General features: G+C 38.5%; 4 protein-coding genes across 7 annotated transcripts in view; 1 reads left to right on the top strand and 3 right to left on the bottom strand.

The window, feature by feature from the left end:
* The first annotated feature begins 15,014 nt into the window (after window positions 1-15,014).
* On the top strand, window positions 15,015-33,153 carry LOC121370305 (hydrolethalus syndrome protein 1 homolog). Of its 2 annotated transcripts, none has more exons than XM_041495444.1 (10): window positions 15,015-15,161; window positions 22,633-22,746; window positions 23,618-23,716; window positions 24,224-24,303; window positions 25,545-25,747; window positions 26,906-26,961; window positions 27,463-27,560; window positions 28,192-28,234; window positions 29,936-30,114; window positions 31,691-33,153. In XM_041495444.1, exons 2-10 carry the CDS (start codon window positions 22,647-22,649, stop codon window positions 31,823-31,825), a joined length of 993 nt encoding a protein of 330 aa, XP_041351378.1. In that variant the 5' UTR covers window positions 15,015-15,161; window positions 22,633-22,646; the 3' UTR covers window positions 31,826-33,153. The 2 variants fall into 2 exon arrangements, with proteins under 2 accessions (XP_041351378.1, XP_041351379.1); XM_041495445.1 differs by having other exon boundaries at window positions 15,026-15,099.
* Window positions 33,154-36,438: 3,285 nt separating this feature from the next.
* LOC121370307 (rac guanine nucleotide exchange factor JJ-like) lies at window positions 36,439-95,765 on the bottom strand. 2 transcript variants are annotated; one of them, XM_041495447.1, is made up of 14 exons: window positions 95,602-95,765; window positions 89,201-89,380; window positions 87,810-87,937; window positions 82,855-83,112; window positions 81,208-81,290; window positions 59,462-59,557; window positions 58,868-58,942; window positions 50,770-51,870; window positions 46,286-46,723; window positions 45,664-45,831; window positions 41,953-42,036; window positions 39,294-39,440; window positions 38,353-38,502; window positions 36,439-37,449 (listed from the first exon to the last, which is right to left on the bottom strand). In XM_041495447.1, the coding sequence occupies exons 1-14, from the start codon at window positions 95,610-95,612 to the stop codon at window positions 37,399-37,401; spliced, it is 2,970 nt and encodes a 989-aa protein (XP_041351381.1). In that variant the 5' UTR covers window positions 95,613-95,765; the 3' UTR covers window positions 36,439-37,398. The 2 variants fall into 2 exon arrangements, with proteins under 2 accessions (XP_041351381.1, XP_041351380.1); XM_041495446.1 differs by having other exon boundaries at window positions 58,847-58,942.
* A 4,186-nt stretch (window positions 95,766-99,951) lies between these two features.
* LOC121371990 (angiotensin-converting enzyme-like) lies at window positions 99,952-121,605 on the bottom strand. The gene is made up of 12 exons (XM_041498224.1): window positions 121,420-121,605; window positions 112,726-112,858; window positions 111,973-112,118; window positions 108,806-108,957; window positions 107,916-108,157; window positions 107,104-107,301; window positions 105,856-106,135; window positions 103,938-104,164; window positions 103,149-103,293; window positions 102,188-102,286; window positions 101,316-101,438; window positions 99,952-100,225 (listed from the first exon to the last, which is right to left on the bottom strand). Exons 2-12 carry the CDS (start codon window positions 112,838-112,840, stop codon window positions 100,042-100,044), a joined length of 1,911 nt encoding a protein of 636 aa, XP_041354158.1. The 5' UTR covers window positions 112,841-112,858; window positions 121,420-121,605; the 3' UTR covers window positions 99,952-100,041.
* Window positions 121,606-125,895: 4,290 nt separating this feature from the next.
* The window catches only part of LOC121371991, a 16,163-nt gene continuing 7,007 nt past the window's right edge, over window positions 125,896-135,051 (bottom strand). Inside the window, exons 4-7 of one of the 2 annotated variants that reach the window (XR_005957873.1) lie at window positions 131,506-131,636; window positions 129,500-129,662; window positions 128,527-128,701; window positions 125,896-126,187 (exon numbers count right to left, since the gene is read on the bottom strand). Coding sequence is in view for 1 of the 2 variants with exons in the window: in XM_041498225.1 (XP_041354159.1) it covers window positions 128,602-128,701; window positions 129,500-129,662; window positions 131,506-131,636 (394 nt within the window). In the remaining variant the exon portion in view is untranslated. Of the gene's footprint in view, window positions 126,188-128,476; window positions 128,702-129,499; window positions 129,663-131,505; window positions 131,637-135,051 lie in introns of those variants that run through there. The other variant, XM_041498225.1, reaches the window with a different exon arrangement.

The raw sequence follows: 135,051 nt of genomic DNA on the forward strand, positions 1-135,051 counted from the left end.
GGACATAGTGCGGCTAAGTGCCGCCATCACAGAGAACTTCCCACCTGTCACAGGTGTGGACAGAAACATGAAAGATCATCGCGCGACTCACCCTGTACCAGACCTGTGCAATGCCCTAACTGCCTTAGCCGGCACATGGCTCACGACACCAGATGCCACCACTACCAGAAGGCGTTTCGCAAATTAAACAGAACTAGCGAACAAACAAATAAATAAACCAGGCAACCAAAAAACTTTTAGTGTTAAGTCAGTTCCTACAGTTAATCAAAACTGCTCCTATGCAGAACAATTAAAAACCAACTCACCGTCAGAAGTTATTGAACTCAAATCCTTCATTCAAACTCTAGTACAGGAGATATCAACATTTAAAGCTAGCCTAATTACCCCCCAAAATTAACCTAATTAAATCTAAAAATAACTAAAAACGTAAAAACCATCGGGCCAGCGTCATGGGAGACAAGTCTCCATACGCCCCCGCTAATAATTCAAACATAGGAAATAAGGGCCTTAGCGTTCTCCAGTGGAACGCTAAAGGCCTCCATTCAATGGGACATGGTGCCGAACTCATTCAACTCATTAGCACTAGCAACATCAAGCCAGATATAATTTGCCTGCAAGAAACTTGGCTAGGAATCGGCACTAAAGATAAATTAAAAAACCTAAAGTATTTAAAATTCCAGGATATACAAGTTATTATAAAAATAGAGAAAATAGTACCAGAGGTGGAATAGCCACTCTAATTAAAAATACCATACCGCATACCGAAATTAAATATGATTCTATTAATAAAAACTTAGAAGTCCTAGGACTTACTATACAAAACGATAAAATGCCTATTGATATCATCAATGTTTATAGCCCACCGGGAACAGCCCATAATCAACTAACGTTAAGAGATTACAATTAACTCATAAACTCAAACAATAACTTAATTCTTGTAGGAGATATAATTGTCATAGCACACTGTGGGGAGGTCTGCACTCCGACGCACAGGGAGACATACTAGAGGAATTCATCAATACACACAATCTAGTATGTCTCAACGATGGCAGTATTACTTTTATACATGACTATCTGGGCACATCCGCCATCGACCTAACTATCACCTCTAACAATATAAGTGCAAACGCCCAATGGGAGGTGTTAGAAGCTCTCAATAGCGACCACCTCCCCATTCTAACCAGCTATAAATGTAATACTACTTATACAGAAGAAGAAAAATTTATACCTAAATTTAAATTTAATAAAGCTAACTGGGCTGGCTTTACAAGCGACTGTAGCAAAATTAAGTTAGAAAGTAGCCTAAACATTGACGACGCCACTAATAAACTTACTAATAAAATAATAGAAATAGCTGAAAAGAATATTCCTAAAACTAAACCCTTCAATAAAAATAGACCAGTTAACTGGTGGACGGATGAAATTAAATCCAAATGCGGCTTTAGGAACAGGATGCGTAAACTTTATAAAAAAAACAGGGAAATAAGACTATCACACTAAATATAAAATAGCCAAAAACGAAGTAGGTAAGCTTATCATCAATGCTAAACAAGCCAGCTGGCATAAATTTTGCGGTGAAATTAACAATAGAACATCTATTAGAGAAATGTGGAAAAAAATTAAGGCTATTCAAGGACAACGCGCTAATTCCACAGTCCTTCAAAAACATAAAACAGCAACTACTAATAAACAAAAGGCCGACCTTCTCAGTAAAACTTTCAGTAAAAACAGTAGCAACGAAAATGTTCCTAAACAATTTTTTGAGAAACTTAAGAAAGATAACTCTCTACCAACTGATGATACTAAAACAGCAAATCACCCAACTACTGATAATTTAGAATTTAATAAGCCGATAACAATGTTAGAATTCAAAACAGCTCTTAAAGCTAAAAAAAAATACTGCCACCGGGCCTGATCAAATAAAGTTACACATTACTCAAGCATATGCCGGATGTAGCCCTAAAGGTAGTGTTATCGCTCTTTAACCGAATCTGGAGGGAGGGTCAAATGCCCACTGCGTGGAAACATGCAGAATGCTTTAGTCTCCCTAAAGCGGGAAAAGACCATTCCCTCCCAGGGAGTTATAGACCGATAACACTCACGTCCCACATGTGCAAAACCTTAGAAACTATTATCAATAAACGACTCAACAATTACAGAGCGAATTTAGAACTAAACATTCAACAATAGATCAAATAGTTAGATTACAAAATAGTATTAATGATGCATTTCGAAAATCTCATAAGGTTTTAACAATATTCATAGATATTGAAAAAGCTTTTGATATGGTATGGCGTCAAGGTCTACTAAATAAACTACAGAGTAACGGTATTAAAGGTAATATGTTTAATTTTATCAACAATTTCATCCATAATAGATCAATCTCAGTTAGAGTGAACGGTCACTATTCAGATAGAACCGAAATAATTAATGGCATACCACAAGGTTCGGTCCTCTCACCAACCTTATTCAACATTTTTATTAATGACATAACTAAAGCACTTAATGCTAAAGGAAAAACAAAAACGACCACGCCATTAAACACAGCACTATTTGCCGATGATTGCGCCATCTGGCGCACAGGCAACACAACCACTAATTTATTTCACCTAATGCAAGCTGATATGAATAGACTTAACAAATGGACCCTAGACTGGGGCATTAAACTATCAGAAACTAAAACTGTCTATATGCTTTTTAATAAAGTCAATAAATCAGATAATCACCAACTTAAATCAGGTGATAAAATAATTCCAAGGGTCAAAAAAAGTTAATTTCTAGGTGTAACTTTTGACTCAAAACTAACCTTTAGTGACCATATCAATGACATAGTCAGGTACTCAAAAAATAGTCTAAACTTGTTAAGAGCCATCTCAGGTACCAGCTTGGGAGCGCAAACAGAGGCAATGCTTATGGTTTACAAAGTATGCATACTCTCCAGAATCGATTATGGAGCCCAAGCCTACAGTTGCGCCGCCCCCAAACTGTTACATAAATTAGATGTTATTCAAAACGAAGCTCTTAGAATCATAGCTAAAGTTCCATCAAATACCAGCGGACAGAGCTTAGAAGTTGAGTTTAACATTATGCCACTGAAATATCGTCGCAATCTTCAACATCTTAATTATCATCTAAAAATCCACTCTCTTAAACTAGATCACCCAATTCAGGAACTCACTCCTATCATAGCTAAACCAGGACTAGTATTCAAAACCAATCAAAATCTTAATGATTCTTTCGCCACTAAAGCTAGTAAAATAGAAATAGAAGTAGGTATAGATAACACGCCAGTGGCACTATACCATATCAATCAGCCAGTCGAGTGCCACACACCATATCTAATTAAACAAGCTACGGATTCAACTCCATTTCCACCATTTAAGAAAATCCTGTTCGAAGCCGCAGCCAACGAAAATTACCCTGAGCACATACATATCTTCACGGATGGCTAAAAAAAATCCAGATAACGATAGGGTTGGCTTCGCAGTAGTTGAAGAAAAAATATCTAAACACTCTAAATTAGTTAAATACGCCAGGCTGTCAGATAACCTATCAGTCTATACAGCAGAACTGACAGCCATCTATGAAGCCCTAATCTGGATTAAAACTAAACAATACTCTAAAAGCGTTATTTTTTCAGATAGTCTTAGCTCTATCCAATCACTTCAAACTAATAAATCTACCAGGCCAGATATCCTCGCAGCCATCCACAATAAACTTCATGAACTAAACCAGCTTAATTTAATAGTAGTATTCAAATGGGTCCCAGCTCACGTAGGTATAATTGGCAATGAAATAGCTGACTATGGAGCCAAAACTGCACTTTCAATCACTAGCAAAATTACAGCACTACCTTTAGGAATATTAGAACTAATGTCAAAAGCAAGAAAACACTACATTAGTCAATGGCAGGCCAACTGGGACCTAACAACTAATACATGACACTATAACATCAAACCACTAGTCAACTCTATCCGACCTAAACACTTAAACACTTATGTGGATAAAATAATTACTAAATTGCGCATAGGTAAATCTTCGCAGCTCAACAGCTGCTCTTTCACCAATAAAAACCCTGACTGTGAGTGTGGTACCCGGGAAGACATGACACACTATCTCCTGGATTGCACGCTACACAACAGCCAGAGAAAACTAATGATAGAATCAATAACCGAAGCCAACCACAATAAACCAATTACACCTAACTTTTTACTTAACCCTGATAAATATCTAAAACATAAAACCTTCAAAGCAGTATATCAATTCGTCCAGACCACCAAACCAAAACTATAAGTGCCACGTACTGCCCGCCTTGCCAGCGTTCGGTCGACGCGGACCACCAACCCGACTGATCGCAGGCAGGATGGGAAACCGTAGCACACCCATCGGGCTCCTGACAGTCATAAAGTTAAAAACTAAAATTAGAAAATGATCGCAACCACCCGCCTGTACGTCTCCCGGAGGGAAGAGCGACCTTCTGCACTCGACAGACATGCACTCCAATCCGGGGGACTAACGATCTATAATTAAGATAAGTAATTAATACGCTGCTTAACTCGTGACACCCGTGACTCCCTGGATGGAACATCTATCCTACGCACTCGAACAGACCACGTATTCCAACCCGGGGAGAGAACGGTGAAACGACAAAAGTAAAAGCATATACCTAGCCAAATTAGCTGGCACAAATTCAGCAATAAATTAACAATTACTCAAAACCACCCGCCTGTACATCTCTCGGACGGAAGAGCGACCTTAAGCACTCGACCAAACAAGCACTCCAACCCGGGGATCAACGGCGGGATGGTAGCGAATGATTTAATAACCGCTAGATATGACAATGCTTGAATCGTGACATCTGTGACCCCCTTGGTGGAACATCCACCCTACGCACTCGAACAGACCACGTATTCCAACCCGGGGGGAGAACGATGAAACGACAAAAGTAAAAGCATATACTCAACCAAATTAGCTGGCATAAATTTAGCAATATAAATTAACAATTACTCAAAACTACCCGCCTGTACATCCCTTGGATGGAAGAGCGACCTTAAGCACTCGACCAGGCACTCCAACCTGGGGACCGGCCTCGGTGGCGTCGTGGCAGGCCATCGGTCTACAGGCTGGTAGGTACTGGATTCGGATCCCAGTCGAGGCATGGGATTTTTAATCCAGATACCGACTCCAAACCCTGAGTGAGTGCACCGCAAGGCTCAATGGGTAGGTGTAAACCACTTGCACCGACCAGTGATCCATAACTGGTTCAACAAAGGCCATGGTTTGTGCTATCCTGCCTGTGGGAAGCGCAAATAAAAGATCCCTTGCTGCCAATCGGAAGAGTAGCCCATGTAGTGGCGACAGCGGGTTTCCTCTCAAAATCTGTGTGGTCCGTAACCACATGTCTGACGCCATATAACCGTAAATAAAATGTGTTGAGTGCGTCGTTAAATAAAACACTTCTTTGTTTTTTTCCAACCTGGGGATTAACGGCGGGACGGTAGCGAGTGATTAATAACCACTAGATATTTAATAACCACTAGATATGCCAATGCCATCCAGACCTAACCACGATAACCATATTATTCTACTGTAAATATGTTCATGTTCTGAAGCTCGTGATTGACAACTGGCACACACCACCCGCTAACGACATATTAGTTGTTGGGTTTTTTTGGTGGGGTTTTTGTTGGGGTTTTTTTTTGTTTGTTTGGGGGTTTTTTGTTTTTTTTTTTCTTCTTTTTCTTTCGTTTTTTTTATTTTATTATTATTTTTATTTTTTTTATTTTTTTATTTCTCACTAAAACAGGATCGAAGTCGCGGTAACCCAAATGGCTAATTAACCAGCCAATCAACATCGTTAGATAATCAACCAAGATAGGACACCACTAATTATCGCCTATTTTTCGCAGCACTCTCATTGGTCCAATCCAGCCAATCACGGATCAAGAACCCCACTACACCTAACTGTAAATAAACTGCACGAATTTGTCTTTGCACCCGCACCATGTTGTTTTTTTAAATTTATTATTGATGCATTCCATCCTAGCTAACTAAAGTAAGTCAACTAGGGTTCCAGAAGCAACGACATGCAGGAAAACCGATACCCAACTATCCAGATAGCCTGAAGACAAACCAAGTATGCCTACTAAAATCCTATATTTAGGGGGCGGGAATCAAAATTCTTCAAACTAAGTACCTAGATCGGTGCATATATGTATACAATTGCTACTTGCCACCGTTAGTTTCGTTTTATTGCATTGGTAATAAAGTTAAGTATGCCAAGCACTAGGCTTTTAAACCAATACCTACACTATAAGGGTTTAACCCTTCAAATTAGATAGCTAGGCTAGTTTAACTCCCCCTCCGTCATTGTATTCAATGCTTTACAAGGACGGAGGGGGATAGGTGGTCATGAATGACCGTTGAACTCACTAGAATAGGGACTTAAGACAATAGGTACAACCGTAACACAAAACTAGGATTCACACACAGACTACACGCTCACTGCATCAGTACACAGGGTGCATTGACTAATAATAACAATGCACCCGCCCCCATTTAATGGCCCAGCATGTACTCTAATAAGGAACCGGACAAAAAAATACCGTTCCGAGTACACAATTGCAATGCACCCGGGGAAAGCTGAACAAAAGAATATCGGCCTCCCCCACCCAAACCCTCAATACTTGCTGCTGGTAATAACTTGGTACTTGGTGATGCCTCGACCAGAAGCGGTCAGGCCCTTTATAAGGGCCCTATGCGCAACCTAGGGAGACACCACAGCATCGTAAAGGTCTAAAATTAACGAGCTACTCTCGATTCACTAATATCAAAACCTATATTAGCTCGGCCATTTACCTTTCGACCGACCGTTCAAAATTGCGCCAAATTCCCTCAATCAAAATTGCGCACCCTTTTCTCTTTGGCATTTAACTGCTCCATTCAAATTCCATAGCACCACCACCACCCCCACCCGCCTGCTACCGATTTGATCGGGCTGCTGGTGCTCCCTTGCACCTGCCAGTGCCCACGACAAGCGTGCGCTACAACAGCTTGTTCTGAATGTGCACGTAAAACCCTATGACATGACATTACAGAAAGGATGCAGTGGATTGTCTTTGTCTGAAACTCAAATTTATGACCATATTTTGAAGTTGAGGGAAATGGAAAAAGAGCAGAAGGATATGTAGGCCTGCATAATATTCTCGCTGGGTAAAAATTAAAGAAGGGCGGAAGCCCCCGTCCATCCCCCTAAAAAAGAAACCAGAAGAGAAAAATGAAGCAAAAAAAGGTGGGAAACATGATTACGGTATAGGTTAGCCGAGTACATGGGCTACGAGTAGGCCTATCGTTGGGTAGGCCCAATTGGTCGACTTTGCGAAAAGACATAGGGGAAAGTGCCTAAAACGCCCACTGTGCCCAAGAAGCCCACCGTCATTTTCGCGCACTTTCCTAAACGTATACGTTGTTATTGCGTCATAAATTACGCGTCCACGTGTTCCGAGGATTTGTACAATCCATACTGATAGCCTAAGAAGCCGTAGCAAAAAAGGAGAGACAGAAAGGTAATTTGACACGTTTTCTTACTATTTTTAGACAATTTCAAACTGTGATATTTGACTAATTTTTATGGATAGCATGTAACAGTTTGGGTACACATAATAAGTAATTTATTTTGCGCTTATTTTAGCTGTAAATCAAAGAAACTAAGATTGCATATTTGAGCAATAATCTTGTAAACTAAACACGTCCTTGTGCCCAAAACGCACATCTCTATTGTTCCTAAAACGCACAGTGGGTGTGCGTTTTAGGAACATATTCAAAAGATGTGATATATATTATATTTACATTAACTTCAATTAATATAAAATGCTGAATATTTAACTGAAATTAGTTAACTATATGCCTACATGAGCCAACACGAATTAATACAGGATCAGGTCATGGGTAATTACGGAAGATTTTTTGTCACCTGCATATAATATGTATTTTAATTGTTCAGAGTAGGCTACTGGTATATCGTCTAAATGGCGAACACTAGTAAACATAATATGTATCATTATCATTTTATAATTTTCTAGTGTATTTTGTGAGTTGAGATGTTATAAAATTGTGTAATTTCAGATGGTAAAACCTGGGTATAAAAGAAAGTCAACAAGGTGTGACTATGGCCAACAAGCTTTGGATGGAGCCCTTGCAGCTCTAAAGAGAGGCGATACACTAAGAATGGTATCCAAAACGTTTGGTATATCTCGCAGAACCCTTCGAAGGCACCGCGATAAGAAAGTCCGCAATCCAGGACAACTGAAGTTGGGAGCATTTCGACAAACGCTACCTCCTGACTTTGAGAGTGAACTGGTCAGTCATATTTTGGACATGCAGGTACAATTTTTTGGCATGTCCGGGGAAGACGTAAGACGTCTTGCTTTTCAGCTAGCCAAAGAAAACAAAATACCACACCCGTTTGATGCAGGAAAGGGAATGGCAGGAAGGAAATGGCTCCAGTGTTTTATCAATCGTCACCCCAGCCTGTCCATTCGGAAGCCTGAAGCAACCAGTATGGCACGAGCTATTGGATTTAACCGTCCACAAGTGAACCGATTCTTCCAGCTTCTGGAGTGTCAGCTGAAAAAGGGCTTCAAGCAAGCAAATGTGTGGAACATGGACGAAAGTGGGTTGACCGCGGTTCATGTACCAAGGAAAATACTAGCCAGGTGTGGTGAAAAACAAGTGGGAAAAATCACTTCTGGAGAGAAGGGAAAAACTGTTAGGTTGTATGTGCCATGAGCGCAGAAGGGACATATGCACCACCGATGATGATTTTTCCTAGGAAAAGGATGCTTCCGACACTGATGAGAGGTCCCCCCCCCCCCCCCCCCCTGGAGCTATTGGTGCATGTAGCAGTAATGGATGGATGGACGTGGAACTCTTCGTTCAATGGTTACGTCATTTTGTGGATTTTACTAAAGCTTCTCTGGATAACCAGGTAGCTAGTACTATTCATATTACATACTATTATCCTGTTCAATTATTTAGACCCAAAGTTTTTTGCAAATGTTACGTTTATCTCCTATTCGATATTTGTTTTCTTTGCATTTACATGAAAACAAACCCAAACCCCGACAGGTTTTATATACAAATCATCATATAAAATGCACGAAGTTGACTTAATTCCACTTTTTAAAAATCTCTGTGTGTTCGGAATGCACGTTATTTCTCCTATAAATAACTAAGGTCATTTGCATATCAAAAGATTGGGATCTGAGGCTACGTGAAGGCCATTATAGCTTGTTTCACTAAATCAAGGTTATTATTGTTTTGCAGTGTGTAACAGCATTGTCTAATCTTTCCGTTAAACATAGATGTAAACAAACAGAACATGTAACCCTTTCTTGTAGGTGCATTATATTTAATCAATTTAGCTAATGTATTATGTATTTTTATTTTATTATATCAATTATATATTAGCATACCATACCTAACCTAACACAACTGAGGTGTAGCACAGTAATAAACACAAATCACCTCACACACCGCAGGAATGTGCTTTCCAAATTTATAAATAAATTTAATGCAGGGCCGGACCCAGAAGACCGGGGGGGGGGGGGGAGATAAAATGTCAAAGGCCACCAACATCAAATAATAATACAAATGTTATTTAATTTGCCTCTAAATTGGGAACTCATACGTATATATATATATATATATATATATATATATATATATATATATATATATATATATATATATATATATATAGTATTTATGGTGGTGCTAGGGGCTGGGGTTTGGGGGTGGGGTGTTACATTTGTAATGCGAAAAACCAAAGGGCTATTGTTCGGACTCGTATGGGTTCAACCACTTTTTCATCCCGCAGACACAGCCCTGAATGTCCAAAATACGATAGCATTGCTTGGTCAATAACATCATTATTTCGATCTATGACTGCACGTGCTATTGTAGCAATGTGTAAACCACGTAAAATACAAGTTAGGTAGGGTATATAAATTCACTGAAAATGTATTAGTCGACATTCTTGTTATTGTTATTTGAGGAAAAATATGGGTAAATCGAAAAACACTTCAGTTGATGTAAAATCGTGTATTAAGAACGTTTTCAATTATTGTGAAGATGAATATCAGCGCGGTAGACCTAGGTATGCTTCTTATCGAATTGTCGATCGAGTTGCCGCTGCACTTAAAGTTTCGGTTTCAACAGTAAAAAGAACTGTGAAAAATCTAAGCTCTACGAATCCGAGCACAGAAATCACTGTTAAAAAACGCGACCGAAAACTCATCGATTTATTTGATAAAGATGTTATTAGACGACGAGTATACAGATTTTATAGAGAGGGCGAATTACCTACATTACATAAGATTAACGTGGCTTTAAGGGAGGAATGTGGAATCAACATATCCATATCAACTTTACGAAGAACACTCCATGACCTCGATTTTAAATATCAACATATGTCTACAACCGGAAAAGTGATTTTTGAGGACGCCAATATACCAGACAGGAGACTGTCTTATCTTCATGAAATATCCAGTTTACGAGAACAGGGGTATTTAATAGTGTATCAAGATGAGACCTGGGTGAATGTCAACCACACAACATCCCACCACTGGACAGATATCCACCCGGGCACAAGTACAGCCAATCACCTGCCGAAATCAGACGCTGCTGATAGAGTTCCTAAACTCTGTTCGGTGACTGGGAAGGGAAAAAGACTTATTATTTGTCATGCTGGCTGTGATAAATATGGATTGACAGATGGCTGTGAATTGATCTTTGAGGCTAAAAAACACAGACGGAGACTATCATGGTGAGATGAATCATGACAATTTCATCAAATGGTTTGAAGAACAACTTATGCCTTCTCTACCAGAACCTTCTGTTATCGTCATGGATAACGCAAGCTACCACAACAAATTAACTGAGATTACACGATGTCCTGCACTAAACGCTAAAAGGAAGAAATTCAGTCGTGGCTACGAAACAAAAATATACCTTTTGAGAGTAACATGACAAAGCCAGTTCTTTATGAAATTGTGAAAAGTAACAAATGTGCACAGCAATTTGTTACTGATGATATTGCTGAACGCCATGGGCACTTGTGTCTAAGACTGCCGCCAAGACATTCTGAACTCAATCCGATAGAACTGATCTGGAGTCAAGTCAAAGGGCACATAGCTCGTCATAATGATGGTAAAATTACCACAGTGCGGAGAGAACTTGCACATGCATTGAACTCTGTCACACCTACACACTTCTCTGACGCAGTTAAACATGTAATAAAGATCGAAGAAGATTTTAGAAAACAAAATAGTTTTATAAGAAATAAAATACCCCCTGTGATAGTCCCCCTTAACGAAGATAGTGATGAAGAAATGAGTTTGTCGACTGATTAAGTTATTTCTCCATACTCATCAGGAGTATTACTTTAATGTATGCATGAACTCTTTAACACCAAAAACAATTTATTTCCATATCATTCACTATCAAACAACCTAACAACCTATAAACTAATCGACTAGAAATGCATATAGACTACACATACATACGAGAGAAATGTTTATTTAACGACACACTCAACGCATTTGATATACGTTTATGTGGCGTCAGACAAAACGGTTAAGGAGCATTATGACAGTGAGAAAGAAACTCGCTACCGCCACATGGGCCACTGTTTCCGATAAGCAATTTTGATAAGCAATAAGGGACGTTTTTATATGCACCATCCCATAGACAGGATAGCACATACCACAGCCTTTATACATCAGTTGTGGTGCACAGGCTGGAACTAGACACAACCCAATGGGTCCACCATGTGGGATCGATCAGTCGACCTACCATGAGCGAACGCTTTACCTCTGAGCTACGTCCCGCTCCATATACAAAAGAAGCCTTAAGTGGGGTTGGGGTTGTGCAGAGGGTCACACCTCCACCAATCGCATGCATACCATATTCTTCTCTCTCTCTCCCTATAACCATATAACCATAGATTAAAATATGTTGAGTGCGTCGTTACATAAATGACGTCTCTCTCTCTCTCTCTCTCTCTCTCTCTCTCTCTCTCTCTCTCTCTCTCTCTCTCTCTGTATGTATGTCTCTCCCTTCAGCGCGCGCGCTTGTGTATTCCACAATATAATTATAATATTTGATACATATGTTTTTTTCAAACTGAGGTTTTGTCACTTGAATTCCCCATCTGAATCCGCGCCTGCTTCATGTTTACAGATATTTTGTTAAATATAGGTCATACTACGATTTGTGCGGATAGGACGATAGAACCGAACATTAGTTTGAAACGCACTATAGAATGATGCTTTTGATATGCAAATGACCTTAGTTATTTATAGGAGAAATAACGTGCATTCCGAACACACAGAGATTTTTAAAAAGTGGAATTAAGTCAACTTCGTGCATTTTATATGATGATTTGTATATAAAACCTGTCGGGGTTTGGGTTTGTTTTCATGTAAATGCAAAGAAAACAAATATCGAATAGGAGATAAACGTAACATTTGCAAAAAACTTTGGGTCTAAATAATTGAACAGGATAATAGTATGCAAATTACACCTTACTAGTAATTAACACACACACACACACACACATACACACGCACACACAGAGAGAGAGAGAGAGGAGAGAGAGAGAGAGAGAGAGAGAGAGAGAGAGAGAGAGAGAGAGAGAGAGAGAGAGAGATGTATTACATTAATATTGTTACTACTTGTGCCTGGGTATATGTTAATAATGTTTTTTATGCAATATGTTTATTCCTTCACTCTTATTTTTATTAGGTTCTGCTCCTGCTTGATGGACATGTTAGCCACAAATCTCTGCAAGCAATCCAATTTGCAAGAGACAATGGTTTGGTATTGATATGCCTGCCTCCACACACGACCCACCGACTTCAGCCACTGGATCGCAAATTTTTTGGCCCTCTGAAGTCATATTATAATTCAGAATGTGACAAGTGGATGGTTTCAAATGCTGGGAAGCGCATCACCTTTTTTGAAATAGCAGGTATTCAACAATTTGGATATGTCCACATTTATTCAGTATTTAGTCGTTAACGTTAATGAATATAACAAATATTTTTTATAAGAAAATATTACAAGAACCATACCAAGTTCACAGTACCTGTTAGTTTTGTTCATGGTCTATTTTCAGCCATCTTCAATGCAGCCTATACAAGAACTGCTACTATGGATAAGGGTATCAACGGGTTTGCATCATGTGGTATATGGCCATTTAACCCAGATGTATTCAAAGAAGATGATTTTGCACCAGCACAACTGACTGATGAGGAAGAACAGGCAACGGTTAAGGAAGTAAAGGAGCAAGAGAGGGTGGATTTGTACAACCAAACTGCACCAACCCAGACAGATCTAATACAAGAGGCCAATGATTTGTTATTAAATTTAATCTTTGACACTGGTGACCTATCTATACCAGAACTCACCGTAGAAAGCGAGGATCGGGCTGTTTTCAGTCTGGAACAGACTGTTGAGGACCAGGTTCCGACCGATAGTGGTGGGAATGTGAATGTTGTAGTTGGTGTAAGGGGCTCTGAGTATAATGCCGGGGTTGTGGAACAGATTGTAGTGGGGCAGGAGATAGCCATGGAAGATATACCACTCCAAAATTCACAGTATATCAAGCAGCAAATTCTGGCACTTTCCCCAATTCCCAAGGCCGAACTACGCACTAGGAATAGACAAGCTCAGACAGCTGAGGTTTTAACTTCTTCCCCGTACAAAAATGCATTAACTGATAAAGCTGCATTGACAGAAACGGGCAGAGGGGGGGGGGGGGGGGTCCGTTAGAGGTAGACAGACAACAAGTGGGATTGAGTCTGCAAGGGTTATGGTGGGAAACAAAGTATAACAACTGGGCAGAGAAAGAGAACCATTAAATAGAAAACTAGTCACCAGGGGTGGGTTTTCTGCTCGTACAAGACGAGTGAGAACACGTGGTGGAACAAAGGTACGTAACGGGGTTGAACATGGTAATGAATCAGCGAATGCATATTTCTGTATTTACTTTCACGAGAAATACAGTCATCCACCGACAGAAGATTGGCTTCAGTGCCAGTCATGTGCAGAATGGTTCCATGAAGCATGTGGCAATGGGTTTACTGTTTGTGACTTGTGTAGCTAAATCTGAGGCAAACATTTGTAAACGACTGACCAGGGAGAGTTAAATGTTAATGTTTTGTATTCTCACATAAATTTACAATTAAAACATTCATTTTGGAAGAGTCCAGTCTTGTTTTAGACATCAGAGCCTAGAGTGGGCCTTTTGTGACCATTGAGGTAATACAAAATATGATGGGGTGCGTTTTGTGAACAGAGGGGTGCCTCTTGAGAACAGTGTTCACAAAAGGCCCACTTTGCCCCTAAAACTATTTTTGTGTCATTATTTTTAAAAATAAACAAATTTACACGAATTATTCCCAGCATTCACAAATAATTATCAATTAAATCAGATATCATAATTTATGTGGTAATAAACCTAAACGTTTGGGATGTACAAAGCATCAAAGTTAAGGGGGTGCGTTTTAGGCACTTTCCCCTACCCCTTGTTTTAATATTATTTTAATAAAGATTTCAAGATTTTGACGCCGTCTACTTTGATTTTGAAAACGTGACGTTATTAATGCTTATTTTTACAAGATGTAATTAAGATAGAGCCCAAATACCTGAGATTTAGTTTTGTAAGGTTATTACCTGTTATTTACCAAACAATAAGACAAACTTTTTTTTTGCTAAGTTGTAGGTTTTCCCATGTGATGGCTTATATGTCAAAATTATCAAATGTTTGACATCCAATAGCCGAGGATTAATATACCAATGTGTCTTAGTGGTGTCGTTAAACAAAACAAATTTTAACTCGACATCATAATATGATGTATCCCGGTATGTAGATCTGTCCTCAAGTACGTTCTAATAAACTGGTTTCGAACCAATTGCTATAAACTTCATTACTGTTGAGATGCACTGTTTACAAAAAAAATGGCGGAAATGATATGAATGAAGACATCCCAGACGTTTCTTGTTTTGTTAATTCAGAGGAATTGATTGATGCCCAATGTAATATAAAACTAACTCATTGACAAGTTTTCCATATTATTTAATTGAGCGTTATCTGTGATGTAAGTAATAGTAAAATCCTAGTAAACTAATAAGTTACATTCGTCACTTTGCAGTCTTCGGGATGACATGTTTGAACTTGCCTAAGAATGAATTGATCTGCATTATGAACATGTTCTTCTCATAGGTTACTAAAAACTACAGTACTGATTGGTAACCTCGTGTACAAACTGATATGCTATTGGTGTATTTTCAAGATTAATAATAAGTTTTCTATATTGAACTTAAGTTGTATTCTCAATTTTGTAAGTTGGTAACAGGTTGTTTCACCCTTATTACTAATTCGCCCGAATAGTTTCGACCAGGGTCGATGTGCTCTGTCAACCGAGTCATTTCGCTGTAATTTTAATTTAAAATAATAAAATGTTATAATTTAGTTTATTGCCTTTAATTTTAATTTTTATATTAAGGTGAGGACAGTCACTTTTTGCACCCATGTTTTGGCTTCGTACACAATAAATATAGCCAGGGCTTCTAGATTATGGTAGTCCCACTCCCATGGCTAGTGATATTCAATGTTGGGCAAGATAATAACTACTATTACCATGCCCAACGGCTAGTGAATTTCTTTTGGTCAAATGTTCCAGTTACGTCTGTTTTGTAAATATGAATATCCTGCCCCCCACTCCACCCCAATGTTAGTGTTTTTAAGCTCTATCTCCCTCTTTAGGTAACACATCTTATTATTACTATTATTTAGTAAAATTGTATTAACTTAAAGTAAAGTAGGGCTAGTGAATTTTTAATCATGGCTAGTAAATGTTTTAAATTACTGATCTCATGGCTAGTGGATTTTATAACAATTCTAGAAGGTAGAAGCCCTGATATAGCATATCTTACCGTAATTTCACTTGAAATTCATATTGCGTAAAAGGTACACTGTTTTTTAATCGCAAGATTTTTTTCAAACACACTGGTGCATTAGTAAATTACTAGTGTTCAAAAAAAAATTTCAATAGCAATTTTGCATTGGAATTTTTCCAGAATTCTTAAAACGGAAACGTCATGTACCCAGTTTATGGATATTATAAGGAGATCCAAAGTGATGTCAATGGAATACTGACGTCATTCAAATTCAAAATTAGCTATATTATTACAATGCTTACCACATTAAAATAAAAACTGGTCTACTAACCTTGACCCCTGTCAAATTTCTACAACAAGCAGACAATGCTGTTTATAGATCGGTAAGTTTTAATTTTTTATAGCCCTGGATAAATTATTAATTGTAAGTTTTAAAAGATGAAAGAAATAAAAAGTACCTTTTGCTAAATATATCATATCAAAACATTACTGTTGGATATGTTTTATTTATTGTATATGAAGCCAAAGCAAGATTCCGAAAAGTCACTGTCATCGACCTTAGGTTGAAACATCTGCTGGAAATAAAACAATTCCTTAGGACTACATGTTTAGTGTTTTGTTTTGTTTTTGAAAACAATATTTATTCCATCTTTTTATAGTAGTAGGTATCATTTACGAAATACATATACAATATACTCACAAAATACATGTGTAAAACAGGTGAAAATATGTAATTAATAATTTAATTTAAAGTGCTGTTCCAGATGTATGATGTATTGAGCTATATCAATCAACATATTTAATATGATTAGAAAATTAAAAAAAATTATATACCGGTATATTTTCCATTTAAAAATATTCCCCTGAAAAACAGAATCAGCTGAATTCGTTTCGGGAATTTCCGTAAGATTTGATCCGTGACGTCACGAAGGGAACTCCTTTTGATAGTCGGCGCCATTGTTCATTGCTTCTTTTGTGTTTATTATGGTTAAACAGCGTGTTGTTGGCAGCTGTAGCAATACAAAAGCCGATAAATTTAGTCTTCACGCATCTCCTAGTAATGTTGCTGTGAGAAAGCTGTGTGTGATTTTGATTAAAACAACGTGGAAAGACTGGACAGGAAGAAAATGCCAGAGACCGTTGCGACAGTAGACACTTTAGTTTCGATTCGTCCAAACTGGCTTGTCGGCTTAAGCGAGATATGGGAATATCATATCTTATGGCTTTTAAAAAGATGCCGTACCAACAATTTTTCTGCGACACAAAACAAATGACAACAAGCCGACGCCATCCACACCGAAACAACCTTGGGGTGCATCTCATCAATGTTCCAAACTGCGTTATGCTTCCAACTCTGGTCAGTTTGTTTTCTCATGCACGGTTCGTGCAATCATCAAGATCCGATTTGTTGTTGTTTGCATCTCGGTTCATTTATGAGGTTTTTCTTTACAGTTCGAGAACATTTTCATTAACAATAAAATTCAGACAAGTAAGTATCTATAGCCTAGTCCGTCCCATCCTACAAATGGTGTTTTTTTTTTTTTAGTAAATAAAAGAAAAAAAAGAAGCTATTTTTGTATGCATCTTAGATAACAATCGGGTCAGAAGTAAACGACTTGTAAATTCCATAGTATGAAACAAGGCGTTCCCTGTGAGACAGACTATAAATACATTAAATTAATTTTACTATACCTTCCCACAGAGAACACCTTTTTTTCATACTATGGAATGTACTATAAGTTATTTATTTCTGAGCCGACTGTTTTCACAACTGTACACAAAAATAGTATTGTTTTGTTATTTCCAAAACACTTTTACTTCTTCATTTTTTTACGTCAAACTAAACTGAAAGAGTTATTTATCGTCTTTTCTACTACATCACAAGTATTAGAACATATAGTGTAGCAAAATAATTCGCACGAAAAGCTAAAGAACAAAACAAGAATAAAAGTTGTAAATTAGTGGTAAGCTGTCCCTACGACCATTTTCATCATCATCTGTCAGGCCGGTGGTTCGTTGGAAGATGTTCCAGGTTCAAACTGATAAGGCATTATTTGTTGTGTTGCACAAATATTAGTCCAGTCGTCATTACTACACTTTTATCATCGAAAGCAGAATCGCATGATAATTGAGCTTGGCAAGCACATTCCCTTCATGGCGTCACAGCTATTTACAGGCAAATGTTTTTACTGAGAATTTAACCGGTCGTTTCCGGCAGTGTTCTACGGGAGTGATGTTTTAATACTTTTATGGTGCATTTTCGTAATTATTGATTTACATATCGGAGTAAAATATTATTGCAATGAATTAAGAAAGCATTTAATTGTGGAATTTGGAATTTTAGTGTAAGGTTTGGAAAAGCACTTTAAGAACAGTCACACTGCATATTACTGATCTGACTATGTATGTACGTACAGCGATTTCAACCGGCTTCAACTGACAGAGGTTAAAATGTCGATTTTGCTCAGACAAATTACCAAATATTTGGTAATTGATAATGAACAAACAGAAGAAGAAATAAAGACTTCAAAACTGTAATAATTATATTTATTTTGGAGTAGGGGGCCAAACGACTCCGTACGAAAGACATTGAGGGCGAACCAACCTTGGGTAAGGGCCATTCCATGGTATTTGGTCCACAGGTGTGGAAATTTCTAAATGATCTGTTAAACTAAGTTTTTATTAGCTTAAAGTTAATACCCTTAAGCACATGCAAATATACTTGGTGTACAAATACAGTAAATATTGTGTCAAAGAATTGTTCAAATACAATGTGCTGCTAAAATCTTCAGTTTATTTCTTGGCAGATACAGGTATCCAAACATGTATTGTAATGTATAGGTAAGACAAAAATCACCAGACTTAGCAACATCAGGATAAACAATGTTGTTGACAGTATGGTCACTGGTTATAAAAGTATATTATATGAATATTGTATGAGAACCTTTTTTTTGCACAATGACAGTTCAATTAATTAGGATTTTATGCACTTATTTTGATGATAAAAACACTTAAAACAAGTAAATATCATTAATTTCATAAATTAACAGTGTTTCATTAGTAGTATTTGATATACATGTCATTTATTAGTTGTATAAGTGAACTGGACAAAAAGTCACATCCTGGCTCGTACTGAAATTTAAAAAAGTAAATGTTACATCATAAAGAATATTTTTTTTCATAAATTGCTGTACAGCATTTAGAAATAGACTGGACATTGTGTTAAACAGTGTATTACAATAAGGAAACATTCTATCAGGAGAGCAGAGTTCTGGAATTTACTGCAGTGTTAAAAAAGTGATGTCCATTTTCATCACGTCCTGGCACATTTTACTTTTCACTTTATAAGTAATTTTTTTTTTTACAAAAACAAACTTAGGCCTAACATGCTTATACTACTATATGTAATGAGTCTAATAATGATAAAACTGCATTTCCATTTAAAAAGGATTTTTAGTGAAGGAGATCATAACGAGTCCGAATGTCATGTCCTGTCTTAAATCATTACCATGGAATGGCCCGTAAATGGGACTACGGGCAATACAGCTTGGGGTTCGAAATTGTTTTAGGGCAAAACGACCCGGAATCATTGATGTTCCAAACTGATTTTGACTAACAACCAAAACACAAATACAATACTTATTGAAATATTATTCTACATTTTTCAGTTATGGTACTTGAAATAAAATATATTCCAATCAGCTAACTTGAAAAGAATCAACAACAATAAGACCAATCCATTTTAGTAAACAAAAGAGTACCACCATCCAGTAAACAGGAAAGCGTGTTAGTTTCTAACTACATCTGCTTTTGGGAAAAATAACCTTTTCCAGGGCATAAAATTTGGCACGAACGATTTTGTCATACATCTGTCGGTTATACAAAACCAATATCAACATAAACAATGGATCGTTCGTGCAAAAGCTGTAATCGTTCATCATAAAATGTATTTTTAAAATATCAGTTTTTGGAAGAAAATAAGCCTACATGGCCAGTGTGAGAGAGATATAACGTAACCGTTTGAAATCGGCATCGCAATCGATACAAAGTCTGCTCCGTGGTAATACAGGTTTTTTTTTTTTTTAATCGGAGCTGTGTTTAGAAGTCTCGAAAATATTAGTATTATAGTTGCATATTCCCTTTTGAGCATTTCGCTACATGCACAAAATCATATTATGCTGTTCGGAAATTAAAGGGACTGTCCTGAGTTTCAGCCAAAGCAAGAGTCCCGTCTCTCCCCTTCCCCAACAAAATAAACATACTTTTTTTCCCTCATTCAATGTGTCCAGCTATTTCCTTCACGACCACCGTCAACTTTCGTTTTAAAATGCTTCCTGCATTAGCACACCATCAACATATTTACAATTTACGAAAGTTTGCTGAAATTCTCAGTCCTGACATCACGATATTCGGTGTTTGAAGTATGTCACAGAACCTTTATGGGTAGTTTCTTACAATATTATATTATATACTGTTACCGTTAGATTGATTTAGTGTAAAGGCCATTTTGCCTGTCACAAGAGTATGTACCTTGTATTACAAACATGCACCATGGTGTGCAAGATCTCGTGCCACCGTCGCAGGAAAATCGTGTTCTCATTACTATGAATAGCATTTTACAGAATTTCTAATTTCACAAGAGTATGTACCTTGTATTACAAACATGCACCATGGTGTGCAAGATCTCGTGCCACCGTCGCAGGAAAATCGTGTTCTCATTACTATGAATAGCATTTTACAGAATTTCTAATTTCCAATGAATCCAAACTGATGTTAATAAATGTTTATTAAATTATATTGAGGTTTTAAAATGTTTGACAAATATCATCTACTGATCAGTATTATACTTGTTCAAGCCTACATTAAAATTGGTTAAATATTAACAAAAATTCTTCCCCAAAAGAGGTCGAAAAAGATTTTGACACAGATCGATTTTCATGGATTGGTCGGGTTAGGACAAACAAACCTAATTTTTATTTTCGCCTGGTAGCTTTTAAGTTAGTCCCAGCACATAAAAACTGTATTTTTGTATTTATGATCGAAGAAAAGCTAAGAAAATCGATCATCTTAGATTCTAGTTAGAATATTGTTGCCCATTAACCTTTTCATTTGTATCCGAACTATTGAAGAAAATCGTTCGTGTAAACACTAAAACCACACGAACGACATATTGGTTGTCTGAAAAATTCAAATTTTATGCCCTGCTTTTCATGCTTTTCATAATTTTTAAAGTGATTACTTGAAGAAAAAAAAAAGTTTTTTAAATATGCACAATAGACAAATTCTTTTATTAATATTTTTTAAAAGCAAAAATTCAGTTTGTAAAGAGCATTCAGTTCACCTCTTTTTTTCCCCCAAATGATCACTAACAACACATGATGTCAATACAGATACCAGTGAGAAGTTTGTAAGATAACTTATTCTTAAATAAACAATTTATACAGTTAAAATTATTTATGGTTGTTTTGATTGGGCTGTCTACTTAACTATACTATAGCATTTGCATCAATAGAGGCACAAAAATGCTGCATACTTTTTGCAAATCGAATATAATATTAGTAATTAAAAAAACACAACGGTGGGGATGAAAATCATATGAAAGAAAAAAATTACTTAGTCAAATTAGGGGTTTGTAAAGTTTTATATTTAGATCTAGTCTGAACTTTATTGTTAATGAAAATGTTCCCGAACTGTGAAGAAAGACCTTACAAGCAGATGACAACACAACAACTGATTAGACTTTGAAGCATAACACATTTGGGGACGTTGATGATACTATTCTTAATCTAATATTTAGTATTATACTGTGAAGTTTCCTATTTTGCTGTTGTGACTGGAGGGGAGGTTAATCAAGGCAGCAGCAATCAAAGAGTTAACCAGTTTTGAATATTGCATTATCTTAACTGACCTGAGCTTGCTGTCATTTAAAGATGTAACTTCTGACTAATACAAATATTTTAACAACTAAAAGTGCACCAGCACTGGGTACGTGTATACATGTATATATGAGTTCTTGTTTAGAATGTCAGTGTCTCTATATTCAATATGTTTCAGGTTGTCCTAATGTTTGTAAGTTGCCAAAACTGCATTTGGCCACCCAATAATTTTGATGTATGAATAAATATATAATAGGAAAATAAAATTTTAATATAGTACAAACACTATGACAATCAGAAACACATTTAATAATCAGCCACTGATTTTTATGCAGAAAAATGTATTTAATATGCAACTGTACTGTAGTCATTAAAAAGTCTCTATTAGTCAAAGGGGCGGAACATAGCCCAGTGGTAAAGCCCTCACTTGATGCACGGTCGGTTTGGGATTGATCCCTGTCTGTGGGCCCATTTGGGCTATTTCTCGCTCCAGCCAGTGCACCACGACTGGTACATCAAAGGCTGTGGTATGTTCTATCCTGTTTATGGGATGGTGCATATAAAAGATCCCTTGTTGCTAATTGAAAAGAGTAGCCCATGAAGTTGCGACAGCGGGTTTCCTCCCTCAACATCTGTGTGGTCCTTTACCATATGTCCGACGCCATATAACCGTGGATAAAATGTGTTGAGTGTGTCATTAAATAAAACATTTCCTTCCTTCCTGTTAGTCGACAACATCTAAACAATGGCAACAAACTCAAGACAGTCCCTGTAAAATCCTTTACAATTACAGATTAAACACCTGAAATGGAATCTATTGATTTTACTGAAGCTGAGATACAAGAGGAATTAGCACGACTTGGATATCAGAATGTACCTGAAGAAAAACTCAGAGACTTTAAAAGAGGTAATTAAGTGAATGAATAGATTTTATTTATGTATTTGGTTATTTACATACATAATTCAAAAAGTATATTTGTGCAATATGAATTTTCTTTAAGTTTGAGTAAAAATAGGATCATACCACTGGAAAGAAACTTCAAAATATATTCTTTTTATTAATGGTTATAACCTTACTGTACATTGTGCAGAGATATCCCTTGAAACTGGACTCTCAGTAAACCAGAATTCCTTTTTAAATACAACTACAGAACTGAACCTCTTTAGACCAGGCCTGGTCGGAGCTTCTAAAACTTACAAAATCCACTAGCCATTGGATCAGTGATTTAAAAAATTCACTAGCCATGATAAACAATTCACTAGCCCTACTTTAATTTAATACATTGTTACTAAATAATAGTAATAATCAGATATGTCACCTAAAGAGGGAGATAGAGCCTAAAAACACTAACATTGGGGGGTTGGGATGGGGGCAGAATATTCATATTTACAAAATAGACTTAACTGCAGCATTTGACCAAAAACAATTCACTAGCTGTTGGGCATGGCAATAGTAGTTATTTACTACCCCAACATTGAATATCACTAGCCATGGGAGTGGGGCTACCATAATCTAGAAGCCCTGCCTGGTACTTTTAAAACTTTCAGAGTCTAGACTCGAGACTAATAGAGTCTGAGACACTAATGTCATGACAATGCCATACAAATTGTATGTGTGTGATGTTATTAGAGATTGAGTCTGGACTCTAAATGTTTTTATAAACATGGGCCCAGTTACCTCTTAAAACCAGACTTTTTACTTGGCCCCATGGGTATTCAGTTTTAAGAGGTTTCACTATATTTAAGAGTTTCATCACATTTTCATTTTAACATTATAGATCTGCACAGACTTATAGAACAAGAAAAAAGCAAAGATTCATCGCTGAACACATGTCCTTCCTCTAGTGAACGTAGTCAAAGAACTGAATTATCAGGAGGTATTGGATTTTATTTTGTCTAATTATAAATTTATTGGTCTTGTCACTGTTCCCATTACATTGTGTATGTGAACCTGAAGTTTTTAAAAGAAATTTGCTGTCAGTTTTGCCATTTCACCCATGGTAGTTTTTTAAAAAAGGCAGTGGGTGACAAATTCTTATGTTCGAGCCCTGCTTTTGTGTCATGTTGTTTTTTAAGCCATAGCACGTGCCATAAATTCTTAGCTTAACATTCCTTTTTCTCTTTGTTATTTTTTATATTTAATTCTGTCTTATCTTTTTAAATCAAAATTCATACTGAGGTGCTCTTTATTGTATTCCTTACTTGAGGATTTGGCATAGCTTTTTCCCCCATAAATTTATATGAATCAAAATAATAACAATAAAAAATAAAATAAATTCTAACTACTTCACTGCTAAAATGAGGGTCAGTTTAGTGACTAGCCTAGTAGTAGATCCGGGTATAGCTAACAGATGGTGTTTAGACGTTTTATTATTTTAAACCAGGTTTCAGAGATCCTGTTTTAAGAGAGAGGGTCCGTGCAGACGAGCGACATACTGAACTGGAGGAGCGATATAATGGCTATGTAAGTATCACATGCTGACTTCTCATTTTCATGTTACCGTATAAAAAAAAAGCCTTCTCAACTGGTTTGTGAAATCCCTGAGTGAACAGTGAATACACAAATTTTTGTTTGACATACAGTAGCCGATGATTAATAAATCATTGTGCTCTAGTGGTGTAGTTAAACAAAACAAACTTTACTTTACTTTACTATGTAAAGAAATTTTCTAGGGTTTTCTAGAATATTTTCTGATTTCAATTTTCTATTGTAAGAAGTTTAGTTTAGTATGCGGATTTTAATTTAATTAATTTTTTTTTTTATGTTTTGGAAGGTCTCTGAAAGAATAATTTTGCATAACCATTTTTTTTTCCGCACATTAAATTTATGAAATTAGGCCAAACAAAATACATTTCTGGTCTCTGGTCCATGTCAGTTTTTGCCTGGCTTTTCTTACTAGGACATTTGGAACCAAAATGGTTTATATACTGCTGGCTTGGACCATTAGCTTTCTTTAAATTCTCTCTAAAACAGGTCCTGTTGTCCTGAATAAGTAGCATTGCTTGTTTTAAAAATATTTGTGGGCAAAGTCGAAGTAATAAACATTTTCTTGGCTATATGGAAAAATGTAAAGGAAAATATTTAAGGTGCCAAAGCAAATGAGGGGGCGGCGTGGCTATGGAGGATGGACCAAGGCAGAGGAGGAGGAGAACGTAAAAAAAAACCTAAATAATATTTAGTGTGCAATCTATGACACTCCCACCCCCCCAACCCCCGCATCGACACATTAATTCTGGAACTTAGGTCTGACCAAAGACTGACTTTTTTTTAAGGGGGACCTTACATGAACATAATGTGTTATGAAAAAAGTAGATGGTTTACTACATTTTCAATTCTCAGAAGCCTGTTTTGCACACATGCATGCTCTACAACAAACATGAATAATGGTATACTGTTTGTTATAGCTTCTCCTATGAGAAACTAATCTCACTTTTGACTGATCATTGCCAAACAGTTACATTAATCACTTGACTTCACAGATAACCCTACAGTTGAAAAAAGTCACAAAATCTGTATAAGTGGTTTGATGTTTCTGTGGAAACGTGCTGAGCTAAGCCAATGAATTCAGGTTTTCTGATATATACACCACATCTATTATTCATCCAACTAGTATTTCTCAGCTCTTGGTTCTTGCACTAAAAGCTTTTGCATATGCTCTTTATTTTGAGACATGGTAATGTGATACACTGTTTAATGTTTAATAGGACAAATACGGGAAGGAAAATCGTTTGACTGCTAGACAAGAGCCTGATCTTGCCAGGATGTCTCTGCCTAAAGGACTTGTCTACACTGGTGGGCAATACTCACTGTATGACGGAGTGGATCCCAGACAACCTAGCCATGAATTACAAGATGACATTTCCGAATGTGGATCAGAAAGAAGAATGGTGAAAAGGAAAGTGTTAAGGTGAAGACAAATAGTTTCTCTGTAGTTTGCCGTTCTGTGTATTGCTCAAAATAAATGCTGGTTTCTTTTTTTTTTAAATTAAATATTATTACTATACATGTACATGTCATTAATTAATACAATATGCTACCTTCAAATATCCTTAAAAATTGTCATCATATGTGTGTATCATAATGTAATTTTGTTATTTTCCCCATTTTTATATCTAGTTATAATACAGTTTTATTTATGCCTCTAGACTAAGAGGACATGTTCTCTTCAAGTTTCAACTCTATCCCCTTACCCTACTATATACACATTCATCATAGTGACAGCAGTAATTTGATGATGCATGATACTTCTGGACATAATAGCCATTAACAAAGATATTTTAATTTTAGTTAAAATATGTGTACATACATGTTAACATAATAACCATGTTGAGAATAAGTCTGTGGTGAAATTATTATAGTGATTAGTATATACTGACATACAGTTTTATGTTTAAATTCTTGAAATAAAAGTAATTGTATTATTAACACAGTGTTACTAAGGGTTGTGTTTTCCCCAGCTTGTTTTAGTATGGCACGGTACCATGCTTCAATAGTCTGGTGTCATCTTGCCTTAATCATCGTCATGCTGCCCTGAGATTAAACAAGCCTTTTTCAACAAATAACTGAGATTACCTTTATACAACACAGAAAATGTATTATTAATTAATAAAATATGCCTCTCATATATTTTGTCATTCATTTATTAAAGCCAGCACATTAATTACATTTATTTTTATCTCAATTAATATTTATCTTTAATGAGAAAAAAAGTCCACTGAAAAATTCAAAATGCCCCCAAAGTGTTTAGCCTACTATGCCTTGTCAGATTTCTAGGGAAAATACTAAGTACTACAGATATTACACATGGTCAAATTACATAATATGCATCTGCAGGTAATAACACATTTGGTTGAGGTTTATGATGTCCATTAATTGTTCTCCTGTGTTTGCGTCGTCGTCCACCCACCACCTCTCCTGTCTTAAGTGTAGCTCTTTCTCCTTTGAGGTTCATCATCTACTGAAAGCACCTCATTTCATTGGGTTTATTCTTTTATCCCTGTTCCTGTCCCAGTCCTTCTTTCTGTTCAACTATGATATTCATATAGCAGTTGTTTTATCTTTTCAGGAAAACAGACAAAGGTTCCAAATTTGTGGATGAGTCAATGACTGAAAGTGAAGCAGGTATTCTATTAAGAGATCCATTTAATATTTACTGGGCATAAAACAGTTAAATCCTAATGAAACTCCAGGTACTTATCTGTTGTTGTAATAATCTGAACACAACTTGACAATTAAATAACAACTTATTGTTTAACTAATAAATCCATTCATGTGTTTCAACAGTTTGTGTGTCTAGTGTGTAACTTTCAGTGGTTAATGCAATATATATCAATAATTGTTTTGTTTTTTAGCTTAATGGTATAATATTAAAATACCACTTAAGATTTAAAAGCAAACTACATTTGAATCACGTTGGCTCGAACCTCGAAAAGTGTTTTTCCCATTGGGTACTTTGACCTAACCATTCGGTCAATATCGTGTAACACGGGACTTCGCTTTGGTTCCAGCGTTACGGTGTATTAGGCCCATCCTAGTTCGACCCAACATGATTCTACTATATTTATGTTTTATTGAATTATTTATTGAATTATTATTATTATATAATATTTATTTGTTTTGTAGGGAGCATTGCTGATGCTAATGAATGCCTTCAGAGACTTGGTTTAGGAGACGCTAGTGACCTAGATTTATTGAGGCGTCCCAAGTCATCTAAAGATTACGTGAGCATAACAACCTTCATACATGCCCATAATAGAGTGAAGGGTGGGGAAAACAAATCTCAGAACATGAGGAATTCTACTGCATAACCTAGGGTGATCATTATCTTTTTAAGTAGGAAGCTACTGCAGAAAAAATAAGCAGATAGGGTGTGGAATTATAAGCATGAACAGTGGGTGGTGTTGGCAGCAGCAATAGCCATTGACTGATGAACATTGAACACCAAAGAGTGGGAAGCCTCATATGTCATCCAACACTCTTTCCAGGGGTGGGATGTAGCCCAGTGGTAAAGTGCTCACCTGATGTGCGGACGGTCTATGATTGATCTCTGTTGATGGACCCATTGGACTATTTCTCGTTCCAGCCAGTGCTCCACATCTGGTGTAACAAAGGTGGTGATATATCAGAGGGATGATGCATATAGCATATAAAAGATACCTTACTGCTAATCGGAAAGAGTAACCCATTGCCGGGCGGCAGCGGGTTTTAACTCTCATTATCTGTGTGGTCATTAAATAAAACATTCCTTCCTTCACTGTTCAGACACATCTGCTTATCCTGAAATCGTGAATGTGGTGTGATGATCTCACTGTAACTTGTCAGATCTTTATGTTTGTTTTCTTTTGTCAACAGGCGCCTTACAGACTGTCACCTAATGATCCCCGGCCGTCTTCAGGTTTGTAGTTGGTGTTAGTGGACAAAACTCCTCTCTTTTGTGATGGTCAGAAAAGTGGAAATTTATATTTTCATTTTCTCTAAATGTTTTTTGTTTATCAGCAATTGTGCCCAGGGCATAACATTTTCATTTTTCAGACAGCCAATATGTCATTCATGTTGTTTTAGTGTTTACACGAACAATTTTCTTCAGTAGTTAGATACAAATGAAAAGGTTAATGGGCAACAATATTATAACAAGAATCTAAGATGATCGATTTTCGTAGCTTTTCTCCTATCATAAATATGAAAATATACTTTTTTTGTGTGCTAGGACTAACTTAAAAGCTACAAGGCAAAAATAAAAACAAGGTTTTTTTTTGTCCTAACCCGACCGACCCACAAAAATCGACCTGTGTCGAAATATTTTGACCTCTTTTGGGAAAAATTTAAAAAACTATATTTGTAACCAATTTCAATTTAGGCTTAAACAAGTATAATATTGATCTGTAGATGATATTTGTCATACATTTTAAAACCTTGATGTAATTTAACCAAAATTTATTAACGTCAGTTTCAATTCATTGGAAATTAGAAATTCTATCAAATGTTATTCATAGTAACGAGAACACGATTTTCCTGCGACGGTGGCACAAGATCTCGGGCACCGTGGTGCATGTTTGTAATGCATGGTACATGTTCTTGTGACAGGCAAATGGGTTTTAAACTAATTCAATTTAACGGTACTTGCACAGGTATCTTTGCATGAGACTATGTATTGGTATGCTTTGACAGTCACAAAGTTAATATTAGCAGTCCGACACTAGGTACAGTCGCTAGAACGCCATCACATTTGCTATTAAAACACTGGATTCAGTCCAAAAGAAACTATACAAGTATCACACTCCATGAGAGGGAGGGGCAGTGGGTGGAACTCTTACTATGGCTGAACTCGGGACAGTCCCTTTAATTTCCAAATAGCATATGATTTTGTGCATGTATTAAAATTATCAAATGGAACGTGCAGCTATGTTACTTAACTTTTTCGAGACTTCTAAAGACAGCACTGACTTTGTATCGACTGCGATGCTGATTTCAAACGGATACATTGTATCTTTCTCACACGGGCAATGTAGGCTTATTTTCTTCCAAAAACAGAGCTAAATTTTTAAAAAAGATTTTCTGACTAAACGATTACAGTTTTTGCACAAACGATCCATCGTTTATGTTGATGTTGGTTTTCATTTTTATAATCGACAGACGAACAACAAAATCATTTGTGCTAAATGTTCTGCCCTGGTGCCAAGACATCAGTTATGTGGACTGTTTAAAAAAAAAAAAAAATTTCAGAAGTAAATTTCTACGGATTTTTCCAGAGCTTGAAATTATGAAATATTTCCATTAACCTAAGGATTGAATATCTTTAAAATGTTACTAGTCTCATGAAAAATCACTAGTGGCCACATTCAGCATTTGTGGTGAATCTTGCCAAAACAACTACATAATAATCACTTATCTGGCTTGGGGAACTAACGTCATTTTAATTGTACTCGTTCCCAGCAATTTCTGCTCAAATAGAGAAAACATGCTAGTCTTAGTTTCTACCTCTGTTTTTTTTTATTGTATATCTTGGTGTGCTATAAAATTTTCAGATACGTAGCAGAAAACATTAAGAAACATAATTATTACAGAAGACCGATAAATAACTTTTGTGTATTTTTAGTTATACTGAGACCAGCTGAACATCCTCATATCAGGAACCTGAGGAAATGTGACCCGGTGGCCCGGTTCCAGCAGTTCCAGCAAGTGTGGCAGACCCACAAGACACCTGGTGAAAAGGATCACAAGGATCTGAGGTGGAACATCCGAGCACAGATGCTAACTCAAGACACGTTTGAAAAGGTAGCAAGACTTTGTTTCCAATTTGTGACACTGGTAAAGCAGCCTCAACAGATTACATGTGTCTGCATTAGGACCTCCACGAGTCCAAAATGTTGGACTTGAGTTTTCGAGAGTTAAACTCGACCTGGACCTGAGTACCTGCCACCTACACTAGATGATAATGAAACTAAGGAATAAAGTAAACTAGCATTATGCATCTTAATTCCAGTCTGAACATGGATACCAAATCATGCCATTGTATTGCATTCCACACATTCGACGTTTGTTTCCCCATGTCTCATAGCCCTATAATGTAGCATGTGGAAAATGACGTAAAAATAGAATTAAATGATACTGCTCTTCCTTGCATCGGTACTCGAGTCCTGTCAACGGACTTGAGTCTTGCAAGACTCGGCCCATAGCCCTATAATGTAGCATGTGGAAAATGACGTAAAAATATAATTAAATGATACTGCTCTTCCTTGCATCGGTACTCGAGTCCTGTCAACGGACTTGAGTCTTGCAAGACTCGGCCCATAGCCCTATAATGTAGAATGTGGAAAATGACGTAAAAATAGAATTAAATGATACTGCTCTTCCTTGCATCGGTACTCGAGTCCTGTCAACGGACTTGAGTCTTGCAAGACTCCGCCCATACCCTAATCTGCATGTATCTTTTTTTTTGCAAATGAAAGTTAGATTGTGTATGACAGGCTTACCAATTATAGAAATCCTGGTGAAAACAAATTGAGTGGAGTGATTGATTTCTTAGTGTAGATTATGGGGAGCCATTTAAGATACTGCCATATTGAGCATTGATATTTAATGTTTGTAGTACTTTTATTTCTTTTTAAAATTCATATGCAAAGGAGAGCAGAAATTTAATCTCCTTGAACTAGTTTGAACAGGTGTGTGATGTGGACAGTGTTCGAAATAAGCACTTGTCCGTTTGTCCAGACAAGTGAAAATCTGCTTGGACAAGCAAAATATACCTCAATGGTTATTCACTGGACAAGTAAAACGTTTCAATGCTGTTTCATTTTGAGAAAATGTATGGTCCTTGTACTTGAATAAAACAAAAATGTTAGTGGACAAGTAGATTTCTAGATGTACTTGTCCGGTGGACTGGTAAAAAATGTTGTTTATTTTTATCGCTGGTGGAGACAGAGTGATAGACAGGTATGCAGTTGTTTAAAGTTGTTATTCTGAGGGCTGTTGCATAATTGATTATATATGTGTGTGTTGTGTTTATTTGCCCCATTATTACTACATGTATTTTGTGCCTGATGGGTGTTGCCATATCCTTTTCCCTGGTGGTTATATATAAAAATAAATTCATTTCTCCTCAATCTCCTATGTGATAAATTCTAAAGCAGTCCTGAGCATAAAATACTGCTAGTTACTTATTTGTAAGTAGGGTTGTGAATTATTGGTGTCTATTTGTCACACATTAATAATTATTTATATGCTATTATAATAAATTAGAATTTTAGGAACATATGTTAGATTTTTAAGAACTGCAGCTCTTTTTTTTCTTTTTTTTTTATGTATACATGTATATATTCAGGATATTGATCATGTATGGTGTTTTTTTCAGAAACCACAGAAAGTGTTTGTACCTAACAACTACCAGGTTCCTACGGAGAAGAAGCGGTCGTCTCTTCGCTGGCAGATACGGACTGACATTGCACAAGGCAACATGCCACCTTGTGGTTTCTTCTGTGAATACTAAGTGCAATATGTCCAGGCACATTCCAAGCTATCGTAGAAATAAATGTCATAGAATCAGAAGGCTCTTTTTAAATGCACAGGCAAAGAAAACATTAATTAGCATTGTCTGGTATATGAGAAACAGCATTTTTACTATATCCATACATTCCATCCATCCATCTAAGTTTCAACTTGCGACCATCTATTTTCTTTGTCATGAAATAAGTGTGTTCCCCAATAAGTAGAGATTAAACTGTCTAAATCACTTTTGTTATGAAGATATGGATATAATATAATAGATTAGGGACATTTTAGGATCTATACAGCAGAAATCATAACATTGATACAGTTACATGTGGAACCTTTGACAGTAAATAGCTCTAGTATCAAACAATCTGAGCTGGACTTGTACAAATATTACACTGACCAAAAAACATCAAAAAATTTTTTTTTAAGAAAAGGATGTACATAAATTAATATTTATAGTACAGGGGTGGGACTTCTCCTCGGATCAACTGTTTTCCTCTCATGGAATATTGTGTTTCCTCGCATTTTAATTGTCCTTTCCTCCAAAATGAGTCAGATGGCACAGATTTTAACCTAGGATCTCAAGAAGTTCCAGGACCATTCTAGATTTCCTCTTTTACAGTTCACCAATTCCGACCCCTGATAGTGAGAAAACTTGAAAATACTATAGGTTGCACATCACCATTCACTTTTGCATAGATTTCAATACAATTTCTATATCGGAATATATTCGGAGACAACTTGTAAAATATTGAGGGCTACATGACTGCTAGTTTTAGGAATTACAGTCACTTGGTAACTACCATTAAAAAAAAATACAGGGTAATTAAAAACAAATGGGAGTTGTAAAGGTGGCAGCATACCAGATGCACAGTTGTTATCATTTAGTAATAAAAATAATAAGTGACTTCCAACCAGCGAGTTATTTAACCCACTGACTACTGCAGGCGAGATATCCCGCCTGCAGTCACACAAGTCAACATGCTGTACACTGTATACAGTGCATTCCCCAATTAATATTTCCCACCATTTTGCAAACAGCACTCATCAGAAATAATAAGACCAACAGGAAATATATTAATTGAGAATATGGTAGCTTTAGTTTTTTATTTTTCAATGGAAAATACCTGAAAAGTTTAAGTTAAAAAAGCTGATTGTGACTACTAATTTGATAATACATTTGACTGTTTTACCAACCGTGAAATATTGGGATATGAATCGTAGTTCACTTCCCAAAAAAATTCTGGTCAGAAAAACAGTTAATGGGAATAATGGACATAAGTAAATGTGGCTTTTTCTTCTTTTTTTGGCTCAATTTTAATCAATAATAACCGATTCAAAATATAAAAATTTGAAAAACCCACAAAAATAATACATACCGATTCAAATATAAACTTTACGTTATGTATTTATAAAACATTTAAGTGAAAATATGTGAATATAAATTATAAATTTGTATCCCCGTAACGTGGTTTTTGTCAAAGATTAATCCAGTAGTCTGAAGATTAAATACTACAGAGGTCACGCTACTTGTAGTCATCAAAGAAAGATTTGAAAAAAGCATCTCAATACTTTATTAATGTTTCTAATGAAAAGCTATTGCTTAAACTGGTTGTATAGTGCAGTTATGGAGAATGGTGATGTGGTGCATTGTAGTATGGATTACATCCCCTGTTGTATGTGTATAGAATACAGTGTATGTGTATAGAGTACAATGTATGTATATAGAGTACAGTGTATATTTACAGTGTGGTTCATTTCTAATTTATTCTGCTCCAGTGTATATATATTGTCTTTTCATACTTCTCAATGATGCATATAGTGTTATGAAAAACAAATGTAATTCTGATTTAGGTATAAACCATTGTGACAAGATTTACTTCTTTCATAAAATGTATTGTATTGATATTGTTTTCTTTAATATAGTGAAATATGTTGGTGTTGCAGTTGCAGAGAAGTAAATTCAAAAATGATATCAAAGGCATGGTTGTAAAATTAAAAATATATTAATGTCATGTCTTGCCTATATGGAGTATGCAAGGTATCGTGTTTTTGAGACACTGAATGTTGTTACTTTTGTTCTCTCCCACAACCTTTAAAACTCATTGTCCTTTGTTATATATGAGGAAGTATGTGGATTTAAAAAAAAAATATGTGCCTCAGAAATATATGGAGTAATAACAAAACCACGTTTGTAAAAATCTGTTTGTACAAAGCTAATCTAAAAAATTTTACTTATTTCAAAATAGATCTTATAAAGTTATTAGCATGTCTGGTCCCACCTACAGCACACATCACAGCACTAAAAGTATTTAATTTTTAACTTATACCTTGCTTTGCTGGTTCAAAGTGAGGAATTTTGTTTAATTTATTATGTTGGTGTATTTTTAAAGTTATTTCTTTGTATGTAGTGTTTTTGATTGCCTCAAATATAAGCCATGAACATTCTTTACAAGGAAAACTAGTTGTAGTTCATGTCTAAACTGTGTACTGCATATTTTTGATATTTTACAAACATAGAAGTATCGGTGTTTGACAAATGTTTGAGAAAGTCACTAGCCCTTAGAGAAGTCTTGGCTAGTGTCCTGTATATTACAGTAATTAGGTTGAAATTTTTTACTAGACCAGACCAAATATTCACCAGCTGAGACTGAGGGCTTGTGGATTTGTTGAACTCTGAGTATATGTGTACATCATGTCATAGTATTTACACATACACTGGATACAAATTTACATCAATCCATCTTCATACACTATGTCCATATATATATATATATATATACACACACACACACACACACATACACACACGTGTGTGTGTGTATATATATATATATATATATATATATATATATGGCTGAAAGAACTGAACACAGTATGTCTCTCACACGCATGCATGGCACACACACTCATACACACACTGCATGCTTTGTCTGTCTAAAAGATAAAACGTCTGTTAATGTAAAATGTACTACCAAGAAGGATTGATTTTTCTTATATTGTTTTTATGTGTTTGGTGTTTTCAAAACTTTTGTCTTGTTTGTACATTGTGTGAAAATTTTAAATGCACTTGACTGAAAAATGTAAATAAATGAATCCGTCCACATGGGATGCAACTTTTTTTCTTGTTTATGAATTATTGCTACAGTTGATCAGATATCTGAAAATAAAAATAAAAATTATGAATGACTTATTAGGGTTAGACCAGGAACTTGAATGACTTGAGCCTTCAGTAATCTTGGCCCCTTGACTTCATCTCTCAAGACCAGTGACTTCAGTTAAGCCTATTTTGTGCTCCACGTGGTATATCAAAAGCTGTGGTATGTGCTATCCTGTCTGTGGGATAGTGCATATGAAATATCCCTTGCTACTAATGAAAAAATGTAGCTGGTTTCCTCTAAGACTATACGTCAAAAATACCAAATGTTTGACATCCAATAGCTGATGATTAATAAATCGATGTGGTCCAGTTTTTCAATTCAGACTCTAGTAACCTTGTTAGTTACTTCAGCCTCTAGCAATTTAGACAAGTGACGTAAGTCTTTAGTAATTGCAGACCAATGACTTCAGTCTAAATAACTTTACACCACTCCTATAATAATATAATGTAACAGTTGACTTTAGCCTATAGTGATTGTGAACCAGTCTATTGTCATCTTGGACAGTGACTTCAGTCAAGAGTAATCTTCAGCCAATAACTTCTGCCTACACTTGGTAAACTTCTTTGGGGACTTCAGTAATCTCAGATCTGTGACCAAACTATAGTAATATTGGATCAATGACCAGTCTATAGTCATCTTGGACAATGATTTCAGCCTAGAGTAATCTTGAGCCAATGACTTCGGCCTAAACTTGGTAATCTTAGCTGAGGACTTCAGCCTTTAGTGATCAGACTATAGTCATCTTGAACAATGACTTCAGCTCAGAGAAATCTTGAGACAATGACTTCGGCCTGTAATAATCTTGGCCAGGAACTTCAGCCTTTAATACTCTTTGGACCAGTGACCAGACTATAGTAATCTTGAATCAGTGACTTACGCCACTAGTGATCTTGGAACAATTACTTCAGCCTACATTAATCATAAACTAGCAACTTCGGTGTACGTTAAGTTTTAGTATTACTGAATTGGTAACCACTATGGGAGTGACACCAGATATTGGTACTAAGTGAAGTGATAGAAATGTGTGAGAAGGCTACATGTGAGGTAAAATTTCTGAAAATTACTACATTTATAAGTAACACACATGAACCAGATTTTACACGTTCATTTATAACAATTTCTGCCATCGACCAAACCTAAAAGTTTACTAATTTAGTTGGATATTTTTGATAAAGCTCATTAAACATTTCATCTAGTACTGGCAAAATGTTGCATCTGTCAACTTCATGTGCAGTAAAAACCGTTTCTAATGACATAGATTCATACTTATTATGTCATTTCTGTTTGATTATTTTTTACTATTAACCTAAATGTACATTTAATTTAGTTTCATTTTCAATCAACGTCAAAATCGCAAAGAAAAATATTTCTCTCCCATACAGTAGTAACTTGTCATACATTGTATTTAATAGTCTACACCCCATATATAATGCATATCAATCCAGTATATATTTCATGTTTTATTCTATATATGTATAATATAAATGAAATAGTAAAACGTAAGTATGATTATTCAATAATAAAGTATAGTGTTAAGAATTAAGTGGAAACACCGACAATCAAGGTTTGCATGATTACTTGTCAGTGTTTTAACAGTCAAAACAATCTATATAACATTGTGACATCCTGCATGTTCTTAACATGGCTTGTAACAGGCTTTACAAATTACTTTATTTGCCAGCAGTTCATAAATCTCAATTCAGTGCAAAAGTGTTACGTATTTCCACATACTGGTTACAGAGTCATTGTATACTAAAATATACATGTAAAATGTCTTGATTGACTTGGAAAGAATTGCGATAAACTTTGGAAAAATAGGAAAAGCCACATTTTGTTGAACAACATCCAAGCATATTGTACTAAAGGTAATTTTCAGGTGTGAAACATCAAGGCCAATGTTAAAACATGCTACAACACAGATTACCCGCCTTTTTATGTTGGCTACAAATGTTCTTTTTATTTTGCACTTTTGTTTTTTTAGAATGGCAGCTGAAAAAATGTATCAGTATTTAGGTGGGGTTTGAGATCATGACCCATAAGGCCTGATAGTTTTGCAAGTTAACCTGTGCTCTGCATGATCAGAGGCCATTTTACATTCCTGGTGGAATCAACATTCAATACAAATCTCCAATTTTTTTCTATGAAATGTTCCAAAAGTCCAAGAAGAAGAACTGATCTTTTAAAACATTCATCATTACACTGCAAACCCTTGTTTATACAGAGACTACATGTAATTATCCTGGGTTACGCTAGCTACGGTATTGCCGTCTTGTATGTCTTGAAATCAGTTTTCACATCACACTAGTGAGAAGTGCACCGAGTTAAAAACAATCCTCCTTAGACCAGTGAAGTTTTCATTTAGTTTATCCGAGTTTTGTTTTCTTGCAGGTTCGGCCCAAAAGTAATTTTATTTATGAAATTCGTCTTTGTGTTTCTTCTGCTTTACCGTATGTGGATCCTGAAAGTAGAAGATAAGTATTTGAGCTATTTTGAGCGAATCTGCCAAAGGATTGGGGCCTTAATGTACAATGTACCCAGTAACCCTTAAATTAAAAAATAAATTATTTGTGCATTTTCAGTGAAATCCAGACTCCCCCCAATTTTATACATTCAACTAAATGGGTCAGGGCCCCATTCCACAAAGCAATCTTAGCACTAAGATCACCTTAAGGGCATATGTTAGCTGTGCAGTTACGATGATCTTAGGGCCAAGATCGCTTCGTGTAACGGGCCCAGAAATCTGCATTTACAGTGTTGATATGGGGACATCTAGATTATGTTAATAATGGGCAGTGGAAATCCCTCAGCTATCTGAACTGTCTATCCTGGACAGTGGGTTAGTGTTTACTTGTTAGAGGTTAGTGAGAGAGAAGTGGGTGTAGTGGCCTTATACATACCCATGAGTCATTAGCCGGCACTGACGGGTGAACCCAGTGCCTACAAGCTTTATATTCGATGTCAATACCACTACACTACCAAGGCCAGTTATGAGAAGGAAATCAAACTAGATGACCAGTGTTTCTGCCAGAAAGAAATTTTTTGGTATGGCGCTATAGAATTAAACACAACCACAGTCAACAAGGGGTATGGGGGGGCCTTCCCTAGAAAGAAAATGGATTAAGTTTAAGGTCAGGGTTAAGAAATCATATAGTAATGATAAGAGTATTTAATTTTGTCAAAAAGTTAACTTAAAAACATAAAATATGCCAAAATATTTGGGTATGGCGCCATACCTGTTTTACCCTCTGGTAAAAACCCTGATGACCTATTTTAAATGCTTTTAAATGCCCCTGAAATTTGGGTTGTAGCCTATCAAGGCAAGTTCATTTCATAAATTGGGTTATTTTCTTATATCATTCACCTTTGATCGAGTTTTCGTTCTATGTTGTTGCGTATGTACATGCCTGCCCTGCATTGCTTCTTCAGAATCATTCACCTTTGATCGTGTTTTCGTTCCATGTTGTTGCGTATGTACATACCTGCCCTGCATTGTTTCTTCACTATCTGTTTCCTATAATATACAAACAGCTAATGTTGTATGATTAACTTCATTTGCATACAAAGAGAGAGAAATTTGACTACTCTTAAAAATATGAGGTTATTTGACATGAAACAGTCAATAACTAATTACTTTCTGTTTGTATTCTATAAACTGGACTCTTTCGATACCCTCCTAATCCTAAAAATCTTTGATTTTGTCAAGAATATTTGTATTAACGTTTTTGGTGCATAAATCCCTTCCCTCCTGATTTATATTCTTATTAAAATATTGTGAACTGAATAGTCCTTAAAGGGCCATTCCTGAGTTTGCTGCATTGTAAGATGTTTCCGACTACTAAAATATTTCTACGATTAAATTTGATTAAATATATTTACTTGTTTAGAATATCAGTGTCTGTGTATTCAATGTGTTTCTGGTCATCTTAATATTTGTAAGAAGCCCAAACTGGATTTTGTCTTCAAATAATTTTGTACGTACGAACATTTTTTTTTTAAGGAAAAAAATGAAAATGAACCAGTACAAATATTAGAATGATCAGAAACACGTTTAATATACAGCCACTAATATTTTATTCAGAAAAATATATTTGATATATTTGATATGTAATTACAATCATTAAAAAGTCTCTGTTAGTCAATAACATCTTAAAAATGGCAGCAAACTCGGAATGTCCCTTTAACAGAATTTCATGATGATATCATAGTCAATAATACAAAGAGAAACCTCGAAACATAAACAGAGATTATGCTCTATTAAAGGGAAGTAACTTGGGTTTGCTCGATGAACATTGAGGAGCTCACATGATTATTGTTAATCCAGACTGTCTGATAATACTGCTGTTTTAGTGCTTCTTTCTCCGCTCTTCTCCTCCGCTCTCTCTGACACGTTTCTTTATCAGTGAATCCAATATATCGCCTTATGGCCTCTTGATCCTGCTGTCTCTGACACTGTAAAACACCAATATATATATACTGAACACTAAAAGAAATGCAAATATATGTTTTAGCTGTGGCATTAAATTTTGTTTTTAACAAGGGATTGACACACCATGATATTCAAGACAATTACAGGTTGAGATACTGTTTACCATTTCACAGAATTCAGCATTTCTAATCAAGGAAACCTATTCTAATTACAAACTAACCATAACCATAGTGTGTGTTTCTTTTGGTGTCCATTATATAATGGAGATTGCACAAAGGAGCATCGTAGTTTTGTTTTCACACTGGAATGTACTGTAATTTGTTACATACATGTACATGTAGATCAATGAACTATATAGATCTACAAAAACCATAAAAGTGATAATTCAGTGAAAAGTCGTATTTTCAGTTAGTTACAGTGAAAATATAGAAATCATATTTACTTTTTTGAACAAGTTCATGATTAAATTATTTACCTTATAAATTATTCTGTTTTGATTATTGAGGCCAGTATCGCTTCTTCTTGTTCAAGTTTGATGATTACCAATGCATTTGATAGAATTGTAATTGTAATTTTTTTTTTAATTTAAACAATTGTAGCCTACCTATCAAAAAGCAATATAAAGTGCAATTACGAGAAAATATATAAGGAAGGAAATGTTTTATTTAATGACACACTCAACATTTTATTTACGGTTATATAGCGTCAGACATATGGTTAAGGACCACACAAATATTGAGAGGAAACCCACTGTCGCCACTTCATGAGCTACTCTTTTCGATTAGCAGCAAGGGATCTTTTATATGCACTATCCCACGGACAGGATAGTACATACCACGGCCTTTGTTACACCAGTTGTGGAGCACTGGCTGGAGCGAGAAATAGCCCAATGGGTCCACCGACGGGGATCGATCCTAGACCGACCGTGCATCAAGCACACACTTTTCCACTGGTCTACGTCCCGCCCCCTATAAAATATATAAAACTGAATAATTATAATGATGACACAATGTCCTGTCATTGAGTGTAAGTTCAAATTAAACTTGGCATTCGATTCGTTTTGTTTTTGTGGGGTTTTTGGGAGGATCGCTTTGTCAGGCATGTTTGCACAGCAGTATTATTAAATAAATGTCAATTTAATAATTAAATAAAGATAATTTTTATAAAAATTTCTTTTTAAAAGTCTATGGTCAAGTAATTGTCTGGAAAAGTCCCATCGGAAGAAATATATCATGCCGTTATGTGTTTTCGATAGGATATTAACAAAAAGCGAAAGATATTGTCAAAAATTAGGAAAGATGTATATAATAAATAGACCATTTCATGGTGGGTTTTTTATAATACTATTTTTATGTCAACTCGTGATGTGTGAAAACCATATTTTCACTCATTGCTTTGCAATTCATGAAAATATGTTTTTCACACATCACTCGTTGACATAAAAATCGTATTCGAGAAAACACCATGAAATAGCCTCTATATAATCTACTCTTTGGGTACCAAACCAGAAAGAGGGTGCTGGGAGTGTGCACCCTGTATCCCAAGCTTTAAAATTTCCCGAAAACCCATACTACATTTGTGACCATTAGATACCATTTATCTTACAATTCGTAAGATAAATGGCATCTAACGGTCACAAATGTAGTATTCTAAAACCTATGTATGTCCCAATAGTGCTTATAGTTGACTTGTGTGTCACAGATAAGTCAATTTCACGTTAACTTGTACATGTACGTCATAAAGTAATCAATTTGACCATGCTTTTTTTGATTGGATGGTACAGTATGGCATTAGTGACCTGGTCATCACCTAGGACCTGCCAGTCATATGTCTTTAAAATGTTACTGCACATACATGTATGTGTGTTAAAGGGACAGACCCTAGTTTTTTTATTACTATGTCATATTTTTCACTATTAAAGCCGTTTGTGATAATTGAAATAAATATTACTTATAGTTTATTGTTTAGATTATCCATTTCTGTACAACCAAAGTGCTTCTGGTCATCCTGGTGTTTGTAATACCACAAAATGCATCTTTCTTATTTTTAAAAACGCTCGTGCGTCTGAGAAGTAACGGATATGGAGTCAAGTTTTAGTCTATTTTAATGTCACAGACTCTTGTTTCACTCTGTTGTAATGTTATGCAAAGCTTTGTAAATTAATCAAACTTAGTGTCCATTTTTATGGGTTGAAACTAGGGTCTGTGACTTTAACACTATGTGTTATCAAAAATAACGAATGATGTTCTTAGCAACGGGTGTGTAAGAAATTAATATTATTAAGGATTTGTTTCTTTTTGTGAGCAGTATGTAATTTATTGGTTAGCTGAGTGGTTTTTTTTAGGAAGACTGCCTTTTATAATAAATGTATTTGCTCTCCTTTTTTTTCTCTGATATATACAGCACTGGGCCTAAGAATAATTACTAAATTACACAAGTTTGTTTTAGTTTTAAAATTATTTGCAATAAACAAAGTATTCCAGACTGGAAAAACAAATATAACTCTTACAAAATATGAACTAACATAAAACTCACTTCAGCCATTTTCTTTTTCATTTGCCTCTTCAACATTTTTTTGTGTAGATCACTTTCATTAATGCTATCTTTTGAAGCAACATTCTGTAAAACAGTCAACAGTCAACACTTAAAATTAGTTAAGAGTTGGTGGAACACAAGGACAGATCCAATTAGGACCCATCTACCGCACCCCATGAACAAATTAAAGTGCCCCCCCCCCATTTTAGTTTGAGCAATTTGTTTAAATTTCTATTTTACGTATGCCAAATGTTTACTGAAGTGCCCTTTTCATGAGATGGTCCATGTGCCCTTGGTCCCCTCCCAAAAATATTTTCTGGAACGTTCCTTGGTGCAGTGATTAAGTAAAGTAAAGTAAAGTTTTTTTTATTTAACGATGCCACTATATATATAGAGCACATTGATTTTTTATCTTATCCGGCTATTGGACGTCAAACATATGGTCATTCTGACACTGTTTTTTTTATAGAGGATACCCGCTGTCGCCACATACGCTACTCTTTTATGACAGACAGCAAGGGATCTTTTATTTGCGCTTCCCACAGGCAGGATAGCACAAATCATGGCCTTTGTTGAACCAGTTATGGATCACTGGTCGGTGCAAGTGGTTTACACCTACCCATTGAGCCTTGCAGAGCACTCACTCGGGTTTTGGAGTCGGTATCTGGATTAAAAATCCCATGCCTCGACTGGGATCCGAACCCATTACCTACCAGCCTGTAGACCGATGGCCTAACCACGACGCCACCGAGGCCGGTAATACAAAGAACACTGAAGAATCGAAATCGCTTTTATTGTTGTTTTGTATATTATAGCAAAGCTTTTTATTTTGTTAATAGACAAAACCTGTGGTATAAAATAATTCGACAGGGCATCGAGGGTAGAATGGTTACCATTATACAGTCTTTATATGACAATGTTAAATGTGTAAAATGTAATAATGTACTTTCAGACTTTTTTTATATGCAAGAACGGTTTATTTCAGGGAGAGGAGTTTATCTCCAATCTCAGTTGGTAGAGCATGCACTCGGCTGAGCTGGGTGCTCTCATTGTAGGATCAAATCATGTATTTCAATGGACCCATTCTTTGACTGGGTATTTCCTGTCCCAACCAGTGCCACACAACTGTTATATCAAAGGCTGTGGTATGTGTTGTCCTGTGAAAAAGTGCATATAAAAGATCCTTTGTTGCTAATGCAAAAATGTAGTGAGTTTCCTCTAAGGCTTTGTGTAAAAAAAATACCAAATGTTTGACATCCAATAGTCAATGATTAATAAATAAATGTGCTCTAGTGGTCTTGTTAAACAAAACAAACTTTAAGCACTCTGCACAAACAGGGGTTTTCATGAAAATCATTGGTGAAAAATATAATGTACATACAATTATTGATATCATATTCATTGAAACAGCAGCCAATGTTAATCTAGAGATGCAATTCAAATTTTGATGTCATGTTTTGATCACCCTTATTGGATTTTGCATAATGTACATGCAAATAAATAGATAATAGTCATCGCATATCCACTGAAATAGAAGCAACTTCTTACAATTTGTCAATTTAGAGATGCAGTTCAAATTTTGAGGTCTTATTTTTTGGCCAGCCTTATTGGATTTTGTATAATGTATGTACAAATAAATATTAATATTCCTCACATATTACTTGAAATAAAAGCCAGCTAGCTAGGGCCCATACTTTCGAAGACATCTTAGTGCTACAACATCTTGAAACCATTGTAAGCTATGACACCACTATGTTGTGTTTCCGTTTGATACCATTTATCTTACAACGAGTTGTTTAAAAACGTATCCGACAAGCAAGTTGTAAAATATATGGCAAGCCTGCGCAAATTAAAAATTTGCATAACCTGAAAAGGGGTTATGCCAAAAGATTTTGCATAACCTATTTTGGTTTGCACAACCTGGGTTTTTTCTTTATAATAATAATAAAATAAAAACCTTCATTTTGAAAAACAAGAGAGTGGCAATGGTAAGTAAAAAGTATATGTATACAAATGTGTAAGAAATTTAAAAAAAATAATAATGATTAGGACTATTGTAATAAATTACCAAAATATAGTGAATGTCAGGCTTGACCTATTATATAAAACACATCATCATATGTGCATAACTACGTGTGAATAAATAAGAATTCACTGCAAGGCAATCTCTTGCCATTAATTTTATAATATTAGTCTTTTATGTGTATATATCATTCAGTCCTGAGTGGGAGACTCGGTGCCATCTTCCTTGTCTGGGGAACAGTGGATACTGATATTGTCCCTGTCATTATCATTGACACTGTCATTGTCGTCACTATCACTATCTGATTCGGAATTACAGTTAATAATAGGGTCACTGTGACACAATATCACCATTTTTGATTGGTTAAATTCGGCTATAACACCTTCTAACAACCAATGAGAATGCACCTATTTCACAAGATATTTATACAAACATGACTGGTTACATTACTTGCTACGAAAAAGTACTGCATCGGGAACAAGTCTAATGTTTGTACTCGCGATACGGTACATTGCCGGGACCATGGGGACTAATCATTCAGTAAATTTTACATGAATGGTAAACTGGTTATGCCAAATAAAATGGCATAACCGATGCACGAATGAAACGGTCATTCGTGCAATTTGTGCAGGCCTGAATGGTATCAAATGAACACGAATGTAGCATTCTATTTCTTACACACCTCGAAACAATGAAAATGTAAACAATATAATGAACTAAATTATGTTGTTACGGAACATAGCCTAACTGGGTCATGGCGTATGGATACTTGGCTTTAAGCATACATACCACGTCATAACCAAATTACTACTGTACTAATTGAAGAAAAGCAAGCATTTTAATGTGGCGAAGCATTGTAATAATACAGCTAATTTTTAATTCGAATGACGTCAGTATTCCAATGACATTACTTTACATCTCCTTACAATAACACTAAACTGGGTCATGACCTCTCAGAAACAATCTCCAACATACATTGTATACGATTTTGATACACAACGGTGATATCCTACAAGGGTTTGTAAGAAAGTAATGTCATAGCTTACAAAGGTTTTACTATTTCGTAGCGCTAAGATGGCTTCGAAAATATGAGCCCTGTTCTTTGTCAATCTGAAGAAGCAATTCAAATTTTGATGTCATGTGTTGGCCAGCTTTATTGGATTTAGCAATAATATATGTGACCCAGTAGAGGGTGCAAGCACACCCCCAAAACACCCTCCTGATCTACCACAGTAGCAAGGCCATTTGTCCCAATTAAAAGTCAGACAGTTGTTAATGTTCAAAATATTCACATTGTCCTTCACTCTTTATTTTAGCAATGGATGGTTCTACTGTTCTGATGTGTCATCATTAGGGTCTCCATGAGTACTCAGGCATGTGCAATAAAGAGAACTCTCATTTTTGTAACATCATTTTGCCATAAGCTTGCATTACATGGCTATAAGAATGTGTGGAATGCAATACAATGGCATGATTTGGCATCCATGTTCAGTGCTGGAATTATCATCATCATGTCGTGTGAGTGTTAGGATACTTGGGTCTGGGTAGAGTTTGACCCTCGAGTCCAATACTTTGGACTCATGGAGACCCTAGTCATCAAAATACCATAAAGGTAATTCAGTGAATTATTTACATTTTACCAGCTGCAGGTATGCTATTTGTAAACCAGTAAGAAATAAATAACTTACATGCAAAACAAACGTTGGTGACTCTTCATACTGTTGGGGTTTTCCTATTCTTCTTCTGTCTTCTTTGCTAACTGCGTAGATGAATTCTGCTGCATGGACACCTGCAAATTCATTCTTCGTTTCTACACTTTTCCTTTGGGCCTTCGTATTTTCTCTTTTATTACTGTTCTATAAAATTTCAGACACCAAAATACATATCAATAATGTTTACAACGATAACTATTATAAATAAATAAATATCATAAATGAATAAATTTTAAAAAAGTAACCCGGCACGCGCACATGCATGCCTCCACACACACAAACATACTTACACACACACACACACACACACCATTGGTGTAACCAGGATTTAATGGGGGTGGGGGGGGCAGGGCGGACAATATTGAGGGAGCCAACCACCGTATTTATAAGTTTTGTTATGGGGCAACAGGAAAATTAAAAAAAGGTGGTGATGGGGGGGGGGGGGGGGGAGGAGTGATTGGGGGTACATAGTCCCTCCCTCTGGCTACACCAGTGCCACACACAGAGTAGCAGTAGCATAACAAAAAACTAAGATAAAATCATCATCCGTGACTTTGATTAACTGAGATGGATATACAATGGGAATGAAGCCACTTACTGGGTTGACCTCGACGGTCAGATACTCTGTGTACGGTACGCTATTCTTCAGTGTAATGATCGGCACCTGCATGTACTTCTTGTCAACTCTGTACCATTCATCCTCCTTTTCACCCCGTCTCTCCGCTTGTCTTTCTTCCTCTTGCTGTTGTCGTTGCTGCTGTATTTCTTTTTGTCTTTCTTGTAGTCTTTTTTCTTCTTCTTCTTGTAGTCTTTTTTCTTCTTCTTCTTGTAGTCTTTTTTGTTCTTCTTGTCTTTTTTCTTCTTCTTCTTGCCTTTTTTTTTCTTCTTCTTCTTGCCTTTTTTCTTCTTCTTCTTCTTCTTGTCTTTTCTCTTCTTCTTTTTGTCTTTTTTCCGCTTCTTCTGTTTCTTTGTTTCCTTCTTGCCTCTCCACTTCATGATATTCTTCGGTAGACTGTTGTCTGCTACTGTGTCCTTTCTGTTGAGAGTAAAAGAAATAACAAAAACAAAATGAGGGAAAATATGGAGATCTAATTCATGTGAGTCATTTTCAAAGCACCTTTTTAGGAACAGTTTTGTTCAGTATTGCCTGGTGGTGTAGTGGTTTAGCGACCAAACTTAAAGCTGGTAGTACTGGGTTCAGTGGGCTGGTATCATTTCACAGACTAAATCATACATTACCATTCTACAAATTTAAATGAGAGAAGGCTCTGCCATGGACTAGCACTATTCCAGAGATAAAAGAATACACTGCTTTGGACTATTATACAGACTAAAGCAGACACTGACATGGGCTGGCACTATTCTGCATACTAAAACAGATGCTGACATGGGCTGGCACTATTCTGCATACTAAAACAGACAGTCACATGGACTGGCACCATTTTACAGACTAAAGCAGACACTGACATGGGCTGGCACCATTCCACAGACTAAACCAAACACTGACATTGGCGGGCACCATTCTACAGACTAAACCAGACACTTACATGGGCAGGCACTATTCCACAGACTAAACCAGACACTTACATGGGTGGGCACCATTCTACAGATTAAACAGACACTGACATGGGTGGGCACCATTCTACAGACGAAACCAGACACTTACATGGGCGGGCACCATTCTACAGATTAAACAGACACTGACATTGGCGGGCACCATTCTACAGACTAAACCAGACACTTACATGGGCAGGCACTATTCCACAGACTAAACCAGACACTTACATGGGCGGGCACCATTCTACAGATTAAACAGACACTGACATGGGTGGGCACCATTCTACAGACGAAACCAGACACTTACATGGGCGGGCACCATTCTACAGATTAAACAGACACTGACATGGGCGGGCACCATTCTACAGACTAAACCAGACATTTACATGGGCGGGCACCATTCCACAGACTAAACCAGACACTTACATGGGCGGACACCATTCTACAGATTAAACAGACACTGACATGGGCGGGCACCATTCTACAGACTAAAGGAGACACTGACATTGGCTGGCACCATTCTACAGATTAAAGCAGACAATGACATGGGCGGGCACCATTCTACAGACTAAAGCAGACACCACCATGACTGGCACCATTCTACAGATTAAACAGACACTGACATGGGCGGGCACAATTCTACAGACTAAAGCAGACACTGACCAAAGCTCTGGAGCCTATTTCACTAAACATCGTAAATTTACGTTTACGTGTAAAAACTTACACCTGTCGTACGTCTACGTCTATGTGTACGTTTACTCCATTTCACAAAGCTGGTCATAGAAATACTATTAACTTACTTTGCACATAAATCTACATCTGTTTTCTTTTGCAACTCATTTAGCAGAAATTTTACATCAAAAGCCATTATTAATAACTCAATGTACTCTAGTACTGTCGTTAAACACAACTGATGGATCAGTTACAAACTCTATATCAGATATGACTGGTACCATTTTACAGTCTAAAGCAGACACTAACATGGGCTGGCACCATTCTACAGACTAAAACAGACACTGTCATAACTGGCACCATTCTACAGACTAAAGCAGACAATGACATGGGCTGGCACCATTCTACAAACTAAAACAGACACTGACATGGGCTGGCACCATTCTACAGATTAAACAGACACTGACATGGGCTGGCACCATTCTACAGACTAAAACAGACACTGTCATAACTGGCACCATTCTACAGACTAAAGCAGACAATGACATGGGCTGGCACCATTCTACAAACTAAAACAGACACTGACATGGGCTGGCACCATTCTACAGATTAAACAGACACTGACATGGGCTGGCACCATTCTACAGACTAAAGCAGACACCACCATGACTGGCACCATTCTACAGACTAAGCAGACACTGACATGGGCTGGCACTATTATACAGACTGAAACAGACACTGACATGAGCTGGCACCATTCTACAAACTAAAGCAGACACTGACATGAGCAGGCACCATTCTGCAGGCTAAAGCAGACACCACCATGACTGGCTCCATTCTACAGACTAAAGCAGACACTGACAAGGGCAGGCACCATTCTACAGACAAAAGCAGACACTGACATGGGCTGGCACCATTCTACAGAGTAAAACATACACTGCCATGACTGGCACCTTTCTACAGACTAAAGCAGACACTGCCATGACTGGCACCATTCTACAGATTAAAGCAGACAATGACAAGGGCTGGCACCATTCTACATATTAAACAGACACTGACATGGGCGGGCACCATTCTACAGACTAAAGCAGACACTGACATGGGCTGGCACTATTCTACATACTAAAGCAGACACTGAAATGGGCTGACACCATTCTACAGACTAAAGTAAAGTTTGTTTTATTTAACGACGCCACTAGAGCACATTGATTTTTTTATCTTATCATAGGCTATTGGATGTCAAACATATGGTCATTCTGACACTGTTTTTTAGAGGAAACCTGCTGTCGCCACAAAGGCTACTCTTTTACGACAGGCAGCAAGGGTCTTTTATTTGCGCTTCCCACAGGCAGGATAGCACAAACTATGGCCTTTGTTGAACCAATTATGGATCACTGGTCGGTGCAAGTGGTTTACACCTACACATTGAGCCTTGCGGAGCACTCACTCAGGGTTTGGAGTCGGTATCTGGATTAATAATCCCATGCCTAGACTGGAATCTGAACCCAGTACCTACCAGCCTGTAGACCGATGGCCTAACCACGACGTCACCGAGGCCGGTCATTCTACAGACTAAGACAGACACTGACATGGACTGGCATCATTCTACAGACTAAAACAGTCAGTGCCATGACAGGCACCATTCTACAGACTAAAGCAGACACTGACATTGGCTGGCGCCATTCTACAGACTATAACAGACACTGACATGGGCTGGTACGATTCTACCGACTACAGCAATTACTAACATGGGCTGGAATCATTCTACAGTCTAATGTTTGAACCACAATAACATGTAGTACACATTCTGTGAAAATGTTATACTATAAAAATACTAGCTACTTCCAGATATTGTTGAGTAACAATAACATGCAGGGGCCTAATTCACAAAGCTCTCTTAGGCTCTGCTAGACAACAAAGCTTCCTCTTTGCAAGTCTTTTAGCATTGCAATGCGATATCGCAAAGTTTTGAGAGTAGTGAATTAGGCTCCAGTACACATTGTTGAAAAAAGTTAGGGTGCTTGTTTACCAAATGAATGCAAATGCAAATAGCAAAGAACCTTTTCCATGACTAGAGAAACTGCATTGCCTTTCGCTTCAAAAATTATGTGAAAATGTCTTTGACGCAGGGGCAAGTTATATCCCATTAGTAGTCTTCTGTTTATTATTATTATTTTATGATTAATAGAGTAACACCCTCCAAAAACATCTGCACACCCTGTCAGTTATATTAGTTCGGTTGGGTAAATAATAATGTTTTGTTTATTGAGAGTGTGTGCATAGCATTTTAATGGCCATTTTTGATGCCGATAACAAATCCATTAAAATTTTGAAATTCTGATGACATTTGACCTCAAGAACCTTAATTTATTCAAAATGGTAGCTAAAAATGGTCAGTTTGAGTCATTTTCTGCATAGCATTTTAATGGTCTGACATCTAGTTTTTAAAATTTTCAGGGAGAGCATGCTCATAGACCCCCTAAAAGCTTGGGTGTTTCATACCCTCAATCTCTCACACAACTAACAAGCCTCAAATTGCTTCTGCCAGGCATAGAGTTTTGGAAAGGTAATTTATTTGATGTTTGTTTTTCATATTTTTAGTACCAAGGAATGTAGAATATATCATTTGTTTTAGTATTTTGCTACATATATTGAGCAGAGAATTGCTAAAGCAGGAGCAAACAATTGGAACATTCCCAATGGTTTGCATTAAATTTTGCAATCATGTTCACTTAGTGAAAAGGTACTATCGGATATTAACAGAACCCATTCATTGACATTCACCATCGCATTCATAGTGACATTCGCTTGGTGACAAATCACCCTAACACTATGAAGACATTAACCACTGACCTGATAATCCATAGCGAAGACTTCAGTCTGCTGGCCCTTCTTTACCTTCTGCTGTCTGGCTCGGTTTGTCAGCATGGACCTCTCTACGTGATGCCTCTTCTTCTTCTTAGTCACCGTCTCCTGCTTGTTGACGTCCACCACCTTGTCCTGTGTCGCGGCCTCAAGCTTCTGCTCAAATGTGACCGACTTCTTGTCCTTGTCACTCTGCTGTGAGGTGCTTGGTCCCTCGAGGGGCATGTCCTCATTGTCAGCCTCCTGGCCCGCATCATCCGGTTCTTGCACATATGTGTCCACTTTGATACGTTGCCCTTCAGTGTTGGCTTTCTGCTGACACATGTCCAACTTAGTAACCTGCGACGAAACATCACGTTTCAGCTGGTAATTACCGGCTTTGGTATCAAGATCTTTAAGTTTGGGTTCTTGATGGCACTGGACTGAATGTATTGTGATCTTTGGTGGGTCCCTTCTTGATCTAGGTCTTCTTTTATGGTCAGATTCTTCTATGTATCCTTCAACAATTCCTGAAAATTCTGTCGAGTAATCCTGTGAAAATCCTGGTAAATAATCCTGTGAATATTCTGGTGAGTAATCCTGTGAATATTCTGGTGAATAATCCTGTGAATAATCCTGTGAGTAATCATATGAGTCACAATATCCTTCTGAGTAATCCTGTGAGTATCCTGAGTAATCCTGTGAGTACCCGTGTGAGTATCCCACTGAATAATCCGGTGTGTACCCCTCTGAATAATCCGGCGTGTACCCCTCTGAGTAATCCTGGGAGGATCCTTTTGAGTAATCCTGTGAGCAATACGGAGAGGACCCCGAGTATCCTTCCATGTACCCTGTGGTATACTCACTAGAGTCACCTGATTCTTGTGAATAACCTCTTGAATAACCTTCTGAATTATCTTGTGAGTATGTTTTTGAGCCAGCAGTTTTCCTATCTTCATCCCTATGTTTCATCTCATCACGTAGTTGCTTCAGGGACTCAGACGTCGTTGCATCCGATTTCTTGTCATATGACCCGCTTTCTGTTGGAGCTGTAGGTTGTTTTAGATATGACTTCCATTTCTCCTCTGTTGATAGATCTCGACTTTTAGACTTCGATGTTGGAAATTTAAAAATATTGTTAAATTAAACAATTAAAATTATGCAATAATTTAAGAGTCAAGTATGTTAAAAATTTATATCCTTATAAATCATTCAAATTTGAAAGATACTGTAGAAAAAAAAAGTTTGTTTTGTTTAATGACACCACTAGAGCACATTGATTTATTAATCATTGGCTATTGGATGTCAAACATTTTGGTAATTTTTACATATAGTCTTCTTTGAGAGGAAACCCTTTACATTTTCCAATTAATTAGTTGCAAGGGATCTTTTATACGCACCATCCCACGGCCTTTGATATACCAGTCATGGTGCACTGGCTGAAATGAGAAATAGCCCAACGAGTCCACTGATGGGGATTGATCCTAAACCAGCCATGTATCAAGCTCACTTTACCAATGGGCTATGTCCCATCCAAGAACCAGAGTTTGGTTTGTTTATCTGTTTGTTAATCTCTGCTGTGTAATGATTAAATGGAGTGTCCTCATTTTGCTATTGTAACATGTTCTCGATTAGCAGAGCCTTATCAATGACTACTACAGTGAAACCTCTCAAAACCGGACCCTCTTTAAACTGGAATCCCCTCAAAACCGGACATTTTTCAGTCCCTTTTTAAATATCTGTACAGAAGAGAACCTCTATAAACTGGATACCCCTTAAAACCAGATTTTTTACTTGGTCCTGAGGGTGTCTGTTTTAGAGGAGTTTCCCTGTATTACGCATGCAATGTATTTTCTTATTTAGAATATCGGTGTCTGTACAGTATATTCAATGTGTTTCTGCTTGTTCCAGGGCTTGAACTTAACGATGGCACAGATGGCAATTATGTTGTTGCGATATGAATTTTTGCCAATGGATACAAATATTTAGCTGCTGCCAGTTGAAGGGACTGTTTCTTGATTTTGGTATTTGTTGCCAAAGTTACTGGTTCAAAATTGCCATTCCCCAGGCTCAAAATTGCCATCAGTAAGCATTTGTTTAATCTACTTGAGTTCTAATTATTTTATAATGTGAATTGACGATTTGAAACACGATCACACTGACCAGGTTTTTGTTAATGCTGCGTTCTTTCTGAAAAATTAATATTTACACAAAACTCACTTTTTTTTAAAGTATACAACTGTACTTTGATTTTCAAGGATGCAGTGAGTATTATGTAATATTTTGTGTGTTTGCATGTAAATTTATACATAAACAATTAAAAACACCCATCGAAATTCAGATCAGTTCACTACATCAATTTTGCCCATAATGATAAAAATGCCATCGCAGATCAATTATGCAATGTTCAGTTTTTGTAATTGCAATGCTGATTGCTGTACAAAATGTCAATGGCTGCAAAAGAAAGAAATACATTTGGTGAGAAACAAATGTGAGTGGTCTTAGCATTACTTGTAGAAGAAAAACAATTTGTTGCTTATCAATTTTGAACATTTAAAATATGACTACATGTACAAAAAAAATAACCTTTCAGGTTTATTTGCTGCGAAAGTCATTTAAACAATTTTTTTGTTGTAGGCAGGCTTGAAATTGCTGATGGAGAGCCATTTGATCCATGGTACTTTTTTTAATAATTACAGTGGTTGACAAATTCTTATGTTTGAGCCCTGCACGTAGATGAAAAACAACATACAAAGCTTTTATTCTGAACTATTTCATAACCATAAGGGGCCGTTCAAATATTACTTGCTGCTATTTTTGTCAAAATTCAGTACCTTCCCACCCACCCTGTAATGCTCGACCATATACCCCTAAAAATATTATGTAAAACTTGGAAACACCCCCCACACCCCTCCCATTCAAAAATAAGTCATGCAATGGGTGTAATATAATTATATAACGTACTGTTTTGTGATTTGGGAAAGTGCAGATACACATTTCAACTCCATTTATAATCCTTATTGTGTGTTTATGTTTAACTTTAACTACCTAAGTTAAACATTGTCACCGTGACAGAGTGTTTATGAGAAGAAAAAAAAATATATATATATATATTTTAGTAATTACACCCACCCACCCTCTAGTATTACATAATATTTGAATGGCCCCTGAGTATGGAGAACTAGAGATCAACACTGAAAGGGTGGGGATGGACCTTTGTCTACACAAAAGATATCTTGATTGAAAAAAAAATGAAATAAAAAATAAAAATAATAATAATGATAACAATTGGAAAATAGTATTATAAAATAGATTAATAAAAATATCCACTGACAAGAAATAAAAAGAACAAACTACTGGTATAACAGTTGTTCTCCATCACACAAGTGTATCAAAACTAAAGTATACATCAAATTCCTAGGGAGATCCAGGGTTGAAAATTAACATGAAGACCATGATCGCAGGGCCAGTTGAAGATAAAACGTACTGGCCCTTCTCAAATTCAACTAGCCCTCCAATTATCACATTGGAATTTAACTGCCAATAATAACCATGTGCTCACCGTATATAGTCCGTTTGGATTAAAGAAAACTGATGAATTGGCATTTAACTTCATAATAAATAAAGTTAAAATTCATATAAAAACATGTTATTAACTTTTAAACCCATACCAACTGAAATAAAAACAAAATGAATAAAGAAATCCAGTAGAAATAAACATGTTTCTTTACAAAGTACCATTAAATTATACATATTAAATCTCATTTTTAATACAGGGTAAAAGATAATGCAATACAAAGAGACTAAAGATAGAACGGTGTGTGCTCTAGTAAACATCTGGGAGTGGCAATCCTCTTTGTGGCGATGCAAGAGGGATGGAATAAACTTTGTGGCAATGCAAGAGGGGTGAAATAAACTTTGTGGCGATGCAAGAGAGGTGAAATAAACTTTGTGGCGATGCAAGAGGGGTGAAATAAACTTTGTGGCGATGCAAGAGGGGTGAAATAAACTGTGGTGATGCAAGAGGGGTGAAATAAACTGTGGCGATGCAAGAGGGGTGAAATAAACTTTGTGGCGATGCAAGAGGGGTGAAATCCTCGGACGTGGCTGTTCTCCTATAGACTAGGCACTAGATATAGATCCATGGAATCATCCACTATTTTGCTAAATACCCTTTCAACTCTGCTTTGTGCAGAGATACGGCCTTGATCATGTATTATTTATGGATGTGTCATTACGATTACCTTGGATGTTCCATTAATTGCCGTAAAACATGTATCAGAAAAAAGTGAACCTACGACTCTTAATCGGTTCCACAGGGAACGCCTATTTTCATACTATGAAATTTACTACGTTACTTATTTCTCAGCCGATTGTTTTGTAAATTGGACACAAAAATAGTATTTATTTTTAATTTACACTGCACTTTCACCCCCAATAAAATGTTATTTGAGACGGTATGGGTTTATAACTTAATAAATTAATATGTTTTATATGAATTTTACTTTTATTCATTATGTTGACGCTGTTATAATATATAACATACTCGTAAGGCCCTAAAATCGCTGGTCGCCCAATGGACTACCTTTGTAAAATTCTTAGTCGCCCTTAGCCAATAAAGGTCGCCACGGGCAACCGGGCGACTGCTAATTTACAACCCTGGAGATCCATTCATTGATAGTTAAAAAGGGGTGTTGATAAAATGCGGACTGGAATGGAACAGAATGCAACAGAAACAGATATCTAATATTACATAGCTTAGGAATTATGATTTCTACACATTTTGTCATATTAAAGGCTCAATATTTTAATATTGTAGCTTAAAAAGGATTGAATATGCTACCTCCCATCTGATAAACATGATTATGTGCAAGTAAATGTTTAACCAAAATTGCAACTAAAGTAATAATGTTCAGTATGCCGAATGAGTAACTGTTTTCGGCAACTACTGAAAATCAGCAAACGCCAAAATAATATGGGTAATGACATAAAGTTACTTTAAGTGTAATAACTGTTATTACACGTCTTTTAATATGATTACCTGAGATGTTACGATCATTGGCAAATCACATTATATGTAGTCGCGAATCTCTCCCTTTACAATATTTTGTGAATGGTGAATTAAAACAAATTGCCATTTTTATATTTAAAAAAAGGTACCCCTGTGATACACACACACCCTCCCCCAGATCACAAAGTATTAAATTCAGTTTGTTTTTAATCAGTCAGTTCCACGATCTTCCTTAGAAAAATCCCAAACAGAAAAACAAAAATGGGACTATGGGTAACCTTACTTTTGTTGGAATCTTTTTTAAAGCATAGTACTAATAAATATTAAGCCTTTACAGTGGCGGATCTAGAAAATAATAAGGGGGGTGGGGTGGCTGGATTGGGATGGAGTGAACCGGCGGGGCTGAGCCATGGTGAAGGTTCCGGGGACAAAGCCCTCCGAAGTTTCGGCATTGTGGACATTTTAGAGTCTTATTTCACTGATTTCCGAGGATCTAATTCCTAATTAATAATTCCATAAAGTTGATAAATTTGTTGCCGTTTTCCTGATTCACAACAAAATATTATATCGAAAACGATTTAATTGTGTCCTTATCAATGTAAGCCATACTCAGTTCAATTGTACACCTGATTCAATACAATACAATACAATAACTTTATTTCCATGTTCATATATGTATAATAAAAACATAGTCTGGTTGACCAGCAAAAATAAAGTACATAAAATTAAACGCTAACATCCAAAAAAAACTAAACTACAACTCTTGTTTAATAAAGTACATGTAGTGTAACAGGTTCTATTGTCTTTTGTCTCTTCTTCGATATTTGGTTAATTAAAATGAATAAATATTATTAAGTGGCAGGGGGTCTAGTTAGAAGGCTAGTTCGTGCTGTGTCCAAATCTGAGCAGAGTTGTGCGACTGTAATGAGTTGTGTTTTAGGGCAGTTGATGATATAATAACATTTTTCGTATTTATTTAGTGTTTGGAATATTGGGAATTCTTGTGCGAGTGTAATAAAATATTTTCTTCTGTTCGTTTCTAGCTGTTTGCAGTCCACGAGAAAATGTGCCTCATCTTCCACTGCCTCTTTGCAAAGCTTGCAGAGTCGGTCTTTTCTGAGAATATTGTGATACCTGCCTCTTTCGATTTCGAGGCGGTGTGCACATATTCTAATTTTAGTTACATGTCTTCTTAGGTTACAATTATTTAATGTTTCGAGGTATAGGGCAAGTTGATATGGTCGTACTATGTGTTTATAATATAACAGTTTTTCAGAGTCTTTTAATTTTTGTTTAAAGTATTGCCTGTAGTTGTGTTGTAGTTTTTCGGTTACTAGTTTGTTGAGAGTTTTCTTGTTTTTTGGTGTAGTGTCAATAGCTGTTATGTCGATGCAGTTTTTCTTAAGCATGTTTGTTGTGTAGTTGTGAAAGCTGTTTTTGTTATTGTTATCAAGTAGCTTGCTGTATTGAGCTGCATCAAGTAGAAGTGTGCGTTCTTGAGGTAGATTTTGTAGATGTGCCCAGTAGCTTATAATTTTCTGATTTATTTCATTTATTAGTGGGTATCTGCCTAGTTCACTTTTACATGCAATATTGGTTGTGTTTCTTCCTACCTGTAAGTTGAATTTGCAAAATTTTATATGTACTTTTTCGAATGGTTCCGATTCTAAAATGTCTAGTAGTTTATTAGGGTCATGTATTTTCATCTTATTATTTAGTTCAATGCCCCAGATTTCACAGTTATAGAGAAGGATCGGTTTGATTAGGGTGTCGAATAGTTTGTTATATATCTGGGGAGGTGGAGGTGATCCAGAAAAGGATTTTTGGAGTCTGAATAGGGTTTTACGTCCTTTAGTAGCAAGATCTGTTTTGGTTGTACTCAAGTTTCCATTGGTGTTAATGGTACAGCCCAAATAGATATATGTGTGTGTCTGTTCGATTTGCTCCATGCCGTACTGAAATGCTACATGTTTTGGTTTTCCTTTCTGTATAACCATGGAGTTTGTCTTTTTTAAGTTGACTGATAAGTGCCATTGTTGGCTATAAGTGTGGAGTTCGTCTAACGCTTTTTGTAGACCTTGTTGAGTTTCTGATAAAAGTACTAGGTCATCTGCCCATAATAAATGCGACACTCTTTCATTTAGTAGGTGGGGCGAGTGGCAGTCGCTGGAGAATGTCATATCGGCTAAATATATGTTAAACATAGTGGGACTTAAATTATCTCCCTGTTTCACTCCTACTGTAGATGGGAACATGTCAGTTATTTGATTGTTAATTTTGACAGCTAGTTTGGTTTTGTTGTACATAGCTTTTAAGATCTGAAAGAATTTCCCGCCAATACCCAGTCTAAGTAATTTAAGGAGTAAGCCGGTTCTCCAAACAGTGTCGAATGCTTTGTGGAAATCAATGAAACAGAGATAAAGCTTGCTTTTTTTCTGTTCAATGTATTTGTTAATCAGCGTTTTTATGATAAAAATGTTATCTGTAGTTCTTCTATTCTCTCTAAAGCCAGCTTGGTTGTCTGCTATTAGGTTTTCTGATTCAATGTGACGTGTTAATCGTTTATTTAATATGGAGGAGAATATTTTCCCTAGACAGCTTGTAATGGTAATTCCCCTATAGTTGTTTGGGTCTTGTTTAGATCCCTTTTTGTGTATTGGTGTGATATAACCAACTGTCCAAGAGGACGGTAGTATCCCATACTGGAATACTGTGTTGAATAATTTTGCTATGGGTGATATGATTTCATTTCCATATTTTAACATTTCGTTTGTAACTTGGTCTAAGCCACATGCCTTATTGTTTTTCAGTGATTGTAGGGCTGTTTCACAACAGGGCGATGCATATTATTTTCGCCAACGGAATGGCTTTATTTGCATCTTCCTGAACAAAACTTTGAAGTAACAGTATATGTTTGGAATGAGTATTAAAAAAAATTGCCCAGGAAGGGAGGGGGTGGCTAGCCAGCCTATTCACCCTCCTGGATCCGCCACTGCTTTAAAAAGTGTAGAAATCTAATTCATCGGCTACATTAAATATCTGATTATACTCTGTTGCGGTCCGCATTTTACTTACATCCGCAGTTACGTAGCTCACTGTTTTGCCAGTCTTTCTGTCAAAATAGCCACCGGTACCTTGTGTTGTCAATCCCTTGAAACCGTCTGGACACCGCTAAAAATAAAAATGCTCTTAATAATGAATTGTATGTATAACCTCATGTTCAAACATCCATGATTACGGTAATCATAAGTCATATTAATGTCATTATGTGTGACAGACCGACACAACTACATAATTTAATATAACGAGTCATTTTAATGTGTTGATAGTGTTAACTGAAATCTACTAAATTATAGTTAATAACCAATATATTAAACTGACTTCTTTTTTAGCATACAACTGTACATTGGTTTTTTGGGGTTGGATAGAATATTATGTAATATTTTGTCAGTATGTAATTAACTTCATACATCAACAATAAAAAGCAGCCATCAAAATTTTGATAAGATCAAAGTAAATACCCCCATAATGATGAAAATGCCATTGCATATCAATTATGCAAGTGTTTTTGCGTTGGCATTACTGGCTTCCATCGAAAAAAATTGAGGGCTGAAAAAGCAATAAATACACACAAGTAGGCCTAGGTTTTGAGAAACTGAAAGACCACTTTTAATAGATTTTTCTACTTACCTTTGTTATCATTAGTACGATGATGATGGTCATCCCAAGGACATGTAAAATAATTAAGATTAATATCTCTGTTGCCAATGGACCGGCAAAACCTGGCTGGAAGAAGAAGATGAAAAAAGTAATATCTATTTAATTTCAGGATAACTTGACAATAAAGTAAAGTTAAAACGAGACAAAAATAAAGTGTTTTGCCAAGTTGTAGTCAAATAGCATCATTAGGAGATGACATTACATAATAATTTTTTCATTTCCAATAAAGGTTATTTCAATTTTACATAATAAAAAAAAGTACCAGATATACAAATTTCGGCATTGAATTGCTTTTTGGCTAGTGGCGTATTTCAATGATTTCCCCCGACTGCAGCTGTGTAGTGACATACTGAACATTATAAAAAATGACGTCACTTATGAATAATGACGTCATCCTGTTTTCAAATAAACGTTTGGAACATATTTAGCGAAGGTATTCTGTAAGATACGAAAGCAAAAGTAGGAATAAAACTTTTATCATCCATTAATGGCTTTTGTAGGAGATATCGTTGGCACTATCATTTTCGATATCTACTGCGATATTCTCCTAGGAGATATCGCTTCTTATAATCTTGACTGATCAAATTTTAATCACAAGACATTATTTTGTTACGTCACTGTGTATGTTTCTGCGCTAAACCTATCATTAGTGACGTCACACCACTGTCATTCTGCTCGTTAACGAGTCTACTAGTACTACCAAATAATTATTATATATATAGAAACATTTGGTAATTTTGACATGTGAGCCGTCACACGCGAAAACCTACAATTTAGCATTACGTCAGAAACCAAGTATACGCGGCTCAAAGTTTGACGTCATAATATATAAACGCGGAAGTAAAAGTTGACATGCTGTTTGCGCTTGTTTCGAAGAATCTGAGAAGATGACATCTTCTTCTTCATAATTATGAAGATCAGTTTGAAACTTTGAAGTATGCATATATCTTTATATACAATATTTTTGGTTACTATTTTGTATTGTTTTAGAAATAAAAACCTGAGGACATCGGTCGAGATCGTTAGCAATATCATCTGTACTTTGATACACATTTACAAAATTAGGGAGCAGTCCTATATATATATATCGATCTAATATGCAAGTGTATAATCACATAGTTTTATTATAACGTACATGCATTGATTATACACAACATAAAGTTCAGCAACTTTCCTAGAAGTTATACATGTAACAGCAGCGGATCTAGGATGGGTCTGAAGACCCCCTGAATTTCTGTGGAAAATATTTTTTATGCGCATCAAAATAGAGCACGTACGTAGGCTATATACGCCTACAACACAGTAAAACATATGTTAATTGTACGTTTCTTCAAACTCGTCCGTTTTATTTCGCTCGGTGTTTACCATGTTTTACACAGAATAAACAATGAACGCAACGTCGAGGCTAGCGTTAATAGTCTCGCTAACCCAAATTATTTTTGCGGTAACATAATTGCGTCATGAAAACAAGATGACGTCTACAAACTCGAAGCAAAAAAAACTAGCAGATTTCTTTTGTCAAAAATCTGAAAGGTAAGAATAACAGACATATGTTTTACAATTATACTTAACTTTATTGAAATGTAGGCTACGTTATTTTACTATTTTTTATTTTATTACTCATTTACTTTAATACTACCAGTAGGCCCAAAGATTTGTTCTTTATATCTAAGGGAAATAACTCTTCCTGGCAAAATTCGACATTAAATAAACACCAGCAAACAAAAACCACCGTGAAAAGAAAAACTAATGTGTGTATTTACCAGACGTCAGTAATTCTAGAGGTAGGCATAATTTGTAACAGGTTATGAAATATAATATTAAAAATGTCTCTTAAAAAACACTTAACTTCTGATGTATTTAATACGATTGAGGCTGGTTGTTAAATATTTGTTTATTGTCAAAAGTGTTCATGCGTTTCCATAATATTTTAATGACAGAATAGCCCAGTTACCAAATATTATATATCGCATAAAGGATAGATTATTAACAGCCTCAATGACACAAGATCGTAAAAAATCCGATCCAAATAGAACAGAAATACATAGTAAACACAGACTTCTACCTGTAAGTATGCGCGCGCATCTTGTTTTGATTACGATGCTTGCGTCACGGCCTAGCTATCTATAGTGGGGTGGTCCTATTACTGGGTTACATTTAAATTATATGTAAATATTCTGGACTATTAAAAAAAAGGTCTTTATAGTGCCAGTTGGGCGGTCTGAGAACCTGGGTGGTCTTTACGTGGGGTTTGGTTGAACTAGTCACATACATATCCTGCAAGTTCAACCACTGTTTGTATTAACATAATATGATGGTCACATAATAGAACATAACTGCATTGCAAAATACTTTAACGGTTTATCTTATGTTTTATTAATGTTTTCATTTCAGTGTGGGAACTGTTGACCCACCCACAGCATTGTTACATAAGGCAGTTGATTCTGATGTCAATAAAAGTGAGTTGTGTTTGCTTTCAATCCAGATGGTGTTTATAAGGTATCCAACTCTCCAAGTTGTTAACTTTCGTTTTGCAATATTAACCAAATGAAAGAGATTGTTTCAAAAATAATTAATCCAATTCAAACAAAATCTGGCTGCTTCCATGGAGTTTACTAATACTATTAGATGGATGTTTTTTTCAGCCTCCCCCCCCCCCCCCCCCCCCCCCCCCCCCCCCCCCACTTTTTTCAGGCAAAACTACTTTTTCTTCTGAAATGTACACAAATAACCTTAGCCTCTTTCGCCCTCCTACTTTAAAAATCGTTCCTACGGGGCTGGAATGTATAGTATGTGTCGTGAATAGGGACATTATAGTATGTGTGTGAATAGGGACAATGTCCCATGGAATCCTATAAAAACAATGGTGCATGGAATTTCACACATACATGCCATTTTCAATGATTGTTTTGTGTCGTACACATGCATATTGTTTCTCTGTAACAAAATAAATAAATGGTAGATACATTAATCAATAACTGTTTGGTATAAAAATGCACACGTTTGATTTTGGCACTATTTTATTGTGTCAGTGATGTTATAAAGTACTCTTGCAGGTTTCAGCTATTGGGAATTTCTCTTTTATATACTAGCTCAGTTGATAGATCATTGGAATCTGATATCAGTTCTCATTCGATTCTCAGTTGCAAGATCATTTGGCTCCCATATGGAGAGTCCTGGCTCGATTCTTCTTAGTGGAGGTTGACATTACACTATATAGAGACACACACACACACACACACACACACACACTAAAACATATGATTTTGTTGGTGTCGATAATTTAGACACGCTCACAAACAATTTACATGCATATTCATATTTCATTCATACATATGTTTTATATTTCAGGTGAACAAGCTACCGGTAAATCGCTTGATATTGGTGATTTTCTAACGAAAACACTAATCACAGACGAATAGAAATATCAGCTGCTAACGAAACACGTAATACCTGATAAAAACACAGTCTTTCCAACAGAAAAGAAACATGGACAAAATCGTTCATTCCAACTATCGTGGCTCAAGAGGTATCCTGGTCTGGTATATTATGATGTTGCTGAAGGTGGTATGTGCATTTAGTGTTCACTGTTTGGTCAAACCAAGTATCAAAGTCTGCTTGTCACACGACCATACACAAGTAACTACAATAAAGCCTCTACAGTTCTAGGCAGTGCACGAGCAAGTCAACAAGGCTCTCCAACAACGAGTACTAGAAAACAGAAAAAAAGTTCAGTTCATCATGAAAACAGTGTTGTTTTGTGGAAAGCAAAATATCCCACTTAGAGGACACCGGGATGATGGCAGGCATTTGAATGAGGTTGGCCACAAATCAGGCCATTTTCAAGCACTCCTCGAGTTTCGTGTTGATGCAGGCGACACCATTCTTGGGAAGCACTTTTCCACTTCTTCATCACATTGCAATTACAGATCAAAAACGATACAAAATGAATTAATCACTCTGTGTGGTAATTACATATGTGAACGTATATTATCCGACGTGAGAGATGCTGGATTTTATTCAATATCTGCAGACGAAGCAACAGATCTGGCCAATCATGAGCAGCTAACGTTGGTCTTGCGTTTCTGTGACAAAAACGATGACATTCGTGAAGAATTTATGGAATTTGTACAGTGCCATTCAACTACTGGTGAGGCATTAGCTGAAATAATTGTAGGCAAAATTAACAACGATTGGAAACTATCATTGTCACAATGCCGAGGGCAAACATACGATGGTGCTGGGAATATGGCTGGATCTCAGAAAGGGACAGCAGCGAGAATCATATAGAACAAAACCCAAAAGCCATTTACACACACTGTGCAAATCATCGCCTGAATCTTGCTGTTGTTAAAACAATGTCAGTTCAAGAAGCACGAAACATGATGGATACTGCAGACCGACTCGTGCGCTATTACAAGTTTTCTCCAAAACGTCAACACAATTTGGAGAAGTAGATCGACAGCATCGGTGCAAACGAGATAGCAAGGAAGAAGTTAAAAGAATTATGCAGGACCCGATGGGTGGCTCGCCACGATGCATTTAATGTCTTCACAGAGCTGCATAAGCCGTTAGTCCTCTCACTGGAAGACATATCGACACATCCAAGAGAATGGAATCAACCCAGTGTAAACGATGGTCATTCTCTGTTGTTGGCTTTAACACAGTTTCCTTTCATTGTGGCACTTAACATCGTCCGTGACGTAATCGCATATGTTCAACCCATCAGTGTCAGTCTGCAGTCCAAGACAATGGATGTCATCAAAGCTGCCAATCAAGTAAAACATGCTATCACTGCACTTGAACAGGTCAGGGATGATGTTGATACTTTTCATCACAATTTGTATGAGAAAATATTTACAATGGCTCAGGCTGTTGGAACGGTACCAGCACGGCCTCGTAATTGTGGACGGCAGCAGCACAGATCCAATACACCAGCTGATAACATCGAGTCGTACTACAGACTGAATCTGACAATTCCAGTAATCGATCAGTTGTTAATGGGCCTGCACGACCGGTTTGATGCTCCCCAGCTATTAATCACAAATGCATTACATCTGGTCCCCGCTGTAATCAAGGTTTCACCAAAGGCCGAAGTAATTGATAATGTTAACGCGTTTGCTTCCGAATATACACACGACCTCCCCAGCCCACAGAATTTGGAAGCAGAACTTCACTGCTGGCTGGCTCGTTGGGAATCGGAAGCAGACAGTGTTGTTCCCAAAGATGCAGCAGCGTCCTTAAATCTGCAAATAGAGCATATTTTCCCCAACATCCACACTTGTTTAAAATTGGTCTATACTTTCGGTGTCACCAGTGCAGAATGTGAGAGAACAATCGGTGCCCTTCGTCGCCTTGAGACATACATGCGAAGCACAATGACAGAGGATCGCATAAATGGGCTTGCTATGATGCACATCGATTATGGTTGTGAGGTGTACATTGATGAAATCATCAATCAGTTTGCTCGGCTACATCCCCGCCGCATGCAGCTCATAGACATCCTCCAGTGAAATTTGGCAGTCATTCTCCCATTCGTGAGTGATAAACCTACTTCCCATTTTCGAAGCAGCAAGGGATCTTTTATATGCACATTCCCAAAGACAGAAACGCACATACCACAGCCTTTATCAAACAAGTAGTGGGACCCTGGTCAGTGTAAATGGTTACACCTACCAATTGAGCCTTGTGGAGCACTCGCTTATGTAGAGCATCATTCCCTGGATTAAAAATCGGTTGCACCTACCCATTGAGCCTGGCGGAGCACTCACTCTGGGTTGGAGTCAGAAAGTGAAATCCACGAGCGGGATTCGAACACTGTTCCTACCAGACTGTAGTCTGCGTCGTATACACCACGGAGGCCGGTAGTTGCATCAAGCAGTACAGTGATTTATATACGGTGAGCGTAGTGACGTATGCTACCCAACTCGACACACTAGAGTTAATAATACATTAAGTAATTTGCCTTTGTCGGATTTTCCTCCGAACAATTACAAAATGATTGAAACATATAATGTAACAGTTTATTAAATGAACGTAGCCTTCTGCGAACGGTTTTATGTCCATTGAAGACACATGAGGGCGCCCAAAAAATAACGACTTATTCATGAATTTTAAAAGATTTAAAAAATTAAAACTCAGATGCGAGGAAATAGCGTTTTTTACCCTTTATATTTGAAAATTTTCCGGGGGGGGGGGGGGCATGCCCCCGGACACCCATAGAGACTCAGGCGCTTTGCGCCCTCGGTCAAGCCACTTCGTGCCTTGCAATTTCAGACCCCCCCCCCCCCCCCCCCCCGCCCTCATTACAGCTCTAGATCCGCCACTGTGTAACAATATCCATTATATCCATAAGTGGATCTAACAGCAGCCAATTGGAGCTCGTGACCACCAATCAAAACCTTACTTGCAGAATCATGCCAGTGATTTGAAAATAATTTGAAAACATTCCGAATTATCCACATGTAACAGTGGAGCTAATTTTAATTAGATTGCCATAAATTAGACCAAACATCAAATTAGGATCGTAGAGGGTTGCATGTGTCTATCACTCGGTTAGGGCTACGTGTTCTGTGGACTACAATCAACACCACTATTTCTCTTCCTATTTCTATAAACAAACTAACTACTGAAAACTAAAACATGTTTATTATTTCCTACAAAATACAAAAACATCTGTAACAATACTATATTTTTAGTTATTTATTTTACCATCGTTTGCAAACAAATGTACTGTCGTCTGCACACACATTGCGGTACGGTAACAACAGAAAGGTTTCATTTATATATACCTTTATTATACGTCATATATGTCATTGCATAAGCTGGTCTAGCAGATGTTTAGCAACTTGTTATGCGATGCTGAGGTATTGTGTATCAATACTCGAAAGGTCCCCCCCCCCCCCCCCCCCCCCCCCCCCCCCCCCCCCCCCAATGTTTTAAAATTATTATTATTGTGTGTGCGCGCGCGCCTGTGTGTGCGTGTGTGTGTGTGTGTGTAATAATTATTTGAAAAGTTGAAACGGAATAAACAGTATCTGTAATTAAAAATGAGGACGGGACCTAGCCCAGTGGTAAAGCGTAGGTATGGGATCGATCCCCGCCGGTGGAGCCATTTGGGCTATTTCTCGTTCCAGCCAGTGCACTACGACTGGTATATCAAAGGAGGGCGGCAGCGTGGTCTACGTGTAAGCCTATCGTTGTGTATTGGCTGACTTTGCAAAAAGACCTACCCCTTATTTTAATATTATTATTTTAATAAAGATTTCAAGATACATGTATCTAAAAAAAAAAAAAAAAGATTTTAATTTGTTTTAAAATATGATCCCCTAAATTGGGATAACATTTTTGTGTTCTTTTATTTCTTCATCGAATGAATCGATCGCATTGATTTCGCCAGCTGATAAAAAGTAGTTTTGTTTTTGTAAAGGAGGTGTATATTATATTATTTGGCGCCCACAATAAATGCTTTAATGATAAACACTACCACTTCCGTCGTTTTTATAATCGGCCATACCGCCCACCCCCCAATTTTTTTTTTAAAGTTTCTAATATTTTACTTGACAGTAATTAAAAAGCATCAGGAAGGAAGGAAATGTTTTGTTTAACGATGCACTCAACACATTTTATTTTCGGTTATATGGCGTCAAACATATGGTTAGGGACCATACTGATATTGAGAGAGGAAACCCGCTATCGCCACTTCATGGGCTCTTTTCGATTAGCAGCAAGGGATCTTTTATACGTATCATCCCACAGATAGGATAACACATACCACGGTCTTTAATATACCAGTCGTGGTGCACTGGCTGAAGCGAGAAATAGCCCAATGGGCCCACCGACGGGGATCGATCCCAGACCGACCACACATCAAGCGAACGCTTTACCACTGGGCTACGTCCCGCCCCTAAAAAGCATGTTACGATCAACTACATCTGTAATTGAGAACAAAATATCAAACGAGAGTTAGTGGACACAAAAGACAGAATGACCGTTCTGATCACGTGACAAATTTGGCGTCAAATAAGTGGTTTTTCAGTCGGAGATTGCCGAAACGATAAAAATAGTGTTTTTCATCTGCCACTATGCCTGCCTCCTCTATCTTTTTGACATCACGATCCTCTAAATGAATACGTAAGCTAACTGGTAATCCATTTTTAATGTCCTGTAAGATCAACAACTCCCGTAACTCGGTATATGACTCTACCTGGTGAGACACCACCCATTTATCAAACATCCCTGCCTTCTTAGCCACAAACTCACTATAAGACTGACCCTGTGTTTTTCTCAACTCGCTATACCGTAAACGATAATCCTCAGGTCGTAATTCATAAGCCCTCAACACTGCAGCCTTAACTAAGTCGTACTGACTTGCTCGCTCATCACTCATTGAATTATAAGCTATACTAGCCTTCCCCTTAAACTTAAGACACGGCTAACAATGTCCACTTAGACTCCGGCCAATTTAGCTGCTTAGCGGCCCGTTCAAAAAGTTGAAAGAACATGTCTACCTCCTGATCGTCAAATACAGGCACTGATCTATAAGCCTCCGACATGTTAAAACCATTTCCTGCCTCACGTCTAACTTCTTCAGTATTCAACTTTAACTCATGTTCCACTTTTAATTTTTCTAACTGGAATTCTCTATTCCTTTCTTCTTTCTCTCTATCCCTATCTTCTCTTTCTCTCTCTCTCTCTCTCTCTATCCCTCTCTTCTCTCTCTCTCTCCCTTTCTCTATCCCTCTCTCTATCTTCCCTATCTCTCTCTCTATCTTCTCTATCCCTCTCTCTATCTTCTCTATCTCTACCTTCTTTCTCTCTCTCTCTCTATCTAATGCACGTTCCTCTCTTTCGTACTCAAGCTTTTTAAAAGCTAATAGTTGTTCCACACTTAACTCATTTATCTCTATCTCTGGAACAATCTCACTGTCTTCCATAACAGGACTATCAACAAAAACTTCCTGGATAATAATTGTCCTTATATCTCCTAAGGTTTTAGCTGATGTTAAATCAATTTCTCGCTCACCCGCGATTTCAACTAACTCGGCCTTACGTGCTCGCTTAATCTCCACTACACTGAGCGTAGGCCTATCCAGCAAATTCTTATCCATGTTTAGATATGACACACTTATTATTAATTAATTTTCTAGTGAACAACGTGCTACTTCGGTAAATTTGTAAAATTAATTTATAAAGCCCCCATTTACAAACAATACTTTTTTAAATATGCATGTCCCGTTTCAGAGCCGGGACGAGCGCCCAATTTTCTACTCCTGTCACGGGGATTCTATAATTCCCGTAACTGAATAAAACACGATTATCAAAATATCTCTCCTAACTGTATATCTATTAGATCTCTCTGTAACAGGCTGTTAAACCCTAGTATGGCTCGTCTAGGTATGATCAGAGATACGATCTATATAAGTATATATTATTATAGCCCGTTTAGCTCACTAGAAACACAACAAAACACAATACACTTTGGAATCTGTATTATCCTACGCTGACAAATGTACAGCCGTAGTAGTAAATTAATAACAGCAATAATAACAACCCAGAACTGATCACTTAATTAGTTAATCTCTAGGTGTCTAGTTACACAATATGCGAATCACTTCACCGTTACACCACACCCACACGTGTGATAATTGAGAAACGCTTACAGGAGAAGTTAATTAATAAAGGAATTACAACACCATTCCTAACTGGTTAATTTTTAATTAACCCTTACTACTCGTTCAGTAACGTGTGATAATTTAGAAACGCTTGCAGGGGAACTTAATTAATAAAGGAATTACAGCTCTATTCCTAACGGATTAATTTTTAATTAACCCTAACTACTCATTCAGTAACCTTGTAACACAGAATTAATACTTATCACAATAAAGACAATAACCTACAGTTTACCTAGGGTCTTCTAGGATGACTGGCTAAGCTTTATATTACCAAATACTCATATAATGTTAGAACAAGAAGTCTACGATTTACTTCGTCAGATGACCGAAGACACTGTCTAAAGAATATTGGTATAATACAGTATTAAAATATTTAAAGTCACATCAATCACATCAAGGTTATACACAGAGCAGAAATGATATTTACCAAAGTCCAAACGGACTAACGTTCCCAGGAAGCTTCCTAATTCGTTCTCCTAGATATCTCTAAATCCTAGCTATTTATTCCAAAATCAGAATTGGCCTGGGGGAACAAGGCGGTACCTCACGTATCATCTCATATTCTACATTTACTAGAGTCGGTATATTTCTCTCTGATCGTCAGTCTGGCTGTCGCCAGTCGTCGCCATCACGGTTGTAAAAACCGCACTCGCAGAGGTATTACGTAACTACTCGCCACATGGCCTCCGCAGCTGGACTAAGTGCATATTGGAATGTCCGATCGAGGACGGTCGCGCAGAAGTCTTACGTAACAAGTTGCCCATCTGGGCTACGGGCAATAAACTGCACACGGCCCTCTAACACAATTAAAATCGCCACAGGCGAAACAAATTTAAGAGCATGTACCGTGACATTTGTATTAAACATACAAATGAATACTGGTATGTGACACAACAGAAGCTGTTAAAGGCATACGCTACAAATATTTCTACGACTTAAAATGTGCTAATTTTTCACCTATTTATATATCAAAACACATCTCTTCAAAAAAAAATTAGGGTTTCACCAGGCTAGAATTTATTTTTCACATCTCGAACGTCGTATCATTTTCTCCTGTTTTGTGAACAAATACCTTAAAATTGAAATTCGACTGAATCTATACATAATAAAGGAGGATGAACACCTGAAAAATTCATGCATAGCACATGAATACAATGCATTTATTGGAATTTAATGGGGGAACATCCAATATCTTGCTCAGCTTAATATTTTTGTTTTTGCACCACCAGAAACTCCATATATACTCTTCAAAAGAAGAAACGTATAACCACATTGTCGTAACATTTGGAGAATTGATTTAATTATTGAATGGTGAGTCCGATAATTACCAAATGTTGCAGGATTGTTCACAATTCACTCTAGTCCATTGTGAGTAAGTGATAGGACACACAACCAAGGTCAAGGTCATCTGGAGTCAATACCGGGTGTGGCCTCCGCGTGTGTTGACAACTGCCTGGCACCGCCTGCCCATTGAAGCAACCAGAGTACGGATGACGTCCCGAGGGATGGTGGCCCACTCGGCCTGCAAGGCTGCTGCCAGCTCGGGCAGAGTCTGGGGCTGTGGTTGTCGCTGTCGGAGGCGTCGGTCCAACTCGTCCATAGATGCTCAATTGGGTTCAAATCCGGTGATATCGATGGCCAAGGAAGGACATTAATGTTGTTGTTCTGTAGGAAAGCCGTTGTGAGACGTGCTGTGTGAGGCCTGGCGTTGTCATGTTGGAACAATGCGTTGGCGTTGGCCATAACTGGAACGATGTGTGGCCGGAGGATCTGGTCAATGTAGCCCTGTGCATTCAGGTTGCCCTGCACGTGGACCAGGTCAGTTCTGCCAGTGTGTGAGATGGCTGCCCACACCATGACACTACCCCCGCCGAATCTGTCCACTTCCTGCACGCAGTTTGCCGCATAACGTTCACCACGACGCCTATACACGTGACATCTTCCATCATGACGTCGGAGCAGAAATCGGGACTCGTCACTGAACCACACCTGTCTCCATCGCAGTTGAGGCCATTCTCGATGAATCTGGCACCACTGCAGTCAGAGTCGACGGTGTTGTGGTGTTAAGATGACACCTCGAACTGGACGTCTGGCACGAATTCCTACCTCACGTAGGCGGTTCCGTACGGTCTGGTCGGATATCCTGCGCAAACTGGTATTGCTGCGGCTGTGGAGGTGGCAGTAGTCAATCGTTCCCGAAGGTGGCGTACCCGGATGTAGCGGTCCTGCCCGGGGGTAGTGACCCGTGGTCGACCGGATCTAGGGAGGTCACGTGTTGATCCATGTTGCTGGTAACGGTCCCACAGTCTGGAGATGGTGCTTGGGGACACATGGAATGCCCTGGCAACGGCCGTTCTGGATTCGCCTGCGTCTAGTCGGCCGATGGCATTGTTTCTCTGCGGTTCACTGAGACGTGGCATGTCCTGGATTGTCAACTGTCGGCCAGATACAGAGACCAGGCAAGCGAACACCCTGCACTTTTATACTGTCGGTGTTCATGTTGCATGTGCAGACAACGCACGTGCAGTGGTGACATGGTTTGCACGTGGCTGCGTTTTTGCGAATATTCACATTTTGGAACTTTATTGTACAGTAGCTGCGTTTTATCGAATGTAACCGTGGGAATGTGTTTGGGACATGCAATGACCTTATATTCACAAAGCATGAACCGGTAGGAAACATAAAATCGGAGTTATAACCCATTTGTACCCTTTTGCGTTTCTTTTTTTGAAGAGTATATATAAATATGTATGTTTTAGTTCTGAAAGCGGACCATTCGTCCGAACCCCCCCCCCCCCCACCCCACCACCAGCCTACGTCCCTGAATCACTTTTCACACCGTTGTTTTGACTTCGTATACAGTACATAATAATTATAATATATAAAAAGATAAGATAAAAAGATAAAAACTTTATTGCATATAAACATTCCACATACGGAACTGGATGCAAAACATATGCATAAACAAGAAACAAACAAAATGACTAAATAAGGACTAATTATGGGCAATACATGTATAATCGTGAAAATTTTTGCATACCGCACCAGCACAGGCTGGATTTTGGTTTTGCATAATATATATATATAAATTTTTCTTGCATATTCATACTTTTAAATAGGTAATTATGGAAAGTTAGATATGCATATAATTTGACACGTTGACTATTATATTTCTTACATATTGTGATATGATGGTATTCATCTTCAATTACATTACAGTGGTCACATAAACGTTCTTCCAGTGGAGTGAAGGGTTTTGTATGCCGCCCGGTCTCTATTTTTAATTTGTGGTCACTGAGACGTAATTTAGTAAAAGCTTTACGGTGTTCTGGATGTATACAGTGTAATAAATATTATCTGGTTGAATATTGTTTTTATATAATTTGTACGTTCGCGTCTTATTACTGGATCCATCTCTTATGGCTATAAGGTTTTCTTTTAAAATATTGTGATACTTAGTTTTAATGATATTTATAAGATGAATGGGATAATTGACAGTGCTTCGTTTTTTATTCAACTCACCAATGTAATAATATAATTTGTGAAGCCAACCAATATTTTTCTTTTCAAGGTTTGTGCATTCAGAGAAAGCATGTTGTAAAATAATGTTGTCTGTAGTTTGCATATGGGAGTAAAAATGTAACATTCTTTTTACCACAGACAACAGGAGTGGGTACAAACCTAGCTCAGCTCTAGAGGCCCAATTATGGGTACGACTATTAACCTGTAGTGTTGAGTTACAGAATTTTAAAAGCACTCTCTCTGGCAGGAAAGTTTCCAAATATTTTAATGATATGAACTGGGCACCCCAAACCTCATTGGCATATAAAAGGACAGGCTCAACAAGAGTTGATCAGGGAGCTGTTGTAGACCATGTGGGGTTTCTGATAAAAGTAGAAGATCATCTGCAAAAAGTAGATGGCTTAAGCGCATTGTGTCTAGTGATACCTTATCTCCAATGTTACATAAATATTCTTGGAAGTCATTAATGAACATAGTAAATAGTGTTGGAGATAAAATACAGCCCTGGCGAACACCAATGTTTGATTGGAATGGTTGTGATATGCCTTTATCAGTCTGAACACTATTATTATGTAACATTAACATATAAAGATTCGATTATTTTTAAAACATTACCTGTAACCCCAATAAGAGCAATTTTATTAAATAATTTGCTTCTATCTACAGAATCGAATGCTCGTTGAGATCTACAAAGAATGCACAGACCTTTTTCTTTTTACATTTATATTTATCAAACAGGGTTTTTAGTGTAAATATGTGATCTGTTGTTCTAAATCCTTGCCTGAACCCAGCTTGACAGATATCAATTTGGTTGGTTTGTTGTAGGTAGTCTACAATTCGTTTATCTATTATTTTGCAAAACAATTTACCAATACAACTACTTAGAGCGATTCCACGATAGTTACTTGGGTCTGTTTTGTCACCTTTTTTGTGCAAAGGGACAATTATTGAATGGGCCCACTGTGGAGGAAAATAGCCTATTGACAATATATCATTGAAAAGTTTGACAACATGATCTAGTATTAATGGAAAGAGACATTTGATAAGTTGTGTTAAATTACGTTACGGTTACGTAAGCTGAAGTTTTCGTACAAACCGCGGCTTAGCTTCTTTGATGTCAGTCTGATTAAAATTAGCTCTACTGGGTTTACCAGTAGATCTAACAGCATTGTGTGATATTTCATCTATAAATAACAATTTAAATATCGACCAATTACGCTTCACTTTTCATAGCGTTATTCGGGAACATAAGAATTCTAAAAATATCAGGCGAGACTATTTATGCAATAGGCGAACCTGTTGGTCTATTTCAACATTGAAAAACGGGTAAAAGTGCTGTAATAAACTCTGGATTGTATACTAGTATAAACAGATTTTATGGCTATACCATCATGGTTTAGTTTTTTCGTCTTGAAACGAATTTTATATAAAATTTTACAAGGAAATTAGTTTCCGGCATACTTCGTAATTCACCCGAATCATTTCGTATACCCTCGGCATAATCCCGAATGTTTTCAAATTATTTTCAAATCACTGCACTTCCAAGCTAACTCTCGATGAAGCTTGACGCTGTCGCCTGTGCTCTCAACCAGCTCATCGGACCCGCCGTCAACACCGAGTGATGCTCTCAATGCGCCGATGTGCGAGACGCCCGCAGACGGACCTCCATCTCCCTCTACGCCACCGCCTACACGTAACTGGCCACTGTCACCAGTCTTGCCAGTTCGGAAGGCGGCGGTCCGGGCAGGAGCCGTTGCGAAGAGGAAGGCCGTCGCTCAGCCGAGCGACCAGCCTGACAAGGCAAGGCCTCCACCTTCATAGGCATCGTCCCCCTCCGACTCGGAAGCCGTCTGGAAAGTTCAGATCGGGAAAATCAGGTCCGGCTTCCTGAAGTTCGTGCAGGGGGATACCTCGGATCGGACTAGTGGAACCAGAGCTGAAACAACTGCCTGATGGAAGCGCTTACGAGGTACACACCATCAAGTCTACAGCCGGCAAGACGGGGTTGGTACTAACTCAGCGCCGAGAAGGAGTCTACCGACAAGCGGTCCTAGTTAGAGAGATGGATAGCCACACCATCCACAGGATCGTCAAGGCCCTTTTCGGCAACGACTACCGGAGTGTCATAACCATCCTCGCCGACCAGAGATGGAAGCACTTCATCCCCGCCTTTGCCGGTTCTCCGCTCATCAGTTCGCTGTAGGACAACCTCCACACACTAACGGCCTTAACGAGGCCACTCACGTGGACATATAGATCGGACTTTAAATATTTAGACCGTTCAAAATGTTATGTCGAAATTACTTCTTTTTTTAATATTATTAAAACTACATTCCCTGGAATATTTTTATTATTTAAGCATATAGAACAGAAAATCCAATTACGTTTGGTGCATATATGACGCCGCACTCCGCATTGGTTTCACTACGCTGGCTTATCCAGGTCAAAAACAAAGCCATGATTTTGAAAGTGGAACACATTTGACGGGCTCGTACCGATCTCGGTTTTCAATGGCTTATCACAAATATAGAATTCCCCAACAAGAGATCACGTGAGATTTCGCAATTTTTGAACAAATTTAACTGTCTTGATTGAGGGGTCGTCTCGTATCTCCAAAACATATTTATATCCATAGAGGTATGGTACAACGCCTTTCCAGGGGTCGGTGGGTGGGGGATTTGCCTTGACATTTTGACAATGGCCAGCTGTTGGCATACGCGTTACATGTAATGGGGTGTTACTAATTACGTAAAGCTCTAGGGGTAGAGGAAGAGGGTACTGTGTTCGATTTACGTAACATTTTTCAAGACTATGTTATTTTTATTCATTACTTAGACCTAAAAAGGTGTTTTTTGGAAATGCGCAGTCAGTCTAGGATCGATCCCCATCGGCGGTTATACAAAAAGACTATGGTATGTGATATCCTGTCTGTGGGATGGTACATATAAACAATCCCTTACTAAAAAAAAATGTAGCGGGTTTCCAAGGTGCGTGTGCAGGGATTTCAGCGGGGTTGGAGTTATAGACTGTGTTAAGCGAAGTTTATATGGGGCCATGCTCCCCTAAAAAATACATTTCAATTTTTTAAAGCTTGGCAAGTAAGGGTTTCGACCTCCAATACCCTCCCCCCTGCACATACACCCGATTCCTCTCTAAGATTATATGTCAAAATTACCAAATGTTAGACACCCAACAGCAGATGGAAGGAAGGATAGGATATGTTTTATTTAACGACGCACTCAACACATTTTATTTACGGTTGTATGGGGTCGGATGATTATTAAAAATCAATATGCTTTTATCTTTGATGTCCTTAAACACCCACCCCCTCCCCCAACTTTACCCTTTCCAAACGAAATAATATTTATTTGAATTTGTCGATTTTAACACGTAAAATTAAGAAGTGAAAACGTTCATTATCTACGTTATTATATTTTATTTTAAAAATATATACATGATTAATGTGTTACTAGTATACAAACTAAACTTTGAAAGTTCTACTAACACTTTATAAAATATCAATTCTGAAATAGGAAGGTACGACTGTCGATAATACGTTGTCAAGATCAAACCGGTTTTAACTAAAGAATCTAGTACCGTATCCTCAACCGAACGTTCTTCGTACAGGCGACGAATCAAGCGTATACGTTTGACGATATCCGTTCATAGCGAACACAAGAATTTTTTTTAAATGCATTTGAGCTTGTATTTCACATTTGTATATGATGTTATAATATGGTAACCAGAAAATGTAACTTTAAATAGTCCGATCCTCTCTTCTTTCTCTTATTTATTTTTGGACTGTCCTTCTAAAATGATCCAAATCATATAAATATTCGGCCGAGCAGTCAATTCTTTTTATTTTTGCTTGTAATTTTTTTCTTCTTTTTTAAAAAGTATTCTATTAACCTTTTTACTAATTGCTATTTTCAAAATTCTGCCCATTTTCAACACTACACCCTCCCTCCCCCCCCCCCCCCCCCCCCCCCCCCCCCCCCCCACATCCCGAGTCAGGCCACCGATCTTATCGGAGGTCGGACTCGGGATGGGCGTGTTCGAAACCCTAGTGGCATGTGGGCACGTTAAACTAGTTATCATCATTATCATCATCAAATCACTGGCATGATTTTGCAAGTAATGTTTTGATTGGTCGAATGAAAGGTCAGCTGAACATGAGCTCCAACGGGCTGCTGTTAGATCCACATGTGATAGTGGAGCTAATTTTAATTAAATTGCTTTGATGTCCAGTGTGCAGACTGATTTATTATTCTTTTCTTGTTTTTCAGTGTGATTTTTTTTTTGTGCAGTTTGAAATAGCGGAGCTGGGTGCTGTAAACTACAGGGGGTCAAAACCTCTGCTCAAGCAAATTTTATCTCGGTTAGGATAGAGCTTAAGGATACAGCTTTATTACAACCTTAGGATTACTTATTTAGGTGGAACGAACTATACATCAATCGGGGAGTGTGAGTGCGAATAATTTTAACATGCTCATATAGCACTAGAGTTTCGAGCATGTCCGTCCCGGGGCCTGTCTCTGGATAGCCAGTGACTTGCTCCGGGACAGAACAAAATTAAGGAGACAATTTTGAAATTTACATCCAAAAATTAAATAGTGGGCCTTTAAAATTTTGATGCGCATCTCTAATTAATATAATTAATAAAGAAAATTCTACTCATTAAATCTGGTCGCTAGATTAGATTGGGCGGTCAAAATGAAATTAGATAGATAACACGCCTGATTTGGGATGCGCGCGCGCGTGTGTGTGTGTGTGTGTGTGTGTGTGTGTGTGTATGTGTGAAAATGGACAGAATTTTGAAAATAGCAATTAGTAAAAGAAATTAATAGGATTAAAATTAGAACGAAAAAAGTTACAAGCCAAAAATAAAAAGAATTGACTGCTCGGTCGAATATTTATATAATTTGGAGCATTTTGGAAGGACAGTCCAAAAATAAATAAGAGAAAGAAGAGAGGATCGGACTATTTAATAACATTAAAAAAATAAAAAAATAAAAGTAATTTCGACATGAACTTTTGAACGAAGGTCTAAAAGTGTTTAAAGTCCGATCTATACGTCCACGTGAGTGGCCTCGTTAAGGCCGTTAGGTTGTTACGTTGGCGAGGCTGGAGTATCCCGGAGGTTCGGCAGCAGATGTTGGCGTCGTAACAGGATACTGACTACCGTACCGTAGTCGGGACCGCAGACCGCTCGGATCATCTTATGTAGATTCCGGTTGTCCAACTTGTTCGAAAGTATGGCCTGTCTATAGGTCTGCTCCCTCCGGTGCGTCACGACTACGGTGTGGTGAGTACCGAACATCCAATCTAATTAAAATTAGCTCCACTATTACATGTGGATCTAACACCAGCCAGTTGGAGCTCATGTCCACCAATCAAAACCTTACTTGCAGAATCCTGCCAGTGATTTAAAACTAACAACACTGCGTAGTCCCCAATGTCCAGGTAACATTTCGTCTGTAAATAATAATTTAAATATTGACCAATCACACTTCGCCTTTTATAACGTTATTGTACAGCGAACCATACCAATACGTACGGGGTGGGTTATCAGTCTTCAATTTTACATTAAAAATTATTTATTTTATAAAATAAAACATGTTTTAAGGCATTCGTAATTCACACGAAACATGTATACCCTGAGGATAATTCGGAATGTTTTCAAATTATTTTTAAATCACTGGCAGGATTCTGCAAGTAAGGTTTTGATTGGTGGACATGAGCTCCAACTGGCTGATGTTAGATCCACACGTAATAGTGGAGCTAATTTTAATTAGATTGACCGAACATCTTGCTGTGAAGTTCGTACTCGCTGCCGTCCTCCAGGGGTCTCCAGTCCGCGTTGAGGTAACTGCCACGGAACTTGGTCGGGTCTGTCGTGTCTCCCTGCATGTACTGATGAAGGTGTTTCTTCAGTCCGTTCACTGCGACGGTCCACTCGGACTCTTCGGGGGGGGGGGGGGGGGGGGGGGAGACTACCGGCGCTGAGCTCGGTCTTGGCTGTTGGCTGGCTGGTTGGTCGGTGATGTTGCTTTCCTCTTGCCAACGGCGGCTGATCGGGCCTGTGGCGTGGCGACTGGCTGTACCGGCGATACCGGCCAGTTCTGCCTGGGCCACGTGACGGTCGGTAATGGAGGGTCGTCGTGGGGTGTCTCACACGCCGCAGTCCCTCTCGGGCCTCTCAACTCAAGGCTGGGCTGGGGGCGGCGTCGCAGAAGGGACCACCGCTGGCGGTTGAGCCGCCAGCTTTGGTCCCCCCCACGTGCCGTTTCTGGCGCGCTTTTCCTCTTCCTCCATCTCCTCTTTTTCGTCGGTACGATCGCGTCACCGTACACCAAAGTCACGGAACCCAGTGTACGAGACGCGATACTCCAAAAGTTTTCCATAACTGCATAAGAATCCCCCCCAGATGTGTGTGTGTGTGAAGGGGGGGGGGGGCAACTCGAGAGTACAAGGCGACACGTCTGTTCTCATCGTGAATCAGTTCGAAAGTGATCAATCGGGGAATCGCTACAATAGCCATGCACTTTTTTCTTTACCACACGTTATTTCTTAAGCGGCTATCGGTAATGGTCTTTCAAGTTAGCTAGTGTTATGTAACTGCTAGATGAATCTTGATACCAAGCAAACAAATGGTGCACACACGGGCCTCGGAAGAAAGCTTTACTTCGAACATATCTTCAGTACAAGTTTTAAATGAACCAATGGGTGACTTAATCAACTATAATCACTTCAGAAACTATTGAGACTTATTTATTTATTTATTTATTTATTTAATTTTATTGCACTTACATGTAATACATACATTCCATTATTGACTTGCGATGAACGTGCTCTCTCGACCCCCCCCCCCCCCCACACCCCCTCACGTCGTCGCCCCTAGCCCATCCTGATGAGGAGGAAGTTTGTTCCATCACCTTCAGTAGACAAGTCTTCCACGCCAGTGGCGGCGCTCGACACAGGAATGTGCGACGAGCCATCGGCGAACCCTGCGGCGTCTCCTACCTCGGTGACTCCGACGAAGGACCCCCCTCCGTGGGTGACTCCTGTTGAGACGCCGGCCCGCCATGGCGCTGTTGGAAAGAGGAAGGCTGTCACTCCGCCAAGCTCCTCCCTCGAAAAGGAAAAGCCAGAGCAGCCGACACCTGTCGCTGACGAGGAAGACCACTGGACACTCCACGCCGGGAAGCTGAAGACGCGATACAGTCATATGTTCCGTCGGAACATCAAAGATATCAAGCAACTCTTCAGCACCCACAAGAACCTTCAGTTCGAGTCGCTGGTCGACCACGAAGGGGAGTTTGCGATCCACCGCGTATACTTCGACGACAAGACCCAGGCAGTCTGTTTCACGTTCCGCCACAACGAAGTATACAACCAAGCTCTTCTTCTGCCCAGGATGGATAACAACACCCTCCACCGCCTTCTGAAGACAACATTTGGCACAGCGTACCCAACAGTGGCGGTCCTCCTGGGAAGACACATTTTGGCCAGCGCTCCCTAACCTTCGAACTGGAGACTTCCTGGCGTCGCCTTAGATCCCTCGTTTGCGAACCTTTCCTCCGTGAGTATGGACTTATTCAGACTTAAAAAAAATTGGCCCCCATTCTAAAACTTTGTTGTTGTTGGGGTATTTTTTTTTTTTTTTTTTTTTAAATAGTCTGATACACTTTACTTTGTGGCAGTCCGTCTAAATTGCTCAAATCACCATCATATTTTGGACAAGCACTCAAATTGTTTTCTTTGGCCTTTAATTTGACAAGACACGGTTATTCTCGACTTTACTAAATTTTTCAAAATTCCGCCCTCCTCAAACGTTCAAATTTTACCCCTTCCCCGTCTGTCCCGGACTTAGTCATGTCGAAGTCAGAGATTAATTCCGGGATGGGCGTGTCTGAACTAATGGACATGGGCACGTTAATAGAGTTCCCTTCCCTTCCCGATAATACATAACCAGTATCTAATTCAACTTTCTAACTAATGTTACGGAAATATCCGATGTTGGCCGAGGTCGAACTACCTGATGGGTCGAACACTTTCTCAAGCACTGACGGGGTTTGAGCCAACGGGATGTACATTTTCCCGAGGAACATGTCTCGCCCGCTCTCCACCCCCACCTCCAAACTGCACTCGCCACAGACCGAGTGATACCGACCTAGTCCTTTAATTGGACACATATCTACAACTGCATTCATTCACCTACCTCCCCTGCGCGTGCTGTAACCTCACCGTGGTGCAGGGGTGTAACATTCTCTTTGAGAATGGCCAATACAGCACAAATTGAAGTTTAGAGTAAAATTCGGTGTCCGTAAAATTCTGTGATATTTGTATTTGTATTTTTGGCACAGTTCTTTACACTGTTTTTGTTTAAACCTTGAATTTTTATATTGATGTTGATCATCACTTTATTTATTTGCATTACCATAGTTTGACACCCAATAGCCGATGTATTTTTCGTGCTGGGGTGTCGTTAAACATTCATTCATTCATTCATTCACCTACCTCATCACTTAACATATCCAGTTTCTGAATAATAATGTCGTCGTCGTCATCATAGTCGTCATCGTCGTCGTCATCATATATTTCTGAAATCAATACAAAGAACTTGAAAACAGACATGCATTGTACAAATTCACCAAAAGGGTCAAATATGTGCCAAGTCCTTTATTAGTTAATCAACTAAGGCCAGATATTTTTTTATATTATGGTTTACGAGCTAATTCTTGCACAAAACAATATCGGGAATCGGAATAAAAATTAAAATTAAAATACCAGGAAATTGCAATGTCACATAACATAAGGATTAAAATAATTTGTACTCCCTATGGAATATTACATGTTACTTATTTTAGATATACAACACTGCATTCATCTAAAACAGTGTCCAAAGGATGCAAACATCTTAATATTATTATTTTGTTTTTGTTGGGGGTTTTTAAATGTAGATTTAATAAATTGATGGTATCGGCAGCAATGAAAAAAGGCACCTTTTAAAAATTATTTTTATTCTAAATCAAGAAAATTCATGTTGGCGGGCCAGTTAAACAGAATAAAATGTCTGGTCCAATTTAGTTCTGCATATGGTACCCACATAAATAGAGAACACAAATTATTTACCAGTTGAAAAGTACAGATTCCTCTTAGTATTGACAAATTAGTTTTGTCATAGATCATCGGTTATACTTGGTTGGTGTAGCAAAACTGGAGGTATCCCTACTGAATGCGGTGAGACGTAGCCCAGTGGTAAAGCGCTCGCTTGATGCGCGGTCGGTTTGGGATCGATTCCAGTCAGTGGGCCAATTGGGCTATTTCTCGCTCCAGCCAGTGCACCACGACTGGTACATAAAAGGCCGTGGTATGTGCTATCCTGTGTGTGGGATGGTGCATATAAAAGATCACTTGCTGCTAATCGAAAAGAGTAGCCCATGAAGTGACGACAGCGGGTTTCCTACCTCCATATCAAATGTGTTGGAGTGCTTCGTTAAATAAAACATTTCCTTCCTTCCCTACTGAATATGCACTCACGTGCTTTAAGTGTCTGGTGTCTAAACAGTCAAATATTTCATATTTATAGGATATTAAACGAGCGTTCATTCCGTATCAGATTTATGTCCCGAGTGAAATAATTTGCATTTGTCATGAGCTTTAGCAAGTGGCAATGACAATTATTTCACGAGGAACATAAACATAATACGAAATGGTAGCGAGTATAATATCCTATTTATGACCCATAATATTAAGCACATAGGCGTACGGGCTCCCATTTTTTTTATAGGGGAACAAGCTAGCTGTTACCGAATTAAACGAAAATGCACGAATCTGCATAATAACGTTTATTCAGATTAGCATTACTACCAAATAGCTATATAGGGTTGCAAATGAATCACTATGTATTTTTACATAAAAATAAATGGTATCTAACGGACACGAATGTATTATTCTATTTATTACATATCCTCAAAAAACCAGGTTTTAAGCAAATGTTAACATTTTTATCTATTAAAAGATAATTACAACCCTTTGCACTTGTAGTTGCCTTACGCGTCTCAGACACATGATTGCCAGGTTAACTATTATTCTCTATCTAACAACCACTCATATAATATTCTCTATCACAGTTACTGCCTTAGTGCTGGTAGAAACACTCACCTGAGGGCGAGATGGAACGATAATGAATCATAGAATGTGCAGACTTTTTAGCTCTCGCAAAGACGTTGGCTTCAATCCTCGCGTACTTGTCTCTGATAAACTGAGCTCTCATACCCGAGATAATAGCTTTTCGTTTCTGGTCCCAACCGATCAGCCGGCCATCGAAATCGGGTCCATTCAGATAAAAGACGCGGCCACCGAATATGCCGAGGACAGGCGCCTTATCACCTGTGGTACTTTGCACTTCCAGCGATTCATCTTAATAAAACATCACAACAAGTATCGTCTGTGAAATAGGCCAGCACATGCATGTATCAGACATTAAAAAACCCACAAAAAACAAAACAAAAAAACAACAAAACAAAAAACACCAACATCGTAAGTTTACGTTGGCGACTAGTAGTTATACCGGGCATACATTTGCAAGTCCTTGGTATCGATTTCACGAAAAATATTTACATCATTAACACGGGTGTAGGAAGGTGCCAAAAGGGGTGGTGGGGTGGGGCACACACACACACACACACACACACACACATATAAATACATGCATAATATATATATATTAAACAAAAAAACTTGCTGCTAAAAAAAAAGGGGGCACATAACCTCTGCCACTCCCACCCACCCACCCACCCCTACCCCCGCTTCCTACACCAGTGATCCAGTGATTAGGGAAAATGGAGCACATTAAAGACAAAAGAAAATGAAATAAGTGTATTTCTAACTATATTAGTTGTACTATGATCGTAATAAGTACTGTGGTTTAGTCATAGATTTACGTTTAAGTGCACAACTAGGTTTACGATGTTTTGTGAAATTGGGACATGGGTCCAGATTTTTGAAGCTATCGTATATGCTAGGCTCAGGCTATCAACTGTCATGACGAGGTTGGCCAACTCGATGGTTGTGTTGTAATGTTCTCAACTACCGACTACGATGAGTGCGCTCAGATTAACAACTAATCGGTCGTAAGAGATGAATACGACGAGAATCGAGTTGTAAGAGCGCTCAGACTAGCGACAGTCGTGGACGTCGTTAGCAGAATGTTGGCCAATTTGGCTGTCCCTATCATTAGTGCTACAATATCTTAAAATCGTCGTAGACTATGACGTCACTATGGCCCGTGTTATAGTGACATAATAGTTAAGGACGATTTTACGATATCGTAGCGCTAAGAAATCTTCGAAAATCTGTAGCCAGGATTGAGTGTAAAACGTCTTAGACCTACTCATCAAAATGTAAAGGACGATAAAAGAGCATTCCTCAAAATAGCAATTGTCACCGGGAAAGTGGTTTGTTCAAAGAAGGGGACTGATATTACGCGCCCCTTCAGAATAAATTTAGGAGTCACGCTTAAGCTCTCTAAAACGAGGTGATGTAGACGAGTCCTTGTTTGAAAAAGGTACTCTTTGTGAACCTCAGGCACTTTGACACACTTAATGAGACAATACTTTTGCCTTAATTCCACCCACAACATTCCCTGGATTCATGTCAATAATAAGAAAATATGAATCTCCTTGAACACACGCACGCACGCAACTCCCCCCCCCCCCCCCCCCCCCCCCCCCAACAATCTTGAATTTCCAAAACAATGAGCAAAAAAGTAGGACAAAATTTGAGGCATCAAAAATGACTTGTTTCAATGTTATTTGCCATTAAATGTAAGAATCAAATTTCCTCGTTTAATTAGTTAGTATTTGTCTCGTCGGAGCCTTAACAACTATTAAATAACAAATACAGACTCGAGTGATATTTTCCATATTAAAACATGCTCGTTATAATTATCTATGTAACACATTGGTCTTTCCACTGTATCCCATTTTGCAATAATTATACTGGAAAAACCAGAGTTTTCTAAAATTGATGGCCACTCAAAGAGACTACCTTCAAAGTCGCCTTTAGGTAATAAAGGGGTCGGGACGTAGCCCAGTGGTAAAGCGCTCGATTGATGCGCGATCGGTTTGGGATCGATCCCCGTTGGTGGGCCCATTGAGTTATTTCTCGTTCTAGCCGGTGAACCACGATTGGTATATTAAAGGCCATGGTATGTGCTATCCTGTCTGTGGGATGGTGCATATAAAATCTTCCTTACTACTAATGACAAAATGTAGCGGGTTTTCTTTCTATGACCATGTCAAAATTACCAAATGTTTAACATCCAATAGCCGATGATTAAAGGGACATTCTTGAGTTTGCTGCATTGTAAGATGTTTCCGACTAATAAAATAGTTCTACGATTAAACTTGCATATTAAATATATTTTCTTGTTTAGAATATCAGTGTCTGTATATTCAATGTGTTTCTGGTCGTCTTAATATTTGTAAGAAGCCCAAACTGGATTTTGTCTTCAAATAATTTTGTACGTACATTTTTTTGGGGGAAATGAAATGAAATTTAACCTAGGTCAAATATTAGAACGATCAGAAACACATTTAATATACAGTAATTAATATATTATGTAAAACAATATATTTGTTATGTAATTACAATCATTAAAAAGTATTTGTTATCGATAACATTTTAAAACGTGCAGCAAACTCAGGAATGTCCCTTTAATACACCAGTGTGCTCTAGTAGTGTAGTTAAACAAAACAAACTTTTTTTCTTTCTTTTAGGTAATAAAGGTCACCTTCGGCTATTAAGAGAATGCTAATGGTGAACGTTTAAAGGATGCAGTGAAGTAAAATGTACCAGTCCTCTGGATATTATAAAAACAACATTTTGCATGTTGGTAGCGTATCTGCAAAATCGCTGAATTGGTAGTCCATTGACGTGTGATATAATCCACCATTACTAAAAGTTAAAAGTTAAAGTTTGTTTTGTTTAAAACGACACCAACAGAGCACATTAATTTATTAATCATCGGCTATTGGATGTCAAACATTTGGTAATTCTGATATATAGTCTTAGAGAGGAAACCCGCTAAAAAAAATAAAAAATTCAGATGCACCCCACATACCGTGGCCTTTGATATACCAGTCGTGGTGTACTGGCTGGAACGAGAAATAGCACAATAGGCCCACTGACGGGGATCGATCAAATACAGACCGAGCATCAGGCGAGCGCTTTAACACTGGACTACGTCCCGCAACCCCCCCCCCCCCCCCCCCCCCCCCATATTACTACGATTATTTAAGAAGTTTCCAAAACAGACGAAATGGTGTCATTAAATTATTATGACACAAAATTTGAAATCCAGAGTCCTGCGTACAAAAGTAATAAGCATTGGCGGATCCAGAAAATCCATTTACAGGGGGACCCCAATGACATGAGGCGGAATACCAAAAGAACTTTGGGGGAGGTTTAGAGGGGCATCGTAAGAAAAAGAAAAAGAAAATTAATATATAATAAAATTATAACTATCCGCCTCTGATAAGTGTAATGTCTTAAAAATTTGGTCTGTAACTTTTCCTACTGATATATCGGGCTACAAACGTACTGTGAAATCACTTTTATTCGTGGTGGTCTAATTTTCGTATGAGTTGTGAACTAAAGTAAAGTTTGTTTTATTTAACGACGCCACTAGAGCACGTGGATTTTCTATCTTATCATCGGTTATTGGACGTCAAACATATGGTCATTCTGACACTATTTTTTAGAGGAAACCCGCTGTCGCCACATAGGCTACTCTTTTACGACAGGCAGCAAGGGATCTTTTATTTGCGCTTCCCACAGGCAGGATAGCACAAACCATGACCTTTGTCGAACCAGTTATGGATCACTGGTCGGTGCAAGTGGTTTACACCTACCCATTGAGCCTTGCGGAGCACTCACTCAGGGTTTGGAGTCGGTATCTGGATTAAAAATCCCATGCCTCGACTGGGATCCGAACCCAGTACCTACCAGCCTGTAGACCGATGGCCTAACCACGACGCCACCGAGGCCGGTTCAAAGAATTGAAGAACACAACAATAATATAATACATATATACACATAATATTATTTTATGATAATACGTTTTAGATCCACAAATCTATAGTCCTTCGCACAGGGAACGCCCTTTTTGGTACTATGGTATTTTCTACAAGTTATTTATTTTAAATTGCACATATTGTTTGTTTTGTTTGTTTTGGGTTTTTTCAAAACACTTTTATTTTTCTTCTTATGTCAAACCAAAGTGAAATGTTTACAACAAAAACAAAATTAAATTTAAAAATTCGTAGGAGGATGGAACAGACTATAAGTACTCAACAAATTGTGTATTTTAGCAAAACAACGAAAATTATGATAATAAAGGATTTTTATAGTAGCATGATTCGGTACTTGCACAAATCGCAAGTATTGGGTCGGAATCCGAAACTACCTAGTTCACATTCTAGTGGAATACTAAAAACAAAACAAAACAAAACAAAAAACTAAATGTCCCCAAATTCAACATTTGCGTGTGACGTGCTAACTATGGTTACACCAACATCAGTATGTAGATTTAAAGTTTGTTTTAAATATACTGACGTCCAAAAGAAACTTTACATACATACAAATTTGAATAATCGGATAAATATTGTTGCTGATCGAAAAGAAACAAGTTCGTAACCACCTTACCAAAACTTTGAATGTATCACAAAGTGCATTGTGACGTTTAGATGTTGAACTTCATTATATTTTCATATTACACAGTACATAAGTATACTTTATTTTTATCATGTTTATTAAATTCCTAGGTGTGAAAACATAGAATTAGCAACTTAAATCAAGTATATATGTCCTGGCAGCCGAAATGTTGGCAAATAGTTTTTTGATGGCGGTCATTTTGAAAATCAAGATGGCGGCAACATGTCCTGTTTTTATATGAGAGATAATAAAAAATTGTAATAAAAGTTTGTTGGTGTTCTATAATACAATTTGAAGCCTTGTAGTTTCTTTTGGCCGTCAGTATATATATATATATATATATATATATATATATATATATATATATATATATATATATATATATATATATATCTTCTTACCACACATTGCAATATGCTTGGAATCGCAGACAGTCGAATGAAACAGGATGTTTTGTTCCTGAAGTTTCACACTTCTAATGAATTGCACAAATGGACATGAGCATGTCAGCTGATGGTTCCTAATATCACTGTAATTTAAGATTCAGTAAAATGTCAATTTCAAGCCATATACCATATACTGAAGACAGAGACAGAGATACAAGATGATGGATGGATGAAAGATGAAAGCATGTATGTGTGCATGGATGGATGGATGCAGGTTCGAATGGATGGCGGGTGAATACATGGATGGATGGATGGATGTGAATGGATGGATGGATGTGAATGAATGGATGGATGGATATATGGATGAATGGATGGATATATGGATGGATGGATGGATGGAAGATGAATACATGTATGTATACATGGATGTATGCATGCACGGATGGATGGATGAAAGGATGGATAGATTATTGGTTGATGGATGGATGGATGGATGGGTTTAAATAAATATAGAGATAGACACAGCTAATAGTAGGTAGTAATGTAGGTACTTTCCTACACGCCTACCTACCTAATCCACCACCCAGCTACAATGTAGCACATATACCTATATACATTTAAGACTAAACAAAAAGTTGGATTTTCCTAAATATTGGGATTTAATTTGTTTTCTGAACAAGAAACCAAGCAGGACAGAGTTATAATGGGTGTGCAGTGTTAAAAACAAGACTTGTAGATAGAATAGATAGAATCTACTGTGTTAATATTGGCTTCAGGTCATATTGACCAATATTCCACTTCTGACATGCTGAATGGAATGGACGGGGGCATAGGCAGGGTTTCTGCCAGAGGGTAAAACGGGTATGGCGCCATACCCATGTTTTTTTATGTTTTTTTGCAGATGTTATTTTTTTAAGTTAACTTTTTAATAAAATGAATTATTCATTACTGTATGATATTCTTAACCCTAACCCTAACCGTAACCCATTTTGTTGCTGGGTGAGGGCCCTGTTCACTGTGGTTGCTTTCAATTCCATAGCGCCATACCCAAAAATGTCTTTCTAGCAGAAACACTGATAGGCTGGGTGGGTGGTGATGGTGGTGGTGGGGGTTTGAATGGGTGAAACACCACCACTAACGCTAAAACGTTTTGTTTGTTTGCTTGTTGTTGTTTGTGTGTGTGTGTGTGTGTGTGTGTGTGTGTGTGTGTGTGTGTGTGTGTGTGTGTGTGTATGTGTGTGTTTGTTTGTTTGTGTGTTTGTTTTACAGTGCAATATTAGTCTATTCGTATAGGTATCCAGGGAAGGTCAAAAAGGTCAGCTAGGTTCATATTGGAACACTCGTGCAACCCAAGTCCAGATCGTGCTGTACCCTGGGTGAAATATGTACGTTTTAAATCAACTCACATAACCAATATTCCGCGATGTCGTTTGATGCACATTGAAAGTTTTTGTAGATCTTTGTTCATTAAGTAGCTGCAATGAAGTACTTGCTTAAAAACACCACAGCCAGGGAAGCAAATTGGAAAAGCCTTTTCATCGGATGTCGTCCATAGTGTACTGATCAACAGAAACACCATCCACATTCTGTCGATCAAGTGAACTGGATTAACATTTGCTTTTGGGGGGTTTTCTTTTTGTTTCCTTTATAACTATTACTAATTAATATAGATCTATTATGCATGAAATAGTTTTGTATTACACACCAGTGTAAGATATTGCTCATATCATTACATAATAATCACTCAATATGACACAATCACTCAATATAATAATAATATCTGTATATTGTGAGCGTGACGTAGATCACTTGCTGACCCAATTCGTAGAAAAATAACGTGTTTGTTTGCAGTTGGTTTGCGACAAAGTATTTTACAAAGGTAGTCCGTTGGGCGACCATCGATTTTAGGTTCTGGTGAGTATGGTACTAGTTGAAAAAGAAACACTGATACTGAATCGAATGTGACAAAACACAGCGTCTATGTTGGCGTGAACTACAGATCTGGCAGCAGAAGACCTAGAACATGTTCTATATTTTGACAGCGCCAACACAATGAATAAAGATAAAATTCATATAAAATATATTCATTTATTAAGTTTTAAACCCACACCATCTCAAATAACACTTTATTGGGGGTAGGCCTAAAAGAGCAGTGTAAATTAAAACAAAAATTATTTACAAATTACCATCAAACTGCATAGGTTAACTCTTATTTTTGTGATACAAGTTTTAAGGTAAATGTTGGAACACCCAAGGTAATCTGAATGACACAACCATAATACATGATCAAGGCCGTATCTCTGCACAAAGCAGAGTCGAATGGGCATTTGGCAAAACAGTGGATGATTCCATGGATCTCTATCTAGGAGAACAGCAACTCCCGAGGAAATAATTTGCTGGGAATTTCACCCCTCTTTTATCACCACAAAGTTTATTCCATCCCTCTTGCATCGCCACACAGAGGACTGCCACTCCCAGACTAGTTTACTAAAGCACGCGCAGTTCTACATTTAGTCTGTTTCTACTGCATTACCTTTTACCCTGTATTGAAAATGAGATTTAATATGTTTCGTTTAATGGTACTTTGTACAGAAACATTTTATTTATACTGGATTTCTTTTTCAATTTTTTTTTTTTTGGTATGGGTTTAAAACTTAACAACGTATTTTTATATCAATTTTTACTTTATTCATTATGAAGTTCAACGTCAATTCATTGGTTTTCTTTAATGCAAACGGTTATTATTTAACAAAAAAACACTATAGTTTTAATTTTACCCATGCAGTTAAATTTCAATGTGACAATTAGAAGGCTAGTTGAATTTGAGGCCAGTAAGATTTTTCTTCAACTGGCCCTGCTTGCGACCTGGTTTTCATGTTAATTTTCAACCCTTCTTACCAGGTTTGAAGCAAATTTTAACACCTTTTTCGACTAAAAGTTATTTACAGCCCTTTCACTTGTATAACGCGTGGCGTCACAGACAAATGATTGTCAGGTTAACTATACGTTACAGTGTAATCGATTTCGATCGTGCTGTTTTTTCAGTGGATGTAATGACCTTGGGCTTGTAACTCAAAACAGTCGTAAATATTTTGGTGTTACGTGTTCGCCACGACAGTACTTCGACAGTCGTAGGGAAAGTTTAGTAGTATAACCCGAATCATACGTAGCTTTGGCAATAAAACATAGGTAACTCTACAGGAACACGACTGTAACTCGAAAGACTTATACACTTACGACAAGGGAATTCCCAGGGCCTTACCCTCGGGGGGGGGGGGGGAGCAGTTACCCCCTGAGAATCTCACCTTTTTTTCGTTACTTTTTTTTTCAATCCCAAAAATAGCATACACATCTCAGGGTTTAATTTGTATAGTGTTTCATTTGTTTATAAAAAGTAGTGCCCCTCCCTAGGATTTTGATCAGGGTACGGCCCTGATTCCCCTATTGCCACCAATGAGATCCGTATAAATGCTTGTAACACGTACTGACAACAGACGGGTGGATGTAGTTCAGTGGTAGAGTGTTCTCTTGAGGTGCGATGGGTCGATGCAGAATCAGTCGCCCTTGGTGTACTTGAATGTTTTTCCCCCCATATTAGTGCCCCACGACTGATATTTCAAAGACTGTTATATACTGTCATATCTGTAAAAATCGCGTGCTTACTTTTGAAAGGAGTAGCCTGTGGCAGCAGCGGCCCAGCGAGTACCCCTTCTCGCGCCCCGAAGTGTCGAAATAACCATGTTAGACATCAAATTGTTGTAGTTTATCAAATGTGCTGAGGTGTCGTTAAATAAATTACAAATCACGTAATTAACATAAGACTGTAATTACAGATACAGAAGCAGACACCAATTGCGATCAGTGCATTTAATTGGTAAGATCACCTTCTAACGTCGCACACAATTCAGTTCAACGAGACTCCTATAGGGTGTCTCCCACCAATCTACAGTGCCCGTCCCGATCTAACGTCGCACACAAGTCAGTTCAACGAGACTCCTATAGGGTGCCTCCCACCAAACTACAGTGCCCGTCCCGATCTAACGTCGCACACAATTCAGTTCAACGACACTCCTATAGGGTGCCTCCCACCAATCTACAGTGCCCGTCCCGATCTAACGTCGCACACAATTCAGTTCAACGAGACTCCTATAGGGTGCCTCCCACCAATCTACAGTGCCCGTCTCAGGACACTCAAAACGATCCCCCAACAGCTGATTCCTTCTATGGACTAACTGGGCATCTATGGGAGTAAAACCACCACAGCCTCCGTGAAGGCAAGGTTCCAGCAACGACCTAGCATTCGACCAACTAAGTCAAAACAAACAAAACAAACTAGCTCCATTTCATGTTCGGTGAACCGTTTTAAATTATGTGTCCAAATTACCTTCACAAAATTACGCAACAGTTTTTATTTCACTATAATCCCACGTGACATTTCAAATTCAATAGCACCAAAACCACCACCCTTCCCGATCTCAGTCGGCCTACTTGTGCTCCCCCCATGCACATACTAGCATATGTGATTCCCTCTTTCACACACACACACACCCCTCCCCACACACACACACCCACCCCCAAAAAAACCCACCCCAAAAAACCCAAACAAACAAACAAAACCTTTCTTGTCCTGAAGGGGGGAACCGGCGAGAGCCGACACCTGTCATGGTCGTACATAGGATTTTGTAAAGGGGGGTTCCAAAATAGATTGCAGAGATATTGGGCATATATTTCTATGTTGAGTAAATATAATAATGTCCGATATCAATGTCAGATATATTAAATTATAAAAAAACCGATTTCAGGGGGGGTTCGGTCGAACCCATCGAACCCCCCCCCATGTACGCCCATGTAGATATATATATATATATACATACATACATACATACATATATACATATACATATATACATATACATCTCTATTTTCTTACTGTGACCCATTTTTTCAACAGACGTTTGTGTCTACATATCCATAGGGTTTGCAGAGTTAGTTCCCATGTATACATTCATTTTCATATAATACACATGGTCCTTTCAATTGAAGGTTATCTATAACCTATACTCTTCAAAAGAAGAAACGCAAAACCACATTGTCGTAACATTTGGAGAATTGATTTAATTATTGAATGGTGAGTCCGATAATTACCAAATGTTGCAGGATTGTTCACAATTCACTCTAGTCCATTGTGAGTAAGTGATAGGACACACCACCAAGGTCAAGGTCATCTGGAGTCAATACCGGGTGTGGCCTCCGCGTGTGTTGACAACTGCCTGGCACCGCCTGCCCATTGAAGCAACCAGAGTACGGATGACGTCCCGGGGGATGGTGGCCCACTCGGCCTGCAAGGCTGCTGCCAGCTCGGGCAGGGTCTGGGGCTGTGGTTGTCGCTGTCGGAGGCGTCGGTCCAACTCGTCCCATAGATGCTCAATTGGGTTCAAATCCGGTGATATCGATGGCCAAGGAAGGACATTAATGTTGTTGTTCTGTAGGAAAGCCGTTGTGAGACGTGCTGTGTGAGGCCTGGCGTTGTCATGTTGGAACACTGCGTTGGCGTTGGCCATAACTGGAACGATGTGTGGCCGGAGGATCTGGTCAATGTAGCCCTGTGCATTCAGGTTGCCCTGCACGTGGACCAGGTCAGTTCTGCCAGTGTGTGAGATGGCTGCCCACACCATGACACTACCCCCGCCGAATCTGTCCACTTCCTGCACGCAGTTTGCCGCATAACGTTCACCACGACGCCTATACACGCGACATCTTCCATCATGACGTCGGAGCAGAAATCGGGACTCGTCACTGAACCACACCTGTCTGCATCGCAGTTGAGGCCATCGTCGATGAATCTGGCACCACTGCAGTCGGAGTCGACGGTGTTGTGGTGTTAAGATGACACCTCGAACTGGACGCCTGGCACGAATTCCTACCTCACGTAGGCGGTTCCGTACGGTCTGGTCGGATATCCTGCGCAAACCTGGTATTGCTGTGGCTGTGGAGGTGGCAGTAGTCAATCGTTCCCGAAGGTGGCGTACCCGGATGTAGCGGTCCTGCCCGGGGGTAGTGACCCGTGGTCGACCGGATCTAGGGAGGTCACGTGTTGATCCATGTTGCTGGTAACGGTCCCACAGTCTGGAGATGGTGCTTGGGGACACATGGAATGCCCTGGCAACGTCCGTTCTGGATTCGCCTGCGTCTAGTCGGCCGATGGCATTGTTTCTCTGCGGTTCACTGAGACGTGGCATGTCCTGGATTGTCAACTGTCGGCCAAATACAGAGGCCAGGCAAGCGAACACCCTGCACTTTTATACTGTCGGTGTTCATGTTGCACGTGCAGACAACGCACGTGCAGTGGTGACATGGTTTGCACGTGGCTGCGTTTTTGCGAATATTCACATTTTGGAACTTTATTGTACAGTAGCTGCGTTTTATCGAATGTAACCGTGGGAATGTGTTTGGGACATGCAATGACCTTATATTCACAAAGCATGAACCGGTAGGAAACATAAAATCGGAGTTATAACCCATTTGTACCCTTTTGCGTTTCTTTTTTTGAAGAGTATATAATATACTACACCATGGGCGTACATAGGATTTTGAAAAGGGGGGTTCCAAAATAGATTGCAGAGATATTGGGCATATATTACTATGTTGAGTAAATATAATAATGTCAGATATCAATGTCAGATATATTAAATTATAAAAAAAAGCGATTTCAGGGGGGGTTCGGTCGAACCCATCGACCCCCCCCCCCCCCCATGTACGCCCATGCCTGTGCCCATGATAGGCGTGTGCTACAACAACTTTTTCTGAATGTGCACGTTAAATCCTATTACCTGACGTCATTAGGGTTAGAATCATTCCTCCCTCTGACTTCTTATCACACAAACTAATGTTACGTCCATGGTACCACTGGTCTAGGATAGAACTAAATTTTGTCGTAAATCTGGAAATTTACGCCTGTCATAGGTGAGAAGTAAAATTACGAGTGGTTCGTGTTATACACGTACCTAACGTTTTAGTATTGCTTTCCGACTAACGTAAGTTTAGTACACCCTTCCGACTGCTTCGAGTTACAAGCCCGTCATCCATCACCTAGGAGCAGCCAGTCGTGTGTCGTATGTCTTGAAATTGTTATAGTATGTGTTACCAAAAATAATGACCGGGTGTGTAAGTTATTTATTTCTGATCCGATTGTTAACTAAATTGGATTATATATATATAACCCACCCCCAAATTTTTTTAAATCTAGAATGCAGGAGATGCATTTTCCTGCATTCTGGGAAGTAAATTTGAAATGTTCCGTCATATAGTTCACATCGTCGGACTTTTTAAATTTTAATTACACATCCACGGACGGACCTCGGCAGACTATGAAGTGTGTGTGTGTGTGTGGGGGGGGGGGGGGGGGGGGGCATACGGGCTACGACACTTGAAACTTGAAATGTGTAACAGTATAACACAAAAGCTTTTGTCTATAAAATATTTACTGGGACGGCGCAGAAAAGCATTGCCTTAATGTGGCCGTACCTTTTATTTATGTGCGTGCGTGCGTGCGTGCGTGTGTGTGTGTGTGTGTTAGATTGTGGTATCTGGGAAAATGTCCTTCACAGGAGAGTCTGGCAACCTCAAGCCGTACCACTATTTTATTTTTTTCTTTTTTTCTTTTTTTTTTCTTTTTTTACACTGGATTTCCTATTAAAACTATTTCAACGAAATATTCAGAATAGATGTTTAGGCTACGGCTTTAATTTTATAAACAATATCACTTTTAATGTGCCGTTTGTCATGTGGTTCATGATGGTTTGCTCACCGTTTTAACATCGCATCCCTGGAATATTGAATTCCGTGAATAAATAGTCATTTGACTATTTCCGTATTGTGGAAATACTTTTCCATTTGTTTGCATTCAATTAAAATATAACAAACAGTGAACAAAAATAAGTAGCTAGTCGGAAGTCAACATTAGAATGGCATCCTGACGTCACAGGAAATGTCAACAAAATAAAATGACGCCAAACCCACTGCGCTATGACGTCATAAAATATGTGAGGGTTTTTGTGTTGTTCTACTTGGTGTTTGTGTGTGTGTGTGTGTGTGTGTGTGTGTGTGTTGGGGGTTGTGGGGAGGGTTTTTTTTAATGTCCAAATATATCATCATTTCGTACAGAGGGTGGGACGTAGCTAAGTGCTAAAGCGATTGCTCGATGCGCGGTCGGTCTGGGATCGATCCCCGTCGGTGGGCCCATTGGGATATTTCTCGTTTCAGCCAGTGCACCACGACTGGCATGTCAAAGACCGTGGTATGTACTACCAAGTCTGTGGGATGGTGCATATAAAAGATCCCTTTTTGCTAATCGAAAAAAGTAGCCCATGAAGTGGCGACAGCGGGTTTCCTCTCGCAATATCTGTGTGGTCCTTAACTATAATATATGTCTGACGCCATATAACCGTAAATAAAATGTGTTGAGTGCGTCGTTAAATAAAACATTTCCTTCCTTCCTTCCATTTCGTACGATTACGCCATCTACCGACAACGTCATAAACTACTGGGAAAAAAAGTCTATAGTTGCGCTGTTACCTATTACAACATGTATGTCTACCAAATAGACCTTGGATAAATCCGAAATAGAGGCGTAGCGTGGTCTGAACGAGGAGTGTGGGGGGGGGGGGGGGGGGGGGGGGGGGGGGGGAGGGGGGGCGATTATGAACCTGGTGCACACTGTCATAGATCTACATTACTTAAGGTCTGTATGAATATCCGGGAATATTACAATGGTAAAAAAATAAAAATTGTTTTAGTCAGGAAGATTCGTTTGACACACACACACACACACACACACACACACACATACACACACACACACACAACCTACGCCCAGAGACATTAAAAAATAAATGTCCCTGCCCTGTAACTTTTTTAACGTGCCTGCATCTCTTTTAACGTGTCTGTATCAAATAAAAAGTGCAGGCTAAACACTGGTGTGTGTGTGTGTGTGTGTGTGTGTGTGTGTGTGTGTTGCGCCCCCTTTAATCAAAGGGAACTCGCTTGATGCCGTCATTGCTAAACATCTGAACTGAAATAGGAGTAAAATATTAAAACAGTAAATATTAAAATAGTAATTTCACCGTTATTACTAAATATCTGAATCTCAGCGCCATCGGTCATGATAAAAACTACATGTAAATTATCAACTAGGTCATTGAACTCTGTTGACTGTTCATAGCACGTGCGTAATGCCTTAGCAAGTAATTCATATTCTTCTTTTGGTACAGATGCCTTTAGATTTGTTAGAAACAAAGCTGAGAAAACCTCCTTTTTTTCATCTGAGAATACAATAGACCCTTCTTTATCGAAGAGTTGCATGGTGTTCTACGTACAGGGCCGGATGTAGACCTTAGGGGACCCGGGGCACGTCAGGTTCGGAGGCCCTTCAATATAGAAATTAAATTACATGACAACGAAAAAAAATGAACTAATTTTATAATTATTAAAAAAAGTTAATAAAGGAAGTTCTTAAACGGGGGAGGGGGGGGCTCTGGCAGGGGGACCCGGGCAATTTTCCACTTTGCCCCCTTATAAATCCGGCAATGTCTACGTAGAGCTCATCATACTTCAGTAGGACCTGATGAAATACATTATCAATTACTAAAACACTTACCTCTTTAATCTGTATCAAATTGGTTCTTTTAAACATATTTAATAAAATCTGGTTTTCCAGTGACTTTCCTTCTGATTGGAGGGGCGGAATTTAGCTCAGTCAGCTGAGTGCTCACTTGAGATGCTTGCATGGATCTGTTAAACTGATTTGGGGTTTTCTCGTCCCAACCAGTGCACCACAACTAGTCCGTGGTATGTGCATGATTTCCTGTCTGTGGGGCAGTGCATATAAAAGATCCCTTGCTGCACTAGGAAAAATGTAGCGAGTTTCCTCTAACGACTACGTGTCAGAATTACCAAATGTTTGACATCCAATAGCCGACGATTGATTAACCAATGTGCTCTAGTGGTTTCGTTAAACAAAACAAACGTTTTCTGACTGGAGGAAAGCAATTATTATCCCTATGCTCAAGCCTAGTAAGGATCCCACAGATCCTGTCAGTTATCGCCTTATTGCTTTGACAAGTTGCATCTGTAAAACCCTTTAACGAAAGTTTGTTTTTGTTTAACGACACCATTAGAGCACATCAATTTATTAATCATCGGCTATTGGATGTCAAAAATTTGGTATTTTTGACATATATTTTTAGAGAGGAAACCCGCTATATTTTTCCATTAGCAGCAAGGAATCTTTTATATGCACTATCCCACAGACAGGATAGCACATATCACGGCCTTTGGTATACCAGTCGTGGTGCACTGGCTGGAAAGGCCCTTTAACGAATGAACAACCGTAGACTTGTCTAGTATTTTGAGTCTCACACATTACTTACCGGTACTAATGTGCAATGTGGATTCAGATGGAGACGTGACACGGTTGCTCATCTTGTTAGATTTGAAATGTTTTACAGAGAAGCTTTCATTCATAACCAGCATTTGGTATCGGTATATATTTTAGTTGGAGAAGGCTTAAGATACCACCATAACCTCCATGACATGGTTCCAGTGTACCACAACTAGTCAAAGGCCGTGGTATGTGATTTCCTGTCTGTGGGAAAGTGCATATAAAAGATCCCTTGCTGCATTAGGAAAAATGTAGCGGGTTTCCTCTGATGACTAAGTGTCATAATTACCAAATGTTTGACATCCAATAGCCGATGATTAATTAATCAATGTGTTCTAGTGGTGTCGTTAAACAAAAACAAACTTTTTAAACCGTCGGTGTTTGCTGATGGTGCGTCACATTTTGGTAGAGTGTAGTCATTTTACGCTAATATAACAAGAGAAGATGTATTTGTAGGTTGAGGTGTGGTGGAGTGTTTTCGATTCCACCCTCAACTCTGTTTAAAATTAGACATACTGGTTTTCATTATAATTTTAATATATTGATATCTGCGATATTTGTATTTTTCACAGCTCTTTACACAGTGTTTTAACTCGATTATTGAATTTTTAAATTGACATGGAGCATCCTTTTATAATAATTTTACCAGTTTTGACACCCAATAGCCGATGTATTTTCGTACTGCCCGTGCTATTAAACATTCATTCGTTCATTCATTAAATTAAATGGGGAAAAAAGGTGTTCTGAGCAGGGGGAGGGAATTCGGACCCCTTCACACCCCCCACCCCCCCCTGGATCCGCGCCTGAACTTTATAATCTTTTTAGTACTGATATAAAATTTCTGTTTCAAGATGATCTCATGAATAGAGTTTTTGAAGGGAAATCTACGTCAAATCTGAAGTTAGAATATCACACTTCTCCTCGCCACCATAACGACTTTAAAGACGAATTAATAAACCTCCAACCCCTAGTTCTGGGCATTTTCCGACAGCTATGTAAATCTAAAAGTTATTGTATACAAAAGAAAAACATTTGCTTTGTTTAACGACACCACTAAAGCACATTCATTAATTAATCATCGGCTATTGGATATCAAACATTTGATAATTCTGATACGTAGTGATCCAAGAAAAACCGGCTAAAACATTTTTTAATGCAGCAAGGGATCTTTTATATGCACCATCCCACAGACAACATAGCGCATATACCACGGCCTTTGATATACCAGTCGTAGTGCACTGACTGGGACGAGAAATAGCCCAATGGACCCACCGACGGGGATCGATCCTAAACCGACCGCGCATCAAGCGAGTGCTTTACCACTGGGCTACGTCCCGCTACCATAACAACAGACAAGGAACCTCCAACTCCAAGTCTCTTGCAGTTTCCAACATCTATGTTATTGTAAATCTAAAAAGGGCGGGACGTAGCCCAGTGGTACAGCGCTCGCTCGATGCGCGGTCCGTCTGGGATCGATCCCCGTCGGTGGGCATATTGGGCTATTTCTCGTCCCAGCCAGTGCACCACGACTGGTATATCAAAGGTTGTGGTATGTATTACCCTGTCTGTGGGATGGTGCACATTAAAGATCCCTTGCTGCTAATCGAAAAGAGTAGCCCATGAAGTGGCGACAGTGGGTTTCCTCTCTCATTATCTGTGTGGTCCTTAACCATATGTTTGACGCCATATAACCGAAAATAAAATGTTTTGAGTGTGTCATTAAATAAAACATTTCTTTATTGTTTTTTTGTAAATCTAAAAATCCATTGTATAAAAGCGCAACGAAAATGTTCAGCACGTGTTTATTGCCTAGTCCTTCCAGTTAATTGTGGCTTTGTCCCAACCCAGCGGTTCTCCTTGTAGCTGCTTGGTTAGCCACTGAGAAAGCGGCTCGAAGTATTTTTTTATCGACGATGCCGAAATCTGCCGAGTTCCAGTCAATTGGAACAGTGCCTGCTGCCAAGGAACACTCTTGCCCAAGTTCAACATTTTTCTAAACGAGAAAAATAAGTAGATTTAAAACAACTGTTTCAGAAAGGATCGCATGAAGTGGCAGTAACAGATTTTTTGGGGGGTTTTTTAATTCCCTTCTTTCTTCCTTCTTTCATTCTATCTTTCTTTTGCATACACACCTTTATTTTCTTTCTTTTTCTTCTTTCTTTTTTCTTACATTCTATCTTTCTTTTGCATACACACATTTAGTTTCTTTTTTTTTCTTCTTTCTTTCTTTCTTCTTTCATTCTATCTTTCTTTTGCATACACACATTTAGTTTCTTTATCTTTCTTTCTTTGTTCTTTTATTCTATTTTTCTTTTGCATACACGCCTTTATTTTCGTTTTCGTTCGTTTTCGTTCTTTTTCTCTTTTCTTTCTTTCCTTTCTTTCTTTCTTTCTTTCTTTCTACATGCAGCACCCAATTTTATTTAAATGAAGAAAAAAATATGGCTATTCCAGATCGGATAACATGGGGTGGGGAGGGGGGGGGGGGGGGGGGGTAATTTTTTTTATACTCACTTTCAACAAATTAAATTTTAATTTAATTTCTATATGGAAATTAATGACATCCCCCTCCCCTCCTCCACCCGCTGACGCCATATAACCGTAAATAAAATGTGTTGAGTGCGTCATTAAACAAAACATTTCTCTTTTTTTTCCTCCACCCTGGATCTAGACTTATAATCAAAATATCACTACAATTTAACAAACACAAACAAAAGGCGGAGACTATATAATTTAATACACACTATGATGTCATATCATCCCACACCAACAACCTGTCGTAATTAACCTACACACAGGCCCGTAGGAACGATATCGGGGGGGGGGGGGGGGGGGCACAATCTCTACATAGCTGGTGACTGGGTCACAGCCTTTAGTGGGTTATGGGGGCATAAACCATATTTTTATTTTTATATAGAGTAGGACAAAAAACGTACAATTTTGTTCTCAAGTGTCCCCACCCGCCACCCTCACTCCTACTGGGGGGGGTTTCGTGTGGGTTTTTTTTTTTTTTTTTTTTTTTTTTTTTTTTTTGCAATCGTCCAATTATCGGAGGTGTAATAAGTATTATTGGTGTGTCTTACTTGAACTTGGTTCCCGCCTCCTGTGACCGGTAGAAGTCGCACTGGTGAAGAGGGCCGACATGGCCGCTCGTCTGACACAGGGACTCGTAAAACTGGAACTGGGCTAAGAAGCTGATAAAGTAGCTGAAAAAAGGCAACATTACCAAAACTTGATTCATTATATTTATTTAATATCATGTTTTAAGTCGTATCTATCCTAAAATAATTGGGGGTGGACACTGGCGTATGTATGTATGTATGCATGATTTAATAAAATTTAATACAGTAAAACAAATAAAAAAGGTTTGAGTGAGGGAGGGCATTGCCCCCGTGCCTTTCTCCTCGCTACGCCACTTGGGGTGGAGGCAAAAACAAAAGTATTAATATAGGGTCTTCTCCAGTTATACAAAAGGGCACCTGACCTTTAAATTAAAAAAATATACTTTCTTGGTGGAAAGTAAGTAATACCATTCATCCCTACCCCTACTCAGTACGGCCCTGATGAACATGAAACATAAGAATAAAACTATGAACTACAGACATACTTGTAAACCAGAACATTACACCTATACAATCGCAATTTTTTTCTTTTAATCATTTATGTTTGATATAGTTATGAACGTTAAAACAAAACCAGTACATTTAGCGACATATGAACATGCACTTGTTAACATATGGCGAACATCTAAATACATTTCGATGTCTAAATATTGCAGTACATTCACAAACTCTTGGCCTTTGCATTAATAAGGATTTACTCGATATTTACACAGTTTTTAAAAATGTTTTGGTCGTCTAAATACTACAATAGGCCAACCAAAATGAACAATGTGCTTGAACTTTTAACGAGATATGGACACACAGATTTGAATAGCACGGCAGACTACCCTTACCTCATGTATGGTGAATTGTCTGGAATGTGGAATTTAGCTGCTGGGTCAAAATCATGCTCAGATCGTGGAACGGGGGCCACTATACCTTGGTACTTCAGTCTACAACAGTCACAAACAGACTAGCGAGTTAATAGGATGTTACATCAGCACATAAAAACAATATATATGGTTGTGATTTGGACAATGTACGCAAAAATTGCAATACAAGTTCTGTTCTGTTCAGTTCTCTTCAAGAAATACAATACAATTACTTTTAAACTTTAATCTTCCTGACACACAATTATCTATTAAATAAACTCATTTCAAAACACATTTATTGTATAAAATAGAATAGAATAGAATAGAAATGATGTTTAACGACAGTTACGACACCCCAACATGAAAAAAAACACGGCTATTGGGTTTCAAACTATGGTAAATGAAAAACTTAAGTGATTTACTGTATACAAGTGTTTTAAATACTTTAATAATTAAATACACAGGGCGGACGTAGTCAAGTCACAAGTGGTAAAGCGTTCGCTTGATGTGCGGTCGGTCTAGGATCAAAATTTCTGTCAAAGTGGTTACACGGTGCGCCAAATGACCAAACCAAGACATACTGCCTTGAGCTTCTATGGGCATTGTGCTATTTCTCGTTCCAGCCAGTGCACCACGACTGGCATACCAAAGGCCGTGGTATGTGCTATCCTGTCTGTGGGATGGTGCACAGTAAAATATCCTTTATTACTAATGGAAAAAATGTCGCGTGATTCCTCTCTAAGACTATGTCAGAATTATCAAATGTTTGACACCCAATAGCTGATGATTAATAAGTCAATGTGTCCTAGTGGTGTAGTTAAACAAAACAAACTTTATTTTTCAATACTTTAATAATTAAATGCATTAAAAAAAAAATGGTTATCATCCTACATACAAAAAGGTAAAACAGTTTTAAAACAAAGTGAACTATTATAATAAGCACCTCATTTCCCAAAATCTTCTATTGTATTCATTCTTGCTTATTTCTCCACTGAACACCTTCCATCTCCACTTATCAATGATATATCCAAACGGAAGGAAGGCGATTTTGTTGAGAGCCGATTTCAGTAATATCATGATATCAACCTCTGCAATTTAAAATGTCATCGTTATAGCACAATAGTCTATATAAAGCCTAAGGTAAGTAAGTAGTATCGAAATATGTTTATCTTAGACAATTACAAACATAGGCATCTTCATTAATCAAGGCTAATATTCGTTCCTCGTATTCAGCCTTGATACATGTCGTCAAGAAATCGTGCCACAAAATGCTTAAATTTCATTGGATGCGATGAGATCTGATTGCAACGAATCGCAACGCTCCTTATAGATTCCCTTGTTATGTAAACTCCATGTTGGCGGGCGAACACTGATATTGCTTTCAAGATTGTCACATGTTACCGATGCTGTGATTGGTCAGCGATGTCATCGTGTAAGGGACATAATCGGGGTTACAAATTTTCTTCCAAAAGAGGGCGCTAGTAGTGGATATCAGTAATCTTGACTACATGAAAAAAGGCTGAATACGAGGAACGAATATTAGCCTTGATTTATGAAGATGAAACAGAGGGAGGATGAGCAGGTTGGTTTTTGCCCGAATTAAACAAAAATGCCAGAATTTGGATAACAACATTTTTTGTCATATTCCAAAAGAAAAAAAATTGCTTTGAGAAAGGAGAGATGGGGCTTGTGTGGTATGGACTCAAAAATGAAGAGAAAACAATTCACTTACTTGGACTGTTCTTGTATTGTGAACCCATCAGTCCTAGAGTATCGAGATGTTTAAAACTGAGTACAGACAGAGCCATCGTGTCCCCTACAGCCTCATGGAAGGCGGAATTAGGACTGTCACGAAAAAGGGTCGGTTGATTCTCGTACGCCATGAAGTACTGCACGTGACCCATCTCGTGGTGTACAGTTTGAAGGTAATCCATCGTAACTTCTGCGCACATTTTGATTCTGAAAGAAAACAACCTTGAAATATTGATCCTCAAACAAGTTAATGTCAAGAAACAATAGCTATCCACCAAATCGCGAAATGCGAAATTAAAGTGGGATTTTGGCGAATATGCATCATTATGAAATCGCCAGAAAGATAATTTGAAAATCAAACACATACATGTATAAATCGTAAAGAACCTTGATTTATTAGAGTTTTTTTGGTAAACTGAAATTTATATTTGACTGCAGAATTTTGGACCAAATTCGCCGAATTGCTGGTACGTTTTGGGGGTCCAGTTTAGTCATTAGTTAATAAGAGAGAAATCTCTGTACTAGCACATCCTGGGTGGGAGGCGGTAATAGAATACGAACTCAGTACCTACTAGCCTCCTATCTGAGGCTTGTTTTTAAAGACTACACCACTGAAATCACTGATTTGGCTTGTATCATTCAAATAAAATTATTGCTTTACGTCTAACCAATGCCTTTACATTGAGAATATCAAAGATTCACCATGCTATAGGATGTACTAGACAATACGTATGTATTGTTTCAACGGCGACAGCCCACAATGCAACACTCACAAATGCTACTGTGAAAATAAATATTTACGACAGGGATCTTTACTCCTAATAATTACTAATAGTACAGGTCGGTTAGACATTCTTAGAATCACTTCCAATGGAAGAAAAATTGATGTATGCAATGGTCATTCCTTCGATTATATAATGGCTATTCCCGCATTTACCGTAGCCAAACCGAATCATTAAGTATAAAGATTGATAGAGAAATAGGGAGATATAACCGGCCTCGGTGATGTCGTGGTTAAGCCATTGGACATAAGGTTGGTACGTACAGTGTTCACAGCCCGGTACCGGCTCCCACCCAGAGCGAGTTTTAATGACTCAGTGGGTAGGTGTAAGACAACTACACCCTCTTCTCTCTCACTAACCACTAACAATTAACCCTCTGTCTGGACAGACAGCCCAGATAGCTTAGGTGTATGCCCAGGTCAGCGTGCTTGAACCTTAATTGGATATAAGCACGAAAATAAGTTGAAATGGAATAGGGAGATATAAATAGAGCAACAGGCGGGCGGGCAAGTAGACTAATGTTAGTCTCCGACTACCAACTACTGTCCAGTAGCTAGTCTGAGCGCTCTTACAACTCGATTATCGTATTATAACCCATTAGTCGTTATCATGAGCGCACCCCGTCGTAAGTCGAGAGGTCGAAAAATTGCAACGCAACCGCCGAATTGCTAACTTCGTCGTGACAGTTAATAATGGACAGACCGATTTTCTGGCGCATTGCCAAGCAGGGCCCAATTTCACAAAACGTACGTAAACGTAAATCTACGACAAAATCACAATTCTTCTTCTTATTATTATTATAGTACAAGAAATATAGTTTGAAGTACACATATTTCATTTTCTTTTGTCCTTACAATCCTCCATCTTCCGTAATGATGTAATTTTCTGCGTGAAATAGATGTCAAACACGTGTAAATGAATGACCGGTATGAAGTTCTGCTAGTTGCAGACGTATACTTACGATGTTTTGTGAAATAGGCCCCTGGCGTGCAGTCAGTCAGACATGCAGGTAGGCAGTCAGTCAGACATGCAGGTAGGCAGTCAGTCAGACATGCAGATAGGCAGTCAGTCAGGCATGCGGGTAAGCATGCAAGCAGATTAAATTTTATGATTTACCTGAAATCGTGTTTCTTAAACATATCATGAGCAGACGCGTGGCACTGCACTTTTCGGTCATTGGGTTTCACCAGCATGGATTTCCTCCAGAACGTGTCCGTCATGTTGTAGAGAGAGATCGAACTGAAGAACTCCTCCGCTAGTCGAAATAGTCCCATGACGTCATGCTTTCTTTTGAGAACTGTCTGCAGATGATTCTCCATGTTTTTCATTTCAGTTTGGTCCGAACTTGGAACCACGATGTCGACGATGTTACCCCACTCTTGGGCCCACATGTTTCCTGTATTGTTATATTAGCTCATTATTATAAATATACTCGCTTGAAAAAAGTTCCTATTCATCAATTACAATTTTCTTTAACCAACTGCAAAGTTTGAACATGGTTGAACGTTTAGCAAAGATAACTACATCAGTATAATTGTGTAAAGCGTGTTGTAATGCTTAGGAATGACCAAAAACTATTTCTTGGAAAGGATGCGATTATTTCCATCATTACCGTAATAAAACACATACCTTGTATCAGGCTTATTTTGTAATCAACTTTAGGAATTAAAAAAAAAATCTTCAGTTATCGTCCCATATCTTGAATTCCGGAATTAATGCAAAAATACCATATATATATATATATATATATATATATATATATATATATATATATATATATATATATATATATATATATATATATATATATATATAAAAGATATATACATGTATATATCTTTTATTTATTTATTTTTATTTTTATTATTATTATTATTATTATTATTATTATTTAAAGCAACGCGCTTAAACACTAAAATATCAGAAAATTGAAGGGGAATTTCTGTTAAATTGGTCGTACTGTTGCGCCAAATGGTCGCATCAAGACACAATCTCGAACTTCTATGGGTATTAGGACAACAAAGAGGATGTACAGAATTCAATACCCTAAGTTTTGGAAGCAAGTTTTAACCAGAATGAACGTACATTTTAAAAGAAGTATGTACCTTTAAGACTGGCGTGAGTTAATTAAAATGTTTAATATTTAGCATCCAAAAGTTACCGAAAACACACTAGAAAATTGAAAATGTATACATATACATTCAGATATAATATTTACATATATCATGATCAATTATCTTTTCTTTTTCGTTTCGTTTCTTTGTTTCTTTCTTTTTTTCTTTTTCTTTTTTCCATATGCATGCACCTTAATATGGATTTTAGAACTTGATATACTCGTGTACAGTATTTATATTTGTCGCATACCAAGAAGATGAGCAGGTATGGATCCACTGGTTCCTACGACTTTTGCGCCGTACATCTTAGTAAGCATTTTCCGTACATAGGCGTGCAGTTGAAGATAGAGTGGTCTAACTTCCAGCCACAGACGATCACACATAGCCTCGAAATCCGGCGTCTGGTCGAACAGCTTCTCTCTCCAATAGGCCCCGTAATCAGCATAGTCTGAAATTAATTTGCATTTACATATTATTTGGGGGCGGGATATAGCCCACTGGTAAATCGCTCGCTTGATTTGCGGACGGTCTACGCTCGTGGACCGACTGGGCTGTTTCTCGTTCTTGCCAATGAACCAGGGTCGTGGCGGAAAGCATTATAGAAACTTAAAGACAATTTTCTTCTTAACCGTTTAAGGAGTTTTAGACTATTAACTACTCCGTTGCCCCCCCCCCCCCCCCCCAAAAAAAAAAAATCCTAGGTACGGCCCTGTGAACCATATTTTTCTTGTTTAGGATACCAGTGTCCTCATATTCAGTGTGTTTGCGGTCGTGTGTTACTGTTTGTAGCAGTTATTATGCATTTTACTTTGTGATATATAGTTTTACAAAATTATTGGAAATTGACATAGCGCGCTCGCACATACAGCCACAGCCACACGCACAGCCACACCCATACACACGCACCTCGTTCCGTTGCCACTGTACTGAACAGCAATAGGAGGTATCTTAGTCTTATAAGCATTTTTTTTTTTAATAAATGACAAAACTTACCACGGCCAAAACAATATACTGGAAGCTGGTAATATTGGTTTATTTTTACAGTGTCTATGTAATACGTACTTTTTTCGACCGCGCCTTCATTGAGCAGGGTCACGAATGTTTCATACAAGGGTTTAATTCTAGGACCAGTGACATCCCGCCATCCTTTCCATGCCCACAAAAGTTCCGCCGGATCTCTGCTGTTGGCCATAACATTTTCCAGTTCCGGTTCCAGCGGCAGACATTTGTGCGGATCTTCTATTCTGCAGACTTTTCCAGTGTTGTAAATCGTCACCATATCACTTCTAGTAGTGCTGGTGTGTCTTTAATAATTAACATAAAAAAGGAACTAATAATTTTACAGGGCTCGAAATAGGAAGCAAAATACGGCCTGCTATTATTTTTTAAAGAAAGCAGGTCACCAGAGATATGTCCTGTTAAGAAAACAATGTGGCCTGCTGGGGAAAAAAAAGATATCATGGGGTGAGGTGTTGGTTTTATTTAGACTATAGTAGGTGAAAAATTGTGACCTCTCAGATGGATTTTAAATCATTATGGAATTAAAATATAACATAATTATGCGCTAAATAGCAAATGAAATAATCATACAAACATTTATCTCTTTAAAACAATCACCTGCGATATTTTTCGGTGATGTTAGCAGTTGAAGTGATACTTCACCGGCTAGGTCTAAAACATTTTGTAAATGGCTATACAATATTAATAACTGGAAGCAAGAACGTGCAAAGTATAATTTACAGATATTAATTATTTTAGGCTTTGAAATTTTAAACTTCAAATATATATATATATATATATATATATATATATATATATATATATCGTTTATTTAAATTAACACCTAAACAATTTTATACTGGCGTATCCAGTATGTTGTATAGGGGCAGTGAGCAACCACACTGTTTATGGGTCGTGTATGTGTTTGATGATCGCACTGCAGTAATACTCACTCAACTATGTTAGGATCTCTAGACTTTGCATATGACTGGAGAAACCTCATCATTCTTCTGTGAGTCTGGTCCAGCACACTGGGATCGACAGCCTTAGCCTCGTCTAGCAACTGTTGATAAATCTCTGACGCCTCGCGGTCTATATCGCCAACCTGTGACGAGGAAATGGAAGTGGAAATGTTTTCTTTAACGACGCACTCAACACATTTTATTTACGGTTATATGGCGTCGGACATATGTTTAAGGACAACACAGATATTGAGGGAAGAAACTCGCTGTCGCCACTTCATGGTCACCTCTTTTCGATTAGCAGCAAGGGATCTTTTATATACACCATCCCACAGACAGAATAGCACATACCACGGCCTTTGATATACCAGTTGTGGTGCACTGGCTGGAACGAGAAATAGCTCAATAGGCCCACCGACGGGGATCGATCCCAGACCGACTGCGCAGTAAGCGAGCGCTTTACCACTGAGCTACGTCCCGCCCCTAAATCTGTGAAGAGATACGGCAACTCCAATTGAATCGGAATATTTCAGCCAGAATCAAACCACTGATGCACGGCAGTTGGCCCCAATTTAGCAATGCAATCTTTACCTTCAGTAATTACTTTAACGTCTGTATATGTTGGTTTTACCAGTAGTGTAATCAGAATCTGGAATGGTGGTCGAATATGAACCTAGTGGACCCTTCTGTCTACATTTTCTTTAGACACATATACAATGTAGGAATAGCCTAATATTGAATGTTAAAATGTTTTAGCGTTGGGGGAGGTCTTTCGAACCTAGCGAACATTCCCCCCCCCCCCCCAGCCTACTCCCATGTCAACAACATACGTCTATCCCAATGATGTCGATGAAAAAAAAATCTTCAAATAATTGCTTTGCTCGTGATTCCTTTCACATTCTTTTAACCTGTATATAAAAATACGGCTAGTGTGCACTTGTGTTAAAAATGTCCATTTTATCATTTCCAACGACCAAAGGATCATTAAATGCATTCGGTTGGAGATGTCGAAGAATACTTAATTAGCCGAGTCAGTTTATAACGTTCACTAGTAAATAATTTAATCTCAGTTCACAGGCACACACATATACATTATTCATAACATAAATATATATCACATAATTACACATACACACAATATACTAAAAGGTAAAAGTTATTGTGACATGGATTGTTTGGAGTAATAAATTTGTAAATGGATTTATGGATGTAAACCAGAGAAAATGTGCATGAAACAGCTCAAATAAATGCAACCAAGCAGTTGTTGCAGCGAGTGCATGCTTTGTGGCAAGAAACATGGACTATTCGGGAGAACTCCTGTCCAGTGTTCGCCATAAAAGATCAGTCATTCAGTCGCAAATCACTACCACTCTGTGCAGCCTTCAAAAGTCCAGAAGTCAGAAAAACACCATTAGTGAACTGTTTGAGGCAATTTTGTCATGCCACGCCTCAGTGAAATGACAGATGACGCGTCATAGGGACCTCGCAGCGTGACGTCGCACATCAATTCAACATCCACAGAAACACCATATGGCACTTATGGCAACGATATCAACAACCAGGTCAGGGACCGTCCCCGTAGCGGCAGACCACCCGTGACAGCCCCTCGCCACTGCGAAACAGGCATTCCCAGGAACTTTCTCCAGCGTTTAGTGGCCTCGATGAGACGACGGTGTCAGGCCTGTATCAAGGCTCAAGGTGGACACACTCGCTACTGACTGTATGAACTTCGCTCTGGACCCCCTCTAGTGATGTGGCTCATTTGCATATGGCAGGTGCGCCCTTTTCATGAACTATTGTTCGTTTCCATACCTTCGAACATTTCTCTTTCCATATTATAACGTTTCATACACGGCAGTAAAAACTTATCATCAATTATCTTTGTTTTTTGTGTGTCACAACCTTTGCCTTTTAGTATGCATACTCGTGTACATACAGTTGCTAATACTTAACCAATAAACATGGTTCAAAGTATCACCAATAACGTTTGCCTTTTAGTATACATTATCCATAGTTATCACTTAATTATACATACACATAATACATTAACCATAATCCACCATATAGTTACATAATAATACATTGCAGTACATTGTGGAGAGTGATACGTAGATCTATTATAAATATAAATTATCTTTTCTCTAAGTTGTTGCTGCTAATAAATATTTACACAATTTTGTTAACTACTTTACGTTATTAATGGACAGTAATTGTATTAATTTGAATGAAGATCGTCGGGTATAATAATATGGTTAAATATATCTGCCTCTCAGACTACAATAAAATGGACAAACTAATATGAAGTGGAACTTATCTTCAACTACCGGCCTTAGTGGCGTCGTGGTTAGGCCATCGGTCTTCAGGCTGGTAGGTACTGGGTTCGGATCCCAGTCGAGGCATGGGATTTTTAATCCAGATACCGACTCCAAACCCTGAGTGAGTGCTCCGCAAGGCTCAATGGGTAGGTGTAAACCACTTGCACCGACCAGTGATCCATAACTGGTTCAACAAAGGCCATGGTTTGTGCTATCCTGCCTGTGGGAAGCGCAAATAAAAGATCCCTTGCTGCTAATCGGAAAGAGTAGCCCATGTAGTGGCGACAGCGTGTTTCCTCTCAAAATCTGTGTGGTCCTTAACCATGTCTGACGCCATATAACCGTAAATAAAATCTGTTGAGTACGTCGTTAGATAAAAATTTCTTTCTTTCTTTATCTTCAACTGATCTTTTAGTATTGTGGTATTATAGTATAAACGAAAATGTCATTAGAACACACAGTTACTCAGATATTTTAAAGGCATAACTAATATTCATTAAAGCTAATTCTACCAGAACATTAGTAATACATTAGTTTGTGTGTTCCACCTGCATAAATACAGAGGCACCTTAAAACTGAGACTTACGGTTGAATCACGTTAGAGCTGGTTTAATCAGTCCTAAACCACAACGAATGTTAATTGATTGCAGTAATACCAGGCATTTCTGTGTATATGAACGACAAAACCATTAACACTTTTGATATCGTATATCTGCACAAGGCAGAGTGAAAAGGAAGTTTGACAATGCCCTGCTGGTGTTAGTATAAAGAGATCGTATAATAAATTAATAATAATACATGATTTATGTGTTTATTAGTGATAATAATTTAACATCTTCGTACCATTTTCTTGTTTGCTGACGTCAGATTGGTTTCGAAGTTCCAAAGTGCTTCAGCCTGCATGTTCTCCAATTCCAGTAGCCTTCCATTGACCTTGTGTAACCACGTGACAGCACTGTGTCTTGAGTCCAGGGCCGTTTCCTTATTTCCTATAAATTAGGAATATACATGTATTGCAATGTACATTAAATAATTAAATGATACAATTTTATAAAAAAAAATAAATGGGGGGTTTTGGGGTTTTTTTTTGGGGGGGGGGTTTGTTTTTAGGGGAAGGCGGCATCATGGGAACCTTATGGTAGGATTGGGAAGCATATATTTATAAATATTTATTTTAATATTAAAATAGAAAGTCGTAAGCTGCAACATTGTATTGGTGTTAAAAGGACTGATAAATTTAGTTTTCTATTATTTTGATACTGAGGTCACCCTTTCATAATTCACTTATGGTGTGTGTATGTGTGTTTGTAGCTGGCTGTCCATGTGTCTCTGTGTGTGGTAATTGTATGTAAAGAGCATAGGGGATAAAATAAATCCTCTATGGCCTAACAAATTATCTCTCATGCCGTTGCTGGGACTCGAACCTATGGCACCGAATCGCCCGCAATTCCCAAACCACCACGATACCCGCTCGGCCACCGAGACATTCTTAAAAAACCCAGAATGTTTAATAATGGAATAAATATTGTTTAAAAACCACACACAAAAAAAACATAACAGGTAAATTAATGTTTTTGCGAATACCAAGTAACTTACCATTCAGTGATTTCAGGTAATCCAGCAACACATTCTTTAGCTGGACTTGCGAATTTTTCAAGCTGTATCCAAAAGTCACAAGGCACATACAGAGTAACACCGTTAGTCGATTCATAGTAGTAAATTTGAATGCCTGCAATGTTAAATATTATAATATTTTATTTCCAGTAATTGCTAATCGATATATGCAGAAGATATTGAGACTTACATTAGTACTGAAAAGGAGCATATGGATAATATAAAAGATTTTTTTTTTCCAAGACATTTACAAAATCCATCATGTTTTTAAAACATAATTTCCTGTCTCCAATCCCGTAGACAGTGATAAGAAAATATATTAAATTAAAACCAACCAAAAATCTATACTGATGGAAAGAAAAAAGGGAACAAATGGTATTTGAGATCAAATTAAATTCACTACTAGTGTAGTTATGCCTTTACAAAGTACAAAGATGTATTGTGGGATTGAAAGCCAGTTCTGTGAGATTGTCTGCTAATAACACGATTAACTTCGCAATGCTATGGATGAGGGTTTGTTCCAGTAATAGTAAAATGTGTTTTGTTTAACGACACCACTAAAGCACATATATTTATTAATCATCTGCTATTGGATGTCAAACATTTGGTCATTCTGACATATAGTCTTAGAGAGGAAACCCACTAATTTTCACATTAGTAGCAAGGGATCTTTTATATGCACCATCCCACAGACAGAGTAGCACATACCACGGCCTATGATATACCAGTTGTGGTGCACTTACTGGAACAAGAAATAGCCCAATGGGCTACCGACGGGGATCGATCCTAGACCGACAGCGCTTTACTACTGGGCTGCGTCCCGCTCCTGGTTGCATTAAGAACTTGTTGTTATTACTAACTGTGTATCATTTTTCTATATCCATCAGTATTTTAGATGTTTTTATCCACTGAAGGTTCAAGCATAAACATTCATATTCCCACCTCTAAAATATTCCACTTGTATCGAATATTGAGGGCAAGGTGGAATACATTTTGAAAAATATATAGTTCAAATGCACAAATATAATTTTAATATAAAACAAAAAATCATAATGATAATCTTATTAAGTCATTATATCCACCCTCTTCCATGACCTCCTTTATTTAAAGAATCAGTTTTTAAATTTATATATAACAGGGGTTTGTTTTCTTTGAAAATATTTTAAATCGGATATAAATTCGATTTGCAATTATAAGCAATCTCTTTTTTATTTCGCCTTCATTCTACTACATTCATCCTTTCTCAATTAAAAATAAAATCAAGAATATTCAACAGAGCATTTTTAAATGTAGTTTCCGTACCAAGTTAATAACAAAATTTACTTTAAAAAAACAAAACAATTAACATGATTATGTCTTTGTTGAGTTTTTATTTTTATTATTTATTTATTTTATTTTATTTATTTAAAAAACTTTGTGGGGGGGGGGGGGAGCGTCGAGGCTGGAGCAGTTTTTGTTTGTTTATTTGTTGGTTGGTTTTCTTTTGTAAAATGTTTTATTTTTTTTATTTTGTGTATGTGTGTGGTCTTATATATATACTATGCACCTATGGCATGTCCGTGTTAAATGACGCGTTCAATAATGTTTCACTAACACGACGTTTATTATTCTGACAAGTCTTAATCATTACATACTCTGTTATAATTAAAATCTATTTCAGTCTACAAATATCAGTTTCATCTTCATTATACTGTGCTACATTTTTGGATTTTTTATTTTCTGCGAAAAACAACTAATTGCAATAAGGATTAAGAGACAGAGAGAGAGAGAGAGAGAGAGAGAGAGAGAGAGAGAGAGAGAGAGAGAGAGAGAGAGAGAGAGAGAGAGAGAGAGAGAGAGCTAGACAGACAGACAGACAGACAGACAGAGACAGAGGAGAGAGGAGAGAGAGGAGGGGACAGGGAGGACAGAGGAGGAGAGAGGAAGAGGGAGGGGCGGGAGAGGGGGAGAGAGGAGGGAAGGGAGGAGAGAGAGGGAGAGAGAGAGATGGGGAGATAGAGGAAGGAGGGGAGAGAGAGAGAGAGAGAGAGAGAGAGAGAGAGAGAGAGAGAGAGAGAGAGAGAGAGAGAGAGAGAGAGAGAGAGAGAGATCCATACAGACGCACATTTTGTAATTACATAAACCTAAATACAGATAACCTCTTAGGATAATAACATAGAGGAACCGAATAACAAGAACGTCATATCCATGATTAAAAAATGTATGCTGAAAGGATAAAGACCAAAAGAATTAATGAAGAAGAAAAAAGGTCGAAGAAGAAAAAAGGTCGACGACGGTATTATACTTAGAAACATTCGGTTACAGTATTAATATAATCCTCTGTATTTGAAAGCCCTGTCGCGGATCTGTCGAAAGAAGAAAGCATTAATCAAAGTGAAAAGTTAGTAATGAAATGAAATTTTGTTTTGCATAACCGTAAGTATTGTTTGTTCAGTGTCGTGACGTCAAGGGTTTAGGGTATTGTGGGTTTTAACTGGTCACTGCGGTCTGACCTGCGTTCCCAAGAAAGTGACAAAAGAAAACAACAACGTGGTATTCAGGGCCGTATCTAGCCTAAAATAAGGGGTGGCAGTATAAGAATCTAACGACCGAATTTACAAAGCCTTTTCAGGCACGGCGGAGCAGGGGTGGGGGGCAGGGGGTTCTAGCTCCACCTCCCAATAATTTTGAATCAAAAACATTATTGGTAGTAAATCTTAAGGCAGAGATGAATTTTACGGGGGAGCATATACCCTAACCCCCTAAAAACTTTGTTTTGCGCCCTCGATCTCAGTCAGCCCCCCCCCCCCCCCCTCCAATGTCTACTTGCTTCCGCCATGCTGCTGTTTATATTTTTAAAAAGAAGAGAAAAAGGTGCTTAAGTAGATGGTTTCGACCCCGAAAACGGTTTTAAACACACACACACACACCCTCTGCATACGCACCTGTAGAATATAATTAAAACATTTATTTTTCATCATCATTGCTATCATTTAATCAGGTTTACCCGGATCTGTTGTGGAACAGCTGTTACGAATGCTCCACTAACAAACAGCTGTTTCAAATGATCTCCACACGTCAGCAACTCGCTCATTGAACATCGTGTGTCGGTGCGACAGAAGTCAGCACAACGTGTTATACTGGGGGCGGGACGTACCCCAATGGTAAAACGCTCAATTGATGCGTGGTCGGTTTGGGATCGATTCCCGTCGCTTTTTTGTAACTGACTATTTATGACTGAATATCATAGTCTTTTTTTTTCTGGACTAACTTTAACCAGTCACTTTATTGTCCAAGTACCGGCCTCGGTGGCGTCGTGGTAGGCCATCGGTCTACAGGCTGGTAGATACTGGGTTCGGATCCCAGTCGAGGCATGCGATTTTTAATCCAGATATCGACTCCAAACCCTGAGTGAGTGCTCCGCAAGGCTCAATGGGTAGGTGTAAACCACTTGCATCGACCAGTGATCCATATCTGGTTCAACAAAGGCCATGGTTTGTGCTATCCTGCCTGTGGGAAGCGCAAATAAAAGATCCCTTGCTGCTAATCGGAAGAGTAGCCCATGTAGTGGCGACAGCGGGTTTCCTCTTAAAATCTGTGTGGTCCTTAACCATATGTCTGACGCCATATAACCGTAAAATAATGTGTTGAGTGCGTCGTTAAATAAAACATTTCTTTCTTATTGTCCAAGTATTGATTCGCTCAAAATCTGTGTTTAAAATACTTGCACTATATGCAATACGTTATCTTTTCAATCAACAATATACAAGCACGCTGGGGCGGGACTTAGCCAAGTGGTAAAACGCTCGCTTGATGCGCGGTCGGTTTGGGATCGATTCCCGTTGGTAGGTCCATTGGGCTATTTCTCGTTCCAGCCAGTGCACTACGACTCAGGCTCGTAGCCAAGGGGGGTGCGACGGGTGCGAACGCACCCCCCACCCCCCCCCCCCCCCCCCCCCCCCAAGAATTGGAGTTCCGCCAAAAAATGTATAATGTTTTTTATTTCCTGTTATAAGTATTTTAACGTTTACCCTAACAGATGGCTGTATTAAATGCTAGTTTATTCGAAACCATTAATGGAAGTCCGCCCTCTGTTATTATTTGGCTCGTCTATATAGAGCTCAAATATTAATTTCGGAAATTTCCGTAAATATTTTTTGGCCTAAAATGGTACATGTTACACGAATGATATTCCAAGGCGTCGTTATGGGTATATTCAATTGAGAACCAGTCTATCATGTAAGTAATTGTGACGCGCTATTTTGTCGACTCACAAACTACGACTATTATGATAACCTGAGCAAAGAGAGCAAAGCAAAAAACGTGCAGCCAAACGATAGACGCTTTTCTTACGAAAAAGAAAAAAGGTATAATATAACTGGTCAGTAAAATAAATACGTTTACGAAATATCTTCATCAACTACGATCACCCCAAGAATAAATAAATGTCAGTTAAATATGACTATTTACTTTGTTGCGTTGGACGAATTGATTTTTATATTGCATGTTGTTTAGAGATGAATTTATTTAACAGATGACACTGCCGAATGCGTTCTCAATTCAAACCGTGTCTGGCATATGATTGGTATCGGTACCGTAAATATGTTTAACATGTCATACATTTCATTCCGTCTCGAATAGTCTTTAGTGGAATTCGATTGTAATACCCTTGTCGAATTAACAATTAAGGAGGAGCAACTGACTTTAAATAAATATTCACAAAAGCGATTCGATGCCCTTAATACACTAAATAGAAAACGAAAGCTATGCGCAATACCAAAATTTAAACACATTGATGTTTGGGTTTTTGGGGGGTTTTACCACACGCAATTTAGTGATTCAGTTGTTTATTTTCTAGATTCCTGTTTTCACGAACTATGAATCCTTGTCTGTTAATGATAATATTATACTTATCATACAGCCCCTCACAGGCGTACGGGCTCCAATTTTTCACGGGGGTGGGGGCAGGCTGAGTTTTGCCCGAATTTAGAGGGTTGGTTTTTTGTGTGGGTTTTTTAAATGCCCGAATCTCGATAACGTTTATTCACATTTGCATTAAGCACTACCAAACAACTAGGCTATATAGGGTTGTAAACGAACCACTACGCATTTTACATGGATTACAATTAACGAGTATTAAAGTACAAAACAGAAATGTATTGTTTCACAGTGTAACTAGTTCTATTCACTTATATGCTGGTCTTAGAAAAAATTATGCGTCTCGCCCCTTGCTTCTGCCAAATCTGTCAATGATCGTATCCATATTTGAGTACGATCGCTCTGTTATGAGTGCGACACTGCTCAGTCGTACCAGGCCCATAGTCGAGCACAGGTAGGTTTTCACAGCGTGTCACACATTTAATGTAGCTAAAGTTTACTGCTGCTCTTGAAGTATTATCAAAAAATGTACGCGCTACGACATCAAAATACCTGAAATAAAATATTAAAAACCCATCACAAATAGCTCCAGAATGCACCCTGAGCATCTACATTTAAAAACATTTCTGGGAAGCATGCCCCCGAACCCCCCCCCCCCCCCCCACCCCCCAAACCTCTCGCGCCCTTATAAATATAAATTTAGTTCCACCCAACATCTCAACGCATTCCCACAAATATGGCTGGCTACGGGCCTGCGACTGGTATATCTAAGGTCGTGGTATGTGCTATTATGTCCGTGGGATGGTGCATATAGAAAACGTGCAAAAATCAGCCTGCATCCCCTACACAAATGTGTGCCTGTACGCCTATGGGAAAGACTTCCAAACGTTGCAGCATGCTTCTAATACTAATACTATCAATAACCCTAACCCTAACCCTAAATGAACTGAATGCTGGAAAGATCGGAAGTCTTACCCGCCTATGACCCAAATGACAGGATCGAATCACCTCGGTAGATCCATTCAACTGATTGGATTTTTTTTTGTTCCAACCAGTGCACCACAATTGGACAAAAACCGTGGTATGTGCTTTCCTGTTTGTGAAAAAAGTGCATATGAAAGATCCCTCGCTCTATCAAGAATGTAGCGGGTTTCCATTGATGACTACGAGTCAGAATTACATCTTTGACATCCAGTAGCCGATGATTAATTAATCAATGTGCTCCAGTGGTGTCGTTAAACAAAACAAACGTCTTTAGTGTCATTGTAATTAACATCGCTGAATGTTATTATTTCATTTCATTTCAACTTATTTCCGTGCTTATATCCAATTAAGGTTCAAGCACGCTGTCCTGGGCACACACATCAGCTATCTGGGCTGTCGGTCCAGGACAATGGGTTAGTTGTTAGTGGTTAGTGATTAGTGAGAGAGAAGAGGGTGTAGTGGCCTTACACCTACCCATTGAGCCCTTACAAACTCGCTCTGGGTTGGAGCCGATACCAAGCTGCGAACCGATGTCCCTACCAGCCTGCAGACCGATGGCTTAACCACTGCGCCACCGAAGCCGGTTAAGAATGTTATTAAAATCGCTTTTGAGGCGATTACAATAATATCTAACGTTTGATATAACTCACAATTTGTGGACAATAAATAAATTATAACATTCGAGGAGTGCCTTACAAAATCTTTGAAACTCGTTTAAGGAATAAAACAATTCCCAAACTCGTTTCGTAAATTTCGTATGGCTCATGCAGTAATTTTATGTTCGGTCGTTTTTTTTTACCATATGGCGGGACGTAACCCAGTGGTATAGCGGTCGCTTGATGCGCGGTCGGTCTGGGATCGATCCCCGTCGGTGGGCCCATTGGGCTATTTCTCGCTTCAGCCAGTGCACCACGACTGGTATATCAAAGGCCGTGGTACGTGTTATCCTGTCTGTGGGATGGCGCATATAAAAGATCCCTTGCTGCTAATCGAAAAAGAGTAGCCCATGAAGTGGCGACAGCGGGTTTCCTCTCTCAATATCTGTGTGGACCGTAACCATATTATGTCTGACTCCATATAACTGTAGATAAAATGTGTTGAGTGCGTCGTTAAATAAAACATGTCCTTCCTTCCGCTCCGATTGCCCCCCCCCCGTCCCAATCAGTGCACCACGACTGGGTAGTGGTATGTGCTGTCCTGTTTGTAGGAAAGTGCATATAAAAGATCCCTTGCTACTAAATGTAGCGGGTTTACTCCAAGACTATATGTGAGAATTACAAAAGATTTACATCCAGTAGCTGATGTTGAATAAAAGTTTGTTTTGTTCAACGACATCACTAGAGCACATTTATTTATTAATCATCGGCGGTTGGATGTAAAACATATGGTCGTTTTGACAGTTATAGAGAGGAAATCCGCTACATTTTCCATTAGTAGCAAGGGATCTTTTATATGCACCATCCCACAGACATTACACATACCACGGCATTTTGTATACCAGTTGCGGTGCACTGGCTGAAACGAAAAATAACCCAATGGGCCCACCGAAGGAGATCGATCTTAGCTGATGTTGGATGAATCAGTGTGCTCTAGTGGTTTGGTTAAACAAAAATAGTTGTTTAGTTATTCAGAATCATCATGTTATGTATTTTATGAAGAACTGCTGTTCTCTTGCCATTGTACAATAATTACAATAATTCCTTATACGCCAAGGGTGGCTCCAAGGAGGAGACAAGGGGACCTGCCCATCTCCCTAAAATAATTAAAGTCCTCCCTTTTTTAACAATTTGTTTTACAATTTTCATTTAAGTGCCCTTGTTTTTCAAAGAGTTGGTCCATGTACCTTTTTGTTATTGGTCTCCTACCTGGAATAACCACTGGGTCCGCCCTTGAATGCCGTTAGCTGATGACCGAACTAAAGTTTCAGGAACGATTTTACGAAGCCTGGGGAGGGGGCGGGGGGGGGGGGGGGGAGGGCTTAAACGCAGGTGTTTTTATGTATTTCATTTCAACTTATTTTCGTGCTTATATCCAATTAAGGTTCAATCACACTGTCCTGAGCACACACCTCAGCTATCTGGACTGTTTGTCCAGGGCAATGGGTTAGTTGTTAATGGTTAGTGGTTAGTAAGAGAAGAGGGTGTTAGTGGTCTTACACCATCCCATTGAGTCGTTAAAACTCGTTCTGGGTGGGAGTCGGTACAGGGCTGCGAACCCAGTACTCCAACCACGACACCACCAAGGCCGGTAAATGTATGTAGTTACATGCGTGTAAGACATAAACAGGTTTTGTAAATTTGGCCTCGGCGCGGTGGTGTCGTGGTAAAGTCATCGGACATAAGGCTGGTAGGTACAGGGTTCGCAGCCCGGTAGCGACTCCCGCACAGAGTGAGTTTTAATGACTCAGTGGATAGGTGTAAGACCAATACACCCTCTTATCTTTCAATAACGACTAACAACTAACAACTAACGCACTGTCCTGGACAGACAGCCCAGATAGCCGACGTGTGTGCCAAGGACAGCGTGCTTGAACCTTAATTGGATATAAGCACCAAAATAAGTTGAAATGAAATGAAAAGACGTAAACAGGCTTTGTAAATGTGGTCCTTAGATGTTGTCAAGCGTGTCGCCAAACTGACTGTGCTGGTACCACTGTGCTCAACAGCGTCAATGGGGGCGGCGAGGCGTGACTACCACTGACTGGTGACCTTTAAGATTGTGACATAAAGGGGAACGTATATCTGTAGGCCTACTTTCGCTAGGAGATATACCCTTGGCTTATCGCCTAATTTTTCAACAATGAGTAAACTTTATAAGTTAGCTTGTATAACTTACCCACGCAGCGTCTGATGGCACAGTTCAAGAATCAGCACATTAGTCATGTTTTAAGCCATCCCTGGAAGTTTAGACGTGTTATGTAGTTAACCAGCTTACCGCAAGCTCGTATGCGACGATTGTTAACTTAACTGCTACCGTACTGTACTAGTATACGTTTGTCCGCTTGCGAAAAAAAATCAATAGTGTTTATTGTACTTAGATCCGTGACTCGATACCAACAGGTGTTTTCATTTGCATGCTGGGCTGTGTTCATACAGCCGTTTTTCGCTAAACGTTCGCAAACTATTTTGACTGGCTTCCGTAGTGGTAATTCGGTTTATTGTGTAGCGTAAAAAGCAGTGTAGCGAACGTTAGCGAAAAGCGGTTGTCTGAACTTGCCCTTGGTCAACTCGTCCAAAAAAACAAAAACGAAAATGGTTTATTTAACGACACACTCAACATATTTTATTTACGGTTGTATGGCGTCAGACATATAGTTAAGGACCACACAGATATTGAGAGAGGAAACCCGTTGTCGCCACTTTATGGGCTACTCTTTTTAATTAGCAGCAAGGGATCTTTTATATGCAGTATCCCACAGACAGGATAGTACATACCACGGCCTTTGTCACACCAGTTGTGGAGTACTGGCTGGAACAAGAAATAGCCCAGCGGGGCCACCCACGGGGATCGACCCTAAACCGACCGCGCATCAAGCGAGCGCTTTTCCACTGGGCTTTGAAACAAAGCGACCGGCCTCGGTGGCGTCGTGGCAGGCCATCGGTCTACAGGCTGGTAGGTACTAGGTTCGGATCCCAGTCGAGGCATGGAATTTTTAATCCAGATACCAACTCCAAACCCTGAGTGAGTGCTCCGCAAGGCTCGATGGGTAGGTGTAAACCACTTGCACCGACCAGTGATCCATAACTGGTTCAACAAAGGCCATGGTTTGTGCTATCCTGCCTGTGGGAAGCGCAAATAAAAGATCCCTTGCTGCCTGTCGTAAAAGAGTAGCCTATGTGGCGACAGCGGGTTTCCTCTAAAAATATCTGTGTGGTCCTTAACCATATGTCTGACGTCATATAACCGTAAATAAAATGTGTTGAGTGCGTCGTTAAATAAAACACTTCTTTCTTTCTTTTTTGAAACAAAGAGTATTTAGTTGTCGTCGTCCTCCGTGTCCGAGTCGTATGCTTCTTTGTGGAGATATTTTACTGGATCGACTTTTATTGCGCGCCCGTCACTTTTCAGTTTCACGAAAATATTGGTGTCACGTGTCCAAGCTGCGTCCACATTTTGGTCTTCTTTTAAGTGTTTTAAGTAGGCGAGGTTTTTGGCAGTTAAATCTTCAGCAATCCCTATTCCTGATCCCTTTAGTTTTCGTCTGTTGTAGAGAGCCTGTTGCTTATGTAGTCTAGACAAATTTTACTATCATCGGGCGTGGACTCCCTTCTTTAAAGTTTCCGAGTCGATGTGCAATATTAATGTCTGTTATTTTAACATTCACATCAATTTTTTTCAATACACCTACCGCCAGTTCCATTGACTGTAGTAGTAGAGGGGACTGTATGGGGGCATGACCTACTGACCCGACCTACTGACCTACTTAGACTAGACCACCGAGTGTATAAAAAGTAGCACCATTCTGAGCTGACCACTTACCTAAATAACTAGATATTCATACTCCCCCAGGGGGCCCAGGGTGGGACCGGAAGGCATACCTATCGATACTCGTATAACTGTTGTGAATGAATGGTACCTACTACCTAAAAATTATCATATGCAAAGCACTAGGCTTTTTTAAAAACTACACTCACACTATAAGGGAAATCCCCTTCAAATTAGATAGCTAGAGTAACTAATAACCCCCCACCTCCTTGCATTCACTATGCAATTCAAGGAGGGGGGGGGGGGGTGAGTGGCTTTGATCAGACGTTGGAAACATAGAATAAAGACTCAATACAATAAGAACAACCATAACACAAAAAATAGGTAAACACGAACACGGCACTCTCAGCATATCATAGGGTGCATTGACTAATGATAACAATGCACCCGTCCATACGCAAAACCAAATAATGGCCCAGCACATACTCCAATAAGGAGTCGGACCAAAGAAACCGGCTCCGAGTACACCACTGCACTGCACCCAGAAGGGACTGGACAAAAGAATACCAGCCCCTTCCCCAAAACACAAAATAAAACTTTCCTTGGCGCTGGCAGGAACTTGGGCAAAACGGACGAACCTACTCCACCTCCACGGCAACAGCATCGGCAACAAGCTTCCAACATCAAGCTCTCCACCAACGCCTCTACCTCGTCCAACATACACAAATTGCTCGAGTCTCCCTTGGGTTGTCATGCCACGATCAGAAGAGATCGCCCTTTCTAAGGGCCCTATGGGCAACCTAGGGAGACACCCTACAGCACCAAGACGGTCATAATAAAGAGACACTTTCGGAATACTAAAAGCAAAACCTATTGGCTGTCTTCACTATTTCAATTAGAACGACCATCAAAATTGCACCAAATTTCCTTCATGTAAAACGCGCACCTCTTCCTCTTTGACATAATCCTACGGGACTTTCAAAATTCCATAGCACCAAATACCCCCCTGCCTGTCACCAACATTGGACTGCTGGTGCTCCCTTGCACTTGCCAGTGCAGGCGTTCCCTCCCCCAACCCTTCCCTGTCCTGGACAGAGGGAACCGACCAAGGCCGGTCTCTGTGGCCAGGATAGGCGTGTGCTACAACAGCTTGCTCTGAATGTGCACGTAAATCTCTTTGTCATTGTCATTGTCATTGAGATGAATCCATTCCCGCTCCAGCTCTCAGCCTAAGATGTCCTTTGCCGCTAAGCAGCTCCAAGTCGCGCCCTGCTCTGTCGATCTCACCCCCCCCCCCCCCCCCCCTCACAGAAGAGCGGGAGGGCTTACGTTACACTAGTGTAAGTAAGCCACCAACCCAAACCAGCGACCAGGAAGAGAAGACGCCAGCGACGGAAGAAGGTGACGCGCACGGAAGAAACGGTACGGGGGGGGGGGGGGGGGGGGGGGGGGGACCGAAGCCGGTGGCTACTCCGCCGGTAGAGGTTCCTTCGCCGCCGTTGACACCGAAGACGCCGTCACCGCCGCACCGCAGACCGACGAGACCACATCGGATCGAAGTGGACCCGCCGGCCAGCCCTGACGTCTGTACCTCCCCGGTTCGACAACCCCACCCGCCGGCCCTTTTAAGGGCCAATATTATGGCGCCGCTGGAAGGGATCGAACCGGTGGTCGCACCAAACCGACCCAGTGCAGAGAGATACCGCCCAGCTGGAAAGCTGGGATCGGTCACATCCGCTGTTAGACGCTGGGTCAACCAGATAGGGACGAAGCCCTTGGTCGTGTACGCCCCAACACTGGAGCTGCTGCCTACAACACCGACCAGAGGAATATTCCCGCACCGGCACGACAGACAACGGGGCAGCTTCCACATCAACAGCGTGGAATCCCGCACCGGTGCACTGAGTACCATGCTGACGACGGAGCACGACGGCATATACCAGCAGGCATACGTGGGGGAAGGCTCCACACACCGTCAGACCCACGACCATCTTCATAAATCAAGGCTAATATATTCGTTCCTCGTAATACGAGGAACGACGAGGAACGAATATATTAGCCTTGATTTATGAAGATGATCCACGACATGCTGCGCAGGGTGTTCGCGCAGCACTACGGGGACATCGTCAGCAGGTACCAGAGGGAGATGCATCACCTCCCCAACAGTGACGCCTGAACACCGCACCAACCCTTAAGGCTAACCTGGTTCGTATAGGTCGGTACGTTTAGGCTTAAATTTTAAAAATCCGACACCTTTAAATTTTTGGCCGAACCGTCTTAATTTGCGTTCAATCACCAGCAATATTTTGGACATAACGCAACAAATTACTTCAACTTTTTGGCTTAATTCTCCTTCTGAGAAATTTCAAAATTATTACCGCCGCCTCTTCCGCCTCTTCCGGTCTTCGGTGCTCCTTGTGCCAAGTCGTAAGCGAGAAGACAACCACCCCCCCCCCCCCCCCCCCCCCCCCCCCCCCCGTCTTGGACGGAAGAGCTTGCTTCGCAAGCACTTGCGCCCACGACAGGCGTGCGCTACAACAGCTTGTTCTGAATGTGCACGTTAAACCCTATGACCTGACCTGACCTGAGCTGAACCACAAACATTGCAGTTGTTAGACAACTGTATTGGATTGCGACTTCGACTTATCATTATTTGATTGTGAGAGAAAAAAGTAAGTATGTATTGTATTTTATAAATTTAACTACTATAGGGGGATGAGTAAGTATTGGTAGTAGAACAATAAAATTTCTTTACATAATTATACGGGGGATAACAAAGTTGTATTTAACGATGCAAAGGTGATGCGTTTATTATGGAACTCAGAAATGTGTCCTCTAAATATACGAAATCACATTTTAATATAAATAAAAGTTTTACCAGCGAAACGTACGTTATTTGGAGACTGAACACCATTTTTCGCATATCACAGGAATGCTTTTGTCGCACTCGACACAGCTACAAAATAATTTCTGTCCAAAACCAGTATACTGGAGAGAATGAAACAGTTAACAGACTCTACTTTCCTAATCAGCCGACGGTCGAATTGCTATACCCAGGTTATTATTGGCCAAACATCATAACACAGTTTTATTTTATTTTTTTATTTAAAGTGTATCATGAAACTCTTGCAATGACCTAATGATCATTGCAAGAACTCGTTTTTGTTCCTGTCTGTCCCTGAAAAAGAAAAAAAACCCATTAAAGCCGCACACCCTAGTTCCATCCAGCGAAAATAAATTATAATTTGGTTAATCTACAAACCTGTAGCACACTTAGATCACGTTTTTATCGAATGGAGTGAAAAAGCAGGTTTTATATCGATAAATACCATGGGAATCCCCATGTCCCAATTGTTTGAAATAATTTTGAAAGTTAGTATTCTGATGTCACCGGTAGATGTCGCTCGAAGCACAACAATGCCTACGTCACGACAAATTTCACAGAGTGCGCACAGACTTGGGGTGCGTTCCTTTCACCTCTCCTGGACATGTTCCAACTGTACTGTCCTGGGGCCCTATTTTCGAAGCCATCTTAGCGCTACGAAATCGTAAAACCGTCGTAGGTTGTGACGTCAGTACAGCGCACGCCATAGTGACGTCATAGCTTACGATGATTTCACGATTTCGTAGACTAAGATAGCTTCGAAAATATGGGCCCTGGTTGTATCCCCTTTCCAGATATCGTAAGACTTAGCAAAATTATTGGTTTTAAGGGTTTGTAACGTTTTGTATTGAGATACTTACTTGTCTGAACTTTATTGTTACTGAAAATGTTCACGAACTGTGAAGAAAAATCTCACAAGCAAACGACAACAAATCGGATGTCGACTGCGCGAACCGTGCACGAGAAAACAAACCGAACCAAAATGATAACGGTCACGTGGTATACCAACGTCTGTGACATTGAAATGGGAATGTCCCCTCTAAAAATAGATTAGACCTTGTCTGCTCAACGGTTTTTTCTCAGAGGCCCGTGGCATTTTATGAAATACGAAAAATGCATTTTGTGGTATTACAAAACACCAGGATTACCAGGATTACCAAAAAACACTTCAGGTGAATGGAAATGTATATTCTAAATAATAAACGGTAAGTAAAGTGCAATTTTATTTGTGAAAAAATGGGTTTAATAGCGAAAAACAACGGCGTAATGGTTAACAACTAGGGCGTGTCCCTTTAAGACTGGTTGCCGTTTTGCATTACGCTTACATTACTATTACAGTAACACCTTTGGGGAGCCAGTGTACAGAAAAAGAAATCGCGTTATTATTTAACTTACTTCAATAAAATGATATCGGTTGGTATATTAATGTCATGGATGCGTCATATAATAGATTAGTGGTGGCCAAATATCATTTAGTCAAATGTTGTATGTGAACGCCAAAGGAAAGAAGACAACTGTCGGTTCGGGTTGGGGTTTTTTTTATTTTGTTTTTTTTTACGATCGTAGCGTCGTTCTTCTGTTATATAGTCATGCTTTCATCCACGGTGTCAAAATTGCATACATCGCCATAGAATCGATGCCTGCCACTTAGGAACATAAGTCTGTGATATTTAAAATATCTTTGAAATGAATACATAAACTATTCGAGTATGAAAAATAAGAAAGAAAAATTTCATATATGGCTTCAGTTTACTCGACATTTTCATTGGTCGGTTGTTGACAATAGACACACGCCCGCGGCCTTGGTAATGGCACAAAACTAGATAAAACGGAGCTCAGGTTGAAATGAGTGATAAAGATATTTAATTCTAAGAATGTAGAATGCAATAAGAATTATTTGCTTAAAAAAAAAATTCCAGTTAATTTGAAAAATATTCCGGATATTTGGCATCAATTCCGAAATTCCGAGTACGTGGTGAAAATTCCAGAAAGTTGGTCGGCCTGCAATCATATTAAAGGGACATTCCTGAGTTTGCTGCATTGTAAAATATTTCCGACAAATAAAATATTTCTACGATTAAACTTACATATTAAATATATTTTCTTGTTTAGAATATCAGTGTCTGTATATTCAATGTGTTTCTGGTCGTCTTAATATTTGTAAGAAGCCCAAACTGGATCTCGTCTTCAAATAATTATGTACGTATGAAAAAATATATATTTTAGGATAAAATGAAATTTACGCTAGTACAAATATTACAACGATCAGAAGTACGTTTAATATACAGCCACTGATACGTTATGCAGGAAAATATATTTGACATGTAATTACAATCGTTAAAAAGTCTCTGTTAGTCGATAACATATTAAAAATTGCAGCAAACTTAGGAATGTCCCTTTAATTATATAGGTTTAAAAATGTCCCCCGATTTAAAACTGCCTACAAATAAAACATGACGCGACAATAAATCACGACGGGAGGAGGCAGGGGCCTAGCTTCCATATACGCAGGTATGCAGCTGCGTACCACCTGAGATTACAAACATTTTTGTTTTATTAAAATATATGATGTAAATACGTGTATGCTCTATGCCAATAGTGTTTTATTTCATCGCCGAAAAAAGTCTGCGTACCACCTGAAAATCCTAAGCTAGGCCCCTGGGAGGATAGGTTTACACCTTCCCTAGAGGTGGAATTTTGTTTTCAGTTTATTCCGGTAAAATACACATTCCATTCCATGGTTTTTTCCAAGGTGATAAGTCGTATGTCTCAACCATGGATCCAGTTCGATTGAAAACTTCTATGACGCTGAAATAAACAGAAATATTTACATTAAATTCACACATTGATAAACGCAAATATAGCTCGAGTACTCTGACGTTAAGAGAGCTAGACGGACATTTGGACAGTTATTGACGGTTAGAGAGAGGGTTGATAACTGTTGTCCAACTGTCCGTCTAGCTATCTTACCGTCAGAGTACTCGGACTAACTCAAATACTACACACACGCAAACATACGCGCCTGTACACACATATACATACTGTACATACATATTATACATCTATACATACTTACATTAAAACAAACAAAAACAGACACACAGTACATACATATCCGTCTATATCATGTCCACTGTTTCATGCACCTACGTAAGCGGGATCGACCGCTTAGCTTGTAAGGTCACATTCATATGCATCAGTTAAAATTAACGATCATTCCTTTTTAACAATGACTCGGTAGTCGAACTAAAACAAAATGCTATTTTACCCAAATATCTGTATAATTTTTACTCCAATATTGGTATCATTTTTGCCCCAGCACTAGCGGGTACCCCCCCCCCCCCCCCCCCCCCGCCCCTGTCTCGTACGTTTATGTGTAATAGTAAAACCAGGCTTACATACAATATATAGATATTCATACATCAATACATACTAGCCAGTGCCACACTTTTTTTATTGGTGTACTGCCTGGGTGTGTTGATACGCTGCTATATCAGTTGTATTAGTAAACGTCAACATTATCGGCAATAATAATTGATTTGGCATATTGCAACCTGATGGTCGTTCAATAACTGAACTTACTGAGTGCACGGTTTGACAACGTACCTGCGATGACTCGTTAATACGTAGAGTTTGCCGTCTTCGTAGTGGAGCATCCTGTGCCTGGCACCATCCTGATTCGGTTTAGCCAGGAACACTTCCGTTGTCTTAGTATCAAAGTTTACAGCATGCACAGTACCCATCCTGTCCACGGCGTACAGTGTTCTGCCTACAACATCCAATTGGGAATGATAATTGTTTAATCAATGATAATATGTATACATGTATATATCGGGTTGAGGGTGGGTTTTTTAAATTTTCTTGTTAGGGGGTTTTTGTAGGGGTTTTTTTGTTTGTTTTTTGGGGGTGTATATTTTCCATTAGGTTTTTTAAATTATTTTATTTCTGCTGTTTCTGGTATTTGTTTTGTGCTTTGTTGTCTGTGATGTGCGTTTATGTGTGTGTGCTTGCGTGTGTGTGTGTGTGTGTGTGTGTGTGTGTGTTTATTTATTTTTATTATTTATTTATTTATTATTATTATACAAAATATCAATTTCGTGTTAAAAAGAAATTGTTGTAATTAACTTATTTACCATTTAGCATAGCACGCTCTATTTACCGCGTGGCTTATCGGAACATGGGATTCTGAATAAAAACATTTGTCTAATCTAACGATTTTTTTTGCTGTTTTGTTATTCATGCTTTCATGCATATAGTGAAAAAAAAAAAATCCTACCCAAGTCATTAATTTCCAGTAAGAAACCTGTACCAGTTTTGATGTGGTGACGTACATACGCTAAGGGAAGGAACTCTCAGTTACCGCGGGTGTTGTGATTTTTTAGTATGGAGGCCCGTTATGGACAACATGTTAATAAATGTTACTGTATTTATTGAGCGTGTACATCAAGCAAGTCCTGGTGTGAATATCACCAGAATTTGTCCATTTAACGTCCTATTATCATGGTTAAAGGTACCTAAAACCAATAACTTAAACATTCTCGTTACAAATAATCTGAACTAATCCTGGAATGCAAGATATTTTAAACTGGAACAAATCATAAACTTCAATATACAGAACAGTAACACTGTAGAAACTTGCTGGGTATAGTATGCATGCAATGAAGGCACAGAAACGTGCTGTCCGCCCTTACAACCTTGGTATCACTGGAAAATATAAAAAGTTTCTAGTGATCACCTTTATCACATTGTACCCACTTGACACTCACAAGATTTACACACTCTGTGTGCCGGAAGAGAAAACTTTACAAATTACACAGCATTTCGATTCCTCCAAATCAGACCCTTCACTTTCCTCATGGGAAATTGAATTGTTTTCAATGAGGTGGATGGTCCAGGCTGGGGTGATGAAGGTAAGTTTTTGTGTTCTTTCCAAATATCATCTTTTCAGTGCTTTGTTTACTTTTATTTTATTTTATTTATTTATTTATTTAAATATTATTATCAGTACCCCTTATTATTTATAGTTGTGCTTATAATAAATATTTTGACGATCTCGCTCATTCTCTACGTGATTCAGTCAACCAACAATGTGTGACGTTACAGTTTCATGTTAATATTATGTGGCCTTTATGTGCCTCCATACAAGCCGTAACACGTCATTACAAAAATGTTCGGCTGGTCAGCTGACAAGCCCAAATAGCAGACGACAGGCCTGGGACACGTGGGAAGTCGGAGTGTGAATTGGAAGGAAATAATAAAAAAAATTGCAAGGTTTGTGAAAATGGCGCATGATTTATATTTGTTTTTATAATTTGCAAAAGAACGGAACATTTCACACTGATTTGTTCGTATTTGTTATAAACACTTCCTTCTGTCTATTTGCATGTGTCAATAAACGCTAAATGGGCCTCCAAATGTTTATTCCAAAAATAGCTAAGCCCGCGGAGACTGCGAGCCCGCGGTAACTGCGAGCCCGACTATACCACAAAATGAATTTGTAATGAAAGTACAGTAAAATATCTGTCATGTATTGCGAATGAAACCAAATAATTGTGCCGCAATGTCCTGTCGTGTATAATATATAGAATTCCAGTGCTGAATATAGAACTCACCGTCTTCGTCATATACCATGACACGGATGATATTGAATGTTCCAAACTCTTTCAGAATACGTAGATCGGTTCCGTCGTAATTCATCTGCATTATGTAGCTCACGTTAAACCAAATGGTGAAGTAAACCAACCTACAATTCAGAAAATATTGATAAGAAAGTTTGTTTTGTTTAACGACACCATTGGAGCACATTGTTTTATTAAAGGAGGGGACAATTAAGGCATTTGGCCTGGTATGCATATTCAACGATATATAATGCACATTATTGTTTAATATCAACACGTATAATCGTATAGTTAATTAATAAAACGGAATGAATGAATGAATGAATGAATGAATGAATGTTTAACGACACCCCAGCACGAAAAATACATCGACTATTTAGCGTCAAACTATGGTAATGCAAATAAATAAAGTGATGATCAACATCAATATAAAAACTCAAGATTTAAATAAAAACAGTGTAAAGAACTGTGCAAAAATACAAAATTTTAATATCACAGATAGATGCTGACTTTTACTCAAAATTTCAATTGTATTAATTGTGCTGTATTGGCCATTCTCAAAGAGAATGTTACACCCCTGCACCACGGTGAGGTTACAGCACACGCAGGGGAATAAAACGGTTACATGTGACGGCTATTATATATAACGGGCTCAACCATTTTGTACCATCCCAGTGAATACGCCCTCTGGCGAGCTGGTGGTTACGTAATATCTAACGTGTCACGTCAGGAATTAGTCTTCGAACTGAAGAAACAAAACATACCTGATTTTTGCGGATGCATCGCAATGTTCTGTAGTAAAAGCCATCCCAGTAAACCAGCAACAATTATATATTATTTTTCAATACAAAATAAACCATCATTGTCAAAGTGTTGAAATAACTGTATTATGTTTTGTACATAAATTAACCCATGTACTGAAATAATAATCGGAGTGTTTTCTTGGTTAATTGGTCTCTTCTTTCCGTGGCCTATACCTGTGGTTCCTGATTGGTAAGTGTATATTTAGACGGTCCCCAGACACTGTGTCTAGACACACTAAAAAGACGTGCCTCTTTTATTAAGATCACAGGGTATTGTGCGATAACCGCATGGATACCCCTCAAATCGTAATGGACATTATCAGCCGTCCTGCTTTATTACTGTAAGTAATTATGTAAAACCCTTGATTAAGTAGACTTTCCCATCTAAATTCACAAAACTGCCAATTACGTCGTCCCAAAAAAGGAAAAGTATCACTTGGGTATCGTGAGTGGTCATTTTTGCTCGAACGTACCCTACCAATAGGCCTAATAATATGCATTTTTTCTTTGGATTTAAAAAAAATAAAAAATGTTATAACTCCCATTTCGTTCTATTGATGCAAATTGAAACATATTTAGTTAAATAGTTTATTATACTATCAAGTCATTTATGTTGTTTTACAAGTCAGGTTGATGAAAGCGAAGCGCCTTGTCGTAAATTAGAGCATTTGTTTCCACTGTGTATAGAGGAGATAGACGGAGCTGACGTCACTTCGCCCCAAGCTATACCATCGGAAGTCACAAAAACGAAACAAAATGGCCGCCCCCACTTAGCAGGAATAATGATTGTTTTTTATTAACCCTAAAATTACGAGTTTTTCATTTGTTAAAGTGTCAGTATGTCTTGGTGGTCCGGGTATGCATCTTTCCAACACATAAGGCTCTTGTTTGAGTTGACCCTACCTTTAATCATCGGCTGTTGGATGTCAAATATTTGGTAATTTTGACAAATAGTCTTAGAGAGGAAACCCGCTACATTTTTCCATTAGTAGCAAGGGATCTTTTATGTGCACCATCCCACAGACAGGGTAGCACATACCACGGCCTTTGGTATACTAGTCGTGGTGCACTGGTTGGAACGAAAAATAGCCCAATGGGCCAATCGACGGGGATCGACCAACCGCGCATCAGGCGGACGCTTTACCATTGGGCTAAGTCCTGCACCCCACCCCCCCCCCCCACCCCACCCACCCAAATATTAATAATGCTCCACCAACTAGTGTGCATAATGTAGACGACCACATTCTGTAACATGAACTCGCAGAACAGATTATGTTTTGTGGGGAAAATGAGAATAGTCCACTATTTTGCTCCCTCCCCCCTATTTTGCAAAGTTTGTTTATTTGTTATGCTTTTTGTTGGGGGTTGTGAAGATTTTTTGGTTTTGTTTGTTTGGATTGTTTTTGGGGGGGGGGGTTGGGGGGTAGATGAAATATTTATAGTCAGAACTTTCAGAAAAATTAATAAATAAATAAAACATGTGCTTATAATAATTTATTAAATGGTTTCAAAATATTGTTACGGCAAATTAGAAAATAAAGCAAAATCCCTAGCCAGGTTCTCACACCAACCACAACCCCATCCCAAACCCCCCCACCCCCACCCCCAACTCACATATACACACAGAAAAAGGCAACCGACGATAAACTTGCTTTCTTTTCAAATTAGTTTTTCTTCTTTTTTCTTCTTCTTCTTCTTCTTCTTCTTCTTCTTCTTTTAAATCACCCCTGCGCGTGCTGTAACCTTACCGTGGTGCAGGGGTGTAACATTCTTTTAAATCACCCCTGCGTGTACTGTAACCTCACCGTGGTGCAGGGGTGTAACATTCTCTTTGAGAATGGCCAATACAGCACAAATTGAAGTTTAGAGTAAAAGTCAGTATCTATCTGTGATATTTGTGTTTTTGCACGGTTCTTTACACTGTGTTTTTATTTAACTGTTGGATTTTTATATTGATGTTGATCATCAATTGTTTTTTCCATTTACCACAGTTTGACACCCAATAGCCGATGTATTTTTCGTGCTGGGGTGTCGTTAAACATTCATTCATTCATTCATTCATTCTTTTAAATCATGTGTCATTGAACATAGCCAGTTGTGGTTGTCAGCTCTCACAGCCTCATTGAACTCGGATCTTACGTGTCTCCTATAGCAGATCTGAGATAAACCAACGGTGTCCTGTATTTAAATGATCGTCCATTATATAGGGCGGCACCTAGCCTAAACTAACTGGGAGGGGGATTTAGCTCAGTCAGCTCAGTGCTCGCTTGAGGTGCTTGCGTCGCAGGATCGAACCACCTCGATGGATCCAGTCAACTGTTTGGGGTTGTCTCGTTCTACCCAATGCACGACAACTGGTCAAAGACCGTGGTATGTGCTTTCAAGTCTGTGAGAAAGTGCAAATAAAGGATTTTTTGTTGCATTAGGAAAAAAGGTTTCCTCTTATAACTACTTATCAGAATTAGCAAATGTTTGACATTCAATAACCGATGATTAATTAATCAATGTGTTCTAGTGGTGTCGTTAAACAAAACAAACGTTTTTAAAATAACTGGCAGGGGTCAGTAAAAGAATAGTGAGGGCATATAATAAAGGGACGTTCCAGCTTGACAAAAAGAGCTCTTTCAAACTAAAAATGGTACATGTTTGGAGGCAAGCTCCCCTTCCCAGCCCTCTTTCAGCAGCCAGGGTTTCTGTGGGTAGAGGATACGAAGGGTAAAATTACGTGCCCTAAATT

This window comes from Gigantopelta aegis, chromosome 4, assembly GCF_016097555.1.
Source record: "Gigantopelta aegis isolate Gae_Host chromosome 4, Gae_host_genome, whole genome shotgun sequence".
Classification (NCBI taxonomy): Eukaryota; Metazoa; Mollusca; class Gastropoda; order Neomphalida; family Peltospiridae; genus Gigantopelta; species Gigantopelta aegis.

Bases quoted from the DNA above. Each gene is read 5' to 3' on its own strand.
- LOC121371990 (XM_041498224.1), bottom strand. From the start codon at position 112,840: ATGAATCGACTAACGGTGTTACTCTGTATGTGCCTTGTGACTTTTGGA. The intron at 108,158-108,805 runs GTGAGTATTACT...TAATTATTAAAG, and splicing joins AGAGATCCTAACATAGTTGA to ACACACCAGCACTACTAGAA. The intron at 102,287-103,148 runs GTGCTTATTATA...TGACTGTTGTAG, and splicing joins AGAAGATTTTGGGAAATGAG to ACTGAAGTACCAAGGTATAG.
- LOC121370307 (XM_041495446.1), bottom strand. The intron at 51,871-58,846 runs GTAAGTAAAATG...CCAACATCGAAG, and splicing joins TGAGCTACGTAACTGCGGAT to TCTAAAAGTCGAGATCTATC. The intron at 37,450-38,352 runs GTGAATGATATA...TTCTACTTTCAG, and splicing joins GAACGAAAACTCGATCAAAG to GATCCACATACGGTAAAGCA.
- LOC121370305 (XM_041495444.1), top strand. From the start codon at position 22,647: ATGGAATCTATTGATTTTACTGAAGCTGAGATACAAGAGGAATTAGCA. The intron at 27,561-28,191 runs GTGAGCATAACA...TTTTGTCAACAG, and splicing joins CCAAGTCATCTAAAGATTAC to GCGCCTTACAGACTGTCACC. The intron at 30,115-31,690 runs GTAGCAAGACTT...TGTTTTTTTCAG, and splicing joins CTCAAGACACGTTTGAAAAG to AAACCACAGAAAGTGTTTGT.